General features: G+C 41.6%; 1 protein-coding gene across 1 annotated transcript; it reads right to left on the reverse strand.

Moving 5' to 3' along the window:
- Window positions 1-5,625: 5,625 nt before the first annotated feature.
- On the reverse strand, window positions 5,626-116,499 carry LOC124616453. Its single transcript, XM_047144761.1, has 7 exons — window positions 116,399-116,499; window positions 91,483-91,644; window positions 81,511-81,761; window positions 56,839-58,111; window positions 33,958-34,025; window positions 13,761-13,958; window positions 5,626-6,251 (listed from the first exon to the last, which is right to left on the reverse strand). Exons 1-7 carry the CDS (start codon window positions 116,464-116,466, stop codon window positions 5,626-5,628), a joined length of 2,646 nt encoding a protein of 881 aa, XP_047000717.1. The 5' UTR covers window positions 116,467-116,499.
- Between the last annotated feature and the right edge of the window lie 27,680 nt (window positions 116,500-144,179).

Here is a 144,179-nt window from a genome sequence, read left to right on the forward strand (position 1 = left end):
GAAATGGTTTGAGTAGCACTTTAATGTCAAGTACTCTCATTTCCCATCGACAGTCAGCGTCGATTTCGTTCTTACAGCCCCGTCATATTCCACTCCTTTTATTTCTCATCACCATTCCATGATAACATTATATGGGAAACACAACAAGCGGTGGAGATAGGAATGTGGAAGTCCATTACTATGACTTCAATTTTCATCTTTATTGACCCATTGTGTTCCTATAAGCTTGACTTTTTTTGTGTTGGTAGTCAAGATATGTTTAAACAGGTGCCTCTGTTTTTTATCCAAACTCACCTCGAAAATCAAAGTATTACAGTTTATTGTAAAAATCTGTGGAAAGGTTGTCGCCTGTAGCTTATTAATGCACACCATGTAGAACCTGTTGACATCCGAGACAAAATTAGCTTTCAAGCTACTGCTCTTTTGACTTGCTGGCAGATTAAAATTGTGTGTCAGGCTGAGATTAAAGCACAGGACTTTTTCCTTTTGCATGCAACTTTTAGAGCACTTGACAGCAAAAGGCAAATGACCTGCATTCAAGTCCCAATACAACACAGTTTTAATCTGCCAGGAAGTTTCAAATCAGTGCACATTCTGCCGAAGAGCGAAAATTCATTCTGGATACTGCTCTTCTCGTTTAGGTACACAGTCATCCATGCAACCAAACAACCACCAATGACTGCAGTAACACTGCTTGTTTACAAGTGACTGGTCAAGCTGACAGGAGTTAGGTAAGAGTAAAGGTGTCTGGCAAATGGAAAAGTATGATCCGCACATGGAAGGAATGGAGATTTGATGGTAGGCATGATAAAGGGAGGAAGAGGTGATGAGGAAAACGAACTGAAGAGAGGGGGACAAATGTGAAAACAACAAAGAAAAAAAATCATTTTATTCATCAAAATTTTGACAATATAATGAACACAATCTGACTAGAATAGGTAGCATTCATGATCTGGCATGAGTAAGAGACTTTAAGAACAACATACCACTTATTTGTCCGACATTGGAAATAATGTCTCAGTTAGATGCAAATACTTAACAATATGTAAATAGTACAGGGCAAGAAACTACAAAAGTTGAGTATGAACTTCAACATAATTATACATCATGTCATAAATAATCATTATATACAATACAAATTATATCTAACACACAAACATGCATCAAAATGGTTGTTAAGTTACAAACACAAGTCACTTAAAAAATAAAAAATAAAAAAACTTTTCAATGTAGTAACCAATAAACTTTTTTGTACACACCAGAAAATATTTTTATGTAATCGGTGGGGACGTATTTATAATACTACTACTTTTACCTCCTATAATATAACTGCAAATGGTGTACACAGGTCTTATTCTATGTAGGCATACGACTTCAAAGAACTTCAGTCAGTGCCTATGTGCACTATCACAGAACCTTGACCTGAACTGGCATTCATATACACTTTTGTCAATAATTGTAAAAGACAATTACATTTTCTGCTTTGGCTATATTATGCTCACAGTCTTTCACTTCACAAAAACAGCTGATTTTGTAAATGTGTCATTTCCAAGTGATTACTCCTAACAGGTGCATCTGTCATTTAAACATATAATCACTGCCATAGTAGACTGACAAACTATGTTCCACACTGGCCAACAGTTTAAAGAATATTGCTTTCATGGTGGCATACATAAAAACTCTTGTTTTTTTTGTTGCATAGAACATGTTCTATGTCATATACATTTACTATGAGTTTTTATTTTTGCCTAAATTCCACAGTGGTAAAAAATACACAAAAATATGGAAAGGATAAACTGGCATTTACCACAAAAAGGAGGTGTTGAGTAGCACAGAGGCACAACGAAAAAGAACACTACAAATAGAAAGCCAAAGGAAAATCCAGGATGGAATAACTATAGTATTATGCAAAGGATAGATTGCTACTCGTCATATAGAGGAGATGTTTAGTTGCAGGCAGACACAACAGGAAAACCATTTAAACAAATGCCGTATAATTCATCGCACAATATTTCTACTGGGCACCGGTCAGCCATCTTCTGGTGAGCCACTGAAAACTTGCTCCATTCCTAATATATAGCAAGCTGTGAATGTTCCATGCATGCATCACAATCAAGTTGGCAGACAGACCACACTTCCTCGCAGCAGCACCCTCACTGGCAGAACCACAGAACTCAGCTGTCCTCTGCCTTACTAATTGCCATGGCTGTTGGCGCACTGTCATCTTTAATTACAACAAATTGTGGACACGATAGTGTTCCATGCGCTGTCCAACTGTTACTCACTAACAGAATTCATAAGCTTTTCCACCAGCATATTTCCATGGATTCTTTAATAATGGAGTCCCAAAAGGATTTTGCTGTGGTCAGAATCATAGTTTTGTCACACTCCATTGCGTGTCCAATGGAAATACAGAGTTCAGTTATAGTGGACTTGCTTAGCTGCAAAAGTTGCATGCAATGGTTATGTTCAATGCAGCATTTTTTCACAGTGTGTGTGTGTGTGTGTGTGGGGGGGGGGGGGGGGGGGGGAGGGGGGTCTGTCCTATGATGCAAGCCGTATCACAATGACAATGTATTTTGTAAATTCCAGCCTTCTGCAATAGGAAGTTGTCTTTCACTGTTCCCAAAAGGTCTGCAATCTCAGAAGGTGGATGAAAAGTCATTTCACCTGAAATTTAGAGGATTCTTGCTATTTTGAATGAAATGTTGCCACAAAATGAAGAAAAGCTAAAGATTTTGCTGATGTGTTATCCCCTTTATCCACTTCCTCATTTTTGTTTTTGAATGACAGTGCCCTGTTAATCTGCCATTGGGGATAGCCATTTATTCTGAACACTGCCTTATGTGGGCAAGCTCTTTAGGCAAACTATCTTAATCTGACACAGTGTGAGCTCTATGTACGAGTGTTTTATCCATGCTCATAGTTTGCGACGGGTGATGACAACTTGATACTTTCAAATATAAATCAGTATCAGTGGGCGTACGATAAACTGAATGCTCCAGAGAGCCATCATTCTTTCATGTAACCTAGACATTCATGAAAGGCATACAGCTATCTTTCTCTATTTCCATGGTGAACCAAATATTGTCATGGATAGAACTGAGGTGGTGAGGAAACTCCCATCCACTTATCTTCTCCCTGAGGTCACACTATGCAAGTATCATCCACATACCACCAAAATACAGTTGGTTTAACGATAGCCAATTCATGTGCTCTCTCCTCGAAATCCCTCATAAAAAGGTTGGCCACCAAGGGAGACAAAGGGCTGCCCATGATGACGCCATCAGTCTGTTAAAGTAGTCTTGGTTGAACATAAAGTATGTTGATGATAGAGCATGCTGAAACAATGCAGTGTTGTCCATCTGAAACTTTTTGCCAAGTAGTGCCAAAGAATCTGCGAGAGGTAACTTTGTAAATAGTGATACCACACTGAAGCTAACCAGCAGGTCAGAACTGCTTAGATGGAGAGCCCTCAGTCTATTGACAGCATCAGCTGAATTATGGGTGTGATGTTAACATTTGCCCACCAACTGTCCCAGCAAAGAAGCTGGATGTTTATCTAAATCATATGTAGGAGCTCAAATGTTGCTCACTATTGGACATAATGCAACAGTTTCCTTATGAACCTTTGGAAGGCCACACAGTCTTGGTGGTACACAACCATGTGGTCTTAAACTCTTAATGACCTCTTGTGGTAAGGAGGAGGAATTCAGTAGTGCAGAAGCTTTCCATTGCACACATCCTGTAGGATCGTGATCAATTTTCCTACAGGTAGAATTGCTAAGCAGACCACACATCTTATCATATGCATTATTAGGTAACAAAACAGTTTCATTACCTTCACAGGCAATCAGTACCACTACATCATGATACTTTCTTAGGTTTCATAGTTCAGACGTTCTGCAGAGGTTAATTTACTGCACTGGGGAGGAGCTTTCAAAAGAGAACAGCAAGTTTCCCTTTTTATTTCTTCTACAGCATCCACAGAAAGGCGTTGCATGGCTTCGTCACCACTCACAAAGCTAATTAAAAGCAGTGCTCTAGGTGTGAGTGCAAAATAGAGTCACTTGTTTGTATTAAGCAATGGAAGTGTGGTCCATCTGTCAACTTTATTTTGATATGTGCGTGGAAGACTCTCAGCACACTATATTTTGCTGAACAGTCTTCGGTGGCTCACCTGAAGATGACTGACAGGAGCTCAGTCAAAATATCGTGGGATGAATTAAATGATGACCAGCTGCAAGCCCAAAATTTGTTTAAACATTCAATCTGCACGGAAAATTTTAAAATTCACAACAAAAAGATGCTAAACATGTGAGCTTTCAGCCGAAAGGTCTTCTAAAATAGATAGCAGAACACGAAAACAAACACACACACTCTGTAGCTGGTCACTGGGAGAGAGAATTGTCAGAATACGGCTTTCCACAGACACGAGAAGCCAAGAAAATGTATAAATCAAAAATCATTGCAAAAGATTTTCAAAATATGCAATGAATTTAAACAAGTTAAAGTCACTTAATGAAGTAATAGTAAGAGCATTTCACAAGGCATGTACGACAGATAATTATCTACAGAGGACACACATTAGAAGCAATAAGCAAAATGGGAAAAAAATGTCATCACAGCTAATGAACACAACACCAGAAGGAACTATATCTTTTGATGCTGGAGCTCTGGAGATTTTGAACACTATACGATCTTTAGAAATTTGGGAGACCAAAGTGTAATGTCATATGCAGATGGAGCCTTATCAGAAAGGACAGAATGGGTGCCACCAGTTAAGAAAACGGAGGAAATCTTAGGAAGAAGAGACCTGATTAAAGACAACACTCTTCAGACCAAACTTCTGGTTCTCAGAGGAAAGTAAAATAGAAATGTAGAAGTTTGTGCTTATAAAATAAGATGTGTAACAGGCAGCAAGAAAATACTTAGGCATTGGTAGTATTGAGTTGCCTCATATTATAATTTCAGTACAGTAAGGCATTAAACAAAAATAGAATGATGTTCGATGACTACCATGACAAGGTTATTAGTGACAGAGCACAAACTGAGCCTACAAGTTGGGTACAGAAGTCAACTGTGATCATTACGAAGGACGGATCCAGGCATTCACCTGAAGTGATTTTTTTTAAAAAAAAAAAAAAAAAACCTGTGACTAATCAAACAGGAATTTGACACCTGTCCCTTCTGAATTAAGAGTCTAGAGCCTTATCCACTCCAAAACTTTGTTTGGTGTGGTATGAAAGAAAATGAAACAACTTTAAATAAAGCAGGCTTTGAAGAGAGATATTTCATTAAATCTGAACATAAATGTGGTGGAAGTGCAGATATAAGAATTATGAATTACACAGCTAATTTCAGCCTCCCTCTATTTCTCTTATTAATTACACTGCTCTCACTGTCCACCATTACAACAATACATTAGGTTTGGATACAATATCTACTTTTAACATTTTCTTTGGTGTGTGTGTGTGTGTGTGTGTGTGTGTGTGTGTGTGTGTGTGTGTGTGTGTGTGTAAGGGGGGGGGGGGGGGGGGGGGTACCTGCCACTTAGATCCATAGGTACTTAAAATTAACTTTAACACAGAAATGTCAAGCTCCAAATAGGACATTATTTAGGTACTATAAGTTTTCTGGTCCAAGCTGCCTCTCCCCTTCGCTCAAAAAAACCAGCAATGCTCTGTAGAGAAGATAAACACCTAATTTTCGTCGCTGCTTTGAATTCCAAGTTGCAGCAGTTCCATAATACTCACTGTGACGAACATTTTTCAATGCCTTCAAACCCATAGCTTCTATCATAGCTGCCTCACGGGTGTGAGCCTCAACAGGTATAACATTTTGGAACACATGAAGGCATACAACTCCAAACCCTTCACTCCATATATCTAAAATGTATTGTACCTTCTTGTCTGAAGACTTCGATTTTGTTTTCCATAAAGAAGCTGCCTGATACAGATGAGAATATGGCCTATTTCGCACACCTTTGCCAATATAAAAGACAGATGACAGAAACGTTTGCCAGATCTGGAGAGGCTGCATTGTTTGTGTCCTACATGGAAGATTTTTGGTTACTCTTGGATCAAGTAACAGATAACAGAATGCTGATTTCGTTATACCACCTCGCCATCTTCTTTCACAACTAGGATTTGAAAATTGAGTAGCTACTTCTTGTTCCAACTTGATATAGGCAGCAAGACCATTCACCCACTCCATTGTCTTCAAGGTGCACTCAAGCTCTGGACTGTATTCTGCATAGGAAATATTAATTAAACTCTTGCAACATTCCTATCAAACAAATTTTAGTTATATTCTTTAAACTAAAATCATTTACAAAGGGATTATTTAACCCGACAGTTCTTTTATATAATTAATATATCTGAGAATTAACCAAATTTTGATCCTGCCTGAAATTTTCTCCCCTTATGTTCTATTTTTCATTATAATAATAATAAAAAAAAATCCCCATGTAAAAAATAAAACCAGGGATTTACTTGACAATACTTGACAATCAGGTACTTGTGACAGCATTGAAATCTTATATTGTTGCAGTGTTCTCTCCTACACAATTAGCCGCAATAGTCAATGAAGTGTCAGTTGCATTTTACTGATTTCCTCAAACAAGATTAATGGCATTTGTTAAAAATGCCATATTCTTCACCTCAGATACTGTTTACACTGACTGGGAGCGAGGGGGGGGGGGGGGGGTGTCGAGTCATATAGAGCACCCCACCATGTTGACAAGTACAGTGGCAGTGTACATAAATACTCCACGACGTGCACAATTCTGTGTGTTGTGTTACCCCCTCTGATTTTCAACTAGTTTAGTGTTCCGAGCTTCGTGTGCTAGAGACTCTTACATACCTATAAGTGCGAGTATTAATGTAATGTAATATGTAGAAATAAATCATTAACTCTCTGAAGTTAGTGACACAAACATTTCAAAATAATGTTAGAGGAGATAGAAGGAAATACTAAGAAAAACAAACATGAAATTACTACAAAACTTTTGGCAGATATTTAAAAAGAAATACGATAGTTTAACAGGAATATGGTACAAGGAAGTGTCTATCTTTTAAAGTTAGCATAAAATGGTGATTATTTGTTCTAAGATCTATGACTCTGAACTCGTCACATGCAACCGTCTGCTATATGCCCAATTATATTTTTGTACTTACACACTAAAACTCTGAATTTAATTATGGTAAACAAATGCATTTATTTCCACTCTACCCACTTGGTCAGGCTATGACACATTTATGTCTCGAATACAAGCCTCAGAAAATGTCATTATCCACTAATACAACATGTAACACATCCAAACTCTTCAATGATGTAGTCTGCAAACCTACTACCTGTGCACAACTTAAATGCTGTGACAATGCATCTATATTGCCACATGCCAGACACATGTCTGCACTGGTTTGGAGGTTGATAAGAACTAGTGGTGATGTGGAAGAATAAGTAAACAAAATAAATATACACTGTCTAACAAAAAGTGAATCACCCCTAAGGGAAGGAGGAAATGGAACCGAGAGGTAAGCAATTTTATTTCAGTGATTACAGAATTGAATCACATTTAAAAAGAACCTGGCAGTATAAGCCCACTTATCAGTATGAACTTGTACCTCCCACCCCCTCCCCCTCTGTCCTGGATGGATGCAATAATTCAGCTGGGAAAGTGTCGAAACACCTATATCCTCTCCTGAGGCAAGCTGGCCCAAAACTGTTTTAATTAGTCCTTGATATTGTGGATACCGACAATCGAATAGAGTTGAAGTCCACGTCGGTCTCACACGTTATGTCAGTGACAAACCTGGGGATCTTGCTGGCCATGGGAGTATCTCAACAGCATAGAAACAGTTCACAGAGACGTGCGCTGTGTGCAGACAAACATTTTCCTGTTGAAAATTGCTACCACAGCACTGCTCCACGAGAAGTAATGCACAAGGCTGCAGGATGTCTGCAACAAGTCATTGTACTGTCCGAGTTCCCTCTATGGCTACAAGCATAACTTGAAGACATACCCTATGGGCACCCTCACCTCAATTCCAGGGATAATACCACTGTGCCTCTCGAAACCACTGGAAAAATGGGACCGCTTTCGAGATAGTCACTATACTCACCGACATTCATCTGGCGTAGTGCAAAACTGCAATTCATCAGCGAACACAATGCGACGCCATTTATTAGCAGTCCACATTTCCCAGTTACAGCACCACTTCAAATGCAGTCACTTTTAGTGTTGTGTTAACAGCAGCCTACACAAGGCTGCTGCTAGTCTCCAACCAATGGAGTGGTATGACACACAACATTGTAGGGAGTCCACTACTTGCTCTCAGATGGCAAGCAGAGATGTTAAGGGGTTATGATGTGCTTGGTGCACAGTATAGTGATGCTACATTGTGATGGTCAAGCATGCTCAACTGGATAACTGATGAGGAGCATACCTCATGCTACCACACAGTTCAACAGTATGCCACTATTACATCCCAATAACTCGCAAATCTGGATACGGCAAGATTCAACCCGCCTACAAAATGGAGACCTACAAAGAGGTCCTTTTCGAACTTTGTCATATCTCACATGAGTATGTGACATTTCCGTGTCCTTCATAGTAATTACTCAACATCGGACACTCTTCACACCCCTTATATACCCTACTGGGCCTAACAACAACACTAAACACAAATAACACTAATGCACTCTAGTGGTTGTTCTATCAATCACAGATAATTGTAACCCTAATCCCTCACCTACTGACGTTGTGCATGTATATGAAGTTACATTGACATCCAACCTGGGCGTCCCTCCTAAGAATCACCGTGCAATTTTTCTCTGCTGTTTCGGCAGATATTTGCAAATTCATTTTTGCAATGTGTAGCTGGAGACAGCGGAAACAAACACTGCTCATGACATTTTCTATGCAATGCCCAGTGTCGACAGAAAGCATCAGTTTGTTTTTGTTACAAACAAAGTAATGTTTAAGGAGGAATGTGTGTTATTTGATACGGCATTTCCAAATTAGTCTAGTGCAATATTAGTTTCATTGATATGTATTAACAGAGACAGTAAAATATTAAGAATAACCAATGCACCAGCAGTAACTGAGCAGTGCTGCTGCATGGTTGTAGCAGTCAGTGCGGGCCAGATTGATGCTGCCACTGTTAGGATACTGGTTATTCTTCTTGTTTTACTGTCGCCGTTAATACACATCAATAAAACAAATATCACACCAGATTAATTTGCAACCACTTTATCAAATAGGAACGTAAATTTCCATTTTAAAAATACCCGTTTGTAATGGGAAAAACCCCTGCTTTCTGTCGACAATTGACATCATGTCAAAGATAGGCTGAACAGTATTTGTTTAGCCTGACGCCACCTAGACACCACAAAAACCAGATTGCAAATATCTGTGAAAGAGCAGAGAAAATGCATCTGACAACTCTTAGGACAAATACACTGCATGCGTGTGTGCACACGATACGGATAAATAGAACCAATAAAATGCAAAGAAGGCAAACTTTTAACCTCATCAGCATACAGATATTCTTATCAATAAAATTAAAAAGAAGAATACTGATATGTTCCTCAAAACTAAAAGAAAATTAATCGAACTTGCCTAAATAAAAAAAAAGTGACACAAAGGAGTTTGGAGAATTCGCCCCAATAAAACTGTACTGTCTTCTGAGAGGTTGTACCAGTCACCAGTAGAATGAAGAAAATTATTTCTTTCATATCTTGCAGCTGCCATAAAACAGGACCTTTCGACAACTACTGATGAGAAATCTAAGAGGACTATGAGACAATGGATCCAGAATGACCAACAAGAGCCATTAGTGTTTGAACTCAAGATAGGTGCAGATAATTAAGAGCTACAGAGAAAAACGAAAGTTAACAACCTTGCTAAAAACACACAAACTTTCCACATAAATAGCTCACAGAATGCTATAGGGGTTTCAGACAAATTAGAGAAATTGCTATAGGACCAAACAGAAAGATACTGGGCAGATGTTATCAGAAACACACGGTTATGTTACAGTAAACAAAATACAGTGGTAACTAAGGAAAACTCATCACACTGACATGCTTTCAGGTTAGTTGCACATACACCATCAACACCGGTTATGTGCTTACTCACAATAAGCTGACTGAAATGCACTAACTCCCAGATGCAATAGTACATGGTCGACTAATAGCAAGTTTATTAGTCTTAATGTTGGTCTGCCTTGGCCAATTTATCTTTCTACTTATACATCCAAGCATATTGTAACGTCCTATTCCTAATACTTCTCCACGATTTAGGAACAATTTCACTGATAACCCTGTCTGATGCTATGCTAACCTAGTCATTGCTAAATGACAGTGCATTTCAAACTAGATTTTTTGCTACACTTTCAGTACCAATTCTCCAGCACTTCATCTACAAACATTTTGAACAGTGTGGAATCCAAACTGACCTGCCTCAATTCTTCTGTTACCAGGAATTAAAAAGATAGCATTTTATTTATTTTACATCACTATTGCAGCATAAGTCAAAAATCTAAATCTTCTACAAACCTTGAACATACTCCTCCTCATACATTTTCACAGAATACCTTGTGGAACCATGTCCCACGTTCAGCACATCAACTAAAATCAAACTGTGCAATCCGGTCTCTAATAACTTTTTCCTACAAGGTTGTGTGTTCTAACAACTATCAATACACCAACATCTAGCTCCCATACCATACCCTTTCCATAGCAAGCAGACGCGGAAGTGTGCCGACTCTCCGCACCTTAGCATTAGGTAGTATAGGGAGCGGCATGCCCCACACTACAAGCAGCACTAACACTTTATACTCAACTTTGTGCATTTCGGTATAGGAATGTGTATTTTGTGTGCTTATTTTGTGGGTTTGCTTACCGTGTTGTGTGAGGAACTTTGAATAGTTGCAGTATGCTGTTATAAAATGGTGGTAGGATTTATGTTTACTCATATTTAAACAAGATAAGGGAAGAAATAGCCCACTTGTTAGTTCCAGTGTACTGATCCAGTTATAGAGAAAGTAAAGGCAAATACATTTCAGAACTCCAAAAAAGGGAGTAGAATTTTTAAAATCACAGAACAGTTCCTCCAAACTACAGATATATGACCCAAAACTGATTACTGTAAGGATCATGTTTCATAGAGGAACTTACTACAAAAAAGGATATGTTTAGCATCCCAGAGAAACACTCGCAGAAGAGAAGTTGCAGCCCAGAATATTGTAAACCAGAAAAAGATGTGATGTATGCCATTGTTTCTTCAGTCGAGGAAAATATACAGAATGAATCAATGCCAGACGCAACAGTAGTTTCAGTAAAAAGAACACTGAAATGTAAGAAACTGAAACTTGTGTAATTACATAATAAACTGAGGTCAGTGAATGACAAAATAAATCCACTGCAAAAGCAATTTCTAGATTAAAAGCGTACGATTACTCAAATGAGACCCCTCTACTACCTATACAACTCCAAACAAGGTAATAAGCATAGCTGACACCATAAGAAAGAAATGGTAACTGATAAATAACAAAGAATTCAATATGATCACGTGTTTCTTTTTGACATTCTACTTTTAGAAAATAAGTCACCCAAATAATAAAGACATTGTTTGCTGCATGGACTGTCCACACTTGTTTGGAAACAACTCCTAAATTTATTACTTAGTCTCAAATAGACATACAGAATTAAGAATTAATACACATACTGTGGAAGCAATTAGGAATTATTACAAGAGGAAAATAAATGCATAGTTATGTTGATTTTTCAAGAAAATAAGTTCCAGCAAGACCTGCAGTTCAGTTATGCTTGGCTGAAAATCTGATTCCATTAATGCAGAGAAATACACTTCAGATGATTGTAAGAGTAAACTTTCAAATCATGCTCTTCCACTCCGTAATTGGATTCAACTTTCGCAGTATATGTGAGTTGCAACACAGCTTCTGGTGACGACGTGTCACAGACACTGATTCAAGTGATTATCCAGCTTGAGCTATCCAGAACAAGAATTATTTCATTCACTTCTGATGACAGTCAACTGAATAAATAGGTCTGGTGATGTCTACAAAATGGTTCAGTAACTCAGTGGCCAATGCAACGGCACAATCTTCTTGAGGGGAAAATATGCTATAAGATTAGGTGGTAGCAAGTCAACAAAATCTGAACTGATTATTCATCACACAAAGTCCTCAAGAAATGTCAAAGTATGTCTGGAACTAATCTAAACCAGTCGGCAATTTACATTCTCTGAGGTATGGTAACTAAACCCACATTTTTTCATTTTGTTATGAAATGATCCTGTTCGTGTATTATGTTGACCTGTTTCAACTCCAGCAATAAGCACGCCTTTTATGTGGTGCTCCCAAAACCGGATTTCCCAATACCGCCTCTGGGTGGTCATGAAAACACTTCAAAGCTGATTCTGGAAATCCGCTTCTAGTTACTGGTTTTCCAATTATGTAATCAAATCTCACTCTCATGTAAATGCAACTGGATTTGAAACATGCTTGCGTTGTCAAGTTATTTCTTGTTTTCAGAATATTTGGTTAATATGGATTTATTGTGCAGTGAAGGAGAAGCAGAAATATTGGATCGAGCATGAAACTGCCTACCTGTAAACATTTAATTTAAAAGAAATAACAACTGTGTCGGCTGGATCAGAAGCTGGATCAACTGTTTTCCATACGCCATATTTAACTGGGCTAAAAATCTGCATCACACCTTAACATGTAAACAAGGCAGTTTTCACCTTTTGGAAGATGTGTCGCATGTAAACGTAGTGAAGGTGTGCTTCCTTGGGTCACAAGCGGAGCAACTAACATCGCACGGTGGAACCGGTCAACTAGGGGAATCGGCACACTTTCTCCTCTACTCGCTACGGCCTTACATTTAACATTTATCCCTTGACGATTCTTAGTCAGCATAGCATCCCATTTTATTAATCATATGATTTCTGTTTTCTTTCCCCCAATATTCTATTACCTTATCTCCCCCCCCCCCCCCCCCCCCCCACCCAAGCAACTTAGAAATATTTTAGGTAGGATCTGAAATAATTTATATGATGCGGCTTTTATTAGTTCAATGTTAAAGTTGCCAGGTTCAGAGGATTTCCCACTTTCTCTGTCTGTAATGCCACTAACTTGCTAAGAGTTTATCGTTTCATATTTCTCCACAATATGGGTTTCTGTACCTGCTGTTTCCATAAGTTTGATTGCAATAAGTAAGGAATTTCTAGTAGTACGTTTTCCACTAATCAATATCTATTAAAATAATTCCAACTTTATCTTTAGTCTCAGTCAAGCATTATAAAACATCTGAAGGTTCATTTAGTCTTATTTCCCAAACATGGGTATATTTTTTCGCAAGTATTTGCCAGGGCCGGTTCTTTCATTCAGCAAGAAAGTTTGCATGTTCTCTAGTCCACCCATTCAGCCAATTTCATTACTGAGCACTTAAGTATATTCATCCTTCCTCACCTCTGTAGGTTTTCCATTCTTCATTCCACTATTGTGCCTTTTGTTGTTTCACAGTTAACTATCGTCATTCCCAGTCTTGCTTGTATCCATATTAATGACTCAGCCTCTTAACTATTTGGCGAGTTGTTACCTTTATTCCTTAAACTAACAATTCAGATACACTAAAAAGATCAGAAATTAGTCCTAACTTCTGCAAGTAATGACAATGTGGGCATTTCCAAAATCTGTATATTATAGCTAAAGAAAAAATTAACTTACCAATATTTCTTTGCCCCGGGTTACAAAATTCACCAGTCTTCTTCAGTTTGACAAGTTTCTTTAAATACAATCTCTTTGTTGTTTTGGTAATTGGCCCTGGAATACAGTTTCTCTCTTTCAGTTCTGCCCGCAGAGATTCTGTATCATAATCCAGGTTCAGTTTGAGTGAAGACAATGTTGATGATGATGACAGTGAATCTACAGTAAGAAACAGAAAAACAAAATGGTCATCACATTAATTTATTTGAAACGGGGAAAAATAAAGAAACAGGTGCCTATATGCCTGAGGGAAATTAAAAATGAACGTCATCTACAGCTTTGCTCTAGGAATCAAATTTGCATTGACATGGGGTAGTAAAGGCAATGATCTGAAGCTGTTAGGTGAAGATTAAATAAGAACCATATATTTAGCACGAACTTGCAAACCCATACAACCATACTTTACATTCTGAAAAGTCATCTGCTGTTTTGAGGATCGTATTCTCTTAGTTAAATTGTAAACATGCCAGAACTGGATTGACAACCTCAACTTTTACAATAAACTGAATTTCTGAAGGGACAGATTAAGGGTTTGCGGGAGACTATGGAGCCTTCCTTAGAATTACCCAACATGTTACTTGTTGAGTGTCATGCTGCACATCAATACTGCTCCTGCAAAGTCAAGGAACCTGCACTTGCTGCACCTCTGTTTCAGATGGAAGCATCATAAATATTCATATCTGAACAGCCACATCAGATGATCAGCCATCGCTGGCTGCAAGGTGAACACAATGCTGTATGCATTGCATGCACCTGGATCATCAAAAACCATTTGCTGAATGGCAAGCTATGAACATTGGTCTGTCTCACCGTCCTGCCTCTTACACAGAACCCTACTATACTCCTCTGATTTAACAAATGAAACAGCTGGGATATGACCATCATAGAGCAGGAACAGATTGGTGGTTGCTTCTCAGTACGGTGTCGACCAGAAGTAGGAAACATCATAGTGACTCGGACAATGATTTATGGCACTATGATTAGTGGAGCCACAACATAAAATGACTGTACACGTCTGGTATTCAATCAAATATAAATGGTCATCCAGCATATTTCAATCAGACATGATCCATTTTCACATTATCCAACAAGCTCTCCAAGATTTTCATTTCCCTGACCAGATCTATCCACAGACCCCCAAAATCAGCCTGCATTACTAGCAACATTCCTTTAACAGTTGCAGCATCAGGCAAAAGTAACACATAATAGCATCTCTCCAAGTTAATATTATACATATCAATGACCATCTCTGCACGTGAATCCATGTATGTACAGTACTGAGAGGAGGCTATACAAGAAACTGAAATCAGTGTCCAAGAGACTACCATTCTAATGATCAACGTTTAAGCAGGCACTGCTGCATTCTACCACATTAAGTGGACTTTCTAGTCTACCATCAATGGACACCTCAAAGCACCCAATATTAAAGCTGCTGTAAACCAAAGTGAGCCAGTGAGCCTCTTAGTAATAACATTGTTCTTTTTCAACCGGTTTTTGTATCTCAAGCCGAAGTTGTAGACCTAAAAAGCTTGCAGTTTGTTATAAAAGCAATCAGTTTTGAAAGCAGTTAGAAATACAGACACTGCATTATTCAACATCTTCACAGGCTTATCTTGATGGAGGTAGAGTTTTACTCATTTGTTCACAACATTCTTGCTAATTTTTTCAACAACTACTAAGAATTTGATATCCATCCCCCCCACTTCATAACATGGTACAAACATTTTCACCCATGAGAGGACACACTTCAGAACCATCACTGCATTAAACACATTAAAACTCCATTGTATCACGTTTATGAAATTATTAAATTTTCACTACATTATTGCCTGAGGTACGATAATTGATTCCACCAGCATTTTTTGGTATGCAAATACTATCAAGTTGTTTTGAAACACCTTATTGCATGTCTTACACTAAAATGGAACAGCCAATGTGCCAAATATCTTATATCACCTAAGCACTTGAAAATCACTTTAAAATGGCTGTGTACCTCATACTGTCACCTAGTGAAAATTTCATCTCAAAAATACAATTGACAACAGTGTCAACCAGCCAGCCACTGTGAAAGTAGTCCTATCACCTTCAAGTGGCTTGAATCAAATTGACCGAAAGTCTGAAAACTGCATGTATACCTTCTGGAGAATTACATATAGCACAGATGTAAAAGCTTTGTCGATGCATACGTTATGTCTAAACCAGCAGTTAAATAGTTCAGGATGGATCAGCTATCACAGCCATTCATTCCATCTGTCATTTTGATAATTAAACACTTAGCTGTGAGTGCACAAATGAAGATTGGTCTGAGAAAACATCTGCAATCATTATAGCCAGTGACCCAACCATGAACCACAGATCTTGCTGAGGTATGGTGGCTTGCATGCCTCAACAACTAAGATGATAATCATACTGAATTCACAAAGAAGGGGTATCTGCGGATAGGACAGATTGACCAGTGGTTCCTGAAGGTGGTCAAGCAGCCCTTTTGTTTTCAGCCCTTTCAGTAATTGCAATGGCAACAGTCTGGATGACTGACTAATCTGACTTTTTGCTATTAACCAACATGACCTTGCAATGAGTAAAAATTTCTCGGTGTACATGCCACGTCAAATCAGGATAAATCTCCAAGCTTTCGACCACTACCTCCATGGTCGTCGTCGGGGCTGAAACTGACTGTTGTGAACTAGCGAGGTTCCCCCTTTTTATATGCAAAGGGCGGCTTCTTATTAGCTGGAACACGTCAGCGATATGGCGCGTAGCGAAGTGGTGCCCTCTACTTCCATAGATGTAGTTGCTATCCCGCGTTGCTTGCAGCGCCATCCCTTGAATCAGGAGGTAAAGTGCGAGAAATTTTTTCTCTGTGATATTTCTTTATCCAGTGCACTCTTCCAAGTGTTGCTAAGTGCATAGCCGTTGTCTCTATTAAAGTTATTATCGCTAAGTCTAATTTCGACTGCTTCCCGGATCACAGAGTCCCAGTAATTCGATGTGTGGGCTATTACTCTGGTTTCTTCAAATAAAATCTTATGCTTGTTAAGCAGGCTATGTTCAGCCACCGCTGATTTTTCCAAATACCTGTATTTCAGGTGGCGTTGGTGCTCGATGCAGCGGTCGGCAACGGTTCTTACAGACTGGCCCACGTAATTCTTGCCGCATTCACAAGGAATAGTATAAATTCCCGGCACTCTTAAGCCGAGACTATCTTTGACTGGTCTCAACATTTCCTTAATTTTCCTAGGTGGTCGGAAAACTGGTTTTATTCCTTGCCTCTTCAGGACTCAGGCGATCTTGCTCGTTGTAGCACCACAAAAAGGAAGCCGCGCTATGTGATGGTCCTCTTCTTGTATGTGGCCGGCATCGTGTCTTACTTTCTTGGACAATACTGATTTAATTTCACCGGCAGAATAACCATTCCTCTTGAAAACAGTCGTCAAATGGTTAATCTCGGGACTGAGGTGGTCCTTGTCGGAAATAGTCCTGGCTCTGTGTACTAAAGTATTCAGCATAGCTCTCTTCTGAGACGGATGATGGAAGCTATGGGTCTGTATGGGTTGGCTTCCTGTACACAGAATGGCCCAGTCGTCCATCCGGCTTTCGCTCTACCAACACATCTAAAAAAGGTAACTTCCCTTCCTTCTCTACCTCGAATGTAAATTTTATGTTTGGATGTACACCATTCAGATGTTCGACGAACTGCTGCAGCGTGTCGCTGCCGTGTGGGCAGATTAAAAAAGTATCGTCGACGTATCTGTAGAAGCATGATGGGCGGAGGTGAGCACTGCTCAGGGCTCGTTCTTCGAAGTCCTCCATGAAAAAATTCGCTATTGCTGGTGACAGTGGCGAACCCATGGCTGTTCCATTTCATAATAATTTCCACTGTATAAAAAATAAGTGGTCGTCAAGGTATGCCAGAACAACTTCAAAATTTCTGAGGAGAAATGAGCAGGCAACAGTTGTAATGTGTCATCCACAGGTACTTTGGTGAACAGAGAAACCATGTCGAGGCTGACCATGATATCACTTGGGCCTATCTTCATCTGTTTTATGATATCAACAAACATTTTTGAATTTTTAATATGATGTGGGCAGTGACCAACTATAGGCGCCAACAATTTAGTTAAGTGCTTTGCAAGCTTGTACGTAGGAGAGCCAATAGCGCTAACAATCGGTCTCAACGCTGCATCGAGCACCAACGCCACCTGAAATACAGGTATTTGGAAAAATCAGCGGTGGCTGAACATAGCCTGCTTAACAAGCATAAGATTTTATTTGAAGAAACCAGAGTAATAGCCCACACATCGAATTACTGGGACTCTGTGATCCGGGAAGCAGTCGAAATTAGACTTAGCGATAGTAACTTTAATAGAGACAACGGCTATGCACTTAGCAACACTTGGAAGAGTGCACTGGATAAAGAAATATCACAGAGAAAAAATTTCTCGCACTTTACATCCTGATTCAAGGGATGGCGCTGCAAGCAACGCGGGATAGCAACTACATCTATGGAAGTAGAGGGCACCACTTCGCTACGCGCCATATCGCTGACGTATTCCAGCTAATAAGAAGCCGCCCTTTGCATATAAAAAGTGGGAAACTCGCTAGTTCACAACAGTCAGTTTTAGCCCCGACGACGACCATGGAGGTAGTGGTCGAAAGCTTGGAGATTTATCCTGATTTGATGCGGCATGTACACCGGGAAATTTTTACTCAAGAAATACGTCGCGAAAGACTTCGTAGCCATGACCTTGCAATGCTCTTACAGTGAATGGCTGAAAGTATGCGAAACTATGCCCATATTGTGTTTTTGTTCCCTGGGAGCCAGCACCTCTAGTGTGTGGCTTAATGATGATAGTATCCTCTTAGGAAAAATAATCTGGATATAAAACAGTTCCCCATTCAGATCTCTGGGTGGGAACTACTCAGGAGGACATCAGGAAAAGCAAGACCGGCATACTTCATGTTGAAGCGTAAAATGTTAGGTCCCTTAATCAGGTAGGTAGATTACGGAATTAAAAAAAAGAAATGAAGAGGCTGAAATTAGATAAAAATGGGACTTAGTGGAATGTTGTAAGAAGAACAGGACTCCTGGCCAAGTTTTTGCAACACAAATTCAGAAAAGAAATTGCATAAGTGGGTCTAATACATAATAAAATAGTAATGCAGGCAAGCTACTATGAACAGGAGTGCACCATGGAGGAGTGCGATGTTCGGATACAGTATTACTAGTGTCCTGCTTGACACAGTCAAGTCGTTTAAACATCTGGGTGTAATGTTACAAAGTGATACAAGGTGGAACAAGCATGTGAGAACTGTGGTAGGGAAGCCAAATGGCTGACTTTGGTTTATTGAGAGAATTTCAGAAAAGAGTGGTTCAGCTGTACAAGAGATCGTATATGGGACACTGGTGTGACCTATTCTTGAGTACTGTTCAAGTGTCTGGGATCCGTACCAGGTCAGATTGAAGGAAGACATCGAAGCAATTCAGAGGTGGGCTGCTAGATTTGGCACCAGTAGGTCCGAACAACAATTAACTGTTACGGAGATGCTTCGGGAGCTCAAGTGGGAACCACTGGAGGGAAGGCAACATTCTTTTTGAAAAACACTATTGAGAAAATTTAGAGAACTGCCCAATGATTCTACTGCTGCCAACATATATTGCATGTAAGAACCACAAATATAAGATACAAGAGATTAGGGCTCATATGGAGGCATATAGGCAGTCATTTTTCCCGAACTATTTGCAAGTGGAACAGGAAAGGAAATGACAAATAGTGGTACAGGGTACCCTCCACCATGCACTGTATGGTGGCTTGCGGAGTATCCATTTAGATGTAGAACAGCAAATCTAATGTGCAAGGTCTGTTCAAAAAATTCTAGATCATTTGTAATTTTGCACCTGTGATTAATGTGTAACTGCTGAAAGTTTTATTGTTTCATGTCTCTTAGTTATTGTTCAGTGCTGTATTGAGTAGAACGTTGTGTGTCACAGTCTGCAAATTTCAAGATGGCAGAGTTCGAGGAGCAGTGCATCTACGTTAAATTTTGTGAGAAACTCAAGAAAACCTTTACAGAGATACACTAAATGATGCGGGAAGCCTACAGTGATGAGTGCTTAAGCAGTGCTTAGTGTTACAAATGCTTCACACAGTTTAAAAATGGCTGGACAGAAGTTAAAGTTGACCCTCATTCAGGATGCCCTCTGACATACACCAACAATGCTCATGTCAGGACCGCCAATGAAACTGTGCATCCCAATTGCACAAATAAGAATGAGATGTGCCTTATGAGAATCATAACTGGTGACAGTTATGATGTTGAGACCAAGGTTCAATCTTTACAATGGATCGGAGAAGATTCTCCAAGACTAAAAAAAGCTCATCAGGTCAGGTCAAATGTCAAAGCAATGACAACAAACTTGGGACAACAATACAGAAAGAGAAGTGGGTGAAGATGAAACAAGAGATACAATACTGTGAGGAGGATTTTACAGAGCACCCAAAACACCTGGAGTAGGACATTAAAACTTTTCTATCAAGATATATGAGACAAGTGAACACCCTCATACTTCAGAAAGAATGTAATACTTCCAGTTCCAAAGTTTGCAGGTGCTGACAGGGGTCAATACAACTGAACTATCAGCTAAGTCACTTTTGCAAAATATTGACGTGAATTATTTAAAGAAGAATGGAGAAAGTGGTAGAGGCCAGTCATCGTGAACATCAGCTTGGGTTCTACAGAAATGTAGTAACATGTACAGCAATACAGACCAAATGACTTATTTTGAAAGATAGGCAAACCTACATTTATATATTTGTAGAGAAAGCTTTTGACAATGTCCACTGGACTACACTCTTTGAAATTTTGAAGTCAGCAAGGATAAAGTACAGGAACTGAAAGGTTATTCATATCTTGTACGGTAATGAGATGCTCATTATAAAGTGACTTAGGACATGAAAGTGATGCAGTAGTTGGGAAGGGAGTGAAGACAGGGTTGTAGCCTATCCCTGACATCATTCAGTCCATACATTGAGTGTTTTGAAATGGAATTAAAGTTCAGGGAAAAGAAAAAAAAAATTTGCTGCAGTTTGGAAGTGACATTTTAATTCTATCAGAGATGGCTAAGGACTTTAAGAGCAGTTGAATGCAATGGGTAGTGTCTTGAAAAAGACAACAGTAAAAGAAAATTGATTGATGCTGAGGGAATAAGATTAGGAAATGAGACACTAAAAGTAGTAGAAAACTTTTGTCAGGTGTCAAGATGGATAACCTATAGCAACAGAATTAATTTTGCTGTCTATCAAACCTTTTACATCACTAGGTACGTGATAAAAATGCACCCTTTTTTGTGCTAAAGACAACCTTAATGTGGAGCAATGCATGGCAACAGGTAGACTCCACATTTCTAGACCTCCAGAAAGCTCTTGATACAGTGTCCCACTGCAGACTCAATGGAGGTACTTGCATATGAAATAGGTTCCCAGGTATGTGAGTGACTCTAAGACTTCAAAAATAATAGGATCAAGTATATTGTCCTTGATGCTAAGTGCGCATCAGAAACAAGGGTATTTGCCAGAAGTGCCCGAGGAAGTGTGATAGGATTGCTTTCATCCTCGGTATAATAAATGATCTGGCGGACAGGGTAGGCAGCAATCTGCGGTTGTTTGCTGATGATGCTGTGGTGTACAGAAAGGTGTCCAAGTTGAGTGACTATAGGAGGATGCAAAATGACTGACAAAATTTCTCATTGGTGTAACGAATGGCAGCTAGCTTTAAAAAGTAGAAAAATGTAAGTTAATGCAGATGAGTAAGGAAAACAAACCCATAATGTTCAGATACAGCATTAGTAGTGACACAGTCACATTGTTTAAATATATGGGCATAAAGTTGCAAAGCGATATGAAATGGTACAAGCATGTGAGGACTGTGGTAGGGATGGCAATAGTTGACTATGATTTACTGGGAGAATTTTTTGAAAGTGTGGTTCATCTGTAAAGAAGAGCAATTATAGGATGCTACTGTGACACAGTCTTGAGTGCTGCTAGAGTTTTTGAGATCCATACCAGATTGGAATAAAAGAAGACAAAGAAGCAATTCAGAGGTGTGCTGCTAGATTCGTCACCAATAGGTTCAAACAACACACAAGTGTTATGGAGATGTTTGGGAACTCAAAAGGGACTCTTTGGAGGGAAGGTAACACTCTTCAAGCAACACTACTGAGAAAATTTAGAAAACCACCATATGAAGCTCACTGCAGAATGTCTACTGCAGCCAACATACATTTCGTGCAACCATCACAAAGATAAGCTACAAATAACTAGGGTTCATATGGCGGCTTGTAGACAGGCTTTTTCCCCTCCCTCTATTCGATAGTGGAAAGGGGAAAGGAAGTGACCAGTGTACCCTCCGCCATGTACCACATGGTAGCTTGTGGAGTACGTGTGTGAATGCACATTTTTTTCTTCTGGTATTTCAACTATGTACATCCTTGTTCCTTTTTAACTGCAAAGCATAATCTACAACAAATTTCACTAGGGAATAAATATACTATGCAGCATCAGTCAAAATACTCAATTCCTTAAACAGATGTCTTCAAGATGATTGCAGGTGAGCACCATGAATTACTCTTACAGCAAGGTTTTGAGCAATGAATACACTCTTAAAGATGAGTTAGCCTACAACATGATTTCATATGACATTGTTGAATGAAAGTAAACAAACGTGTGTGTGTGTGTGTGTGTGTGTGTGTGTGTGTGTGTGTGTGTGTGTGTGTAACCCTCTCCTGTAGCAAGGAATCTGAGTGTTACAGTGAGCCTGTCTTCTGAAGATGTAGCAGTTCTTAAATGAATATTGTGCTTTGTGATATGAGGATACACTTCACTGAGCACATACAGAAATGTATGCTCATCCATTCTTAAATAATTGATGTACGACTTGACATCTTCCACTGTAAGCTCACGTAACAAGTTTTGTTGAATGCTTTTATCGTGTCGTCGTAAAACCCACAGCTTCACACAGATTAGATTAGTTTTTCGTTCCATAGAGTCGTGCTGAGGAGATCCTCGTGAATGTGGAACATGTCAATTTTTTTTAAAAGCTGAAATAACAATACTAACAGTATGAATAAATACAATACATCATTTGTTTCTATTAAAAAATTCGTCAATGGAGTAGAAGGAGTTTGCCACTAGTAAGTCTTTCAGGGTCCTTTTAAACTGATCTTTATTTGTAACTAAACTTTTTATGTTTGCTGGCAAATTATTGAAGATGAGTGTTCCTGAGTAGTGGATCCCTTTTTGAACTAAAGTAAGTGCTTTTAATTTTTTGTGCAGATCATTTTTGTTCCTGGTATTGTATGTACGAACTGAGTTGTTTGTTGGAAAAACAATAAATTATTTAGTATACCCAGTTCTTTGAAGAGGTTTTTGCAGGACGTCCGTGAATTTACTCCACAAATAATACGTATTACACGCTTTTGGACTCTGAAAACTTTTGTTTGACTTTAAGATTTACCCCAAAATATTATACCATATGACATTATGGAACGAAAGTTGGCAAAGTATGCCAGCTTTTTCATTTTTATGTTGCCTATGTCTGCTAACACTCGAATTGCAAATACAGATTTGTTAAGGCATTTCTGCAGTTCTGTGGTGTGCTCCTCCCAACTGAATTTATTATCAAGCTGTAATCCCAGGAATTTATGACTGTCAACATCGTATGCATGGTTCCTTTTTTTGCCCCATTTCTTTCCAACACGTGCACACAATGCAGTTGTGGTACGTGCAACTGCTGCGGTTAATAACAAGTTGTTGTCAGCCATCTTGAACTTTGACGAAAAATTTGATGACAGTGTAATACCCCTTCTAGCGCTACGTCAAAGGTCTTTGTCAAATATATTTGACGGAATATTTGATCACATTTTTGATCAAATCTTTGACAAAGATATTTGATAGTGTAATACCAGCCTCAGCGATACAGTTAGCCATGCCACAGGTGCAGCCACTATGGAGGGGTATCTGTTGAGAGGCCAGATGAACATGTGGTTCCAGAAGAGGGGCTGCAACCTTTTCAGTAGTTGTAGGAGCAGCAGTCTGGATGACCCACTGGTCTGGCCCTGTAACGTCAGCCAAAACAGCCTTGCTGTACTGGTACTGTGAATGGCTGAAAGCAAGGAGAAACTACATCCATAACTTTTCCTGAGGGAATGCAGGTTAAATGGTGATGGCACCCTCTTGGGTAAAATATTCTGGAGGAAAATAGTCCCCCATTTGGATCTCCAGGTGGGGACCACTCAGGATGTCATTATCAGGAGAAATAAAACTGGTGTTCTACAGATTGGAGTGGGGAATATCAAATCCCTTAATCAGGCAGGCAGGTTAGAAAATTTAAAAATAGAAATGGATAGGTTAAAGCCAGATACAGTGGGAATTAGTGGAGTTCGGTGGCTGGAGAAACAGGGCTTCTGGTCAGGTAAATATAGGGTTATAAATACAAAGTGAAATAGGGGTAACACATAAGTAGGTTTAATAATGAATAACAAAATAGGAACACAGATACGCTGTAGTGAACACATTATTGTAGACCAGTTAGACAAGAAACTCACGCCCAACACAGTAGTACAAGTTTATATGACAACTAGATCCGTGGATGAGGAGAAGACAGAGGAAATGTATGATGAGGTAAAAAATTATCCAGACAGTTAAGGGAGACGAAAACTTAATAGTCACACCGGAGTGGAATTTAACAGAAGGAAAAGGAAGAGAGGGAAAAGAAGTAGGTGAATATAGCTTGAGCGAAAGAAACTAAAGACGAAGCCGTCTGGTAGAATTTCGCACAGAGCATTACTTAATAATAGCTAATACGTGGTTTAAGAATCATGAAAGAAAGTTGTAAATGTGGAAGAGACCTGGAGACATTGGAAGGTTTTGGAACCAGATTTTAAATTGCAAGACATTTCCTAGGGCAGATGTGGACTCTGACCACAATTTATTGATTATAAACTGCAGGTTGAAACTGTAAAAAGTGGGAATTTAAGGAGATGGGACCTGGATAAATTGAGAGAACCGGAGATTGCAGAGAGTTTCAGAGGGAGCATTAGGGACCAACTGACAAGAACAGGGGAAAGGAACACAGTACAAAAAGATTGGGTAGCTTTGAGAGATGAAATAGTGAAGGCAGGAGAGGATCAAGTAGGTAAAAAAGGCGAGGGCTAGGAGAAATCCTTGGCTTACACAAGAGAATCTGAATTTAATCGATGAAAGGAGAAAATTTATAAATGCAATAAATGAGGTAGGTGAAATGGAATAAAAACACCTAAAAAATGAGATCAACAGGAAGTGCAAAATGGCTAAGCAGGAATGGCTGAAAGACAAATTTAAGAATGTGGAAGCATATATCGCTACGGGTAAGATAGATGCCTCCTATAGGAAAATTAAAGAGACCTTTGGAGAAAAAGAGAACCACTTGTATGAATATCAAGAGCTCAGATGGAAAACCAGTCCTAAGCAAAGAAGGGGAAACAAAGGTGGAAGGGGTACATACAGGGTCTGTAAAAGGGACATGCACTTCAGGGCACCATTATGGGAATGTAAGAGGACAGATGAAGAAGACAAGGGTGATATGCTACTGTGAGAAGAATTTGACTGTGCACTGGAAGACGTAAGTCAAAACAAGGCTCCAGGAGTACCGAATATTCCTCTAGAGCTACTGATAGCCTTAGAAAAACCAGCCATGACAAAACCCTTCCATCTGACAAGCAAGATGTACAAGATAGGGGACATACCCTCAGACTTCGAGAAGAATATAGTAATTCCAATTCCAAAGAAAGCAGGTGCCGACAGGTGTGAAAATTCCCAAACCATCAGTTTAATACGTCAAAGTTGCAAAATACTAACACAAACCTTTAAAAAAGAATGCAAAAGCTGGTAGAAGCCGACGCTGAGGAAGATCAGTCTGGATTCTGGAGAAATGTACGAACACATGAACCAATACTGACCCTATGACTTCTCATAAAAGATAGGTTATAGAAAGATAAACCAACGTTTCTAGCATTTGTAGACTTGGAGAAAGTTTTTGACAATGTTGACTGGAATACTCTCTTTCAAATTCTAAAGGTGGTAGGCGTAAAATACAAGAAGTGAAAGGCTATTTACAATTTGTATAGGAACCACATGGCAGTTATAAGAGTTGAGGGGCATGAAAGGGAAGCAGTGGGTGAGAAGGGTTGAGACAGGGTTGTAGCTTAGACCCAGTGTTATCAATCTCTATATTGAGCAAACAGTAAAGGAAACAAAAGAAAAATTTGAAGTATGGATTCAAGTCCAGGGAGAAGAAATAAAAACTTTAAGGTTTGCCAATGACATTTTAGTTCTGTCACAGACAGCAAAGGACTCTGAAGAGCAGTTGAATGGAATGGACAGTTTCTTGAAAGAAGGATGTAAGATGAATATCAACAAAAGCAACAGGAGGATAATGGAATGATGAGGGAATTAGATTAGGAAATAAGACACTTAAAGTAGTAGATGAGTTTTGCTATTTGGGCTGCAAAATACCTGATGATGGGCAAAGAAGGGAGGATATAAAATGTAGACTGGCAATGGCAAGAAAAAGTGTTTCTGAAGAAGAGAAACTTGTTAACATCGAGTATAGATTTAAGTGTCAGGAAGTTCTTTCTGAAAGTATCTGTATGGCGTGTAGCCATGCATGGGAAGTGAAACACGGGTGATGAACAATTTAGACAAAGAGAGTGTAGAAGGTTTTGAGATGTGGTGCTACAGGATAAAGTCTAAGATGGGTAGATCATGTAACTAATTAGGAGGTATTGAATGGAATTGGAAGAAGTGAAATTTTTGGTACAACCTGACTAAAAGAAGGGATCAGTTGGTAGGACACATTCTGAGGTATCAAGAGATCACCAATTTAGTACTGGAGGGAAGTGTGGAGGGTAAAAATCACATAGGGAGATGAATAAAGTACGCAGATTCAGAAGGATGTAGGTTGCACTAGTTACTCAGAAATAAAGAGGCTTGCACAGGATAGTGCAAGATGGAGAGCTGCATCAAACCAGTCTTTGGACTGAAAACCACAACAACACAACTGTCTTATCTCTCCTCAATAATTACAATGATTCAATGGGCAAATGTGGCTGAACTAAGTTGTTTCAGGAGGTCCAGAATGTGTTTCTCTAGTTTCAGTTCTCATTAATATGGACACCAAAAAATTGAATTTTCCACTCTCATTATTATTTCCGCACCATGTCCTACACTCATCATTGGTGTAGTTTCTCTTGCTGTGCAGCACTCAATATGCTACCATTTGTTCTGTTGCTGTATATCTCTTACAATACTAGTATCATCCACAAAAAGAACTAATTTTGCTTCTTGTGTATTAGACAAAATATTGTTTACATATATGAGGAACAGCAGCAGACATAAGAATGAGCCTTGGGTAACCCCATACACGATTTCTCCCCAGTCAGATTACTTACATTGACTGACTTACTAAACACAATTTTCTGCAGTCTTTTACACTGAGGTGACAAAAGTCATGGGGTACGTCATAATATCATGCCAGACCTTTTGTTCAGTGTAGCGCAGCAACTCGATGAGGTATGATCAAGTAGTTGGAGGTCCCCTACAGAAATATTGAGCCATGCTGCCTCTATAGCCGTCTAGTGTGAAAATGTTGCCGGTGTAGGATTTTTGTGCACCAACTCACCTCCCAATAATGTCCCATAAATGTTTGTTGGGATTCATGTCTGGCAATCTGCTCTGGCAATCATTGCTCTGATTGTCCAGAACGTTCTTCAACCAATCATGAACAATTGTGGCCTGGTGACATGGCGTATTGTCATCCATAAACATTCTATTGTTACTTGGTAACAAGAAGCCTGTGAATATTTGCAAATGATCTCCAAGTAGCCAAACACAAACATTTCCACCAGCTAAACACAGCCCACACCATTATGGAGCCATCACCTGCTTGCACAGTGCCTTGCTAACAACTTAAGTCCATCGCTTCGTGAGGTTTGTGCCACACTCAAACCCTATAATCAGCTCCTATGAACTGAAATCTCGACTCATCTGACACACCACTGTTTTCCAGTCGGTCCAACCAATAAGATCACAAGCCCAGGAGCGGGACTCAAGGTGACGTGCTGTTAACAAAGGCACTTGCATCTATCGTCTGCTGACATCGTCATTAACGTCAAATTTTGCCACACTGTCCTAACGAATCTGTTCACTGTACGTCTGACACTGATTTCTGCGCTTTCTCCACCGAGTGATGCTTGTCTGACAACTTTCAACAACCACTGCTGCTCTCCGTCATTAAGTGAAGGGCATCAGCCACTGTGTTAGTCTGTGGTGAGAGGTAATGCCTGAAATTTGGTAATTGCAGCACCCACTTGATACAGAGGATCTCTGAATACTGAATTCTGTTGCTTCCCGTTGTGTAGCCATAATCAGTCAAACCTTTTCACACAAATTACCTGAGTACATATGGCAGCTCTGCCAATGCATTGACCTTTTATATCTGTTTAAGTGATACTACCACCACGTGTGTATGTGCATATCAGTATCACATGACTTTCATCATCTCAATGTAGGTAGGGATAGCATCCACTGATTGGCTAGAGTATTAGTTCCATAAAATCTCAGTCTGTCTGAGATAATACTGCAATTCAAACAGTCAAATGCATTATAAATGTCACTTTAAGTACAAACCAGTGCCATTTTCTTCTTTAGTGCTTGTAAAGTTTGGTGAGTGAATGTGTAAATGGTATTCTCAACTGAGCAACTCTTCTGGAATCCAAAGTGCAACTTACTGAGGATATTATTGTTGCTACAGTGGGATACTATTCTATGTATAGAAAACATCACCTCAAAATTTTTGGAAAATGATTTTAGTAGTGAAACAAGTCAATAGTTGCCCTTCTTACAAAGGGTGATAACAATGGCATATTTCAATCCCTTTGCAAAAATTCTACAAGTTAGTGATGCACCACATATTTCAGGAAAGACAGCAGTTATTATATGGAAACAAGTCTCTAGAACTCTGTTGGAAACACTACTCAATCCAGATGAGCTTTAATTACCGATATCAAATTGTGCAATCCAAATAAGGTTTCCAGATCAGTTTTTCTATGACAATTCTTCAGAAAATCACATTGAAATCACCACAGATTTAACTGCTCACTGATGTCTAACAGATAGCATAGTAAGGGATCTATGTGCCTCAATTACAATTAAAAGTAAACTATTTTTCAATGTTAATTCACATGCACACACTTCTAAGTGCTGATCACAACAAAATCTTGTTTCAATGTTCTTTGAGCTTGTACTCTGTCTTAAAAACTCTCTTTCTAAATTAGTTCCACACCAGTAAGATCTCCGAGTGTAATCTTTTAACTTCCCTAACCCTGTGGTTACATGGTGCTCAGGTAGACATAGGATGTCTATCTCCATGGTTCTCTCAATTTTCGAGAAACACAAGAACCTCTCCCATCTTATTACTCATCCTATATTCTGATGAAATAAGCTAAGCTTACTTTTCATGCATTCTTCAGTTATTTTAATATCTTTCACAATAAGACACCTTAAAGAAGCTACCCCTCTGACACCAGTAACCAAAGAGATCTTACTTTCTGTGATAGTGCTATCCCTATACATTTTCGGCAAGATGCTGAGCCACCTTACCTTTCCTTCTCTTATTTCCACCTCTCAACTGTATCAATAGGCACTGTACACTTATGAGATTCCATTCCACTTAGTACCAGCCTGCTCAACTCCTTGCTCACATGACTCACAGTGGGATTAATCTAGGCTGGTCACTGTAGTGTAGAATCTCCAGAAGACTCTTGCTTATGCACATAGTTGCTGCTCCTATTTCTTCCAGTCATCCATAATTCTGTAATTTTTGTCTTTAACCAAGCTGTTCCCTGCTCCACCTACTATGATCACTTGATTCTCTTTACAAAAATCTTTCCAGAAATTTTCCATGTCCTGTCAACCTGGCTAAAGCTAGCACTTTGCTTCACAATGGTTGTGATCAGGTACCAGTTCCTTATTTGTCCTGTATCATCCAGCCTACACCCCTGCCATGGCTACTACCTCGTAGCAAGATTCTTCTTCCCGATCTCTTTTGGTACCTATGTACACTTAGTTTCTATTCACTCAGTCTGCTGCTCCCTGCTATGACCTACACTGGATAACGCTATTCCCCTCTTACTTCAGGTAAGAAGTTAGACTTATTAGATATTATAAGCTCAAATGTGTAAGTCTAAGAGCAATTCTCCTTTCACCCACTGTTTGATACCTTTACTCAGTTCCCACAGTCCTTTTCCCCTTTCAGCCTTTCTAGGTCAAATTGTACATCATCTAATTCAGCCTGGAAGGCACAAATTTTTGCTTCCTCTTCCGCAATTCTCTTGACTTTTTGCACAGCCTGCAGTTCCTTGGGAGAACCTATAAGGATTCTCCACTCAGTTCCCACTATGATCACCTCAATGGGGCTCCAGCCCACAATCTAAACATACCATTCCCTGTCTGATTAACCGAAGGCAACATCTACACTTATCACACACTGCAATACAAATTAAACACTTAGAAATAGATTCAAATAACTTTACACACTTTCCACTAAATGGATACTTATTTATGAGCCATAAAAGTTATGCCTATAGATTAGTGTTTCAGGTGTTTGATACAACCTAAAAAGTTAGTTATTTCCATTTAAAACAAGAACTTTTCACTCATTCAACTGCAGTATCTTAAGTTATCCACAATAAAATATAACTTTCAATCACTACTTGAAGGTAGACAATGCTTACTATTGGCAAAAATAAGGTGTATTAGAGTTCTTTGGGCAGCAAATTAGCTAGTGATGGTCAAAGTAGGGAAGATATAAAATGCAAATTGGGAACAGCAAGAAAAGCATTTCCGAGAAAAGCTATTCATTAACTTTTAATCAAAAAATTTTTGGAAGATATGTGTCTTTAACATAGCACAGTAGGGATGTGAAACATGGATGACAGGCAATTCAGAGAAGACAAACTTTTGAGATGTCATGCTACTGAAGAGTCCTGAAGATTAGAAGGTAGATCAAATAACAAATGAGGAGGTATTGAATCGAACTGGGGGGCAAAACGAAATTTATGGTGCAACTTCACTACAAGAACGGATAGCTTGATGCGACCAAGAAATTGTCAATCTGATAATGGAAGGATATGTGGGAGGATAAAAATTGTAGTGGGCGGCCAGTAAACAGGTTGAAACAGATGTAAAGCGTGGTAGTAGCACAGATATGAAGAGGCTTGGACAGGATAGGCTAACATGGAAAGCTGCATCAAACTAGTCTTTGGACTGAAGACCACAACACAACAGCACTCACACAGTGGACCTAATATGACTGTGTGTTCCAAAACTATTTAGTTTTTCTTATAATAGCTTTAATCATTATCAATGTTTTGTTACACACACTAATTTGTCAATGCACGATGAGGGTACCCAGAACTCTATCCCTGGGTGAGGAGACACACCACATTCAGGTGTGAACTAATAACTTTCATGCCCGGAGCAAAATATCAATTTCTTAAGCTCTAATGTGAAGTGTGATGAACTGCGGGTTTCTAAGTCTGGTGCTATAGCAGCAGTTAACTATGCAGAAATGCCAATGTGCAACAAGATCTTTGCATTATATCCACGAAAATCATCATCATCACCATCATCATCAGGTAGTTCGGTGTAGTTGTTCTCCACTAAGGGTAACCAATGACTACAAACATTAATGCTTGAAAGACAAATTATTGCCAAACACCACTTGCTTGTTGTGAATTGTCCTTTGTAATGTTAATGCACATCCATTGCAATTTGCTCGCCAATTTTATGAGTTCCCTTTGTCATTCAACATGTCATGAAATTTCATCATCAAGTTGACATGCCAGCAAACTGATTACAGTAGCTTTCTAGATGTTTCTGTTTAGCCCACATTTCCTCATTTTGGTCCTTTAAGTGATTCATATATTAGTTTTGTGGCTCTGCACATTTCTGTAGCAAGACTTCAGCTCGTAGTATCTAATATGATTTGGCAGATAGGTATCTGCCATATGAACAATACATACAATCTGCCATAACTAATGCTTGGTGGTTATGCTGCTGCAAATATGTGGGAACTGGTGTGCATCCCATTTATACATACACTCCAAGAAGACAGCTTTTACAATACATCTCTACACACCTCAACATGCTCTTTGTACCTAAACCACCCCTCAAAGCCATCAAAACACTGGTATTATTATGGCAAAAAACACATATTTTCATTTATTTCTCAAAGTAAATTCTTCATGAAGACAAAGCAACAGCTTAACACATTTACTTAACTAAAATCCACCTAAGCCTCTTTCAAATCTTACTCCACCTTCCTGGATTTTGACCTCCCAGTCAACACCTCCCAACCCCCCCCCCCCCCCCTTCCAAAACAATCAGCAGCAGCCCACTCATTACACAGTACCATCCAGGCCATCAAAGCTTCAATAGATTACCCCTCCAGAGCTAAGATGTTCCCCTGAAAACTCTCATGACATCACCTCTTCCTGATACATCTACATCTATCCTACTACAAAAGCCACTATATAGTGCACTGCAGTACCAATACAGTTCATTTCCTTTTCCCTTCTACTCATAAATGAAGTGAGAGAAAAAAGATTCTCTAAGCCTCCACAAGAGCCCGAGTTTCTTTTACCTTGTCTTTGCAGTGCTTATACGAAATGTACATTGATGGCAGCATAATTTTGCTGCAGTTAGCAGCAAATACCAGTTCTCTTACATTTTCTCCAGTGTCTTGTGTAACAAAGTCACCTTCCCTCCAGGGATTTCCCATTTGACTGTATAAAACATCTCCATAATATTCGTATGTTGATAAGAATCTATTGGTAATAAATCTAGAATCACACCTCTGAATTGCCACAATGTCTTCCTTTAATCAGACCTGGTGGGCATTCCAAACACTATTCAAGAATGGGCAGCATTAGTGTTCTACAAGTGGTCTCCTTCACAAATGAGCTACACTTTCATAAAATTCACCTGATAAACCGAAGTCTACAATTTGCCTTTTTTCCTCACCTTCATTAGTTTACATTTTTCTGTATTTAGATCATCCTGCCCATTTATAAAACCAATAGAAATTCCATCTCAGTCATCCTGTATCATCCTTGTCACTCAGTGACAATATTTTTTCCATATACTACATTGCAATACTTTCCCATATAATACATTATCACTAGCAAACATTTGCAGACTGCTGCTCACCCTACCCATCAGCAGATCGTATGGAACATTCCTGACGATACCCTTGTCTCTGATGAACACTTGCCACTGAGTATGACACATGGGTGTTCTATTACTTAAAAAGTCTTTGGGCCACTGACATGTCTGGGAACCTACTCTGTATGCTCAGACATTTATTAAAAGTGAGCAGTGGGACACTGTGTCAAGCACTTCCTGGATATCTAAGAATATGGAATGTGCCAGTTGCCCTTCATCCATGGCTCACAGGATATCATGGGAGAAAAGGACAAGCTGAGTTTCAAGCAAGTGATGCTTTCTAGATCTGTGCTAATTTGCGGACAGAAGCTTTTCTGTCTTCAGGGAACTTACTATATCTGAACTTAGAAAATATCAGGCATTCTGCAGCAAACCAATATTAAAAATATTGGTCTGTAATTTTGCAAGTCTTCTTTTACCCTTTGACACACAGAAATCACGTGCACTTTTTTTCCAGCCACCTGGGATTGCGCTGGCTGACAGATTCAGGATAAATGTAAGCTAAGAAGGAGCCAACGGTGTGGAATACTCTCTGTACAACCGAATATGGGTTCCATCTAGATCTGGCAACTTGTTTGTTTTTAACTATTTCAGTTGCTTCGCAATGCCAGGGATGCCTATTGCTCTGTCCTCCATAAGGGTGCCTGCTCAACACTCAAATGGTGGTATGTCTGTACAACTGTACTGCATGAATGATTCCTTAAAAGTGAAATTTAAAACTTTGGCTTTTCTTTTGCTGTTTTCTATTGCCACACCAGTCATAGCTTTGTCACCAATAATAAAGCTGCTGGATACAAATATTAATAAACCGCTGTTTTGAATCATTTTTTGTTTCCACTTACCAGGCAATGAGAGGTTTACACAGCATTCTGCAGGAATCTTCACACTTTCAAAAACATCATCAGGAATGCTAAGGAAGGAAATAAAAAGCATGAATCAGTACACACACACATTTTATACGATAGTTTACTTTAAGAAACTTAAAAATATTACAGCCAGGGTGGGTTGAGGAATGTAGGAGAGTATTGTGAAGATAGATGGATAAGGAAAAGGAAAGAATGAAGAGGTGGTGGAAAGAAGGGGGAGGGCTACAATGAGAAAAAAATGATCGTCTAAGTCTGAGAGGTCCGACAGGCTAGTGTGTGTGCATTCTTTATCAAAGTGGTTTACAGCTGTGTGAAACCCCCCACCCCCTTCCCGCCAGGTATTGTGTGTGTGTGTGTGTGTGTGTGTGTGTGTGTGTGTGTGTGCGTGCGTGCGTGCGTGTGCGCGCGCGCGCACAAATTGCCAGATGAGACTGTTCAGACTCCAAGAAGAAGGTTATACCACCTAACCTTGTAATCCCTGTAGTGTTCCCACCAGCTTGTGTGTCTAACATTTTATGAATAAATAGTTGATCTTAGTAGCACTCTACCAAACCCCAGTATCTTCTGCTTACGAAAAGTCATTTCACACAAGTGTATTGTGGTAACAACAAGTACAAGAATATATAAAAACAATCCGTATTTCATACATTTAATAAAAAGACTACTAAAGCTGATTTAATAATGATACTGGAATATTTCTGTTATGGAGCTCCAGGAAGAATGCCGAAGCTGATAAAATCCAATTTGTTTCACTGTCACTTTACATTGGTTGGCTGGGGATTAAGGGACTGAACGACAGGGTCATCTGACCCTCGGTCACGGGACAGTTCATCTGGAGTTAATGATGTCAGCCAGATATCAGATTGAACTGGTATAGTGAGGTAAGTAGGTGTGGTAAAATCGAAGCAATGTTGTGCCAGGGAAGAAAAATAACTGCATGAGAGATGAAAGTATAGTGTCAAGCCACCTTGCAGGGCAGAGAGCATCTAATCCCCGGAGACTATAACAGGGGTATGATGCTAATTCCTTCTAGCTGAATGGTGAGAAGATCAGTAATACTAAAAGTGAAAAGGATAAAAGCCTTATGGTCATCAGTAATCAGACAATAGTAAAAGAAGGTGCCACAAATAATCAGATCAGCATGTGGGTCGACATAGTTGAGAGTCCTCAAGGGCTCGTGTAGCGGAGGCAATCCTCCCACAACTGTCCCCCCCCCCCCCCCCCCCCAATCTGCTACAGTGAATGCATTAAGACAAACAAAACCACCTCTCTCAGAGGAAGCATAAAAGCAGTTTCTGTCATCAGTACCTTAAGACAAGAAACTTAAGGTCTGGTCTTCATCAGTGTGTTAATGAAGAGGCACTGCCTACAAAAGTAAAACAGGTTGCAGCAGGAAAAGGACTAACTACAACTACATATAATTAAAACAGAGTAAAGGAGAGATGACCAAGATGGCTAGCAGAGGTATGGTCTTGGGACCACCAGGCCCCACAACACACCAGAAGGCAACCCAACACAATCCGCCCAACCCTACCCCTAAAGTAGTTTAAAACATTAAAACTGAGAACGAAAACCAGATTCTTTAAGGAATCAAAGTACCAATTTAACTGTATGTACATCATCTGCCATCATCAGAGACAACAGAATACTTGGATCATCATGATTGGTGTGGAGAGCCAGGAAGATGGGACATTCTATCAGGATACGATCTACTGCCTATGACGCTCTACAACAATGCCATGGGGAAGGCTCATTTTATAATATAAACTATGGCTTAATCTGGTATGATTGATTTGGAGACAATATGGGATGGTGGAGTCCTTCCAGGAGGAACTGAATGAGGAGTACCAGCAGCTGCTGTCTCCTCAATACAGTTTATTAGAGAGGGCATTAGCCCACCAGATGTTCAGAGTGAGTAGAAGCCTCGTCTGCACCCACAAACATGCACCCGGGATCATCAAAGCAATTGTTGGGCAAGTGGTATATTCTCCAGTCAAACAGTCGGCCTGTCTGTTCCTTGGGTTACCCACATGACTTAGGAGTCAGAGAAAAACAACTGACAGGTAACACAACTAAGGTCAGGTCAGAAGATCATGAATATGAGATATCAGAATATGACAAGAGTAATATTGATCAGTGGCTTGGACACTGCTCATTGAGCCACTATTAATTAAAATGCAATCTAGGGTGGTATGTTTAATAAAAAATATGACTTAATGGCTATCGGTTTCTCTATAAAGATACTACCTATTACAAGCAACAAATGATGTTACAAGCCAAGACATATAAGTACGTCCCAGCCCATCTACGACTTAAAGTCGCCATTGTAAATAATGGCAGCAACCTAACACTCCTGAAGAACTTAGAGGAACAGGCACACAAAGGTCATGGGGCGATAAACTGTAGATCGTTCAAATAAATCTGTCATAATTCGTGGTCTGGGTACTAACCGACAAGGAATGCATGGGAATATACAGTGGGTACACTCTAAAAGAGAGGCAGAGGCAGGGGCAGGGGGTATGGCGAGGTTCAGGCATAGGGGCTTCAGACACTTTTCAACAGGGAAAGCTCACCACAAGGAAACCGTCAGGTGTTCGGACAAAGCTAAAAAATTTTATAAATAAAAATACAGGACATTCAAATAGTAATTATAATAAAACACAATTTTGCAACAAGGCACGCAATTCAAAAATCATTATGACAAGTGTTACATTATGTCATACTTGACAGCCAATGCCCTCTTATTTTTACTCCCCACATGTAAAAGAATGTAACACAATGTAACGCTTGTCTTAATGTTTTTTTGAATTGTGCACCTCCAGACAAAATTTTATTTTATTACAATTACTTTTTGGATTCCCTGTATTTTTACATATAAAATTTTTTATGTTTAACCCACTCTTTTACCTAGGGTCAATAAACAGAGTGCTTTTGTCATCCAGTATGATGTAAACTGGGGTTATCTGTATGAATCTGTCAACAGTGGCCTCCGTTGGACTAATGCTTGTACATGCCGGAGTTAGACTGGACTATGTACCGTTATACTCTCTTTGTCAGAAAGTAGGAACAAATGCAGTTTTTCTGTTACCTCGTATGTGTTCATCCTTGAAATGACCTTTGCCATGTTTCCGTGCACACTCATTAGGTGGCAGGGCTGTGCTTAGCAACACACTGTTTGGGTTCTTGGTGCATTAGTTACAGTGACAATGAATGAGGTCTGTGAGCAAAGAGTGAGCATTAAGTTCTGCATTAACCTCAGCAAAACTCCTAGTGAAACATGGACAATGATTAAGCAAGTACATGCAGGCAAGGCACTTTCGGAAGTCAGGTTTTCGAGTGCCACAACAAGTTTCCTGAATGGAGAGATTCAGTGCAAGACAACCCAGAGTTGGTTGTCAGCCTACAGCATATACCGATGCAAACTTGCGGTGTGTAAGGCATTGTTGCAAGAAGACCATCATATAACTGTGCATGTAATATCAGAAGAACTTAATTTGAATCATCATGTGTGTCATAAGATTTTATGCAAAGATTTAGGGAAATGGAAACTTATTGCAAAACTCGTCCCTTGCACCCTAACAGATGAACAGAAAGAGTAAAGATGAAGAATTTCTGCTGAAATACTGGACTGAGCCAGACGTAATCCTAGATTTCTGTAAAAGATTATTGCTGGGGATGAAAGTTGGTGCTACCAGTATGAACTTCACACAAATTGTCAATGTGCTGAATGGTGGAGCCATGGATCACCAGCCTCGAAAAGAGTCAAACCACAACCTTCAAGAACAAAGACAATGATCACATTCTTTGATAGTAAAAGATTAATTCATCATCAGTATGTTCCTCCAGGTCACATAGTGAACCAAACTCTTTACATTGAAAGTCTTGAAATGTTTGCAACACGCAATTTGATGTCACCGTCCTGATTTGTGACATTCCCAGGACAATGCAAGACCCCATACTGCTTTACCTGTAACCAAGACGTTCTGTTTCTGCCATCCCACATCCACCATGTTCACCTGACTTCTCATCTAGCAATTTTTTCTTTTCCCAAAAGTGAAGAAGTGACTGAAAGGAAAGCTTCATCAAGATATCACAGACATCCAAGAGGCTGTGACAAAAGATGTTAACAAGCAATTCAGTAGAAACTTTTCCTGCTTGCTTTCAATACCTCCAGAAACATTGGCAACTGTGTATTGATAGCCAAATACTTCGACAAGAGCCAGGATCATTACTTGGTAGATGTAATTTTGTATTTTTTTAAAACCTGTCTGGTAACCTTTCCGACAAAGAGAGTAATTATGCTTAATCTACATGACTATTTATAAAGGCACATGATTGTGGAATTTTGATTGTGTACAACAACTGTGACATGGCATTTGATCAATGGGCTGTTTCTACGCCTGATTCTTGTATTTGTATTTATAGCACTGATGATAGCTGCACTGTCAGCTGAAATCGATCTGCAATGCTATTAAAAAAGACATACGACATTACGACCAATGCTGACCTACTGTCTGTTCTCAAGTAGTAACAATTTTTATGATTTAACATTTGAGCTACTCTGAACACCACAGCAGACGACTCTCCAGAGTAATCGATCCTCAAAGAGGGAAAAATTCGTATATGTTTGCAGTTTTTTGAACATGGATGATTAAAATTACACAAGGGTCCAATATTGTGCCTGTGTTGTTTGCTAGCAATTTGTTTTTCCCTCCTGGAGTAATTTAAACTACACTAAAACTGTACAAATTCCATTGGCTTGTGATTCTGGCACTGACACCATTTAGTAACACACATTTACATTAAATGTATTTGCAATTGTGAATAAAGACAACCATCAGCTGTAGAATGGAATGACAACAATGAAAATTTATGCTGGACGGGACTCAAACCCGGATTTCCTGCTTGCCGTGAGTGGTCGCCTTACCATGTTGTTATCCATGCACAATTCATGGCCAAACCCAAACTTCCATACGTCGTGAACCATGCGTCTACGCCCTGGACTCCATTAAGTATATTCTAGTACAGGTCAGACGCTGAACTTTAATGTTGTCATTCCATGCTACAGCTAATTGTTGTCATTATTTGCAATTGCGAATACATTTAATGTATTTCAGAACAGCTGTAGTCCCTGCAGAGCCTATTCCTTTGGACATGCATGCATGTCCACAGGAACTTTGAATTGTAATCAGAGTAACACAGGCCCTGCAATATCATAAGACACATTTACTTGAGAAAGATAGATATCAATGCCAATACAATTTCAAAAATGCTCTTGTATTTTTGGCTATATTTTAGCTGTGGTAATGCATGGTCTAAAGTGTGGCAATCAGCAATCTGCCTGCTCTGTCATTCTCAATATAAGATTTGTAAATCAAATGCACGTTTGACAAACAGCACCAGTTCACAAGAACTGTTAAGAATTATGAAAAAATAAATGCTTTATTAAGAAGCTAAGATTTTACATTACCAGGCGCGAAAACAATCAATTTGTTAACCATGCTATTTTTTCAAAATTTTAGTGGAACTAGAAAAGAACACAAAATGAAAATTGGCAGTTCTCTTTTTCCCAAGGAAAGTAAAATTTCTGATGAAGAAATAGGTGGCATAGTCTTACATACCTTCAAGCATTTTTACAGTGTGAAATTAGAGAAGTGTATTTTCCTTCTTTCCCAAAGCATTCTAGCATGGAATGCTTGAACAAGTGTGAGAGATATCAAATGCAGTTGCTCCTTGTGTGCAAAGCAACCACACTGACATCTTCAACTTTTATAGTCCTGTCTTCCTCAGTTGCGTGTAATATTACGGTATATTAATAATTTTTACTTATGGACCGTCTGAAAGAAAGGAAAACTCTTCCCCACATCATCTGGAGACACACACACACACACACACACACACACACACACACAGAACAAAAAAATATATATCACACCAAAACAAACACACACACACACACACACACACACACACACACACAAATGCATACACGAACAGACCACAGATACTTCAATAGTTACACTCATAAGTTTGGCAATAACATTCGATCTTTGGCAAAAACATTTGACAGTCGGCAACAGAAACCAAAACATTGCTTTAAAACAAGCGTTCAGTGCATAGTGTTGTGGAATGCGGAAAAAAACTGCACATTGGCGTTCATAAGAAGAAGAAGAAGAACAACAAAAATGCAACACGAGCGTAATATGTAGGAAATTGTCCACACAACCTGTAAGTACAGTTCAAAACATTACTACTTAATAGGAAATACCAACCACCAGAACTGTTTATAACCTATAGGCACAATGACAAAAATGTAAATAAAATAGCTAACATATGTACATATTCCAGGCCACTGATGATGCCTTGCAGAAAATAAAGGCGAAACGCGTATGGCACTAAAATTGTGTTTTATTCAGTTGCTGTCAGACGGTCCATAAGTAAAAATTAATATACTGTAACAACCACACTGACATTTGCTGGACTTCCAAGGCACTACAAGCACTGAACAATTCCAGCATGCACGAACACCAATGCAGACATCTGGTACAGACTGAACAATAGGGGGTGAAAGACCGCACATCTGACATACAAGGTTTTTAATCCAAGCATTTCAATCTTGGTCTTTCATACCTATTGTTTTCTCTTGATTCTTGTACATTACCTATCTTTCCCTGAGGTTCACTCTTATTTTTCTTTGTAATTTCTAACACCTTGCTCCATTTTCTAGGTCGACAGATCCCAAGAATACATCCTAATTTTTCCAAGACTTTCTTCCATTATCAATTGCAATGTCAGAACTGTCTTTCTGGTGTCTATCTTTTTGAAAGGTAAATTGATCAACATCTAACAAATTCTCAGTTTTCTTTTTCATTCTTCTGTATATTATTCTTCTTAGCAATGTGGATGCATGAGCTATTAAGCCAACTGTGTGATGGTTCTCACACTGATCCATTCTTGCTATCTTCAGGACTGCGTAGCTGCTATTTTTCCGAAAGGCTCCTGGTATTTCTAGGCTCATATTCTGCAAACCAACTAGAACAGTCATTAGGTTGCCGCCTCTCCCAATTTTTTCTAGAAATTCTGAAGGAATGTTATCTCTATTTTCTGCCTTACTTGACTGCAAGTGTTTCAAAGTTCTGTTTAACTCTTATTCTAATACTGGACCCCTATATCTTCCATATTGACTTCTGTTTATACTACTTCATAAGGCAGTTCCTCACCTTCAAAGCAGCCTTCAATGTGCTGCTTCTACCTGTCCATCATTCTTCTGTGCTGCACCAAAGGTTGTGTTCACTTTTCTATATTGTGGGTCAGTCCTCACAATGATCATTTCTGTTTCAATTTCTTGAGATTTTTCCTGCAGCCATTTTTCCTTGGCTTCCCTGCACCTCCTACTATTTAATTTCTGAGTGACATATTGCTGTATCCCTGTCTTTCCCTGAACACTGTGCACTTACTTCAATTGGTTGATCAAAGAAGGATTTCTTCAGTTATACAAGATCACTTCACAGTTGCCTTCCTTATCTTTATATTTCTCTGTTCATTTTCTGTGTCTGCCTTTTTTGAGATATCCATTCCTTTTTCAAATGAACTGCCTACTGTGGCATTCATAATAACAGCATATAAAGCCTTAGAGAACTTCAGATATGCCTCATCATTCCTCATTTCTTCAGTATGCCACTTCTTTCCACATTGATTCTTCTGGACAATATTCAAGCTCCAGTCTAACTCTTCAATATTAAATTGTGATCCAAGTCTATATCTGCTCCTGGTACACCTCACAATCCAATATCTGATTTTTTCAGATCGTATATCTAACTCGACCACAGAAAACGTGCGCATTTCATCCGTTATTAAACCTGGGGCGAAGTTTGTTGATGTAACAAGCTCTGTAAACAACGACTGCACCGATTTTACAGAAAGTGATGTCGTCGTTATTATAGCAGGTTCAAACGACGTTTATTGCAACGAGACCAGTTCATTTATTAAAAAGTTGATTGTTATGTTAATGATGTTGTCCCATACAAATGTGATCTTGTCAAATATTCCGGCGAGATTTGATCTGCCTAACTGGTCGTGTGTGAACCGAGAAATCCGATCTACAAATAAAAAATTAAAACATTTCTGCTCCAAGTTAAAAAATGTGAGACTGCTGGACCTTAACAGTTATCAAAGAAGCAGCTTCACTGTACATGGACTACATCTTAATCGTCTGGGCAAGAATATTCTAGCAACTGACATCAACAGAGCTATTGAGGAAACAAAATGCGATAATTAAAATGTGATACCTTGTACCTCAGATGTCATACACACGAAAGACGGAAGTGATAATGATATATGCCTGCAGAGCAAGCAAACCGAAATAATTCCTCACTGCAGTGTCAAGACTGTTGATTTTTTAGGATAAAAAAGTCCCTCAGTGTTCCCAATTTAGAAACTATCAATTTGTGTGATAATGTTAACCTTGAGAAGGATATATCCTCTCATGATTGTACTAATGTATCATTTTTACAATATAATGTTGAAGGCTTGGGTAACAAAATCGATGTATTTGAGGCCTTAGTTACAGATCTAGCTCCACATGTAATCGTGGTTACAGAGCATCAAAAAGCTAACCATAATATTCAGTATTGTAAGTTACAGGAGTATAATCTTACATCGTTTTTTTGTAGAACAGAACATAAAGGAGGGGATGTTGCTACTTATGTAAGGAAATGTAACCTAATAAGTTCTGTAGAAAAAGTATCATGGGTTAAGGGTTATTGTATCGAGAAAGACTTTGAAGCAGTGATAATTAAGTTAATGATTGTATCCGTCCCACTTATTGTGCTAGGTATATATCGAGCCCCTTCTGGTAATCTCGAGGTTTTCCTGGAAGCACTGGATAGTGTATTGGGGAAGCTAAGCAAGGGTGGCAATACAGTAAATATTGTAATGTTAGGAGACTTTAATATAAACACACTAAGCAACAGCCAGGAATGCAAAGGTTTACAAGACTGCATAAGATCCTATGATATTAAAGATCTACTTGGTCATGTGCCCACTAGAATAACTGAGTCAAGCAGCCGTTCCATAGGTCATGTGATGACCAATTATGAAAATGTTGTTTCGGCACAGACTGTAAATGGGCACATATCTGATCATCTAGGACAATTATTAGTGATTGGTTGTCTTCATAAACTTAAACAAAACAAAAAATTTGAGAATAGAAGATTATTTTCTGAATACAACATCACCTTGCTAAAGAATACTTTGGGTCAAGAATCTTGGGAATCAGTTTATAGAGAAAGGGGAGTTGACAGCAAATGGGAAGTATTTGTAAAAATTTTAACTAGACATATTGATATTACTATCCCAGCAAAGATGATGAATGTAAATAAAAATAAACCTCCAGTAGTCAAACGTGTAAAACTTGATGAAAAAACGAAATGACTCAAAGAAGGAATGGAGTATATGTATAAGCTACACAGAGAAACCAGTCTTGATTCATACAAAGAGGATTATAAAAAATATAAATATGAGTATCGCAAGGAAGTAAGGAGAAGGAAAGTAGAACATATTAGTAAACAGATCCGAAATTCTGACTGTGTCTCAAAGTCGTGCTGGGCAGTAGTTAATGATATGAGGAACACTGATTCAAAAACTAAAATTAATAATATAGAGTTAAGTTTACATAATGATAATTTTTCTGATCCTTATATAGTTAGCAATATATTTAATGATTACTTTATAGATGCTATTGAAAATGATACTTGCATGAAACAGGAGAGGCCGTTTAAATATGATAAGGAAAAGGAAAGGGACTCTTGTATGCTACCTACAGTAACCATCAAGGACGTAACAGAGCTAATTGACAACCTAAAAAATAAAAGATCAGCTGGATGGGATGAATTATCTCCTTTTCTACTGAAAAAATGCAAGGGTGAGTTAGCCAGACCGTTAGTCTATCTAATAAATTGTGTACTTGAAGAAGGTGTGTTTCCGAAGAAACTGAAACTCGCTTTAGTTAAACCTTTATATAAAAAAGGGGAAAGAAAACAACCACAGAACTACAGACCAGTTGCCTTAACGTCAGTGTTTGGTAAATTAATTGAAAAAATAATGCTAGAAATCCTAATTGAGCACTATAATATGAATAACTTAATAGGAGATTTCCAACATGGCTTTAGAAGTGGTCAGAGCACCATATCTGCAGCAGTGCAGTTTGTACACTGTCTGATGGAGAAAATAAATGAGGGATACGAAACGGCAGGAGTGTTTTTAGATCTTTCCAAAGCGTTTGACAGAGTCCATCATGGCGCTCTTTTAAGTAAACTTGCTTATAATGGTGTCAGTGGGAAACTGTTGCTTTTAATAGAATCTTACCTTAAAGATAGACAACAATGCACAGAAGTTGTGTATGATAATGGAGAGGTAATTGCAAAAAGAAGATCAAAGATAAGAAACATAAATTTTGGTGTGCCACAAGGCTCTATCTTGGGCCCCTTCTTGTTTATTTGCTACGTGAATGATTTCCCAAAAGTATTAGACACCAGTCATCGTATTACTATGTATGCTGATGACACCTCTGGGGTTTGCTGGGCACGTAGTAATGATGACCTAAATTCAGTGGTACAGAATTTTGTTGAAAAAGCCCAAACACATTTTGAAAAAGAAAACCTGAGGGTCAATATTAACAAAACTAATTTAATTTATTTTAAGACAAGTAGTTCAAATAAAAATACTGTTCTAAATGAGGACATTCAGGAAAATACCTGTTCAGAATGTAAATTTCTGGGGATATATATATAGATGACAGACTTTCGTGGAATCAGCAAATAGATCATGTCTGTGGTAAAATAACATCTAGTCTGTATTTACTAAGGAGATTAGTTCAATATTTAGATATCGAAGTAATAAAAATAGCGTATTTTGGGTTGGTGCATCCCCATCTATCTTATGGAATTGTATTGTGGGGTGGGTGTAGCCAATACAATATAAAAAGGGTATTTGTATTGCAGAAAAGAGTAATAAGAACTATGGCAAAAGTAAGACCCAGAACTTCATGTAAAAACCTGTTTATTAAGTTTAATATTATGACTATCTATGCAGTATATATGTTTCAATCAATATTATTAGTGAAAAAAGACAAAAAAGTGACAAACAGGAATATGGAAATCCATGATTACAATACAAGACAAAAATCAGACTTTCATATGGTGAGCAGACGATTGAATCTAACAACAAATACCCCATTCATTAAGGGAGCAATATTTTATAATTCTCTGCCAAACAACCTGAAACAGCTTTCTGGTAGAATTTTTAAAAACGAGTTAAAAAAATGGCTTGTATTGAAGTGCCCATACAGTATGGTGCTGACATGATTTGACCTCAGGAATGCTATATTAAATATACTTAAATGATATTTTACTTAGTAGCATGTAATCTATTTATATTGTGTATCAATAATCTGAATGTAATTATTATAACATTGCCCATGCATGTTAAATACATGTTTCGAGCTGTAAGATAAATAAATAAATAAATAAATGTCTAGCCATGACATAATTCAACTGGAACCTTCCTGTGTCTCCAGTCCTTTTCCAAGTATACCTCTTCAACTTGGGATTTTTGAACAGTATATTCACTCTCATTAGTGGAAAGCCCTTATTCTCTCACAACTGTTTCTTCTGTTCCTTTCCCTACTAGTATATCTCAATTCTCAATAATTGTTAGATCATCATCTCCATTTACACAATTGGAACTACACTAAATGCAGAAGTTGTTGACACACAGTGAGGGTTAGTCACTGGTCCAACAGAAGTCACTTGTGCACCACACCAATGGCAGTAAGGAACAGTGTAACACTCAGCATGGAACCCTGTAGGATGGCATTCTCTTGGACCCAAATTGAGAGGAGGTATAGAAACTAATGAATAAAAAGTGGCAAGACACCTTGAATTCCCGTCATGGAATGCAAGTGCAATAGATGGCATAGGTCAAAAACAACAGCACTCAGAAGTTGGTATTTAGAAAAATCCTGTCAGATTGCTGTTTCCGATTTAACCAGTTGGTAGGTTGTGGATCATCCCTTTCAGAAACCACACTTGCAAAGGACAAAAAGCCTGGTGATTAGAGAACCCAGCTCAATTGTCATGCTATCATCCTTTCAAGCAGTCTGCAGAGCACACTGTTGAGGTTGATCAATCTGTGGCTGTCTATGGACATTGGAATTTTGAGTGGGTGATGACATTACCTCTCTACTGCAAAGGGAAAACATCTTCCAGCCAAATATAGTTGAAGAATCTTATTCAGAACTGAACCAGAGTCTGGAGCCTGATCACAAAATGAGACACTTCCCAGTCAGTGATAGGTTCCTGGTAGAATCCAGAATTACAGAGATTAATGAATAAAGGATATCTTCAACTTGTCCTTTATGCATTTGGAAAGTAGCTGGATAATAAGAGGATGCTGACACTGTCACAAATTGGTGATTGAGAAGTTTTCAGCAAGAACCTACTCACTGGTAGAAATACCACCACGCAGGAGACCCAGAACAGTTGTTAATGTTTGTTGGCCCACTGGACTAGGGAGCTCAGTCCACACTTCAGGTGAAGATTTGTGCGCTCCCAAGGCAGAGATGATGCACTCCTGACATCCCTTCTTATTTCATTGAACTAAGTTCCAAGCCTTTGCACAGAACCACTTGAAAGTAATGAGGGTAGTCTGCTACACACTTTGCTTCAGACGTTCAAAGGCCCTTTGATGATAGTGAATAACTGTTGCACTGTGTCTCCTTCACTAGGATACCATCTGCCAGTGGAGAAGGACTGTAGAAAGGGAACTGCAGTTATGGTGGCACAGGTGGTAATGTAAGAAAACCTCATCTACAAAGCCAAACAGAGGGGACAAAGGTGACAGTACAGCTGGGCTACTGACAATTGGTTCTTCAGAGACCACAAAACAGCAACTTGTCTATCAAGTAGTGAGAAAAAGTGAAAGGCTCACCACAAAGTGATAGGTATCACAAAGATTGTTTAATAGCAACTATTGTAGAAGATTGGAGGAAGAGACTTTAAGAATAATAGCCATGGACAGTACTACAGTGCGTACGGGTACAGTCTTTGAGAAGACAGATCAAGATCAGAAAGCAGACAGTCAATCAGAATTCCATACAAAATGAAATGTTATTCCTTCACAAAGGGCATTGTGGTTTGAAATTTGTAAGTAGTGGAAAGGGGGAGATGATAGTAAGGAGTGGAATGGAGCTCTCTGATTATTATGCCCATCTCAAGATATGTGAGTGTCCTGCCTAGAGATGAACAAACTTTGCAAATGGTAAGTGCTGGCATCATTTTCACACACACTGTTATCACCCCCAATGCGGTATGGAGAGGAAACCATTCACTGACATCTGTTCAAACCAAAACACTTACCATATGGTCTTTGGGGGCCTGTATGATTCCGACCGAATGCACAGTAACCTCAAAGATTTGGATCACGACCGTCATTGAAATCTGTTTTTTGGATGGCACATAGATGGGGACAAGTTGATATTAATTGATGTCCTGGCATGTGAAATTAATATCCATTACAATTCCGAAGTATTCTCACATTAAGCATGCCCTGGTTAGCTGTGAAGGGGCAAAGACGACTGGGTGATGTGTATCATCAATGAAGATACATTCCGAATCTGAGGACATAGGGGCTGTCTGGCACCTCTGGTCTCAGAGTAGTCTCCTCATGAGATTTCTTCTTGTTCTACTTTACTACTTTAGATAGTCAGCACTCATGTAACAGCTTATCTGTTGGTGAAGGTAAGAACTGAAGAGGGACAGGGAGCCTTATGACTCGCTGTTTGTGGGCCTTTCAGCCGCCGGATCGTGACCTACTGCTGATGTGCAAATTTCCACGGAAAGTGTTCTCTAAAGGGAGCCCTGTAATCAGTAGGCCTTTGGGGAAAAACACAGATTCTCCAGTAGGGTGCAGTGAGTATAAGTCCTGAAAATAGTGCTGCAGGACCACAAGATAAGGGAAGGAGAGTGTGGTGGAGGGGCGGCACTTGTCTCTAACCCCCCCCCCCCCCCCCCCCCCCCTCCGAATGTTGCGGATACTCCAATGGATAATTGACATAGGGAGGACAGAAAAGGGAAGAATCTCACCACGGTTGCCGTTAACTCAATGACCTCTGAGAGCCAGACGCCGACAGTGTGGAACAACATTCAGCCAAAGGCAGAAGATCCTGATCCTTAGGTTGTTTGGGGGCAGTTCCTGCCACCAGCGATCGGCCAGTTGATAGGTGGCCAGCGGTGTGCCTTGGTGACACGGAAGACAGCCGAGAACGGTTACCGCGGGTGGCACTGTACACGAGATTTGATGTTGCGGAGAAGGAGAGGAAATCCGTTTCTTATAAGCCTTCTTGGAAACAGGACATTGAGATGAGGGAGGAATCGATGGTTGTGAAGTTGGGTACATAAAAAATCGTTGCGAGTAGGCTCTTTTTTGGAAGTCCATGCATCTAATTTTGGGGCTTGTGATTTAGCAGAAGCCGATGAACGGTGAGCTGTAGAGTGAGCAGGTGATAGTGGGGAGGTTGAACGGATGATCTTTGCATTGGCCAATCTGACGACCATGACACTAAAGGTGAGATCGCAGGTCTGTGTGGCTACCTCCTTGGTAGGCCGAGGAGATGCAAGGACAGTGCTATATTTACCTGCTGGGGGCACAGTGGGCTTTCGACTGGCGAATAACTTATGAGCAACAAATGTAGACACCTTTTCCTTCACTTGGGTTTCCTGAATAATTCGTTCATCTTTGAAAATAGGGCAATCTCTAGAGGAAGCAGCATGGTCGTCATACAGTTGATGCAATGAGAGGGGAAGTGGACAATCACCCTCATTGGCATCCCTGCCACACGTAACGCATTTGGCCATATTGGAACATGACTGGCTGGTATGATTAAACCACCGACACCGATAGCGACACGTAGGACTGGGGATGTAAGGGTGAACTGAAATTATCTCATATCCTGCTTTAATGTTCAATGGAAGTTGAACTCTGTCAAACTTCAAGAAGAGTATGGGTTGGTACCAAGCCCTTACCAACCCTTTTCATTAGTCAATGTACAGCCGTTATGCCCTGGTCAGACAGGTAGTTTTGACTGTCCTCATCGGACAATCTGTCGATTGAGCATGTATAAATCACTCCGCATGATGAATTTAAAGTGTGGTGCGCTTCCACCCGGACAGGGAAAGTGTGTAGTAGTGTATTTCACAGCAATTTTTATGCCTGGAGGGCAATGACTCACTCTAAAAACAAGGTTTCTTAACCAGGAACAAGACATTACAGGACCTGCAATTGTATCGACACCTTTCTGAATAATGAAAGGGTTGACTGTGGAGAATCTTCACCTTCATCAGACTGAGAAACAACTAGGAACTGTGGCACTGATGGAAGAATTGTTCGTGGCCGAAACTTCTCTAACTTTCGCTTGTGAGCAGAAGTTGTAGAAGTAGAGGAAACCATTGTGAAAGTATCCCCTATGATTACTGGCGTCTCCGATGGTGTGCTCCTTCCTAGTGGGGGTCCCTCTCTGAGAGCACTCCCGCCTTAGGTGATTGTTTACACCTCAGGTCACACCTCCTGAGAAAGGGACGGTGGGACCAATCTGCACATTCGGAAGGTACCAGCTCGGGTAATCGCCCCTCCCTGGGCCTGGCCTTTACCAGGGGGTACGTACGTATCCTACCTGTCAACCCGGGGCAGGGAATTATGTGTTACCCCGTCACTGGCTACGTGTGGGTCGGCCTTCAGACGTGCACAGATGGGAAAGAAAAGGAAAGAAGAGTGGTCTCAATTGCTGCAGCGGAGAAGAGGGTAAAGAGAAGAGGCAAGGAAAAGAGAAGGTCAAAGGGAGGACAGAGACTTTCCAGCACAGAGAGCAAAGAAGAGAAACTATGTCTTACAGTTACAAGCATCCGTCTCCGGACGTAGGCACAAAACATACTCCCAAAGAGAAGGGGAAGGGGAAGGGAAGACGTGGGGGGAGGGAAGGATGGGGGACGGGGAAGGATGTGGAAAAGGAAAGGATAGGGCGCACTAGCTCAGGGTCCCGTGCTCATCACGCACGTATCCACAGAAGAATTGTGGAACCCTGGGGATCTTTAACATCTGAAGCATCGCATTGAGTTAGCAACAACTGGGAGAACCTTAAGATGGGTATATTCTCGCATAGTTCTGCACTTCTATGGTGCCCATATTTTTCCATTCTTCACATAACTTCACAGTGTCCACCTCAATTATATCGGAGCCTGTAACCATGCCTTACTAAAGGTAAGAGTGGTATGCAACTCAGCCTCAACTGGATTGTCACCTAATGCTTGTATCCCAGAAGCTTCGATACTTTGTTTGAATTAGCAGTTTTCACTAGAAGTGTTCCATTAGAAGCGTTCCACTAGAAGCGTTCCACTAGAAGTGTTCCATTATGAAATCGTTTAACACTTTTCAGGGCCCCAGCAATACCTTCAAATGCCTTGCAAATACAGAAAGGGGAGATCTTCTCAACCATTTCTCCCGTTCTCTCGATAACAATGAAAGTGCTTTGCACATTAATGTCCTGTTACTACAATTCTGAGACTTCTTTTTGGGAGGACTGACCAACTGAGCTCTCTTTGAAGAGTGGGTGTACGTTCTACTTGGCGGTATACCCACCCCATCAGGAATAGTGGTTTGATGAGACTGTTCCATAGGGATCCCACAAGACACTACAGAAACAACCATGGACACAGGCAGAGCCCTGCATGCCTGAGCAAGCCCTATACAACTGAAGGGAAGGTGGTTGGGGGGGGGGGGGGGGGGGGGGGGTGGCAGGTGCCCCAGAGGTTGCTCACTAAAGACTGTTTTACATCAACAGCCATTCACCTCATCAGCATGTAGCACACCTTGAGGTTGAGGTTTTTTTTTTTGTTTTTGTTTGTTTAAATAGAGGTGTGTACATTTCTTGTAGTCCAGGTGGTGAGGAGGAGGAGGAGATTAGTGTTTAACGTCCCGTCGACAACGAGGTCATTAGAGACGGAGCGCAAGCTCGGGCGAGGGAAGGATGGGGAAGGAAATCGGCCGTGCCCTTTCAAATGAACCATCCCGGCATTTGCCTGAAGCGATTTAGGGAAATCACGGAAAACCTAAATCAGGATGGCCGGAGACGGGATTGAACCGTCGTCCTCCCGAATGCGAGTCCAGTGTGCTAACCACTGCGCCACCCCGCTCGGTCCAGGTGGTGAAGCCAAGGCCCCCATTCTCTGAAACGCACAACATTCCACTGCTGTGCCACGCAGTCATCGTCTAAGCATGCCCAGAGCTTACGGTAACAGAGGATTGGTGGCGCTTACCAGTCCCCAGCTCAGGAACCTGGGGTCACCAAGCCTGTATACAGCAACCAAATGCTGAGTCCTTGGAGGGACTTGTAATTTATAAGGAGAGCTCAAAAAGCTTCCATCTGAAGACAATAAAGTCCAGAATCTGGGTGTCAATAAGCCAGTCTACCGGGGTTTGTCCTTCTGCAACCGTGAAAAGAATGACAGCACATTAGTCCTGACTGGATGCCATATTTAACATTTTCACATTTACCACCCCCCCAATGTGCAATGGCCACATCCTCATGAGAATTCTCTTCTGGTTCCATCAGTAGAACAGAGGGTATAGCATGTAGGGCTCTCCAAATCTGCCATTCCTTGTAGTCATTCTTCAGGAACACAACTCTCAGATGTTCAAGTTTTCTGTCAATACTTTGTTGTCAGACAGTGTGTGAACCCTACGTATTAATGTTTTGAGCATGCCGTTCCTCTGAAATGGGTGGTGGTCCCTGTTTGCAAGTAAGTATAGGTCAGCATGCATCATCATCTGGCACAAATGATCTGTCCACTCTTTTAAGAACGACACCCAGAGGGGGGACCACTCCACCCACTTCAAATTCCACGGTGAAATTGATTTCTGGTGTATGGAACTGAGATGTATAAGGAAGTCATTCAGCATGTGGCCACATGATTGTGTGATCTACAAGGTGCACAACTTTGCTTCTGCCGTTTGCCGGTAAGTGGCGCCACGGTAAATAGCAGTAGAAAGAAACAGTTTGCTGACGTCATGCAGTTAGCTTGGACCTTGGTCAACATAACCTTATTCAAACATTAGTCGATCGTGTTGCATATCAGTTATTCTTGATTGAAAACGTCAGTTTACGAGCCTAATTCTCGCCATTTGCGGGAGGTGTTACTGTTTTGTTTCAATATGAAGAAAACAGCAGCCAAGTCTCATCAAATGCTCTCAAGTACGTATGGTAAGGACACTATTAGTGAAAGAACATGTCACGAGTGGTTGCAACACTCGAAGAACGGTGATTTTAACATCATACACTGGCATAATGGTGGAAGAGAGAATGTTTTTGAAGATGTAGAATTGCAGACATTGCTGAGTGAAGACTCGTGTCAAACTCAAGAAGAATTGGCACGATTGGTGGGAGTGACACAACAAGACATTTTAACACATCTCAAAGCTATGGGCATGGTTCAGGAAGAAGGAACTTGGGTCCCGTGTGAGCTGAAACCAAGAGACGTTGAAAGGTATTTGCGTGTTTGTGGACAGTTACTTCAGAAGCAAAAACGGAAGAGATTTCTGCATCGCATTGAGACCGGGGATGAAAAATGGGTTCATTACAATAACCCTAAAACACAAAAAAATCATGGGGATATCCCAGCCATGCTTCCACGTCAACATCGTGTACTATAAGGTGTTAAAACGAAGTGAAAAAATCACAGGTGCTTGTTATCGAACGCAATTAATGTGTTTGACTAGAGCATTAAAACACAAATGGCCGCAATACAGCGAGAGGCACGATAAAGTGATTTTGCAGCACGACAATACTCGACCCAATGTTGCAAAAGAGCTCAAAATGTACTTGGAAACGTTAAAATGGTAAGTCCTACCCTACCTGCCATATTCTCCAGACATTGCTCTCTCTAACTATCACCCGTTTAGATCAATGGCGCATGGCCTGGCTGACCAACACTTCCAATCTCATGAAGAAGCCACAAATTGGATCGATTCATGGATCGCTTCAAAAGATGAACAATTTTTTCGACGCAGGATTTGTACACTGCCTGAAAGATGGGAGAAAGTAGTGGCCAAAAATGGAAAATACTTCGAATGATACATGTGTAACCAATTTGTTTCACTAAAGCCTCAAATGTTGGGGGAAAATGGTGGAAGCAAAGTTGTACACCTTGTACGTAGTGGAAGAAATAGATGTATTTCCATTGGACTAATTCAAGGGCTTCTCCTCAAAATATTCCATATATATACTGGTGACAACTGGTGAATCTCAAAACTTAACTAAAAAGGTTGGCCATCTGTAAATTTCTTGCCGATAAGTTCTAACGATTCTTGTTAAGGCTCTCTGGTAAAAAGAGAGAATGTCAAAACTCACAAGGATGTCAGTATCTATAAGATTACAGTTGTTAAGGTGTCCCACAAAATCTACATAGCTGCAAATGTGATGCAAACACTTCCAGACGCAAGGACTAAGCAAATCCTTTAGGAACTTTAGTATTTCAGAGCACTAATGTTGATGATAGTGGGGCATAAAACCCTATCATTGTGAATCTTCAGCAACCCATAAAGTCTAGGTGAAACTGATGTTCTCTGTCTTACCTTTTTAACAACCTCATCTGGCAAGCCATATTCTTTGAGAAGCACAATGTCTTCCTCTCAACCTTCTTAGTGGGGTCAGGGTCGACCTTTCAGTATGAACTATCTTCTAGCAGGCCCCAGATTTTCTCAATGTAGCCCTGGTGAGCTAGAGCCACAGTTTACCAGATAAGGGCAACACAACACCAGGATCTTCTCTTAATTTTGTTACAGCTGCCCTCTCCTTGCTAAAGATATTCGGTTTCATAGCTTTTGTCTGTCTGAGAGCATAACAAACTGAATGACTTCCTTATACACAGAAATTCCACATACTGCAACATCAATTTTGTCACAGAAGTCTAAGTGGATGAAGTGTTCCCCTTTCTGTATGTCATCGTTAAAAGAAGTGTGGATAGCACTTTTAGCCAGTGTGTAGCAGAAGCAGATGCACACCAACCTAAAATGCGGACAGCTGCCACCATCTGGCTCAGAGGAATAGTGTGCTCAAGACGTAGGTACATAAAGCTCGCATCCTGTAAGTATCAATAAAACACTTCTACATCTGAGAGCCTGTGTTCCAGAAAAATGGCTAAAAGCAGTGCAAATTTGGAGAGCTCCACGTCCTGTACCCTCTGTACAACCGGCAGAACCAGAGCAGGATTCTCACGAGGACACAGCCATTGCATTTACTCCTTTTTGTGGCACATTGTCCAGGAAGATAGGACAAATTCACCAGAAACACCAAGTGAAGATGGTCTCCCGTCCAACAGCGAAAACATGGGCATTGCTTGGTAGTGTGACGACAACCTTGCACTATGGAAACCAGAGCCTACCAGATACCCTGCCAATGTAGTAAGACATACATATGTTACATGGTGCGTAACGTCAAAGATCATTGCCAGGAACACCAGCAGCACACACTACTGCAGCAGCCTAACAAGATGGCAGTCCCCGAACATGGCCTGATGGAATTACATGGAATGGGTTATGACCATGTTCAACTTCTGGGACAGTTGTCTTTGAGAAATCTATTGTGATCCTATTAAGAGAACTGCCGATAAATTGCAAAAATGGGTACATACTGGGAACACATTATGAAAATGGTCAAGAGGTGAAAATGAGAAGACATTAAACAGACAATGGGGGCAGGTGGAGGAACAGTAGAAGTGCTGGCAGCACACACATCTGGTCACAAACCTAGGGCAGAGAGCACACACATCTGGTCACAAACCTAGGGCAGAGCACTGTGTTGGCAGAAGGAGTGTGGGCAGGGATGCAGGGTGCAGATGGCCAATAGAGCAGCCGATCAGAAGGAGCTGACAGGAGACAAAACTGCAGTGCTGGCCCCACCATCAGTTAGTAACATATTGCACATACATAGGAAAAAGTCCACTACTAAGCAACTACACTACTGATAAATTGCTGGTAACAAGTAACTACTATTAAATATCTAGGAATTTCTATCCAGAGCAACTGTATGTGGAATGACCACATAAAACTAGTAGTAGGAAACGCACATGCCAGACGGATTAATAGGAAGAAATCTAAACTTTAAAAAAATGGGTTGCAAGGCATTTGTTCAACCAATTCTCAAATATTTTTCATCAGTCTGGGACCCTTACCTGGCAGGACTGATAGGGGGGGGGGGTAGGGGGGGGGGGGAGAGGGAGAGGGAGAGGGAGAGGGAGAGAGAGAGAGAAGATCCAGTGATAAGTGGCGCATTTGGTTCTGGTATCATTTAGTCTGTGCAAGAGCATTGCAGACGAGCTCAAAAATCTCTAGTAGCAGACACTGCCACAGGTGACATGCCTTACGGATAGGTTCGTTTTTGAAATTTCAAGATACGTTACAGGAAGTCAGACAACATATTAATTACTCCCACAAAAGTCACACAAAATAACCACAGCAAGAAAATTCAAGAAATTATAGCTCTATCAGAGGCTCATTGATAATCATTCTTCTTTTGTGAATGAAAAAGGGAAGGGGGACCAATTAGTGGTACCACAAGTACCCTCCGCCACACACTGTCAGTGGCTTGTGGAGTATTTATGTAAATGTAGAAAAAGTGAGAAAAGCCTCACTATGTCGTAAGAATAAACAAGTGTGCCAATAATGAATCTGTCCTACAAACCAAGTCTGAGTGAACATGTAGTAAGAGTAGCAGTGCAGGGAAGAGAAAAAAAAAGAGGCTCTGGACTCTGCTCACCACACCCATGCCCACAAAAGAGGTGAGAGACCCCTGGCAAGGCTTCACTTAACCCAACAGCATCAAATAAGGAACTGTTCTCGCAAGATGTAGCTAGGGCATTTAAATCTTAGAACAATGCTCAGCTTGTAATTGCCTATTCACTCTAGGAATGCATTGAGTTCAATTTCTAGCTAATAGTTTGCTCATAAATGTATGCCAAAACGAAGCAAGTTCTGTGTGTCACATGGTCACTGATCTCCAGAAGCAAACATGCGGAAATGCATAGTTCACGGTGATGAGGTTTCACAGCAACTGATAAGAGCGTTCACAGCTACTCGAGTAATCTGTTCACAGGCAACCTTCAGTGGAGTACCACCACCATGAGACTTCATTCAAAACCACGAGCTGATTTCCCAAAGGACACACCCCCAACAGAGAACAGAAAACATGTCGCAAAAATGTGTCTTATGCACCACTCAAGAGGAAAAAGAAGTGAATGAGAATGCCAATGAGTTAAAAGTTAGGTGCTGCTCTACATTTAGATGGTACAAATGGCTCTAAGCACTATGGGACTTGACATCTGAGGTCAGCAGTTCCCTATACTTAGAACTACTTAAACCTAACTAACCTAAGGATATCACACACATCCATGCCCGAGGCAGGATTCGAACCTGCGACCGTAGCAGCAGCGCGGTTCCAGACTGAAGTGCCTAGAACCACTCCACCACAGCAGCCGGCTACATTTAAATGACTTTTGAGGTCTGCCATACCCAAAAATCATACTGGCTGATACACACAATGATCATACTAGCAGATATGTATTAAATCTGATGTCACAGCAACCAGTAGGGTATTTAAATATGACTTCATTGAGTTAAAGAGAGAATAGGTGATGATATGGAAAGAATATTTTTGAAAAACAAAGAGATAGTTAATTGCAAGTACCGTATTCCACACTATGTTTTTCTAGACAGAATGTCATTTTAACTGTACAATTTCTCTGTTCCACTTACCTGCACTTTTCAGTTAAGATTCTACGTTCTTTAAGGACTATTCCATTTTCTTCATCTGTATATCTATATTCTTCAGTTATACTGAAATATGATCCACTGCTGGATGATGAGTCTGAACTGCACGTACAGAAGTTAACATAATCAGAGGTCTTTGTTGATCGACCAGAATCACTTGTTCCTTCTAGGCAGATATGCAAATCTGATTTTGGAGAAGTATCTTCACTTAGAATCTTTTGTAAGGATTGAACACTTTTCTCCAATACCACTCCTGCTATCAAGTCACTACCTGCATTGGTAGTTGCAGCCAATTCTGGTTTCTGATTTTTATTTACTTTTAGCTGTCCCTCATAAGATGCATCCCTTTCATAAGAAAGGTGTTTTTTCTTTGGAGTACTTTGAAACATCCAGCAGACAATACTGCCTTCATCATACTTTCCAGGTGTACAATTCATACCTTTGTGAGTATCTTTATCCAAGAAACCATTGTTAAGTTCTGAATGAGAAAGCTCTGAACGTGAACACGTCCTTAAACTAAGGTTTCTCCTGGATAAAGAATGCGATGAATCTAAAGTCTCAATGCCATCACAGCTACTATCCACTGATAACTTTTCCAATGAGCATGTTACAGAGTGCAGCATATTTTCAGTGATGTGCTTCACAGCTTCATTTGTACTATTTTCTTGCTGATCAACAGTCATACAAGAACTGTTGAAGTCACAGTGTGTACTATTACTGCCCAAGTTCCTGCCAAAACGTGGCAAAAGTTTTCTTCTCGATTTCGCTGAATTGCCCGATGTAAATGATTTTGTTGAAAATACTGATGAAGACTGCTTGTATTCAAATGATACACATTTTTCAGTAGCAGATTTTTGGATGCTCGCCTCTGAGCATATTGAAGACATATCAGAATTTTGATCTGATGATATAACTTTACATTCACTTGAATAGTTGTTCTTATCTGAAGTTTCACTACTACTTAATGTTATACATTCTATGACTCTGCTTGCATCTTTAGTAGAAATACTGGAATCTGAGAAGAACAAATTGCTGCATCCTGAGGAATGTACACCACTCTTTGGCATTTGTATATGCTTTTTACTTTTTTCATTGGAAGACTGCTTCAAATTGTCAACTAGATTATTACCCACATATAGATCTGAATAACGACCAGAAAAAAGTGAAACGGAATCCTTTAATGTCGACCGACTTTCAGGAACAGTGGAGCTAACGCCACATTCCAAAAGGATATCACCATTGGAGAGGATAACTTTTTCTGAAAAAGACAAGAAAACATCATATCATAAAAGACAGCAGGTGTATCAATAGCACACGAAGTGTATGAAATAACATTACTACTTGCTGTATCTTCCCCACTCAATAACACGCACAAACACAGTGCAGTGTTAACTCTTAATAACTTCATTCTATGAGCATATAAAACTCCAAATTTTTCTTAATCAGCATACTTATGAAACTGAAGCACATTAGTATCACTCTTTATACACTTAAATAAAAGTGCAGAAAAGTAACCACTCATAAAACTGATGTGTGGCATACCAAATTACACGACAAGACACATCACCAAGGTTCATGATTTTTCATTCTAGCTCACTCAATTGAACATACATTGATTGCAAGTAGAGGCATTTGAGGTCAATGTGACTGTGTGAATGAGAATACAATAGATCACAGGAACTGAAAAGCTAATGACATCTCTGCACTGACAGTCTCTTATGAAACTCTTATCAGTCACGTACAGGTGAGTGGTAAGTCCTACTAAACCATTTATCATCATCATCATCATCATCATCAATTGATGTCACCAAGATAGCAGTACAAGACTATAATCCAAACATTCACATGATACAAAAATCTACTCACCAAGCGGTGGCAGAACACACACATACACAAAATATTATGATTAGGCAAGGTTTAGGAGCCAGTGGGTCCTCCTCCAGGCAGAAGGGTAGAAGGGGAAGGAAGAGGGGTGAAGGAAAAGGACTGGGGAGGTCTAAGGAAACGGGTAAATTTCAGGAAAGTCACACAGAACCACAGATCAGGGGGAGACTTACCTGAAGGGATGAGAAGGAACGACTGATTGTTGGGGATTGCACCGAACGAGATTTGAAAACCTGATATTTTAAGATGGAAGACAGGGTAATATGCAAGAGTTTACTACTAAAACATCACACACGAGTTAATAAGAGAGAAAAGCTAAGTGCATTGTATGTAACAGAGGAAGGAGGGGGACGATGAAAAATAGACAGGTAAAAAATGAACTATGTAGAAAACTAAAATGGAGTGAAGAAGTAGTTACTGTGAAGAAATGCCAAGGCGGAAGAAATTAACATAATTAAGGTAGGTGGGTGGCGAGAAACAAGGACTTGTTGTAATGCTGGTTTCCACGTGTGGGTTTCTGAGAAAAATGGTGTCTGGAGGAAGAATCCAGATGGCATGTGTGGTGATGGTTGGTTCAAAAGAGGAGGGGAAGGGGAGGGAAAGGGGGGGGGGGGGGGTTGGAAGGGACCAAACTGCAAGGTCATCGGTCCCTTGTTCCCAGTAAAATAATTACACAAGGGACAGAAGAGAAGACTGGAGACGTTAGCAGAATAACAGGAGACAGGAAGAAGCAGAAAAACGACAGAACAACCAACACTGCTACAGACAAAACAGGAAAAGAAAACCACAGAGAGAAGCAAGAAACAGGTCGAAGGGATAAAAACAAGAAGCAGATGACCGTAGCTGACCAACCACGACAACAAAAAGGAAAAGCTAGCTACTCTATGACACATTAAAACATCCACCCTAAAAGCATTAGAGTGGAGAACACAAAAGATACAAAGGACATGCGCTAAAACTTACGTAGAATGATAAAACCCACCATCATGCATAAAACTTAAAACTACATTAGCTGATGAAGCACTGTCAGCTAAAATTAATGGCAACAAGTCCAGTAACTGAAGAGTCTGTCACAGGGCAGCCAAAGAAGGACAGCTCGCCAAGATATAGGCCTCTGTCAGCCAGGCGCAGGAGGTAGCCGAGTGTAACCCAAGTGTGGCCAATGCGGAGCCGGCAGAGAACCACAGAGTCCCTGCGAGAGGCCTGCATGGAAGACCTTCGAAGTCTCCTTAATGTCACGCAGTTTGTTGTGCGTGCTGAGGTTATGCCATTTCGTCTCCCAAAGCCACAAAACCTTGTGGCGTAGTACTGAATGCAGGTCAGATGTAGAGAAGCCAATCTCCATACGCAGTTCCCGCGTAGACTGGTTTGCCAGCCTGTCGGCAAGTTTGTTGTGTGAAATTCAGACGTGACGTGGGGTCTAGACAAACACCACTGAACGACTGGACCATTTGAGGGCATAGATGGCAACCCAGTTCTAAGCAAAGAAGGGAAAGCAGAAAGGTGGAAGGAGTATATAGAGGGTCTATACAAGGGCGATGTACTTGAGGACAATATTATGGAAATGGAAGAGGATGTAGATGAAGATGAAATGGGAGATAGGATACTGCGTGAAGAGTTTGACAGAGCACTGAAAGACCTGAGTCGAAACAAGGCCCCAGGAGTAGACAACATTCCATTAGAACTACTGATGGCCTTGGGAGAGCCAGTCCTGACAAAACTCTACCATCTGGTGAGCAAGATGTATGAGACACGTGAAATACCCTCAGACTTCAAGAAGAATATAATAATTCCAATCCAAAAGAAAGCAGGTGTTGACAGATGTGAAAATTACCGAACTATCAGTTTAATAAGTCACAGCTGCAAAATACTAACGCGAATTCTTTACAGACGAATGGAAAAACTGGTAGAAGCGGACCTCGGGGAAGATCAGTTTGGATTCCGTAGAAATATTGGAACACGTGAGGCAATACTAACCTTACGACTTATCTTAGAAGAAAGATTAAGAAAAGGCAAACCTACGTTTCTAGCATTTGTAGACTTAGAGAAAGCTTTTGACAATGTTGACTGGAATACTCTCTTTCACATTCTAAAGGTGGCAGGGGTAAAATACAGGGAGCGAAAGGCTATTTACGATTTGTACAGAAACCAGATGGCAGTTATAAGAGTCGAGGGGCATGAAAGGGAAGCAGTGGTTGGGAAGGGAGTGAGACAGGGTTGTAGTCTCTCCCCGATGTTATTCAATCTGTATATTGAGCAAGCAGTAAAGGAAACAAAAGAAAAGTTCAGAGTAGGTATTAAAATTCATGGAGAAGAAGTAAAAACTTTGAGGTTCGCCGATGACATTGTAATTCTGTCAGAGACAGCAAAGGACTTGGAAGAGCAGTTGAACGGAATGGAAAGGGTCTTGAAAGGAGGATATAAGATGAACATCAACAAAAGAAAAACGAGGATAATGGAATGCAGTCAAATTAAATTGGGTGATGCTGAGGGAATTAGATTAGGAAATGAGACACTTGAAGTAGTAAATGAGTTTTGCTATTTAGGGAGTAAAATAACTGATGATGGTCGAAGTAGAGAGGATATAAAATGTAAACTGGCAATGGCAAGGAAATCGTTTCTGAAGAAGAGAAATTTGTTAACATCGAGTATAGATTTAAGTGTCAGGAAGTCGTTTCTGAAAGTATTTGTATGGAGTGTAGCCAGGTATGGAAGTGAAACATGGACGATAAATAGTATGGACAAGAAGAGAATAGAAGCTTTCGAAATGTGGTGCTACAGAAGAATGCTGAGGATAAGGTGGGTAGATCACATAACTAATGAGGAGGTACTGAATAGGATTGGCGAGAAGAGAAGTTTGTGGCACAACTTGACTAGAAGAAGGGATCGGTTGGTAGGACATGATTTGAGGCATCAAGGGATCACAAATTTAGCATTGGAGGGCAGCGTGGAGGGTAAAAATCTTAGAGGGAGACCAAGAGATGAATACACTAAGCAGATTCAGAAGGATGTAGGTTGCAGTAGGTACTGGGAGATGAAGCTTGCACAGGATAGAGTAGCATGGAGAGCTGCATCAAACCAGTCTCAGGACTGAAGACCACAACAACAACAGATGGTCTCCTTGATGGTCGATACCAAAGGACAGCGAGGGTAGCATTGGTTGATAGCTTGTAGGCTGCTGAAGGAGTCAGTACACTGAAGAAACAACTCCCCACGGCATGAAGGTATGTGCTCAAGAGCACGAGATAGCCACCAGCTCAGCAGTGAAAACACAGTAGCCATCGGGCAAGAAATGCTGTTCAAAATGTCTTCCATGGACATATGCGAAGCAGACGTATGCACCAACCACTGAGCCATTTGTGTAAACCACTTTGCTGCCTTGGTACATGTCAAGAATCAAGAGAAAGTGGCAGCAGAGCGCCGCAGGGTTAACCGAGTCCTTAGGGCCGTGTGAAAGATCCAGGCAAAGTCGCAGCCTAGGTGTAGACCATGGAGGTCTACGTGAATGGACCTCAAGTATAGATGGTAAAGGCAAAGACTCCAGTTTCAAAAGAAGGGATTGGACACAAACTGCAATTGGAAGCCCTGACTTGGGCCGCCAATGCGGGAGATGAACCACCGTGCGTGGGAAAAGGAGATGGTGATTCAAATGTGCAGGAGAACTACAAACTTTTGAAACTTAACTGGCCAGCAGTTATGCATGCCTAACCTGCAAGGGAGGGACTCCGGCCTCCATAAAGATGCTGGTCACTGGACCGTCCTAAAAGTTACTGTCGCTGGGCAAACATCACAGTGATGCACTGGGTCGAGTAAATGCAACACTGAGTGCGCCAACGAGCCATAAACCAGACCCCCATAGTCAAGGCAGGATTTAACAAGGGCTCTGTAGAGCTGCAGCAGCGTAGAGCGATCTGCACCCCATTTGGTGTTGCTCAGGCAGCGGAGGGCATTGAGGTGCTGCCAGCACTTCCGCTTAAGCTGACTAAGGTGAGGAAGCCACGTCAATCAGGGGTCTAAAACAAGTCCTAAGAATCAATATGTCTCCAATACAGTGAGTGGATCATCATGAAGGCAAAGTTCTGGTTCCGGATGAACAGTACAATGCCAACAGAAGTGCATGACACACGACTTCGCGGATGAAAACTGGAAGCCGTGGGCTAGAGTCCATGACTGCAGCCTTGTGGATGGCTCCCTGTACGTGCCCCTCAGCAACACGAGTACTGGTGGAGCAGTATGAAATGCAGAAGTCATCTGCATACAGAGAGAGAGAGAGAGAGAGAGAGAGAGAGAGAGAGAGAGAGAGAGAGAGAGAGAGACGGACGCCCCTACAGCTGCTGCTAGACCATTAATGGCCACTAAAAATAGAGGTACACTCAATACGGAGCCCTGTGGGACCCCATTCGTCTGGAGGCACCAACTTGGACACGGGAAGTACAAAGCAATAGGAAATTTTGGATAAAAACCGGGCACGGGCCTTTGAGACCCCCCACTTGTATAATATTGCAAGGATATGTTGTCGCCAGGTGGTGTCACACGCTTTTCGTAAATCATAAAAGACGGCAACCAGGTGTTGACGTCTGGTAAAGGCTGTTTGGATGGCAGATTCAAGGGACACAAGATTATCAGTGGTAGAGCGATACTGGCGGAAACTGTCCTGACATGGAGCTTGTAGGCCACGTGACTCCAGGACCCAACCCAACCGCCAACACCATACATTCCAGCAGCTTATAAAGAATGTTCAGGGGGGGGGGGGGGGGGGGGACTGATAGCTATCCCGATCAACAGGGTTTTTACTGGGTTTGAGCACCAGAATGATGATGTTCTCCCACCATTGTAATGGAAAGATGCCATCACACCAGATCCAGTTGAAGATCACTATGAGGTGTCACTTGTAGTCAGATGAGATATGTTTAATCATCCGACTGAATCCAATCTGCCCCAGAAGCTGTGTCGGGGCAATGTGCGAGGGCACTGAGGAACTCCCACTCTGTGAATGGGGGGTTATAGGAATCACTATGGTGTGTAGTAAATGAGAGGACTTTCCCTTCCAGCCGCCATTTGAGAGTGCGAAAGAATGGGGGTAATTTTCCGACGCAGAGGCTCGAGCATAGTGCCCGGCAAAGTGCCCGGCAATCGCGTTTGCATCAGTAGATAACATGCCATTTATGTTAACACCAGGAACACCTGTTGGGGTCTGGTACCCAAAAACTCATTTGATCTTTGCCCAGACTTGGGAAGGTGACATGTGGCACCCAGTGGTCGCCTTTTTATAAAATGCGAATGCGGGCATGGAGCCGTTTAAAGGCTATGAGGTACTCCAGGTAAGGGTGCCACTTATGCCACTGTACAGCTTGCCAACTCTCCTTAATTGCCCCAGCGACTTCCAGCATCCACCAAGGGACTGCCTTTCGCTGGGGGCACCCTAAAGAGCGAGGGATAGCGTTTTCCGCCGCAGAAACAATCTTAGTTACCTGCTCAACCACCATACTGATGTTACCATGTGGGGGAGATTCAACGGTGATAACAGAGGTGAAAGTTTCCCAGTCCGCCTTGTTTAAAGCCATCTGGGCAGTTGTCCATGGGCCTGACGCCAGGGCAGTGACAGAACAATGGGAAAGTGGTCACTACCACACAGGTGGTCGTGTGCTCTCCAGTGGACAGATGGGAGAAGACCAGGACTGCAAGCCGAGAGATCAATGTATAAATATGTGCCATGTGCCACACTGAAATGTGTGGTGGGCCCAGTATTTAAGAGGCAGAGATCACATTGTCACACTAAATTTTCAATATCTCTGCCACGGCCAGTAAGAACTGTGCCACTCCACAAGGTGTTATGAGCGTTAAAATCTCCCAAAAGTAGGATAGATATACGGAGTTGATCAATCAGTGCAGCCAATACATTCAGGGGTACCGCACCATCGGCAGAAAGATATACAATACATACAATTATTTGCTGTGTTGTCCTTATTCTGACAACAACAGCTTCAAGAGGGGTTTGAAGGGGCACAGTTTCACTAAAGACAGAGTTTAGGACATAAAAGTGAACTCTACCCGACACTATTATGGTACCTACTATTCCTGTAGTATCCCTAATAGCTGCGGAGGGGAGGGGTCCGCATTGCTGGGAGCCAGGTTTCCTGGAGGGCAATGCAGAGAGCAGGTGTAAAGCTTAACAGTTGGTGTAGCTCAGCCAGGTAGTGGAAAAAACCACCGCAATTCCACTGGAGGATGACGTCATCGTGAGACTGGGAAGGCATGGAACATTCAATGAGGCAGTTTACACCTCAGGGTCACCTGTTGCCACCAACTTTTTGTCTGAGCGGTCTATATCCATTGTGTCTCAAGGTCTGGTGAGATCTAGGTCGTCAGCGAACACCAGAATCTCCACCTCATCCGCAGATGCAGAGCATATAGGTAGCGGTGTTGTTGGTGCTACCGCAATTCCCTTGGTCTTAGTGACCTTCTTTTTGGATTCCTTTCACTGTTCCTTGGGTTTCCCTGGCTCGGAGGACTGATTCAGTCTCCGGGACTGAGAAGGAGCGTGAAGCCCTATGACCAGCTGCTTTTGGGCTCTTCAGCCAATGGTAGGTGTAATCTTTCCTACCAGCAGAAACCTGGGAAGGGAGTGACCCAAGGGACCCCTTTCTAGTGAGAGGGGAGAGGAGCTGAAGAAGACTTGCGCTTCTCCAGCTCAGAAGTGGGAACTGAACTCCCCGATGGTTGGCGGGGGCGGGGGGTGGGGATGTAGGTGGTGTGGGTGCAACAGGGAGGGAAGTGCCCAGACTGCAAAAGAAGGTCCCTGTGGAATATAATACCCTGGACCATATTTAAACTCTTATGGAGTGTGATCGTAACAGAAACACCCCCCAACTCTTCACAAGCGAGTAATGCCTGTGACTGAGCAGAGGGTGTTGTTTTTATCAAGACTGACCCAGAGCACATTTTGGACAAGCCCTCCACCTCCCCAATCATGTCCTCCAAATGCTCCACAAAAAACCGATGCTTCATGGAAATGAAAAATTCCCCATCAACTCTCGTACATACGAGGCACCGAGGCGAATAAGCTTCACTGCCATCCTTAGCCTCGCATTCCTCCCATGGTGTGGCCAGGGAGGGGAATGATTTGTGGTCCTATTTCTTAGTATTGAAGTTAGACTTTGCCCGTTTAGAGACTGCTGGCAGCAGACCACCAGCACGGGATGATGTACTATGCTTCACGGAGTATCATCCGCCCTGATGCCACCCACTCCAAGCAGGGGCCCTCCCCAAGGGCACCATCCAGCCTCAGCAAGGGCCACCTGGCAGGATAGACACTGCCAGGTGCCCCAACACCCCAGGGAGATGAACATCTACTCTGTGGCATATGTGCAGCACAGGCATCAGCAGAGCGATCCCTGTGTTGTCAGGGGGCTACAACCAACAGGGTAAATGGCAGCCCCACCACAACAGACTGGATACCGTGCTGGATATGAGGTGCTAAGAAGTCCACAGTCATCATCAGCACAGAAAGCAACACTGCACAGTGCAAGGTGGAAAATGCACCCGGGAAGATGCCCTCATTCAAGATATGGAGAATGAGGGGGACTGATATGCGACGATGAGAAAGTGGGCTAAAGATCTCAATGCATGGCGGACACAACGCACCACGGAAAGCGCCCTTCCCCAGTCAGCTCGCTCTTCGGAAAAATTTAGAAAGATGGAGTTGAAACCCGATCATCACATAAAGGCCGAAACGTTTGAGACTCCTTTTCGTTGCCTCTTATGACAGGCAGGAATACCTTGGGCCTATTCTAACCCTCGGACAAGCAGGAGGGGGAGGGGGGGGGGGGTCGCCCTGTGTGGTGAAACAGGCGTGGAGATCACGACTGTCATGTTGTAGAACATGCTCTGCAACTGGACATTGGGTGTTGCCAGTATACAGCCTCTGCCTATTCCCATTCATTGCAACTGGTAATTTGGCGGTTGCCATGCCGATGTAAAAGGTCGAACAGTGTTTACGTAACACTCGTTATATGATGTGTGTTGTTTCACAGGTGGCTCTCCCTTTGATAGTGTATATTTGTCAGTTACAGGACTATAGCTCAATTCTTTTATCTTGGCGGCTCGCGCATGCCCGCCCAGACGCTGGAGATTGCTGCGTTGCCAGTTGCACACGACGCACGCGCCAATAGAAGCAGCGCCATAGTATAGCATAGTTCGCAAGCTTACGTGTAGGGGGGAGCGCGCAGTTCATGAAGTAAAGCCACCACGGCCGCATTAACCCTTTCGCTGCTACAAAGACGTGCTCCCTGCATTCCGCGCTGTGGGCGATTTTGTCACTGTACTGCTCGCCTGTGCAGACACATTGTGTTCCGACTGCTTTGACACTCTTTATCATTCGATTCCACAAAAACTATTTGGCTCAAAAATTAGATTTTTACCTATCTTCTTGACTGATACCTTCCCCCCATAAATGACTTAATTTTGTTTCGATGTTCAACGCAGTTACTATGCAGCATTAAATATAGTAAACCTTTGCACGAAATTTTGAAGAGTTTGCAGAGGTAAAAGTCCATAGAGTATACTTTCCGTATGGTCGATTTTAGTTGCCACAATGTTGAGAATGATATGTGGACAAGATACCTATATATTTCATTTAATTTAAGTACCGCATAGGTGTCGTATGTAATATTGAGAATAATTCCACCTTTCGCGACTGTAACAAAAGTTTTACTTACACTGGGCACGTTTGGCTTTATTTTAAAGCACTTCAATCAATCAAAAGGAAGTAGACAAAATACATTAAACAAAACTGTGGACTTACAAAAACATTAGGACTTGAATATACCGTCTGTCAGTGAAGTGCTCAGAGCTACGTCAAATATAATTTTGTGTGTGGCACACACAAACAGCATTTATATGCTAAAACACTGATGAGCCAACACAGACGTTGAATATTGTGCTACCGCAGCACAAAACTACGAAAGGTGACTTGGCAATGGAGGACACAAAATACAGTCCTCTTATGATGCTTCAAAAGAGAGAAACGCGTCTGGTCTAAATAAGTCGCTTATTACAGTTGCAGAAGAGGGATATATTTCAATACCATTGGTAAAACTGCGACTGTGGAACAAAAACAAGAAATAGAACGTGAATACCATTGTGTCTGTGCCATACCTTTCTCCGATGGAAGTGCTTTAAAATAAAGCCAAACTTTTATTACAGTCGCGAAAGACTGAATATTTCTCAATATTACATACGACACCTATGTGGCACTTAAATTAAATGAGATATTCTTATACAGTAAATTCCATATGAAATTTAGGTATCTTGTCCACATTTCATTCTCAACATTGTGGCAACTAAAATCAACCATACGGAAAGTATACGCTATGGACTTTTACCTCTGCAAACTCTTCAAAATTTCGTGCAATGGTTTACTACATTTAATGCTGCACATCAAAACAAAATTAAGTCATTTATGGGGGGAAGGTATCAGGCAAGAAGACGTGTAAAAATCAAATTTTTTGGCCAAATAGTTTTTGTGAAATCGAATGATAAGTGTGTCAAAGCAGTGGGAACACCATGTGTCTGCACAGGCGAGAAGTGCAGTGATGACAAAATCGTGGACAGCGCGGAATGCGGGGGAGCACGTGTCTGCAGCAGCGAAAAAGTTAATGAAGAGGCAAAGCACTAGAAATTTCATTCAAACGAATAAAATTCGTGAAGTAAGGCACTCCAATATTGTTTTTAAATAAAGAAAATATTAAGCACCGCACAAGGTTTGAACTCGTAACCTTTCACTTGGCAGCCCAACACCTTAACCGTTCCGCTACCTCAGCTCATCGAACAGTGTAACTCCGTAAGGACTCTAACACCTCACGCAACTACTTATAAACACTGTTGGTATGACTATGAATTACTCACGCTTCGTCGAAGTACAATAGGAAATATACAATTACCGCTGTTCTTTATTGCCAAAAAGCAATTCGTGAGATTGAAACAAACACCTTTCCTTGCTATCGCCTGAATTAGGAGTCTTATTGCTTGTTTGGTTTAATTAATTAATAGAATATGAAGCAATTGGTATAAAGAATGCTTTTTCCAAACTTTCTGTAAAAGAAAGTCTGCTATCAAGACATTGCTTTTGTTCTATTACTTTATTTATGACTGAACGTTTCTAAAACTGAAGACACTCGTCCGTGCTCTGCACTGCTGTCGAGATCTGGCAACGTCGTTCTCTGTTCATTGGCTGACTGTGTTTTGTGACGTCAGATGCGCAGAACGAACCTAAACTCGGCCGCCAAGATATATGACGCGCACTTTAGTACAGGTGGTGGTATGGTAGGAGGGTGCATAGAGCAAGTCTTGCAGTGGGAACAGTCACAGGGATAGGAGCCACAGGTTAGGGAGATGGGTGCAGAAGGAGCATATGGTCTGACGAGAATGTTGTGGAGATTGGGAAGGCAACAAAAAGCTATTCTAGATGTGGTGGGCAAAATCTCAGATAGAACGCATCTAGAATAGCTTTTTGTTGCCCTCCCAATCTCCGCAATATTCTTGTCAGCCCCTATGCTCCCCCTCTGCACCCATCTCCCTACCCTATGGCTCCTACCCCTGTGACTGTCCCCGCTACAAGACTTGTCCTATGCACCCTGATACCACCACCTAAATCACTCCAACAACTGGCAAAACACACTATCAAAAGGGAGAGCCACCTGTGAAACGACAGGTCGTACACTAACTATTATCTAAACACTGTTTGGCCTTCTAAATTGGCATGACAACCACCAAATTATCAGTTAGGATGAATGGGCATAGGTAGAGGGTGTATATTGGCAACAAGCAATATCCTGTAGCATAGCATGTTCTACAACATGACAATTGTGACCTCGGTGCCAATTCCATCTGGATCCTTCCTCCAGACACCATTTTTCTCAGAACTCCACATGTGAGGACTAGTGTTACAACATGTCCTCGGTTCTTGCCACCCACCTGGCCTTAATTATGTTAATTTTTTCCGCCTTCTTTAGTTTTCTACACATTTCGTTTTCTTACCTGTCCATTTTTTGCCACCGCCTTCCTCCTCTGTTATGCATAATAGACTTAGTTTTTCACTCTTATTAATTCATGCACAATGTTTAAGCAGTAATTTCTGTCTTGCATGTTACCCTGTCTTCCACCTTTAAGATCTCAGGTTTTCAAATCTTGTCCAGTGCAGTCCCCAACAATCAGTCTTTCCTTCTCATCCCGTCCGGTAAGTCTCTCCTGACCCGTGATTCTGGGTGACTTTCCCAAAATCTACCCCTTATCTTAGACCTCCACCTGAAGGAGGATCTACTGGCTCTGAAAGTTTTCCTAATTATAATCTTTTATGTGTGTGTTCTGCCACCGTTTGGTGAGTACTTTCACATGAGAAGCAAAAATTTACACACAAACTATGATTCTCACCAAATCCTGGAAAAATACATAAAATGAATAATTATGAGGAGTTGGCCCATCTGCATCAAGAAGATGAGTGATATACAGAACACATTCTGTATGTCACTGACAATGATCATCACATTGCACTACACTACCCATCACTGAAGACTGACTCTCCTGTTCACAAGCTCTTTAAAGATTTAACACTTAGTTCTTTGGGTCTTAAATGAATGAGCATCTCAACCCTGGAATGGCCGCAGAGAAACAGTTAGTTCGGTTTGAATGGTTCAAGTAGATGATATGCAATAGCGCACTGCATTTAACATATTTTCCTTCAGTAATGCACTATTTCCAGTTTTATTTACCTCATGACATCAGTTATCTCCCCTCGGCACTGGGGTGTCTAACAGAACTGGTTCTTTTCCTAAAATCAAACAGTTCAGCTGTGCCAATTACAGCTTGCAACTCAATACAGAAACTCAGACTCTCCTTACTGTTTTCGGTAAGCACTGCCTTATTATGAATGGTATTCTGCCACCCACCAGACCTACGCGATATCCTTGTCCATCCCCACTCCACACCTGTTCCCAACCCCTTACCTCATGGGTCATGTCCCTGCAAACACTTAGATGCAAGACCTATCCCACACATCGTCCCACCACAACCTAACCCAATCTAGTCAGAGGCATTCCCTATCCCATCAGAGGCAGGGCCATCTGCTTCACGTGCTTCTACAGCTCGTCATGTGAATAAAGTTTTGTCAGACACTTCCTCTCACATTCAGCACAATGCGAGGAAACTTTTTGTAACTTTGAACATTTGCGGACGTTCTGTTCGCATGCAGCTGGACACTGGTGCGTCGTTTTCTTTCCTGAACAGATCGATGTATGACTTGCTTGGCTCGCCCCCGCTTCGTCGTTCACATTCCACACTGACTGCTTTTACTGGACAGGAAATCTCAGTGCTCGGCGTGTGTAGTTTGCAAGCCACGTATGGTGCAACACCCCGTACAGTGTCTTTCCATGTGCTCCGCTCGAGTGATGCTACGAACATTTTTGGCATGGACGCATTTGAACTTTTTGGCCTCGCAATTCAGGACAATGTACTTTGTATCAACACTAGTGGCCATGCAGACAGTGTTGCCGCACTATGCGATGATTTTACTGAACTGTTTTCTGATGGCCTTGGTTGTGCCACAGACTTTGCAGTGCATGTTGTAGTTAAAGACAATGCCACACCTATTTTCGGGCGAGCACGTCTGGTACAGCACGCACTGTGCGACGCTGTAGCTGCTGAACTTGTGCATTTTCAAGACAGTGGTGTCATTGAACCTGTTTCTGCTTCGCCTATAGTGTGTGTGAAGAAACCAAATGGTCATCTCTGTATTTGTGCTGACTAAGTCTACAGTAAATCCCCAGACAGTGGTAGCTACGTTTCCCTTACCGCATCCTGAAGACATTTTTGATAAGCTTGGTGTGGAAAAATTCTTTTCCACGATTGACTAGCAGGACGCATACTTTCAGATTCAGCTCGACGAACAGTCACAGTGCTAATTTAAGATCAACACCCACCTTGGATTTTTCAAGTTTCGCCGCCTTCTGTTTGGTTGTGCTTCGGCTCCTGCTACTTTTTAGTCTTAGGCTGCGTTCACACTGCCGGCCGGGCCGAGCCGAGCCTGGCCGGGCCGGGCCGCCGCCCACTTTGATATCAAGCACATGGTTTTGAATTGCGGTGTTCACACTGGCGGCCGGGCCGCGCCGACACGGCGTGAGCCTCCCGGAGCCGAGCCGGCGACATCTCGAGTGTTTAATATTGCCGGCAGCTTCTGCAGTACACGCATCGCTCGTCTCCCCTCTGCTTTCATCACAAGTATGACTGCACATGTCTTATTTTAAGATGTTACCTCACATTTCACAATCAGTGAGGATAAATTACGTTTATTATAATGACACATGCGAAATTACTTTTACTTCATTTATTTAATCTACTGTGTGTACATGCATTTACAACAATAGCTTGCCAGCGATCGCGGCATTGCCGCCACTGAATAGTTCGCATTTACTTGTAAACGGAGACAGATATGAGTGTCACTGAGGGACGGAAATGTGTCCCTACCAGATGACAATGCATTGTGAAGTCATGCTGTGGCACGTTACTATAAGCTGTTGTCTGTGACATCTTTTTGCGATGTTCTTACTTTAATGAATGCAGAATAACATATATATGACATTAACTTGTGTTCGGCTAGTATGACAGTAACTATGCAGTTTCCAGATTATGGAACGAAGTAACCAAGGAGTGTGTTTCAGATAGTACACACAAATATAAATTATTTTCCTTTATAGTTTTATTTGTTTTATTTACGATGAAATGAGATACACAAAAATACAGTAAATAGTTAAGTACTTTCAATTCCAAAATTTATTTTTGAAAGGTTTTTTAATTATTTTAAGTTGCATTTTTAACGAAATATTCAACAAAAGTGTTCCTGACAGTTTTCGACCGTAATGTGGAATTTCTGTTGAATGTGGCACCAGCCGTCTGCATATCAGCGTTGTTACAAAACTTTTCAGCTTCAACATTGCATCCTTCTCTGTCAATGACAATATTATGAAGTAGACAAATGCACTTGACTATGTGATCAGCTACGTTAATGGATGTTTCAATTTCCTTCCTCAGTAGTCTCCATTTATTGGTCATTATACCAAATGCACATTCAACAACTTTTCGTGCTCTGGAATGCATATCACTGTATAGAATCTTCTCGTTGTTCAAATTTCTGCGAGGAAAAGGTCTCATCAAAATGACGTACGGCAGTTCCTGACACATTCCTTTAAGTCTTGTTGGTGGCGGTAATAACAGCTCCCCATTTGTAAGTTTCTTATCTAACATACTTTCTTTAAACACGCCTGCATCAGACTGTTTACCGTAGGCACCAACATCTACAGCTATAAATTTGTAATTTGCATCAGCAACTGCTTGGAGTACAATCAGATAATACTGTTTGTAATTGTAAAACATGCTGCCAGAAAGTTTAGGACATTGGACACGCATGTGCTTCCCGTCTATACATACAACAGAGTTTGGAAATCCCCATCTCGTATGCATTTCACTGGCAATTTCTTTAAATCGAGAAACAGTTGGAGTTGGTAAATGAATGGGAGCAAGTGACTCCCATATGGCCATACAAACGTCTTTCACCACCACTGATACGGTGGACACTCCTAATCGGAATGACGATGCTAGTGCATGAAAGGGGATGCCAGTGGACAGATACCTGAGTAAAAAAATCGTAAAATGTGTTACTCAAGTGTGGTGTTGGGCGAAGTTTTTACAGTTTTGTTTGCACGGTAGATATTTACTTAGTCCATGTCATTTCACAGTTATACAACAATAAATAATTAAAGAGACATTTTCTTGCATCCTTCTATATTCTTTCAATTAGAATAATGAAATCGAAATGCAAAGACCTGAGAGACAGTTACAGAGAATAACTTTTATAACTTGGCAAAATAAGGTCATGTGATCCAGTGAATAGTATACTAAAATGCAATTCCACTCGGGCTTTGTTCTGTCATATGATTTTCCTGAGTTCCAAGAGCTATGCACAGTTCCTTATCAGTGGAAATAGAACCACTGAGTCAAAGGGCATTATCTCAAAACTCTTCGCCTATCAATCTGTCTATCTTACAAGGTAATGAAAAGAATTATGTGGGGTCATCAGTGGCCCCACATGATGAACCATCACCACTGCCAAGTACTGCATCATGAAGAAAAAAGAAGAAAAAACTTGGAAAATTCTGAAGGAGTGTTTCTGTGATTCTTCGTTGAAGGCACAGCAAGACATTACCCAAAATGACGAAGCTAATTATTTCCTAATGATTCTCAGGAGTCCCATAAACTCTCTTCCCCTCAGAGGTAAGCATTTGTGAAATTTAAAATACAAAAGCATGACTACAATTAATTGGAGGTAGTGAATGCCGTACAAAGTTCTACTGCAAACCAAAAAGTGTATACTAACGAATCTTACCCTATCGTTATACACAATTTTTCTTCTGCTGTTATACTTCTGCGGAAATTTGTGTTCTGTTTTGAAATTTTGTCTTGAATGTTCTGCAGCACATACTGAAATGTATTATGATTCATTCTGTAATATGAATAAAATTTTTCAGGACAGTTTTTAAGTTCTTCATGTAAAGAAAAAAACTCTCCTAAATGTCTGTCGCTATTTATGGGATGAATCCATAACCCCCTAGTTCTTCTGTACTTCAAAACTCGACGAGTTACTGCAGAGTCAAAACAATACCAATAAAAGAGTGAAGACATTGTTCTACACGACAGCACAGACTAGCTAAAGGCGAGCAACTGTTGACTGCAGCTACGTTTTCTACTGACTTGCTTGTCAGCTGTCGAAGGGTGGGGATCTTTTTTAAATTTATTTATTTGGCCTCCGGCAGCTAACAGCCATTTAGCCAAAGAGTGGGGATTACCTTGACAATGCAGCGCAGCCCGCCAAGGAAGAAAAAAAAAAACAATGAAGAACAATGAAACGCACATCTGTGTCGATCTACAGTAGTTTCATTAACTCCCCATTATTTTTTCTGTCGAAGTAGACAACGAGACTACAGAATTGCGCTTCAGTTTCTGCAGTAAAGGTATCACAAATCTCCAGTTTGCTTTTGTGATTAGTTTTACAATGCATCAGGTGCAAGATCTCTTCTTAGATTAATATATTCTTATCTTTTAGTTCGAAATGTACATTATACTAATTGTAGGATGTTGATGACAAATAATTGTTTGTCTTTTGTGATGCAACGTGTGGCCAATTATAAAAGCATAGCAGATGATTGTCCAGTAGCCGGGGGGAAAAATTATTATACATTTGGATTTATCTAGACAATGAGACCATTAAAATAATACGAGGGTCCGACACTAGGTCTGCGCTGATCACAAGTAATTAGTTTTTTTCTGTCCTGCATTATATGACTACACTAAACCAAGCTGTAACTGCGCGAACTCCGTGGTTTGCGGACGCGGCACTGACGCCACTGAGTAGCTCGCATTACTTGTGACCAGAGACAGATATCAGTATCATTATCATTATCATTTCAAAAACTTTTTGGTACTTTTAGCTACATTTCATTTCCAACAATGTATGGTCTAAAACGGATCTAACAGTAAGCTACCTGCTACATAACTTTTTCACTACAAGATTTGTAAATCAAGTGCACAACGTTGACAAATAGCATCATTTCACAATGACTGTTAAGAAATATGGAAAGATAAATGATTCAATACGAAGCTAAGATGTTACAATACAACGTGTACAAAAATCAGATTTTTTAGCCGCACACTTTCTTCAAAATCGGTTGAGAAGCGTTACGAAACTAAGAAATCACGCGAAACGAAAAGTAAACTTTTTCTTATTTCACGACGTAAGTAACGCTTTTAAGGAAAAAATAAGTTCATAAAACGATGGGGCGAAGTCTTATATACGGCTAAGAGTTTTTAAAACATGAAAATCGGAGAAGTGGATTTTCCTCCATTTCACCGTCCCGGCTCGGCGCGGCGCGCAATGTGAATGCACTACACGTCGGCCTGAGCTGGCTAGGCACGAGCCGAGCCAGTACGCGTCATCCCTGGCCGGCCCGGTCGGCAGTGTGAACGCAGCCTTACTTGCAGCAGTTGTTTGCCACTGTCCCTGGTTGCTCAAATTACGTGGACGATATAGTTGTATCAGGTCGCACCCCAGGTAAACATTTACAGAATTTGTGTGCCTTATTTACTGTACTTTTGCAGGCACGACTAAAGTGTAACAGAGATAAGTGCAAATTTTTTCGAACTGAGATTCAGTATTTAGGACATATGATTAATGGACAAGGTATCCACCCCTCGCCGTCACATCTCAGTGCTATTAGAGACTTGCCAGCGCCCAGGAACTTGAAAGAACTTCCGTCTGTGTTGGGCAAAAATCATATATTATATTCAGCACAGATTGCAGTGCCTTTGCATCATCTTCAGTGTAAGAACGTTCCTTTTGCTTGGTCTTCGGAATGTGACGCTACTTTCCACAAGCTCAAATCTGCTTTGTTGAGTGATCTCTGTTTGATTCCTGTCGATCCCCCCAACCCAGTTGTTTTGGCTGTTGATGCATCCTCTCACAGCATTGGAGCGGTTCTCCCTAACCGCATTAATTCGCTTTTGCGTCTAAGTTGCTCAATTCTGCCCAGCAAAACTGTTCTCAAATCAAGAAAGAAGCTTTAGCTATTGTCTATGGAATGTCAAAGTTTCATGATTTTTTTGTACGGTCGCAAGTTCTATTTGGTCACCGACCATAAGCCTTTGATGTTGTTGTTTCACCCGTCAAAGCCAGTACCGGCCCGTACTGCACAAAAGTTGCAACATTGGTCTTTGTTTTTGTCTAACTACAGTCACGAAATCTTGTTAAGGCCTATGGCCCAGCATTGCAATGCTGATGCCTTTGTCCTGTCTCCCTATCAGTCCTGACGAAGAGTTTGATTCTTCCGAATGGTCATGCATGTTCATTGATTTGCAAGATAAGGAATTAGCTGATGGTCTCCGGTGGATTTTCGTCGCATTGCTTCCGTGACAGCCACTGACGCTTCTTTGCAGATTCTTTTGCAGTATATTCGTACTCAATGGACTCCATCTGCTACGCAGATTCGAGATCCACTTGTTCGACATTACTTTGCACAATGTCACAACTTGTCTGTACACCATGACGTTATCTTGTTACGAACTGACAATGATCAGTCTCATGTGGTTGTACCTCATTCGTTGCAATCTGAAATTCTGGGGGTATAGTGCAGATGAAGCAATTAACACGTCATCACTGCACTTGAGTCGGCATTGATAAACAAATTGAGAATTTGCTTGCTAACTGTCACTCTTGCACGGAGCATCAATCTGCTCCCTGCCAGCACTTCTCTGCGTGGCTGACTCCTACTGCACCTTGGCAGCACGTTCATATTGATTTTGCAGGTCCTTTCTGAGACACCCGCTGGTTGATAGTTATTTATGCGTACAGCAACTTCCCCTTTGTTGTACCTATGTCTTCTTCTACATCTGCAAGTACTGTTCGGGTTTTAACATCTATTTTTTGCATTGAGGGCCTTCCTGAAGTTATTGTCTCTGACAATGGCCCCCAATTCGTGTCCTCAGAGTTGGGAGCGTTCTGTGCTGCTAATGGCATTCATTCACCATCTGACCTCAGCCCCGTTACATCCCCAGTCAATCAGTGAGGCTGAACACTTTGTGCGTACGTTTAAAGCGCAGATGAGTAAGTTGCAAGCCACGCACTCTCGCGAGTGAGCACTCTGGACTTTCCTTGCTTCATATCGCTCTCAGCCGCACAGCACCCATTCCCCAGTGGAATTGCTACATGGCCGCACCCATCGGTCACTCCTGCAGCTTTTGCACCCGCCACCATGCGATCCCGCTGCTTCACCTCGTTCTGGCTTCGCACCGTGTGTTTGGTGTTCTATCGCGTTTTCTCTGGCAGGCAGCGCTGGGAGCAGGGGCGCATTCTTCGCCGGCTTGGCCATGCCTTATTTCTCATTTCTGGTTGCTGCAGCACAGCACTGTCAAGGGACTCCGGAACCAGATTCATTTGTGGCATCCTCAGTTTTCTGCCGCTGGTTGTTTCCGCCAGAATTGGAGGCTTCGCGGCTTCTGCCGCCTCAACCCACGACTCCGACAGCGGTGCCACCGCCACCATGCATCGCTGCTGGGTATGCTCAGATAAGGAGGGGAGCAACGACCTCCATGGGCAACGGCAGCGGTGGCGTGACGGCAGCCTCAGCGTCCATCGGTTCTGTGAGAATCTTTTTGTTGTGCCTGTCTGCAACTTAGCATCTCTGGTATATGGTAAGTAGCAACTTTCTTTCTCTAATATTGTTATATTCCATCATGGATTTTCTATTGTTTAATATTAAAAATGTTTTAGTCTGAGAGCAAAAAGATTTTGTGCACGTTCTTACATTATAAGCATAAGAAAAAGTGCACAGTTTCATGAAAATCTAAGGTGATGGGTGACATGACATGCATGATATGATGTTGAATGACCCTGCCTTCATACTGTTGTTTCCAATACAGAGAAACAGAAACATCACACAAGAAACTTAAATTCATATTTTTAAAACAAATGTGAATGCTGTCCTCCAATATGTCAGTGAAAGGTGAAAAGTAAATAAAAAGGTAACTTCTTCAATATTCATTTTATATATATTTTCGAGGATTTGGTGAGAATAATAGATGCGCGTAAATTTCTGTTTCTCATGTGAAAGTTCAGGACAACAAAAACAATCAATTTTTGAAAAAAATAAGATGATTGGCTGGATAAAAAAAAGTACTCACCAAGCAGTGGCAGAACACACAAAAAAGATTATAACTAGGCAAACTTTCGGAGCCAGTGGATCCTCCTTCAGGTGAAAGGGTTGAAGGGGAAGGAAGAAGGGTGAAGGAGGAGGACTGGAGAGGTCTAGGAAAAGAGGTAGATTCTAGGAAAGTCGCCCAGAATCACGGGTCACGAGAGACTTACCAGACAGGATGAGAAGGAAAGACTGATTGTTGGGGGGCTGCACTGGACAAGATTTGAAAACCTGAGAGCTTAAAGGTGGAAGACAGCGTAACATGCAAGACAGATTCGAACTGTGTTCGACTGTCTTGTGAACTGCGTAGGCTAACCACATTACCATACCAACTTCTTAGAATCGGCACCTTCGCACACATACATCAGGTACATAACAGACGCATAAAACTTCTCTTGCGACTTTCTTGGAACTGCTATAGTAGTGATCTTGCTACTTGCACTTTATGTTGTTTTAATGACTTACTAAAGGTGTACAAAGTTTGAAATAAATCAGTGATTCCAACAGCAGGGCCTCCCCTTGTAAGCATATCAAAAATATACAGTCTATATAAGGAAGAATGTATGGACTTCAAACCAGCCAGCAAAATAACTTTTAGAAGACCATTTGATCAGAACTACAGTCTTGCCTTATGCAAACTTAAAAAGGAAATGTCAAAAATGTGTGAGTCATGAGAAAGCATATAATTATGAAGAAAAGAAAGCAATGGAAAAAGAGTATAATGAGCATATTGCAAGGAAAAATGAGTGCAATCAAGAAATAGCTACTGATTATGGAAGATGTAAAGCAGGCAAGAGCTCTGTATCCTTGACTCATTTCATTTACAGTCTGTCTTGCAAGTGAAGTCAGTTAAATGTCCTGTAGTCTGAAAATATGAGCAAACAATTTGACTATCTATGAACTTTCTTAGACAAATGATGCATTCTGCTATGCTCGGATTGAACTGAAAGTGAGGTAGCTCAGAAATCTGTACCTGTATCGTGAGATGGATTAAACAGATTCAACCAAATATACAACATATTTCATTATCCTCTGACAGCTGCAGAGATCAGAACACAAATCAAAACAATTGCACTGTTCCTGTACTTGGTTCAGACAACAAATTCAGACATTATTGAACCTGAGATTCTTTTATCTGGTGAAACATTCATGGAAGTACATAACTTTTGTTTCATTATAGTTGTTAAAGTTGGCCAAGTGCTTCAAAGTTTTGCAAATTTGCAACTTACTGCATGGCACTATGACAGAGTGCGAAGATGGGGGAGCTACAGATGCTACAGCCAATAGCAGATCAATTACAAGGGTGTAATAGTGACATCGCATAATTTAGATGGGAACTGATGAGTGGTGAGAAAGGGCTTTAAAGAGTCAAAACATTTCATGTAGCAGATGCTGTGCGTCCTGGACTGGATGACTTCTGTAAGGCTCTAGAGAATCTTGATCTCGGGTTTACCGACAGATAAAGGAGCTCTGTATCCTTCACACTAACAGAGTCAGCGATTGATTTTGGGTGGCAACTGGCTGCACTGTAATAGTTTGTAGCTTTGATTAGTCTAAGTGCACAATGTACTTTAGAAGATTTCGCCTTTTGTAATGCTAGGCACTTATCATTGAGCAGTTTCATTGCAGACTGGAATTTTTCCGCTAATGACATATGCGAGCAGTGAAGTTTTATTAGCAAGTGTGTACACACACATGAACAGTTCAGTTTCTCATAAATTGTGAGCAAGTCCTTGAGTTTATTTTGCAAACTGACTGGTGCTACAGTTACAGTATCAGTGCCAGTAACGAAGCAATACAGTACATAAAAAAGAGCAATTTAAACTGTATTGATTGTGTTGCCTGGCTTATTTGTTACAAGACACCAGCTACATAATTTTAATCAAAAGATGGGTAACTATTCTGCAAGGAAATTGTAAACTTGTGATGACGTAAGAAGAGAAACTCATTGCAGTGATATCCAATTTGTCACCGGACAAAATGTGATGATCCAAAATTCAGATAAAATACAATCATACATTTCTGTTCCCCTGCCAAGAAAGAGTTGTAATACACAACGAGGAGTCACAGGTTGCAAATACAGTTTAATAATAATAAGAAATACACACAAAACTTAACCAATATTAAATACATAATGACTGTTTCATTTGTTGGTGATTGATTAATAACAGCTGACTTAACGAATACTTACATATGCTATCTCACTAATTCCACTTAATAACAATTAAAGCAACAGCATTTAAGAGACAGGAACTATTAGATGTAAAATAGTAACTGAAAATAAACAAATGGCACAATGTAAATGAATACAACAAATTCTTAAGAATAGAGTTGATTTAATTTTACACAGCTGGAGCTATTTCAAATTTGCATTGGGAAAGAATGAAGAATAAGGGAGGAAGTAAGCAGTGGGAGGAGGACAAGAGGGAAGACAAAAGAGTAGAAGATTAGACCTTGAAGTACTCTCAACAATTTAGTTGTTACAGGCTGAACACAAGCTCTCTGAACAAGGAAAGGAATGGAAATTCAGCCACAACCCTTTGAAAGGAAACAAGAGAGGCTTCTTCTTCTTCTTTTTTTTTTTTTTTTTTTTCAACCTTCCCCCCCAGGGGCGGGGTGGGAATGGGAGGGCAAAGAAGGGGGGGGGGGGGGGGGGGGGAGGGGGCAGGATGAAGTGGTGATTGTGGTGAAAGCACATACTTACTTCACATTATGGAGTTGCTCAGCACCAATCATTCAGGCTGAATTTCCAATCTTTTTTGTCTTTTATTTCATTCTACATAAAACCTAAAAGTTTCAACAATAACTTATTCAAAAAAATTTTTATATACAGGCTGTAGTGTAGCTGCTGTCTTTAAGTGATACATCGTACCTTTCTCTGGAATCTGCAGGAACTAGTGGAACAACACCAGTATCACCTCAGAACTAATAAGTTGTGTCAGGCAATCTGATTATTCCAAACAAATATTACCAAACTTACCAAGATTTACCTCATACTTTGGTTTCTCAATGGAGCTGTTATTGGCTTGCTGCAGAGAAATATCTTTCAAATGAAACTGATGAAGTACTTCAGCTACATTCCAATGAGCCTCCTGGACAGCATAATGAAATGCAGTACAGCTTTCATTATCCTGAAGCCATGGATCCCCACCATTCAGAAGCAAAAGCCTCAGCAGATCTGCATGGCCCCAAGCAGCAGCAACATGTACTGGTGTCAACCCATCCGAATTCCTGTATATTAAGAAATGATAATGTTGCCTGTCCTTTCCATAGATAAATTTGTTACAATAACAACTCACAACATCACAAATAACACTTTTTAGCATATTTAATAATTGCTTGGACTGCAATGAATTCAAAACCTAGTTCTAAAAAGAAATAATCAGAATGTCCCACATAAATTAATTTTTCCCTAAATTAGCGATAGAAGACAAACTGAAACAAAAAATCTTCCGTTCTGGGACCAACAAGAATGTTAAGATAGAAATGTCAAGATAAATCTTAATAGTCAGGGTTAAGAAGGGTCATGGGCAATAAACATAGGAATTGCATTGAAAAGTTCACCTATTCAAGCTGACAAATTTTACTAAGAGTTGGTGCCATAAGCCAAAGCACAGAAAGTTAAATTATCTGAAATTTGTAGATTCAAATTGAAATCACAGCATCAGCCATAATTAGAACAGGTGAATGTCAGAAGCATATAAGGAATGACAACGTAATAAAAAATTTGATTTTCAGTACTACATGTCACACACAATCATGAAAAAAAATATATTACGTCAAATATAGTCACAAAAAGTGGAATCATTGAGGTGATATGCCTTATACTACATGAACATGCTGAAATCTAATGGTTATGAATTTATGTGAAATCTCAAAGCTTTTTAAATAAAATTAACATTCCAGTTTGTTGAGACAGTCACTGTAGAATGTTTGACTTTGTTGATAGCGCCACAAGTTCACCTCTGATTGCCCCATTTTAGCACTACCAAAGTGAAGTCCTCGAAGGTCTTCAAGTTTTGAAAGCAGATAAAATCTGATGGGGCCAAAGTAGAGACTGTATGGAGGATAATCAATGACAGTGAACCCACGATATCTGATTGTTGCAGATGTCTGATCTCACTTGTGTGGTCTGGAATTGTCATTCTGAAGAAAAGGGTGCTTGATGTGTGGACGAACTCTTTGCATCAGAAGCTCAATTACAGCATGCTGTTTCTCATGCGCTGAAATAGTTACATTATATCATGCTAGATGCTATAATTCATAGCCATCTAGCAGCAGAGGGCTGCAAATGTGTAGACAATAAGAAGGGAGATGTAGAATGAAAATGAACTTCGTTTTATTTTAAAAAATTCATGAGTTTTCACATAAATAATTCAGAGGCATTTTTCATCATGCCCTTTCATAATGGCGTGCACTTAAAAAGGCAGGTATACGACAGTGTCAGATGGACAGCATTCTTTTAACACTGTTCTCTAAAACATATACATGGAAGGATATCATTCTTGGTTGTTTACTCAATATTTTTGTATCTTCCTGATGTCACCCATTATGAACACTACAGTGGCAGAATAAATGTCAGCACACAAACAGAAAAAATAAACACTAAAAATTCAATGTGCAACCAGAGATGCATACTATACGCATGCTGATGCACCATGCCAGACAATGGCTCTTGGTAGATCTTTCCACAAGCACTTTACTTTGTCTATATCCAGTAGGAAAAAAAGCAACTGGAGATCAGTATGGAACAAACATGGTGTTTTCAACTGGAAAAAATACTATCTAAGGATGAAATAACTTAAGGTTTGCCCCTCCTCATACAAAGTTATGTTGCTGATAGTTAGGACAGCATCAGTCGTATTTATAGTTATATCAAGACAGCAGTTATCAACACACAGTCATTGCACCTGTGTATAAGTGGGTAGATCACTACTCACCAAACAGACGAAACACACAAAACACTTAATAGAAGACAGTGACAGAAAGAGATTAAGCAAAATATATAAGTGCAAATATCAATGTAAATTACTATACAGGCAACAATAATAACAAAAGGTACAGAAACATCAGTTATATGACTGGCAAGCAGTTAGCATGCTTTACAGATCTATATACATGGAGCTACATGTTGCTAATAAGTTTGTTTCAGGTAGAAGATACAAACAATGGGTTTTAGACAGAACCCTTGTTAAATAATGAGTTTCATTGCAATTTTCCAGCCAAAATCTGTCAACACAGCCCTCAAAAACTCAAACCACGTGAAAGTTGGCTAATAATTCCATGAGAGAAACAATCACTACAATTAAATGAAGCTCTAGGTCCCAGTACATTCCTGTCACAAACTATACAGAATTTTCAGCAGAGCTGGTTCCATTTTCAACCACAGTATACTGTAGATCCCTCAAACAAAAAGCTACGCTTAATGATGGGGAAAAAAAGCACAGGTCACAACCCTATATAAGGAAGGTAACAGAACTATATAAGGAAGGTAACAGACCTATATAAGGAAGGTAACAGACCTATATAAGAAAGGTAACAGAAGTTATCCACAAAACTATTGTCTAATATCCTTGACATCCATTTGTTGTCGACTCTTAGAACATATTCTGAGATCGAGCAAACTGAGTTACCTCAAAGAGAATGATCTCCTCCAGGCCAGTCAGCACATATTCTGAAAACGCCGATCATGTGAAACTCAACTTTCACTTACCTCACATAACATCCTGTAAGTCATGAATCACAGAAATCATGATGGAAGCAATGTTTCTTGACTTCTGAAACAAAATTGGCTCCATACCACAACAAAAGTGTTTTCACGTGGAGTGTGAAACAAAATTGGTGACCTGATTGAGGATTCCATGGTAGGGAAGATGCAGCATGTTGTCTTGAACAGAGAGTCAACAGAATTAGAAATAGCTTCAGGGGTGACACAGAAGTGTGCTGCAGGTCCTTTTCTTCATGTTGTATATTAAAGACCAAGCACACAATAGCAACCCAAAACTTAACAGACAGCCAATGGAGTTACCAGGATTGATAACAGCTAACACACTGTGTTTAACAATTTGTATGAATATCACATAGGCTCAGTCACAGATAAAACAGCTGGCAGTTTTCATTTGCAGGATACTGGAAAAATACTGTCGGTCAACAAAGGAGACAGTTTACATAGTGTTTGTGCTTCTCATCTTAGAACGTGCTGAAATGTATGGAACCCATACAAAACTGGACTAACAGAAGAAACTGAATGTATATGAAGAAGAGCAGCACAAATGGTCACAGGTCTCTCTGATTCATAGTAATGTTAAAGACCTTTATTGGTAGGCTAAGATGAATGCAAATTATTCCATAACAGAGTGTATACGTGGACAACGAAAAAAAAAAAAAAAAAAAATCCCGGATTTTTCCCCGCATCAAAATGCACTTTCTCCCGGCTGAAAACATACTTTTTCCATGTTATTAAGTGACAGTATATTTTCCCTTGGAACTGTAAAACTTATCAGTCCTTTGAATGGTAATGTTTGTAGACACGGGTGTAGAATTTCCTGGCACATTAGAAAACGAAACTCAGGGAACAAACTCTGGAAAGATTTTTGATGTGCAGCAACATGTACGCTGCATATTTTCGTATTATGAAAATATAAATTCATATTCCACCAAACATCGCATGTTACTTTCCGAACCATTGTAATCGAGATTGCGATGCGCTTTTGTAAGCCAGTCATAGCTCATGTAACGTGATCCCGCCAGCCGATGACAGCGGTTAATCAGACCACAGGACACATGATGTAGTCAGCTAACGGCAACATCAGAGTTAAGTAGTGCGGATACACCAACAGCAAAAGTTATGTTTTAAATTAATATACATAGTGTTGCTACAAGGAAAGCAAAGCTTACACATATAATATTGGTCTCTAAGGTTAATAAGCTGCAAGAGAAGCTAAGTTTTCAAATATAATGTTGACATTTTTTGCACGTTACACTTTAAAATATATCACACAAACTTACCAGTAAATTTTTTAACCGAGTCCAGTGACCTGTCCTCAAAGTTTTCCACAAATAAATTAGCTGCCGCAGAGGAGAAAGAGCTTCCCATAGCAATACATCAATTTGTTCATAATAACAACATGAATGTCTGATCTAGGCTCAAAATTCTTCTAACTGGCTCGTCATCAAATACTGTTTGATTTAAGAAATTCATCGTACACTCTCGCACCTAGTTCAACTTGCGTAAAAGGAAATTTACTTTGAAAATAACGCTTTTCAACCAACCATTCGCAATATTTTCCCATGACCTGTTACAAATAGGTTCGTTTCAGTAGTCGTCAGAGAGTGCCAGATAACAGGCACCACCGCGCTTTGGCAACTGCTATGATGCATGAAGCCCATATGTTCGTACGTGTAAAACATTGAAAGATCTTACAGTATGTCATAAAAGAAAAGAAAAACATCAGAGGATACTCCAACAGCATCGGAATTCCGTGAACCATACTAAAATGGCACATTTAAAGTGCATACTTAAAGAGCACATTCGTATGTCCAGATTCCCAATGAAGTAGGCCTCGACCTGATATTAAGCTTTTCATTGTTGGTTTCAGAATGTAAATTTTCTTGGAGTACCAGTACTGTATTAACTCATTTTTGATTCTTTATTAGGCCATAATGCCACGTGCTAGAAGATGAAAAAGTGCACTTGAAATGCAGCGAGCAGTTGAAATTAGCCAATAGTGTGGAACTAAACACTGTACCAAACACATTGACTGCTTCAGCATAAAATATTAATAAAAACCAAATTTCTTTTGCAAACCGACAAAAATAACTTCATTGTTCTACAAGGCGATTCATGCATGGCTGTCAGAAAAGTGGAAATAAAATCTGAAACTAATAACGTATATTAGCCTTCCGTAATTATGTGAACGTATTTTAATTCACTTGATAGCTCCCGCCCACAGAAATCCATTTTATTTTCATTTGACGTGAGAGCAGTAAACGAAGAGTAAATAGCAAAATCATTAAATGTAAACACAGGTCACGTAGAGACTAAATACTTCCCCACTATAATTCTCACTGCTCTGCACATCAGTCCCGGATCTATGATATTTCCGAACCGGGGCAATACTAAGATAGTGGCGTCCCCCGCCCCTCCCCTCCCAGCCCCCCACCCCTGGCCCCCTCCCTCGAGCATTTGAGATAAGACGTCAAAAATTTTAAAAAATCGAATTTTCAAAAATATGATAATTCTGTAGCGCACATCTTTCTGAAGAGTCTCATACGTAAAACATATGTTCAAGGAAATGTAAGACATATTATTTGGTCTTACATGTGCCAGAGCGCAGTGCCACCCCTCTTCATACAGCATTCTTCTATCGCACAACACTGCATTTCGCTCTGTGGAACTGAATCGTGTATATTTTGTACTGGATGCCATCAAACTACATTCAGGACAGTGGAAATTAAAATGTCCTGTGGTGCCTCTCCTGCTCCCAGTAGACCGGTTTGACATCCTGCCCCTCTTTAAAAAAAATAAGTAAATAAAAATAAAAAACACACAATTAATACTGGATGGGATTATTTGTAATCGGGAGAACGAGAACTCTGCAGAAAATTTGCACTCTTTATTGCCTGTTAGCTAATAACTTGCTGTTTTGTTTGACATAAAATTAAATATAGGATACATAAAACAAGTAAAGACCTTAAGTCCTAGCTTTTCTTCCTCTCTAATCTTGCTACAGCTTTACATGGCGTGCTTTCCTTTCTGGGAAAGAATCTATTACCTCATCAAAGTTCGTCAAACTTTTTGCTACATGAAAAATTGAAATGTCGTTGTTGAATTGTGAAAAAGCTGTTAATACAAATAGTATCCAAGAGTGGTGTGGCGATCTGATTACATGTGTTTTGTCACTGTCTGCTAGATAAAATGAAATAAGCCTGCCTAATATTGCAGCAATTTTAACACACACCAAATAAACGAGACTGTTTTGGCAACAATGGTCATATTTATAACACGATATAATTCACGGAGTACCAATATCAAATGTCTATTAGGTCTACTACAATCAAAAAGCAAGACACTATCCAAATTGAACCCTGCCTGGAACACTTCCGTCCTCTGTCACAGCGGGACCCACCTCCTCTTCCTCAAAATCACCCTCTCCAAACCTTCCAGGAATTTCTGACTTCCAGCCTTGCCTCTCAATCCTTCTTAAAAAACCTTAATCCTACTCCCAACATCACCACTGCTGAAGCCCAGGCTATCCGTGATCTGAAGGCTGACCGGTCCATCGTCATCCTTCCGGCGGACAAGGGTTCCACGACCGTGGTACTTGATCGTCGGGAGTATGTGGGTGAGGGACTGCGTCAGCTTTCAGACAACACCACATACAAAGTTTGCCAAGGTAATCCCATTCCTGATGTCCAGGCGGAGCTTCAAGGAATCCTCAGAACCTTAGGCCCCCTGCAAAACCTTTCACCTGACTCCATCAACCTCCTGACCCCACCGACACCCCGCACCCCTACCTTCTACCTTCTTCCTAAAATTCACAAACCCAATCATCCCGGCTGCCCCATTGTAGCTGATTACCAAGCCCCCACAGAACATATCTCTGCCTACGTAGATCAACACCTTCAACCCATTACATGCAGTCTCCCATCCTTCATCAAAGACACCAACCACTTTCTCGAACGCCTGGAATCCTTACCCAATCCGTTACCCCCCGGAAACCATCCTTGTAACCATTGATGCCACTTCCTTACACAGAAATATCCCGCACGTCCAGGGCCTCGCTGCGATGGAGCACTTCCTTTCACGCCGATCACCTGCCACCCTACCTAAAACCTCTTTCCTCATTACCTTAGCCAGCTTCATCCTGACCCACAACTTCTTCACTTTTGAAGGCCATACATACCAACAATTAAGGGGAACAGCCATGGATACCAGGATGGCCCCCTCGTACGCCAACCTATTCATGGGTCGCTTAGAGGAAGCCTTCTTGGTTACCCAAGCCTGCCAACCCAAAGTTTGGTACAGATTTATTGATGACATCTTCATGATCTGGACTCACAGTGAAGAAGAACTCCAGAATTTCCTCTCCAACCTCAACTCCTTTGGTTCCATCTGATTCACCTGCTCCCACTCCAAATCCCATGCCACTTTCCTTGATGTTGACTTCCACCTGTCCAATGGCCAGCTTCACACGTCCGTCCACATCAAACCCACCAACAAGCAACAGTACCTCCATTATGACAGCTGCCACCCATTCCACATCAAACGGTCCCTTCCCTACAGCCTAGGTCTTCATGGCAAATGAATCTGCTCCAGTCCGGAATCCCTGAACCATTACACCAACAACCTGACAACAGCTACCGCATCCCGCAACTACCCTCCGACCTGGTACAGAAGCAAATAACCAGAGCCACTTCCTCATCCTCTCAAACCCAGAACCTCCCACAGAAGAAACACAAAAGTGCCCCACTTGTGACAGGATACTTTCCGGGACTGGATCAGACACTGAATGTGGCTCTCCAGCAGGGATACGACTTCCTCAAATCCTGCCCTGAAATGAGATCCATCCTTCATGAAATCCTCCCCACTCCACCAAGAGTGTCTTTCCGCCATCCACCTAACCTTCGTAACCTCTTAGTTCATCCCTACAAAATCCCCAAACCACCTTCCCTACCCTCTGGCTCCTACCCTTGTAACCGCCCCCGGTGTAAAACCTGTCCCATGCACCCTCCCACCACCACCTACTCCAGTCCTGTAACCCGGATGGTGTACACGATCAAAGGCAGAGCCACGTGTGAAAGCACCCACGTGATTTACCAACTGACCTGCCTACACTGTGACGCATTCTATGTGGGAATGACCAGCAACAAACTGTCCATTCGCATGAATGGACACAAGCAGACAGTGTTTGTTAGTAATGAGGATCACCCTGTGGCTAAACATGCCTTGGTGCACGGCCAGCACATCTTGGCACAGTGTTACACCGTCCGGGTTATCTGGATACTTCCCACTAACACCAACCTATCCGAACTCTGGAGATGGGAACTTGCTCTTCAATATATCCTCTCTTCCCGTTATCCACCAGGCCTCAATCTCCGCTAATTTCAAGTTGCCGCCACTCATACCTCACCTGTCATTCAACAACATCTTTGCCTCTGCACTTCCGCCTCGACTGACATCTCTGCCCAAACTCTTCGCCTCTGTATATGTCTGCTTGTGTCTGTATATGTGTGGATGGATGTGTGTGTGTGTGTGTGTGTGTGTGTGTGTGTGTGTGTGTGTGTGTGTGTGTGGGCGCGCGCGCGCAAGCGAGCGAGCGCAAGCGAGCGAGTGTATACCCGTCCTTTTTTCCCCCCTAAGGTAAGTCTTTCCGCTCCCGGGATTGGAATGACTCCTTACCCTCTCCCTTAAAACCCACTTCCTTTCATCTTTCCCTCTCCTTCCCTCTTTCCTGATGAGGGAACAGTATGTTGCGAAAGCTTGAATTTTGTGTGTATGTATGTGTCTGTTTGTGTTTCTATCGACCTGCCAGCGCTTTCGTATGGTAAGTCACATCATCTTTGTTTTTATATATATATATGGGAGCAAACTGCAGATGTCATCGGTCCCTACGCTTACACACTAACTAATCTAACTTCCACTAATGACAACACATAGACCCATGTCTGAGGGATGATTCGAACCTTCGACGGGGGGAGCCGCTCGAACCGTGACAAGTCGCCCTACACTGCGTGAACTGTGACAAGTCGCTCTAGACTGCACGGCTACCCCGTGCGGCTTTTGATTCATTCAGAGATAAACTTACAGAGTGTATTCAAAAACCAACAGGAAGGCGCACGAAAAGCATATGAGTAATCGATAGACCAACGTGCGCTGGGTGCTACGCGCTTTGTGAAACAAGGTTTTTTCTCCTTCTTGAAGTCTGGGGTATTTCGCCTGTCTCATACATCTTGCTCACCAGATGGTAGAGTTTTGTCAGGACTGGCTCTCCCAAGGCAATCAGTAGATCCAATGGAATGTTGTCTACTCCCAGGGTTTTGTTTCGACTCAGGTCTTTCAGTGCTACTTTTGTGGTACTTATGCAAAATGTGCATTGGTGGCAGTAGTATAGTTCTGCAGTCAGCCTCAGATGCCCATCCTCTAATTTTTTTTCTCAATAGTGCTCATCAAAAAGAACTTCGCTTTTCCTCCAGTGACTCCCATTTGAGTTCCCAAAGCACCTCCGCAATACTTGTATGTTGTTTGAACCTACTGGCAAAAAATTTAAGACGCCATCTCTGAACTGCTTTGATGTCTTTCTTTAACCCAACAAGGTGCAGATCCCAAACACTCCAGCAATACTAAAGAATGGGTTGCATTAGTGTCCTATATAATGTCTCCTTTACAGATGAACCACACTTTCCTAAAATACGGTCTCCTTTACATATAAAACACACTTTCCTAAAATTCTCCCAATAAACCAAAGTCTACCATTTGCATTCCCTACTAAAATCCTAAAATGCTCTTTCAATTTCATATCGTTTGCAACATTATGCCTAGATATTTAATCGACATAACTGTGTTGAGCAGCACACTATTAATACTGTATTCAAACATTATGCATTGGTTTTTCCTCCTCGTATGTATCAACTTTGATTTTTCTGCATTTGGAGCTAAAACAATAGTGATCTACTGATCAGTTAACAAAGAAAAGGGAACAATGAATACTAGAAATGAAGACAGCAATTTCTAGTTTTCAAATACTAATAATGTATTCAGAGATCATCTTACAAGTAACTAATGGAAATAGAAAACGGAATAAGTAATATATGAAAGACAAGTTGAAAATTTTAACTATGACTACCACATAGAGAAAATACAGTCTACTATTTACTATGGACTCTTATTATCCTCTTTTTACAGTAAAAAACAAAAAGACTTCAAATACTGTCCTATTATACTCATTCTTACCTGATGTTTGGATCACCTCCATGCTGTAGAAACAATTTTGCTACTTCCTCAGCAAACAACAGTGAATCACACCCAACAACATAATGAAGAGGAGTGAAGTCCTTTTCTGGAAGCAGTGTGTTTGGATTAGCCTTCTCGTTTTCCAAAAGTTGTCTAATGTGACTGGAACAGTAATGTTAAAAGTTAGAAAAAATGTATGATGGACAGAAGGACATGTTTGAATGCAGCACATGACAGCAATGTCTTTAGCGCCCAAGTGAAAACAGATTGAGGGGTGTCCATAAAATACACAAAACAGGAAGATAAAATAGAATGTAAAACACATGTAGCAAAAGTTGGAAAACTATGTGCGTACCCACACAGAACCACGGAATGAAGTATTGCATCAGTAGTACAACATTAACGACACAGGAAGAAAGTGTAATACAGAGCTAAAACAATATAGCAGATGGACATGGCTGACTGGAGGGGAAAAAAAAGAGGGAGAGGGGGAGAGGGAGAGGGGGGGGGGGGGAGAGAGAGAGAGAGAGAGAGAGAGAGAGAGAGAGAGAGAGAGAGAGAGGCCAGCCACTCTGCAACACACTAAAAGCTCCAGCCTAAAAGTTTAGGCCAGATTCCATACACATCACAAAACTTTAAAATCTCAGTCACACTCATCTCAGCTAAAATAGAGGGCAGATCCCCACCAATAATTGCTTCCGGTCTTGCATCACGATATAAAATGCACTCTGTTAAAATACGGTGGATAGAGACGTGCACGCCACAAGTATCACAAAACGGGGGATCTTCTCACTGTAGTAAAAAGCTATGCATGAGAGGGCAGAGGCCAATTCTAAGATGCGTGAGGGTTACTTCACCCCACCTGAGCAACTGCCAGGAGGAATGCTACGGTCAGGTTGTCGACTTCACCATCTGCAGCTTATTGGCCTTCACCGCCAGCCATTCTTCATCCCACAACTGCACGTACTTCTTTTGAGCAGTGCAGAAACGACAGCCTGCGAGGGAATAGGACACTGTGCCACATCCTGTCATCTACAGGCCTTCTTGGCAGCCTGATCAGCCTGTTCATTTCCCCATATCCCTACATGACCTGGCACCCAGCAGAATGAGACCCGTTTACCCTGCTGTTGGAGCAAGTACAGTTGATCATGCATCAGGCGGACCAACTCCTCGTACGGGTACAGGCTCTGTAACAATTGTAAGGCACTAACGGAATTTGAGGAAATAAGAAACCATTTCCCCCAACAGGATGCTTATGCTCCAGTGCCTTCAGGATCATGTCGAGCTCTGCTGAGAAAATGGTATACTCATCAGGAAGGCGAATCCTGGTGAAATGGTGGGGGAACACAACAGAGCAGCCAAGGGAATTTCCTTGCTTGGAGGCATCAGTGTAGACTATGGTGAAACCATGATGCATATCTAAAATGTTAAAAAACAGAGACTGAAATGTAAAATCTGACATGTGATCTTTCTTAAAATTCGTCGAGTCTAAACTAGGTCAGGGCCTCTGGAGAAGCCAAGGTGGAAATCTGTTCCCACCATAATGTAAAACATGAAGACCGATCACACCCATTTCTAGAAGACATAGGGCCTCGTTGCCTATTGCTGAGTACAAATAAGCTTTTCCAGTGGAGGCCGAGCAACATTATGGTAGATGGGTGTGTATGGGGTCTACAGTGTTTTATATGCCTGGTGCATGGTAAGTAGCTGTCACCTGACGTGAAGAGGCAGTTCACCAGCCTCTGCACGGAGGCTTGGTATGGTGCTTGTTCTAAAAGCCCCAGTAGCCAACCAAATTCCTTTATGGTGCACCACATCCAACAGCTTTAAATAAGAGGGTCTCGCAGGCCCATACACCGTGCACCCATAATCCAGCCGAGATCACACAAAAGCCATGTAAAACCAGAGCAGACAAGTCCTGTCTGCTCTCCATGTACCATAGCTAAGACATTTTAAAATACTTTATTGTTTTATCCTTACTTGTTTTGCTTTGGCATGTATACATGCAAGTACAGGTGTTGGTGGTGGATGGTTGTACACTGGAAGACGTCTGCGTTGAGGCGTCAACTTACGAACAGGTTTCTGCACCATGGAAGCATAAAAAGTGGTAAAGATGGGAGGTTTAGTCACTTTATAGTCCTTTGTGGCTTCAGCACAGGGGATCTGTTCGGTGACTTATTTCCCGAATTTTTCGTTCCTCTGCAAAAAAGGGCAGTCTCAGCTCCAGACTGGGTGGCTCCCAGAGCAGTTAACACAGACTGCTGGAGATTAACAGTCAATCCCACCTCCGTGGGCTGCCTTTCCACATTTCCCACATGTCACTTCACCCCTGCAACTCAAGAGTTATGTGACCAAAACACTGGCATTTGTAGTAATGCATAGGGTTAGGTACATAAGGCCTAACCCTGAGTCAGAGGAAACCTGGCATGATGTAGTCAAGCGACGGAGAATTAAAGACCACAATGAAGGTGGCAGTCTTCTCAATTTCTCCATTATTTCTACGCATCCTTTGCTCTACATCCATTACCCCCCGTAATGCCCATTCCTTTTTAAGCTCGGCTATGTCGATATCCATGTCATGACATGTGACCACACCCTTACTCAAGTTAAGGGAGTTATGCAGTTCAAGAGTTACATCATATTAATCCAATTTTTCGGTTTTCGTAAGTAGTTCCACCAGCTTTGCCCTCTTAGTCTCAACCAGGAGGGAACCATTCCACACCCGCTTAATAGACTTCAAGCTTCCACCAAGTCCTTCCAAGCTTTTATGGATATAGAAGAGTGACACTTTTTCAAATGCCTCTCCTTCCTCTTAATGACCAAAAACACATTTTGATTTACAACTCCTGCTATCATAATTCAGCTGATGCAGGATACCAAGAGGGCTAGCCTCCCTCATTCGTTTGGAGGACTGGGTGTGAATACTTCCAGGTGGTACACCCTTCTCACTGGGAGGAGGAGAAGATGATTTCGAGGGTTTCATCTCGGTCCCACGAGGAGCTAGGGAAACAAGGGTCCACTCAGACAGAGTCCAATGTGCCTGAATAAGCCTATACAACTAAGGTTCGGCAGATTCCCCAGAGGTTGCCCGCTAACAACTGTTCCACCTCAACAGTAATGGATCTCATCAGCACGCAGCACACCTCGCAATCTGGGTGGTCATGCCAAAATCCACATTCCCTGCGATACACGATGTTCCACTGCCGCACCATACACTGGTCATTGAAGCATGCCCAGAGCTTATGGTAATAGGAGATTAGCGGCACTTACCAATGCCCAGCTACAGAACCCTGGGGTCGCAAAGCATGTACTCAGTGAACCAATGCCCCTGAGGGCAAAAATTTATGAAACCAGCTGGTGCTTCTAAACATATTTTCATCTTTTGTCGTATGTATGTGGAATTAGCATGGGACATTTTGTACAACATTCAGTTTCAATGATAAATCACGATCCAAATTCCAATTTTAAATTGTTGGTCAATAGACTGGCCTCAAGAGAGGAAGGTTCAATGTTTACTTCAATAATGTTTATTGACGTGACAGTCACCACTGCAAACACTGATTATCTTTTACATTCCAGTCATCTTCAATAATACTGTTTAACCTAATATGTGCCATTAATTTGAGGACAGTGTATTGATCAGGTACAAATTTAAAATTCAGATATTTTGTTGATTATGCAAAAGAAAGAATAATATTTCTCATGATATTGATAGTACAAAACACCACACAAGGAGTCTTTATTTGGGCTAACTTTGCCTACTCCTCCTCAAACTCCTACTATTCTACTTCTTCTTCTGCAGAACACTGAGTGGCAATTCACAATCAGATGTTTCTCCCAGCAAATAAAATGTTTGACAATGTATGGGAATGAAGCTGGGTGACATCTCTGACCAATGCCAATATTTCTACAGGTGCACAATGTGTCATTTTCAAGGAACAAATGCAATGAGAGTGCTGTACAAGGAAATTCAAAAATCCGTATGTGGGACATATGCTGAAACAAACAAACACACGCACTCACGCACAGAGAGAGAGAGAGAGAGAGAGAGAGAGAGAGAGAGAGAGAGAGAGAGAGAGAGAGAGAGAGACCACCACCACCACCACCACCACCACCACCACCACCACCCCCCCACCTCCCCCAAGAAGAGAATTGATATCAGAAGCTACCAATAGTGAACAGTGAGTGAATTTCACCAATGAGTGAAACAGCATCAACTCTGTCCACTTGCCTGACCAGGAAGAGGCAGATTTCAAGCAGAATATAAGCAAACATTTTCATCCCTGCCACACTTTGGTTTTTTGAGTCTTAAAAATGACACAGAGTGCACCTTTTGAAATAGGAGTCTAAGACACCACCAGGCTGCATTCATGTATGATGTGACTTGGTTACTGCTGTAAGTGTAAAAGAACCTTGAGCTGAACTGAAGAAAGATGTCAAATGTATTCAGAAGAATTAAAATACTGTTAGAATTTAAATTTTTTTGTAAAATGACTGTCTTATTGTGGAAATATTATCAAGAAAAGCAAGGGAATTTAGGTTTTCAGAACTCTATTGAACGTTATCTTTCTACATCTACATCTACATCCATACTCCGCAAGCCACCTGACAGTGTGTGGCGGAGGGTACCTTGAGTACCTCTATCGGTTCTCCCTTCTATTCCAGTCTCGTATTGTTCGTGGAAAGAAGGATTGTCGGTATGCTTCTGTGTGGGCTCTAATCTCTCTGATTTTATCCTCATGGTCTCTTCGCGAGATATACATAGGAGGGAGCAATATACTGCTTGACTCTTCGGTGAAGGTATGTTCTCGAAACTTTAACAAAAGCCCGTACCGAGCTACTGAGCATCTCTCCTGCAGAGTCTTCCACTGGAGTTTATCTATCATCTCTGTAACGCTTTCGCGATTACTAAATGAGCCTGTAACGAAGCGCGCTGCTCTCCGTTTGATCTTCTCTATCTCTTCTATCAACCCTATCTGGTACGGATCCCACACTGCTGAGCAGTATTCAAGCAGTGGTTGAACAAGTTTACTGTAACCTACTTCCTTTGTTTTCGGATTGCATTTCCTTAGGATTCTTCCAATGAATCTCAGTCTGGCTTCTGCTTTACCGACGATCAACTTTATGTGATCATTCCATTTTAAATCACTCCTAATGCGTACTCCCAGATAATTTATGGAACTAACTGCTTCCAGTTGCTGACCTGCTATTTTGTAGCTAAATGATAAGGGATCTATCTTTCTATGTATTCGCAGCACATTACACTTGTCTACATTGAGATTCAATTGCCATTCCCTGCACCATGCGTCATTTTGCTGCAGATCCTCCTGCATTTCAGTACAATTTTCCATTGTTACAACCTCTCGATACACCACAGCATCATCTGCAAAAAGCCTCAGTGAACTTCCGATGTCATCCACCAGGTCCTTTACGTATATTGTGAATAGTAACAGTCCTATGACACTCCCCTGCGGCACACCTGAAATCACTCTTACTTCGGAAGACTTCTCTCCATTGAGAATGACATGCTGCGTTCTGTTATCTAGGACCTGTTCAATCCAATCACACAATTGGTCTGATAGTCCATATGCTCTTACTTTGTTCATTAAACGACTGTGGGGAACTGTATCGAACGCCTTGCGGAAGTCAAGAAACACGGCATCTACCTGTGAACCCGTGTCTATGGCCCTCTGAGTCTCGTGGACGAATAGCGCGAGCTGGGTTTCACACGACCGTCTTTTTCGAAACCCATGCTGATTCCTAAAGAGTAGATTTCTAGTCTCCAGAAAAGTCATTATACTCTAACATAATACGTGTTCCAAAATTCTACAACTGATCGACATTAAGATATAGGTCTATAGTTCTGCCCATCTGTTCAACGTCCCTTCTTGAAAACGGGGATGACCTGTGCCCTTTTCCAATCCTTTGGAACGCTACGCTCTTCTAGAGACCTACGGTACACCGCTGCTAGAAGGGGGGCAAGTTCCTTCGCGTACTCTGTGTAAAATCGAACTGGTATCCCATCAGGTCCAGCGGCATTTCCTCTTTTGAGCGATTTTACTTGTTTCTCTATCCCCCTATCGCCTATTTCGATATTACCATTTTGTCATCTGTGCAACAATCTAGAGAAGGAACTACAGTGCAGTCTTCCTCTGTGAAACAGCTTTGGAAAAAGACATTTAGTATTTCGGCCTTTAGTCTGTCATCCTCTGTTTCAGTACCATTTTGGTCACAGAGTGTCTGGACATTTTGTTTTGATCCACCTACCGCTTTGACATAAGACCAAAATTTCTTAGGATTTTCTGCCAAGTCAGTACATAGAACATTACTTTCGAATTCATTGAACACCTCTCGCATAGCCGTCCTCACACTACATTTCGCTTCGCGTAATTTTTGTTTGTCTGCAAGGCTTTGGCTATGTTTATGTTTGCTGTGAAGTTCCCTTTGCTTCCGCAGCAGTTTTCTAATTCGGTTGTTGTACCACGGTGGCTCTTTTCCATCTCTTACGATCTTGCTTGGCACATACTCATCTAATGCATGTTGTACGATGGTTTTGAACTTTGTCCACTGATCCTCAACACTATCTTTACTTGAGACAAAACTTTTGTGTTGAGCCGTCAGGTACTCTGTAATCTGCTTTTTGTCACTTTTGATAAACAGAAAAATCTTCCTACCTTTTCTAATATTTCTATTTACGGATGAAATCATCGATGCAGTAACCGCTTTATGATCGCTGATTCCCTGTTCTGCGTTAACTGTTTCAAATAGTTCGGGTCTGTTTGTCACCAGAAGGTCTAATATGTTATCGCCACGAGTCGGTTCTCTGTTTAACTGCTCAAGGTAGTTTTCAGATAAAGCACTTAAAAAAATTTCACTGGATTCTTTGTCCCTGCCACCAGTTATGAACGTTTGAGTCTCCCAGTCTATATCCGGCAAATTAAAATCTCCACCCAGAACTATAACATGGTGGGGAAATCTACTCGAAATATTTTCCAAATTATCCTTCAGGTGCTCAGCCACAACAGCTGCTGAGCCCGGGGGCCTAAAGAGACATCCAATTACCATGTCTGAGCCTGCTTTAACCGTGACCTTCACCCAAATCATTTCACATTTCGGATCTCCGACAATTTCCTTTGATACTATTGCACTTCTTATTGCTATAAACATGCCTCCCCCTTCACTGTCCAGCCTGTCTCTGCGGTATACAATCCAATCTGAGTTTAGGATTTCATTACTGTTTACGTCTGGTTTCAGCCAACTTTCTGTCCCTAGTACTATATGGGCGTCGTGACCGTTTATTAATGAGAGCAATTCTGGGACCTTTCTATAGACGCTCCTGCAGTTTACTATTAGCACATTAATATTGCTATTCCCTGTTGCATTTTGCCTACTAATACCTTGCCGCGTCTCAGGAGGCGTCTTGTCGGGCCTAGGGAGGGAATTCTCTAACCTAAAAAACCCCCTGTGCACTCCACACGTACTCCGCTACCCTCGTAGCCGCTTCCGGCGTGTAGTGCACGCTTGACCTATTCAGGGGGACCCTACATTTCTCCACCCAGTAGCGGAGGTCAAGAAATTTACACCCCAGATCTCCGCAGAATCGTCTGAGCCTCTGGTTTAAGCCTTCCACTCGGCTCCAAACCAGAGGACCGCGATCTGTTCTGGGAACTATACTACAAATAGTTAGCTCTGCTTCCACCCCCCGAGCGAGGCTTTCCGCCTTCACCAATTCCGCCAACTGCCTGTACGAACTGAGGATGACCTCTGAACCCAGACGACAGGAGTCATTGGTGCCGACATGAGCAACAATTTGCAGTCGGGTGCACCCAGTGTTCTCTATCGCCACCGGTAGGGCCTCCTCCACATCTCGGATGAGACGCCCCGGCAAGCAGACAGAGTGAACACTGGCCTTCTTCCCCGACCTTTCCGCTATTTCCCTAAGGGGCTCCATCACCCGCCTAACGTTGGAGCTCCCAATAACTAATAAACCCCTCCCCCCGTGTGCCTGCTCGGACCTTGCTGAAGGAGCAGCCACATGTCCACTCACAGGCAGAGTAGACGATGCCACACGGCCAGCCTCCACATTTACCCTCCGCCTCGTGCGCCGCGAATGCCGCTGAACCCACCACTCCCCTTGGGGAGAGGGTGGCCCAACCACACCCGGTACCCGCGAAGATGTCTCGACAGCAGGGACAGTGCGTGAAATTTTTTTTTTTTTTTTTTATGGGGTTTAAGGGCGCTCAACAACTGAGGTCATTAGCGCCCAGTCACAGTTGTTAGAGCACATGGAATCTAGTAAAACTCAAGGGGAGGGGGGACACCAGAAAGTCCTGACAAAGATGCAGATAAAATAAGTAAAAAGTTAGATGGCTTTGGACAAGCCAGTCAAAGTTATAAAACGCAGAACACGAGCAGCTGCTCGAGCGTCATCAGCTAAAATATCCAGTAAAGTAGATGGCAGGGACAGGACAACACGAGATTGACTAAAGCGGGGACACGACAATAAAACATGGCGCACTGTTAATGCTTGACCACAAGGGCACTGCGGGGCTGGGTCACCGGAGAGCAGGTAGCGGTGGCTAAACCGGCAATGCCCAATCCGCAACCTGGTCAGAAGGACCTCTTCTCGCCGAAACGGTCGGGAGGAGGTTGTCCAAGCAGTTGGGAGCGGTTTTACTGCCCAGAGCTTGTTTCCTTGGAGGGATGACCAAGCATCCCACCACAACGACACAAGCCTCTTACAAACAACCCCACAAACGTCAGATGACGGGACACAATGGGAGGCTGGCCGAGGCAGGAGGACTGCAGCCTTGGCTGCAGCATCAGCAGCCTCATTCCCAGGCACTCCTACATGTCTGGGAACCCACAGAAAGCTGACAGGAGAACCATTATCAGTGAAAGAATGGAGGGCCTGCTGGATCCGTTGCACCAAGGGATGGGCTGGATAGGGAGCTCCAAGGCTCTGAAGAGCACTGAGGGAATCAGAGCAGAGTACATACGATGAATGGCGGTGGCGGCGGGCATACTGAACGGCCTGATGGAGAGCAAAAAGCTCGGCCGTAAAGCTGGAACATGGGTCGAGGAGCCAGTATTTAAAGGTGGCGGCCCCAACGACAAAGGCACAGCCGACACCATCGTCAGTTTTGGAGCCATCGGTGTAAATAAAGGTGTGACCGGCAAGTCTAGCACGAAGTTCGACAAACCGTGAGCAATACACTGCAGCCGGAGTACCCTCCTTCGGGAGTGAGCTGAGGTCGAGATAAATGTGAACCGGAGCCTGGAGCCAAGGTAGTGTCAGGCTCTCACCCTCTCTGAAGGTGGTAGGGAGGGCAAAATCCAATTGTCGAAACAGGCGACGGAAGCGGACTCCAGGGGGCAGCAGGGCAGACACATACAACCCGTACTGACGGTCGAGAGAATCGGCGAAGAAGGACTGATAAGAGGGGTGGTCGGGCATTGACAACAGCCGGCAGGCATACCGACACAGCAGTACGTCGCGCCGGTAGGTCAATGGTAATTCGGCAGCTTCAGCATAAAGACTCTCGACGGGACTAGTGTAGAAGGCTCCGGTCGCAAGACGTAACCCCCCGATGGTGGATGGAGTTGAGACGGCGTAAGAGGGATGGCCGAGCAGACGAGTAGACGAAGCTCCCATAATCCAGCTTCGATCGAACTATGGACCGATACAAGCGAAGCAGGACAGTGCGATCCGCTACCAAAGATGAACCACTAAGAACTCTGAGGACATTAAGGGAACGTGTACAACGGGACGCCAAATAAGAGGCGTGCGGAGACCAACAAAGTTTGCTGTCCAATGTGAGCCCTAGAAACTTAGTTGTTTCCACGAATGGAGAACAACGGGACCGAGATGTAAGGATGGCGGAAGGAACGCTTTATATCGCCAAAAGTTGATACAAACCGTCTTCTCTTTAGAGAACCGGAAGCCATTTGCCACGCTCCATGAGTATAGGCTGTCTAGACAACACTGAAAGCAGCGCTCCAGGAGGCATGTTCGCTGGGCACTGCAGTAGATCGCGAAGTCATCGACAAAGAGAGAGCCTGAGACATTAGGTGGAATGCAATCCATAATTGGATTGATCGCGATGGCAAAAAGGGCTACGCTCAAGACAGAGCCCTGAGGCACTCCGTTCTCCTGGAGGAAGACGTCGGACAATACGGAACCCACACGTACCCTAAACTTTCGATCCGTTAAAAAGGAATCAATAAAGAGGGGCAGGCGACCGCGTAGGCCCCACCTGTGCATAGTGCGGAGGATACCTCCTCTCCAACAGGTATCATAAGCCTTCTCCATATCGAAGAACACGGCTACCATTTGGAGCTTTCGCAGAAAGTTGTTCATGATGAATGTCGACAAGGACACAAGGTGGTCAACAGCAGAGCGGCGGCGACGAAAGCCGCATTGGACATTGGTAAGTAGCCGTCGAGATTCAAGAATCCAGACTAACCGAGCATTAACCATGTGCTCCATCACCTTACAGACACAGCTTGTAAGAGAAAGGGGGCGGTAACTAGAAGGAAGGTGTCTATCCTTCCTGGGTTTGGGTATAGGAACAACGACAGCATCACGCCAACGCATGGGGACCTGACCTTCGGTCCAGACGCGATTGTAGGTACGAAGAAGGAAGCTTTTGCCCGCCGGAGAAAGGTGTGCCAGCATCTGAACGTGAATGGCATCTGGCCCCGGAGCAGAGGACCGGGACAGTGCAAGCGCACGTTCGAGTTCCCGCATAGTAAAGGGGGCATTATAAGTTTCCAGATTCATCGAGTGGAAGGAAGGTCGCCGAGCCTCTTCTGCCTCTTTCCTGGGAAGGAAGGCAGGGTGGTAATGGGCGGAGCTTGAAACCTCCGCGAAAAACCGGTCGAAGGTGTTGGAGACAGCCAGAGGATCAACAAGGACCTCATTACCTGAGGACAGGCCAGGTACTGAGGAGTGGGCCTTAATGCCCGACAGCCAGCGCAGGCCACCCCAAACGACAGAAGAGGGTGTAAAACTGTTAAAGGAGCTAGTGAAAGAGGCCCAACAAGCTTTTTTGCTGTCTGATGATTTGCGCTCGGAGTCGTTTGTATCCAATACAATTCGCCAACGTAGAATGGCGGCGAAAGGTGCGTAAAGCACGTCGTCGAGCACAGATAGCGTCTCTACAAGCCTCATTCCACCAGGGGACGGAAACGCGACGTGAAGAAGAGGTAGTATGAGGAATGGAACGTTCGGCAGCATTGACGATAACAGCCGTGAGGTATTCGACCTGACTGTCACAACTGGGAAAATCGTGGTCCGGAAAGGTCGCCAGGGAGGAGTAAAGTCCCCAGTCAGCTTTCGGTATGTTCCAGCTCGAAGGACGTGGGGATGGGGTGTGGTGCAGGAGACGAACGACACAGGGGAAGTGGTCGCTTGAATAGGTGTCACAAAGGACGTACGACTCGAACTGACGGGCAAGAGTGGTAGAACAGATCGAAAGGTCCAAGTGGGAGTAGGTATGAGTAGAGTCTGAGAGGAAAGTCGGGGCGCCAGTATTGGGGCAGACAAGATTGAGATGGTTGAAGACATCCGCCAAGAGTGAGCCTCTTTGACAGGATGCAGGAGAGCCTCAAAGGGGATGATGGGCATTGAAGTCACCAAACAATAAAAACGGCGGAGGAAGCTGAACAATCAGGTGCATCATGTCAGCCCGACTAACTGCGGATGACGATGGAGTGTAGATGGTACAAACTGAAAAAGTAAAAGCAGAAAGAGTAATATGAACAGCTATTGCTTGGAGTGGGGTGGTCAATGGGATGGGATGGTAATAGACATCGTCCCGAACGAGCAACATGACCCCACCATGAGCTGGGATGCTGTCCACAGGGGTGAGGTCATACCGCTCCGAGGTATAGTGGGTAAAGGCAATACGGTCAGTTGGGCGGAACTTGGTTTCCTGGAGACCAAGGACGAGCAGACAGTGCAGGCGGAGGAGCAGTTGTAATTCCTCCCGATTAGATCGAATACCTCTTATGTTCCAATGTAACAAGGCCATCGCTAGTCAAAAAAGAGGGGGAACGAGACGGGGGAAGAGCTGGTCACCTCGACGGCCGCGGAGGGCCAGGTTTCGAGGGAACAACGCTACAACTGGCGGGAGGCGGATCCTGTTCCAACGAGTCATCGCCAGCTGCGGCCGCTGTCCCGGGTTGTGTAGGAGGGGCAGCATCATTTGCCGACGAGAGGCCTGCTGAGCGCTTGGCAGCAGAGCATCCCGGCAAAACTGAGGACGGCTGGGAGCAGTGACTCACGGATGGAGTGTCAGATGAAACGTGCCGGGGTGGAGAAGGGGATAGAGACTTCTTCTTGGGGGCCTTCTTGGAAGTCCGAGGAGGCACAGGGATGGTGGGCTGGACCCGAAGAAGGTCCTCACGCGCGGGGTCCGTTTTGGAATGTCGGACCTCGGAAGCTGGGGTCCGGAACGTTTCCCTGATGGACGCCTGAGAAGAGGATCGCTTCTCAGGCGGCAGGGGGGGAGGAGGACGAAGGGAGGCCCCTGGGGCAGAGGGGGCGGGGGGCGGGGGCCGCGGGGAGGAGGATTTGGAAGGGAGGGATTTTGGAGGCGGAGGCATAGACCCCTGATGGGGGGAGGAGGTGGAGGGGGGACAGGATAGGGGTGAGGATACTGTGAAAGGAGTGGACACGACTGAGGCAAACGAAGTGGTCAACGTCACGGGATGGAGGCGGTCATGCTTCTTCCTGGCCTCAGAAGAAGAGAGACGATCCAAAGTTTTGAGTTCTTGAATCTTCTTCTCCTTCTGATATGCGGGGCAGTTTAAGGATCTAGGCAAGTGGATGCCAGGACAATTAACGCACCGAGGTGGTGGGGTGCATGTATGTTCCTCACGAAGAGGGCGTCCACAATCGCCACAAAGGGGCTCAGCCTCACACCGTGACGACATGTGCCCAAAGCGCAAACACCGAAAACAGCGCATAGGAGGCGGGACGTAAGGTCACACCGGTAGCACATCACCTTTACCTTCTCCGTGAGAATGTCCTCCTCGAAGGCGAGGATAAAGGCTCCGGTGTCGATGCGACGGTCTTTGGGGCCGCGCTGGACTCGCCGGACAAAATGCATGCCTCGGCGCTCCAGGTTGGTCCTGAGCTCCTCATCAGATTGCAGCAGGAGGTCCCGATGAAAAATAACCCCCTGCGTCCTATTCAGTGCCAGATGCAGGACAATGGACACTGGGATGTCCCCTAGTCGGTCGCACGCCTGGAGCGCCGCCGACTGTGTGGCGGAGGTGGTCTTTATAAGAACGGACCCCGAACGCATTTTACTGAGAGCCTCGATTTCCCCGAAGATGTCCTTGATGTGCTGAACAAAAAACATGGGCTTGGAGGTGGCGAACGTCCCCCCATCGGTTCGAGAACAGACCAAATAGCGGGGGAAGTACTTCACCCCAAGCCAGCGGGCCTGTCCTTCCTCCCAGGGAGTGGCCAAGGGGGAAAGGGCAGGAGAACCAGAACCAGACAGTACCTTTCTTTTTAAAAGACTCGGCCGCAGAGCGACCTGATACATGTTGACGCTTCATCTGCGAAACGTCTGCCCCGATACCACCCACTCCGACCAGGGGCTCTCCCCACGGGCGCCACCCAGCCTCAGCAAGGGCCACCTGGCAGGATGACCGTTGCCGGGAGTCCTGATGCCCCAAGGAGACGGGCATCTACTCCTTGGCCGACGTGGGGAGGGTGCAGCTCAGCTATCAGCAGTACGATCCCTGTGTTGTCAGGGGGCTACAACCTAGAGGGTACATGACGACCCCACCACAACGAGCTGGCTACCGTGCTGGATTTCGGGTGCCATGGAAAGTCCATCATGATCGTAGGTGCAGATGGGGACGCACTATGGGCGTAACTTGTACAACCCCTCAGGCGTTTAGGCCCAATTTGAGGAATAGTGGGTATGGTTACAACGCTGTTACAATGCTGAGTGCCAAGGTCTTAGTGCACTGAGGACCAGTGGTACACCACGTAAGGCGTCCTTCCCCAAAAGGCTCGTACTTCTGTAGAATTTTGAAAAATGGAGGTCAAACCCCAAGGGTGACCATCACATGGAAGGCCAAAACGGTTGAAACTCCTTTTAGTCGCCTATTACGACAGGCAGGAATACCTCGGGCCTATTCTTACCCCGGACCCGCAGGGGGGACAGTGGGTGAAGCATGTAACACCTGGACTGTACCTTGCGACGCACCAGACTCCCAACTGCCACTACAATCCGAGACAGCAGCCTGAAGACGGCTGACCGCGGCCATCAACACGTTCAGCTGTTTGCGAACAGTGGCCAGCTCCTCCTGTGTCCGTACACAGCAGTCACACATCTTATCCATCCTAAGGAATCAATTTACTGAAGAGAGTTAATCAACTTTGAACTAGACTGCTAATTCACTAAAGGCGGCTGATTATTGACTAAACTGTGAGTGCTAGCCACTTCTTGTAGAAAACAATGAAAATAGCACTACCTGTCTCTGGACTGTATTGAAAACAAACACTAGCACTACTGGCACTATGGTTGACTAAAAGGACTCTCTCTGACTGTATTCAAAACAAACACGAAATCTATGGAACACTATTAATAGCACTCGACAATTAAAGCTTCCTAAGAGCAAAAACACACGGAAGAAGAAGTGACAAGTAAGAAAATTACAGTTAATACTTAAATTAAGGTAGCTCGCTGCACAGACACAAAGAGGACACTGGAGATGTCTCGTAATGTGATGCCCCTGATTAACAACCTCCTTTTTTTTTTTAACACAGTATTGCTCTTGATCACCTGATCATTGATTTGCAGAAATGTATCCAGCACTCAGAGATCACAATTTGCACCATTCTAACTTAGGATGGTTCAAGAACATTAAGACTGATGAATACAGATATTGGGGCATCCTTTGCACAAATGTGTGGGAGGAAAGTAATTCTTGACTGTGTGAACTTGCAATTATGCCAGTAACAATGGCTTACTTATTCTTCTGCACTTTCATTTGCTAATGAGTTCTGGAATCACTTTTTGAAGAAACTTTACCTGCAAGAGTAGCATTCTCTGAATACAGAAGTTAGTTGCATGCATTATATCTGACATCAGTTCTAACATCCTGGAGTGACCTCTTAAAAACCTTGACATATTGAAAAGTACTTCGCAATAGATAGATTTATCAATGACCTTTGAAAATCAACAGTATTCCTCGGACACAAAAAAACTAGTGTGGATTATGGTTTTAACAGTAGGACCAGAACAACCTAAACAGAGACAAAACATTTAACTCTATGACAGAAAGAATACTCAGAAACCTTCTTGGTGATATTAAATATCCTGTGGATAATGTAGAGGATTAAAGAAGTTTTTTGGCAAATGTCACCTACTCCACTGAATGACAACTTCACAGGTTCTCTTAAAATTAATGTATTATGTTAAGTAATTAATATTATCACTGTAATAATTCAATACTTCATAAAGTTTAGAGTTGTGGATCGACTCAACGAAATCACCGAAGGGTCGACAAAAACATAGTTGTCTTGCTGGGGAAATCTCGTTCTTCGAAGGTCACCAGGGAGGAGTAAAGCTGCCATTTAGGCATGCGTGCAGATCGGGTAGGAGTCAGCAAATGGATAGCATATGGGAAATGGTCGCTTGGTTAGGTGTCAGAACGGACACTCAAGACGATGGGCAAGCTGGGCAGTGCAGAAGGATAGGTCCGAATGGGAACAGGTGTGCGAGGAGTTGGAAAGGCTGGTTGGTTTAAAAGATGGAGGGAAGGGACCAAACAGCTAGGTCATCGGTCCCTTGTTCTGAATATAAAAAAGGCCACAAGGTTGAGAATAAAACAAGCAAAACTCACAACACAAAACGGAGAGAAAGGAAAAATCACAAGAACAACAGAAGGGTAACAAACACTTAAATGGAAAAAGGGAAGAAGAAAACCACAGAAACACAAAAAACAGGTAGAAGAGATTAGAACGACAAAAGAGATTACCATGGCTGGCTGACCACGAGAACAAACAGGAGAAGCCAGTCACTCTGCAATACATTTATACCTCCACCATAAGAGGACTAGGGCAGAGGACACAGAGGGACAAAGGACATGCGCTAAAACTTAGATCAAATGCTAAAACACACCCTCACGAATAAAACGTGAAACTAAATCAGCCGATGAGGCATTGTCAGATAAAATTAGTGGCAACGAGTTCAGTAACTGAAGATTTTGTCGCAGGGTAGTCAAAGTGGGACAGTGCACCAGAATATGGGCCACTGTCAACTGGGCGCCGCATCACCACTGAGGCGGGTCTTCACGGCATAGGAGGTAGACATGGGTCACCCAAGCGTGGCCAACGCGGAGCCGGCAGAGAACCATAGAGTCCCTGTGAGAAGCCCACATGGAGGATGGCCACACATTCATAGTCTCCCTAATGTCACACAGTTTGTTGCACGTGCTGAGGTTACGCCATTCCGTCTCCCAAAGTTGAAAAACCTGGTGACGTAAAAACACACACACAGGTCAGTTATTGAAATGCCGATCTCCATAAGCAGTTTCCGTGTAGCCTGCTTGGACAGCCTGTCAGCAAGTACGTTGTCTGGGATTCACACTAGCACCACTGAACGACCGGACCATTCCAGGGCACAGATGGACTCCTGGATGGTCACTACCAAATGATGACGAGGGTAGCGCTGGTGGATATCTTGTAGGCTGCTCAAGGAGTCAGTACACAGAAGAAACGACTCCCCACGGCATTAACGGGTGTGCTCAAGAGCACAAGTTACAGCCACCAGCTCTGTAGTGAAAACACCGCACCCATCGGACAAGGAATGCTGTTCAATATGTCCTCCATGGTACATACGCAAAGCAGATGTGATCATCAGCCATCGAGCCGTCTGTGTAAATCACTTCACTTCATGTCAATAATAGAGGTGAAGTGATAGCGGGGAGCCGCGGCATTAACCGAGTCCTTTGGGTCATGTGAAAGGTCCAGGCGAAGCCACAGCCTAGGTGTATACCATGGAGGCGTAAGCGATTGTACCTCGAGTATAGGTGATAAAGGCAAGGACTCCAGTTCAGATAGAAGGGATCAGATGCGAAATGCAATTGTAAGCCCTGATCTGGGCCGCCAATGAAGGAGACGAACCGCCGTGGGTGGGAAAAGGAGACAGTAATTTGGTCGTGCAGGAGAACCACGAACCCTGAACGTGTGCAATGTAACTGGCCAGCAGTTGTGTTGTGCACACCGGATCTGCAATTGAGGAAGTCCAGCCTCCGCAAGGATACTGGTCACCTGACTCATCCTAAAAGCTCGCATCGCTAGTCTAACGCCACAGTGGTGCACTGGGTTTAGTAAATGCAACACTGAGGGCGCCGCCGAACCATAAACCACACTCCCATATCCAAGGCGGGATTAACAAGGGCTCTGTATTGCTGCAACAGCGTAGAGCGATCTGCACCCCACTTGGTGTTGCTCAGGCAGCAAAGGGCATTGAGGTGCCGCCAGCACTTCCGCTTAAGCTGACAAAGGTGAGGAAGCCACATCAATCGAGCATCGGAAACCAGTCCTAAAAATCGATATGTCTCCACTACAGTGAGGGGATTGTCAATAACGTAAAGTTCTGGTTCTGGATGAACAGTACAATGCCAACAGAAGTGCAGGACACACGACTTCACGGCTGAAAACTGGAAGCCGTGTTCTAGAGTCCATGACTGCACCTTGTGGATGGCTCCCTGTAGGTGCCCCTCAGCAACACGAGTACTGGTGGACCAGTACTAAATGCAGAAGTCATCTGCATACAGAGAGGGTGAGACGGACGGCCCTATAGCTCCTGCTAGACCGTTAATGGCCACTAAAAATAGAGATACACTCAATACAGAGACCTGTGGGACCCCATTCTCCTGGATATGCGAGGAACTATGGCAGGAACCAACTTTGATACGGAAAGTACAAAGCGACAGGAAATTCTGGATAAATAACGGGAGCAGGCCTCACATACCCCATTCATATAAAGTACTAAGTATATGTTGTCGTCAGGTGGTGTCACACGCTTTCCGTCAATACAAAATGATGGCAACAAGGTGTTGGCGTCTGGAAAAGGCTCGAGGGACAAGACTATCAGCGGTAGAGCGACCCAGGCAGAAGCCGCCGTGGCATGGAGCCAGAAGGCCACATGACTCCGGGACAGGACCCAACCCAACTGCCAACACACCATACATTCCAGTAGCTTACAAAGAACATTGGTGAGGCTGATGGGCCGATAGCTATCCACATCAAGCAAGTTTTTACCGGGTGGAGCACTGGTAGGATGGTGCTCTCTTGTCACTGCAACGGAAAGATGTCATTGCACCAGATCCAGCTGAAGATCACAAGGTGGTGTTACTTGTAATCAGACGAGAGATGTTTAATCATCTGACTGTGGATCTGATCTGGCCCAGGAGCTGGGTTGGTGCAATGTGCAAGGGCACTGAGAAACTCCTACTGTAAATGGGGTGTCATAGGCTTCACTGTGGTGTGTAGTGAACGAGAGGACCCCCTTCGAGCCGCCGTTTGAGAGTGCGAAAGGCTGGGTGGTAATTCTACGACGCAAAGAGCTCGGCAAAGAGCTCGGCAAAGAGCTCGGCAAAGAGCTCGGCAAAGAGCTCGGCAAAGAGCTCGGCAAAGAGCTCGACAAAGAGCTCGACAAAGAGCTCGACAAAGAGCTCGACAAAGAGCTCGACAAAGAGCTCGACAATCGCATTTGCATCAGTAGATAATACACCATTTATGTTAACACCAGGAACAACTGTTGAGGTCTGGTACCCAAAAACTCGTTTGATCTTTGTCCAGACTTGGGAAGGTGACGTATGGCACCAAATTGTCAACACCTACCTCTCCCAACACTCCTGTTTCCGCCTTTTGATAAGCTGCGAACACGGGCACGGAGCCTTTTAAAGGTGAGCAGGTGCTCCAGGTAAGGGTCCGCTTATGCAACTGTAGACCTTGCGGACGTTCCCTAATTGCCTCAGTGACTTCCGGCAACCACCACGGGACTGTCTTTCGCTGGGGGCACCCCAAAGAACGAGGGATCGTGTTTTCCACTGCAGAAACAATTGTTGTGGTTACCTGCTCAACACCACATTGATGTTACCGTGTGGGGGAGATTCAACGGTGATAGCAGAGGTGAAAGTTTCCCAGTCCACCTTGTTTAAAGCCCATCTGGGCAGTTGTCCGTGGGCCTGATGCTAGGGCAGTGACAGGAAGATGGGAAAGTGGTCACTACCACTCAGGTCGTCGAGTGCTCTCCAGTGGATAGACGGTAGAAGGCCAGGTCTGCAAACCCAGAGATCAATGGCCAAATATGTGCCATGTGCCACACTTAAATGTGCAGTGCCCCCAGTATTTAAGAGGTAGAGGTTAAGTTGTGACAGTAAATTTTCGACATCTCTGCCACGACCAGTAAGAACTGTGCCACCCCACAAGAGGTTACGTGTGTTAAAATCTCCCAAAAGTAGGATAGGTATAGGGAGTTGATCAATCAGTGCAGCTAATACATTCAGAGGTACTGCACCATCAGGAGGAAGATATACAGTACATACAGTTATTTCCTGTGTTGTCCTTATTCGGACAGCAACAGCTTCAAGAGGGGTTCGAAGGGGCACAGTTTCGCTACAGACTGAGTTTAGGACAGACACAAACTCCACCAGACAGTCTATTATAGTTGCTACAGTATCCGTAATATCCCTTATAGCCACAGAGGGCAGGGGTCTGCATTGCCGGGAACCAGGTTTCCTGGAGGGCAATGCAGAAAGCAGGTGTAAAGCTTTACAGTTGCCATAGCTCAGCCAGATAGTGGGAAAAACCGCCACAGTTCCACTGGAGGATGACATTATCGTGAGGCTGGGAAGGCAGGAAACACACAAGGATGCAGGTTACGCCTGACGGTCACCTGCTACCTCCGACTGAGTATTTGTAGCCATTTCTATGGTGGATGAGGCCTCAGTGAGATCCAGGTCCATAGGGGACGCAAAGATTTCCACTGCATCCTCAGATGCAGAATTGATAGGGAGTGGTGGTGTTGGGGCCGTCAGAGGGTCCTGTTTCTTAGCAGAGTACTACTTAGTTTGCTCGCTCTCTTGCTTCTCTTCAGGGGCTTGAATGGAAGATTTCTCTGAAGCAGCTTCAGGCACAGAGGATGACTGCGAAGCTCTTCATCCAGCAGCTTTTGGCTCCTTGAGCCACTGGCGAGTGCCCGCCGTGGCATTAGTGGAGACCTTGGAAGAGAGGGCCCCAAGCGACCCCTTCCACATGAGAGGAGCCAGAGGAGGCTGTTGCTTCTCTGGCAGGGGGGGAGGTGACTGATGTCCCCTGCATTGGGGGGGGGGGGGGCGCTTGCTCCCGAAGTAGGTGATTTGGGAGCAATGGAGGAAGATTTCCCCCCTACCACCAAGGGGGCAGATGTATTCTGGTGGCCCACTGTTCGTGGCACAGAGTGAGGAGCCACTGGCACTTGGGATGGCGATGGTGACGTAGCTGCAGCATATGTCAACATCAACTGAATGGGGTTTAATCTTTCGAATTTACATTTAGCCTCTGTGTAAGTCAACTGGTCCAGGGTCTTTTACTCCTTAACTTTCTGCTTGCTTTGGAGTACTGGGCAATCAGTGAGCAGGGGAAGTGGTGCTCTCCATAGTTGATGCAAGTGGGAGGTGGCGCACATGGAGAATCTGGGTGCAGTGGACGTCTGCAGTCTCGACATGTGGTGCTGGAAGTGCAGCGGGAAGACATGCGCCCGAACTTACAGCACTCAAAGCACCACATAGGGGGAGGGACGAATGGTTTAATGTCACAGGAGTAAACCATCACTTTGACCTGTTCAGGCAAGGCCCTCAAAGGCCAAGATGAAGGCACTGGTAGCAACCCTGTTGTCTTTGGGTCCCCTGTAAACGTGCCCGATGAAATGAACACCCCGCCATTCTAAATTGGCACGGAGCTCTTCATCAGACTGCAAGGGGAGGTCACGATGAAAAATAATCCCCTGGACCATGCTGAGGCTTTTATGGGGAGTGGTGGAAACAAGAATATCGCCCAGCTTGTCACAGGCTAGTAACGCTCGGGACTGGGCTGGGAATACTGTCTGAATCAAGACTGCATCGTTTCGCATCTTTGACAGCACTGTCACTTCTCCAAACTTACCCTCAAGAGATGTTCAACAAAAAACTGGTTCTGCTACATACTAAAAACCGAGGCGAGCATGGCTCTCTCTGTTCTGTAGCTCTATGTTCCTCCCTGGTGTAGCGAGTGAGGGAAACGATTTAGGGTCATACCTGTCGGCATTATATTCTCTCTTGCCCTTCTTTGAGACTGCTGGTGCCATATGGTCACCAGCAAGAGATGACTTAGTCCGCTTCATTGCGGAGTAGTTGGTTATACAATGCCACCCACCTGCTCTGACCTGTGACGTAGTTGTGCTGTGCTGCAATACGTTGAGTGACGTCATCGAGCCATGATGTGTGTTTTAGAGTGGAAGTGAAATGTTGTAGAGAGCTTGATGTAAGAAGAGGTGGTATGCTCTAGCAGTTTAATTGGGTGGTGACGGTGCGTTTGTGTGGTATGTTACTGAGTCATTCAGTGTGCTACAGTTGTCACGGTGTGAAGTGTATGAAATTATGCAATGGCACAATATTGTCATATAAATGAATAAGTCGTACAATTGAAACTTTACTCTTATGTGCCTGTGCAACAACTGAGTAAATCTGCCAATATTTAATTAAAAAACATTAATCCACTCATAATATTTATCAATAACAATTTTCTCATGGGTTCTGCCAACCTGTCCTACGTGCCTCCTCATCTGTCATGTTCACTTCGCAACTGCAATATGCAACAGAAAAGCTGCTGACACCTTAAGTGCATGTTTACTCTAGGTTTAAGCTATAAAAGTGAACTGGGGATCACGATGTCTGTTTTTGTAGCTGCGCAGGTGTTTATTGGTATCCTGGTCAGGGGTTGTGCTATAGAGATGAATTGGAGATTGGGATGTTATGGTGTGTCTTGAGCGATTTTTTGAAATTTTATTTTTTGGCAATTTTGAGTTGTTTGTTTTTGTAGTGTGTTGCTTGTGAGTTTTCCACATGGTGATGTCATTGGTCAAAACCAGTGGTATCCCAGTCTCCAGTAATCCTGTCTGTCACCATAACTAAGATTGCAGGGGGATGGGCGTCCAAATATGCAACTTTAGCTGAGAAAGTAAATGAAACCCTCAAGGATGTCTACAAGTGAGCCGTATGCAATAAATTAACACTGAACATAAAGGAAACAAACAGCATGCATTTCAGCACAAAGAGGAAAAATATCTATTGCATTGAGGACATGTGATTAACCTACAGATTGTTTAACAAACACATAGCTTATAGGAGCTTATAGGAATGAATATTGTCAGTCAACATGGAATGAACACACAAAGAGCGGCTGGCAAAAAGAATGTCAGCAGTAAGTTACTCTCTTAGGGTCCTATCAATGTGTAACGAGCAATGTCTTGCAGTGATATACTGCCACTACTACTAATACTACTACAAACACTCAGAGTTTACATATAGAATGCTTTTCTAAGGATCAAAGACACAAAACATTAACAGTTTTCGAGCTGTAGGAAATAGCTATAAGAATAATAATGACACGTAGTAAACAACCTCATTATAAGTAATTATTCAGAAATTTAGTATCCTTACTGCATCTACCAAATACAGCTATCAATCTGTTGTACCAATCAGGCAAAACATTAGTAATTATTTAACTATTATTTCAATCGCATAATCCCGGAACAAGGGCTAGTTTGGACTCCACATTTACCAAGGAAAACGAACTCAAAACAGCATTTTCCATTAGGGAATAAAATTGCATACTGCCTTCCCCAAATATATAAAAGAGACCACAAAATTATATCAGTTCATAAATGCAGCCAAAACATACTTCATAAGTAATGCTTACTACAGAATTAAAAATTAGCTTACTCAGAGAACTCTGTGTAGGGGTTAATAATGAAAGACAGCTACTACAACAGCCTGCCACAATTTAATGTGTTTTACAAGAAAATCATGTGTCCAAGATCTATTGCACACAATATTGTCATTCTTCTCTGCTCCACATCTTACTCATATGGGTTGATACTGACTCATTTCCCCAGATGGACTGAAGGGAGTACAGGGAGACGAGCATGGGCATAGCAACACACTGACGGTTCCACAGTCAGGTTTCAGAACAGACTGAAGGGACTGCCACAGGCTTAGCAGCATGTTTACAGTGGTTGTCCATAGAGTGAATAGTTGTGGTATAGACTTAGGGTGATGCAAAGACATATGCAACATTTTTCCTTGTAATTACTACCTTGCAAAATCTAACATTGATATTTCCATAAATGCTCACAAAACTTACAGAGCAATACTTCCCTTAATAAGTGACAACATATTACTAAAGAAAAAAAATCAGATTTCCATTCATATGGGAAGAAATACAGACTGCCTGAGAAGACTACCACAGACAGAAGTGTGAACAAAGGTCGTATTTTCATGTGTTCATGTGGTAAAGTGCCTACTTAAGAGTCTATGGGTGAGGGAGGGTGGGGATGGGGGGTCTAGTGTAGCAGGGGATACAACCCGTCGGCTTTGGACAATGACATCACAAGTCGCCAGAGAGCAGTTTACCATTTTCGCTTTTGCTGTTATGTTTCAGTTTCGTTTTTTTACTGATTGCTTAATAAAGTGGATCTGTTTATTCTATCTCGTGAGATTTTTTTTTTTTCAAAAGCCAAAAAACACTTATCAGCCACTGAAGGGAGCTACAACACTAAGAAGAATCGCTTCTCGATTGGCCACTTGTGACGTCATTGTCCAAAGCCGACGGGTTGTATCCCCTGCTACACTAGTCCCGGGATGGGGGTGGGGGGCACAGTATTATAACACATTTATTAACTTCATAAGGATTATTTAGTGCAAATAGAATTTGAGAGTGCAGGAAAGTTTGTTGGTAAATAATGAATATTTTATTACTTGTATATTTGTACTGTAGTCATGTGTGTAAAGCTTAAAAAAAAAAAAAAGGTATATTACGATCCAAACAAAAGTACACAGAAATAGAAATTATTGTACGTATAATTTCCGTAAGTCTACTCTGTAAATCCAAAACACAAATCCCGGGGCAAATATACACAATGTTACCTACCAATTTGTTCAAAATTGTAATAATTTATATAGGCTAAATATTTTTCGACACTGCTTAAGTTGCTTTATGCTATATTGCAACAAAAAAAATCTTTTACACACTGCAGACACTCGAACCAAATACAAATTCATACGTAAACCAATGCCTTCACCCGACTGCCACAGCTCGCGCAAATGTTACTTCAAGTTGGTACCGTTACATTGTGGCATTTTAGGAGTATTTTATTAAAAACGAAAATATAACAATACGGTACAGCATAAGCTTTATTCTAATGCAAAGTGCGCTACAGCTTGTCAGTTATTCGGTGACATGTGAAGCAGGCCTATCTCCCACAAATATATCTCGCATTATCGGTAAGGCATCTTAAACGGAGGTAATAAGAGAATTTAACACATGTTATAGTTGTGAAACCGACCACAATTAGGCGCCAAATAAGAAATAAAGAACGAATGTTACCACTCCCCCATGTACGAATCCAATGCGAACACTCAGATTTGGATAACAGAGCGGCAATCAATCATTCTTCTACGTTCTGTCACTAATAGAACCCAAGCAAACTTTTAACGCACTATAGCCTACGTCAAGAAGTGTTGCCTGTCAAGTACTTCACAGCTACATGTGTAGATAAACTTTTTAAAAGGCTAGCTGTAGCTGAAGCAAGAAGGTACAGTATAACTGGGCTTGCTACATTCATCATGCAGTACTAACCTCACACTCTTGTCTTCAATACTATCGTATAAAGCATATGCCAAATAAATATTCCTGGTATCTTCCATTTCACGGTGCAGCCACTGACAATTATAACATATTTTGATCGCATTTCTGTCTCCATGTTTCCCACGCGAAATTTGAATAGCAATGCTGCCAACTGAGGAAACTACCTGCTGATGTTGACAAGCACGAGAAGCAACACTCATACCTGTCTCACCTGAAGATCGATTAACACTGGGCGCCACGGAGTGGACCGAAAAGACGACTAGGTAAATTAGGGGTCAAAATATCGAGCGCAAAATGGAATCGTTAATTCGGAGGCAAATCAGATACCGCATCAATAGGTTTCCCATTAAAAGTCGATTCACACTAGACGTCAACGGAACGCCACCCTCAGAGGGTGGACTCATTGCCATCTGGCATACTCCCAAAACAGGATTTCGTGAATACCTGCACCTGTTACTGGGAGGGGGGGGGGGGTTTCTTTGGGGAAGGAGACCAGACAGCGAGGTCATCGGTCCCATCGGATTAGGGAAGGATGGGGAAGGAAGTCGGCCGTGCCTTTTCAGAGGAACCATCCCGGCATTTGCCTGGAGTGATTTAGGGAAATCACGGAAAACCTAAGTCAGGATGGCCGGACGCAAGATTGAACCGTCGTCCTCCCGAATGCGAGTCCAGTGTCTAACCACTGCACGACCTCGCTCGGTTTTCATGAACAGATATCCCTATACCGCTTTTGGATAGTCATGAACACACTTCAAAATCGATTCTGGAAATCCGCTTCTGGTTGCCGGTCTCCTAATTCCGCAATCGATTTCGCTCCCATATAAACGCAATCGGTTTTGAAACGTGCTTTGGCTGTCAGGTTTCGTCTTGTTTCTAAAAATTTTCGGCTAATATGGATGAAGTGGCTTCTTTTATAGTGAAGGATATGTAGAAATATTAGACTGAAGCTGTTTACACCTCGTCTAATAGAAGAGAGATAGCGTTTGTACTGAATAATTTATAAACTGTATCAGCAATGACGTTGTTTCCTGTGGCAGAAAAACTCACGATTGATAAGGTAAACAGGCTCTATGCATTTCCCTATAAATAGGGTTTTTATTTATATGTTTTTGTTTGTATGGTATTCCTTCTTTTCTTCCTTTTCCTTTTTTTTACCTTATGTCAGATGTACAAACATTTCACAATACTTTTTTAATTTTTTTGTCTCTCTCACATTATTTAGTTATATGCCATGTCATCTGTTATTAGGAACGTTGAAGATCATAACAATAAAGTACTTCTTTGATTCTTTGCGACCATGGTTCCTTTGTAGTAATAGCACACAGAAGACATAAAATAAGTTTTCAGATTATTGTACCATAAGTTAGTGTTTTTATTTTCCTTGGTTAATAGCATTATTCCGAGAAAATGAAGATGGCACTGAGTGTAAATTGCGAGTACGTTAATTCCCAGAATAAGTACAACAGGAATAAAAAAAGAGTGCTAATGTGTAACAATTTGATGTGTATCGTGTTCATGTGTGTATTGCGTGTTTTATTATCAAAAAAGTTTCAGAGAGAAGAAGTCCATAAACTGTAAAAATGTGGATCGTTTTACATGTGTAAATGTAAATCCAAAACGAAAGTAATGGTGCTGCAAAAGGTGTAATGTGTATTGGCAAAACAATAACGAAAGACTGCAAAGACGAAATCATTACCTTGCCGTTAGAAGAGATTAATGCTTTGAAATATAAATATGGCAATCTCAAGAAACTAAACAGTAAATCTGATGATAAAAGATATAGTGAACTATTATTAGCTACCGTTACTAGGAATTCGGGTAACAAAAGTAATGGCATGTGTAAAAACTGACGGAAAACCGCTAAAGGCGGTATTGTATGTCCGAAGTGTGAGTCCAAATTTAGCTTTTCATGTGCAAGGGTAGACTCTTTATTGAAAGGAAACGAGAGCTTTACAAAAACATGGCAGTCCAATATGCATACTGATGTACTAAAAGGCCGCTGATTTTCAAGAACGATTTCAAGCGTTGTATATCGAAGCCACGACTATCGCGGAGCAATATATCGATTTTGTTTAAAGCGATGTGAACTACTACTACAAAAGACGAACGATGTGGATGTCGATTAGCATTGTCAAGGCAAAAACAATACATGAAAATAATCCAATGACGACATTAAATGTAATTTCAATTACCTTACACGTCATCGATATCTTCGTCCAGGACAATTCCGCATGATATGTATGCTGCGAGTAGAATTCCTTTTTTTCTATAGCCAAGATGCACTCTTGCAACACCCCTTAAGAAAACTGACGAAGTCTCACAGGGAAATTTTATGCCACGTAAGCTCAAATCGTGGAAGCAGATGTATTGAAAAATATACAGTTCATCTGAGTCTCCCGTTCGTCCTTCTCTTATGGTGGATGATTTCACGGATTTCCATAATCGCTCGATATTCTGTGTGTGCACAGATGGATCGTGAGAAGACACGAATTCGAGAAAATGGTTTAAAAACTCTTGGTGAAATCCCTCTTCCTCCAAGGTGTTGTACGACTACCATGCGTCTGTAACGACTTTGGTGCTGGACAAGATACAGTTCTTAATAAGAGGCACTAACGTTTATTTAGTCCTGCAATAGATCTTCGCAATGAAACATTTTCTTGAGTGTCTTTCCATGCCTCCGAATACCCTGATCAGTTCAGTTTCGTTCTTGAGAAGTCGTCCTTTCTCGTATTTTCGAGTGGTTCTATGTGACTCTTCTATTTACACAATGTTGTTGACTCCTCCTACTGGACCACTGTCAATAGTCACAATTAGGTACCAAACTTCTCTACGGAAACGATAATAGTCACAAACAGTATTAATCGACAGTCCTGTTTCCGACGCTGTGTTTTCCAGTACATAATCCCTAATCCAGCAGGAAACCAAGATGCTGTATTATCAGTTTAATCAAACCATGTGTTTTTCCTTGTGCTTATTCTTTTCTGACATTTGCTACAATACAACTGCAATGGGCACTCTCAATCGCTACCAAGTTTGACGCAGTTCTCTCCATTACAATTCACACAATTTCTAGTATTGTAATTTGGCAGCATATGGTACTCCCAACATAAGTCTAAACAATTTTCAACTGTACTCAACCTGGAAATCAAATTACGCCACGTAAGACTAACACTACTGGGAAACTGTAACTGCTTCGGTCATCTCTACGAGACTACTGAAAATAAATGTTCTTTATCACTTATTGTGTGTGAATTCTGTCGCTCGAAGCGAAATTTTTTGCCACAGACTATCTCTCATTGCTGTAAACAAAGTCGATATATTGCGACAATGGTTATTTTGTAGGTCACACTGAACATATCTTAATGCCAAGTGTTCCAGTAACATCTCTCGAGAACAATGCTGTTTCTACATACCGACATGAAGATATAGAAATTCTGCATGTTGATGTTCCTCTCCCTGAAAACGGTGCCAACATGAGTCAGATTGTAAGTACCTGAGAAAGCTTGTGATTCTTGCTGGTAGTCACGGGTGGGACATGGCTTCTTGGGTAATTGAAGTGGCAGAAACTATGAAGGCAACAGGATTTAGCAAAGCCTGGGGTGCCCCTGTCTCAACGACCAAAGTATGTTCATTTGGGGGAAATCGGTAAGTTATTATCAAAGGACTTTGTTGTACTGTTTGGTGGCTCAAACGACACATACTGGAATGAAACTTCAGTGCCCTGCCAAGAACTAAAGGAGTGCTTGAGTTATCTGGGACATACAAATGTTATATATTAAACATTCCACACTGGTATGATTTACTACCCTGATCCCGTGTGAACAAAGATATCAGCACTGTAAGTGAACAGCTCTCGAACTGATACAGTCAGTTACAAATATTATCTAGATTTCAACAATATTCGCTGAAGCTTCCATATCACGCATGGTCTTCATTAGAGTAGCCTTGGGAAAAAGTTTATAACTTAAAAAAATTGCCTAAACAGATACATGTAATTTTCTCATGTCAGATACAAGAGAAGTTACAAAAAATGTATCTTCCACAACAAAAAAGAGAAGCAGTGATGGTTTGCCACTTCAGCATATTCCTGTCAAAGTTAACACTCAAAGAAAGCCTTTCTCAGACTAGAGGATAGGGAAAGTTATAGAGTAGATGTTGTACTCTTTAATAATAATTTAGCTCATATAAAGCCTAGCATTAAGAAACCTGTCAGAAGTACAGCAGATTATCAGAATAGCTTAAAAATAGTTCACCAAAATACAAGGAGCTTTTTTATTTTAAAAAAGGAGAGGAACTACTGCTTTCTCTTCAACAAATACAGGGTGTCCAGAAAACGGCTCCCTGATTTCAAAATTAAATATCTCGAAACCAAATATCGATAGAGGAATCCAGTAAACGGTATGTTTATTGTGAAAGCTGCGAGAAGTTTATACAGCAGTTTGAAATAATAGTTACAAAATCTGCTAACAGATGGCGCTGTATGCTGTACAGCTCATATCAGCATACATAAGTGAAATAATCGTATGAAAACAATCGTTGCAAACAGTCACATCACAATGTTTTCAAAATGTTCACCATTGGCACTACATAGGTGGCGCAAACGAAGAATGAAATTCGCCATCACATTTCGTAGTGTCTCAACCGAAATGGATTCACATGCCACAGATATCGCCGATTCAAGCTCGTCCAGCGTGATGGGATGCTTCGGGTAGACCTTGTCTTTCACTGTGCCCCACAAAAAAGAGTCACAGGGAGTCAAATCCGGCGAATATGGAAGCCAATCCATGCCTGCACCAGTAAATTTGGGATATTCCAAAGCAATGACTCGATTCCCGAAGTATTACTCAAGAAAGCGAAACACTTGTTCGGTCCGATGTGGTCGGGCTCCATCTTGCATAAACCATTCAGTACCTGGTCGATCCTCTAACGCTTGCTGTGTGGCGACAAATTGTTCCAAAATTGCAATGTAACGTGCACCAGTGACCGTTTCTCGCATGAAAAAAGGGCCAATAATGCCTCTGCTGCATACTGCAGCCCACACAGTGACACCAATATGGCTTTTTGGAACCCCAGAATCGCCAGTTCTGCTTATTCACGTATCCATTCAGGTGGAAGTGTGCTTCATCTGTAAACCAGATGCAACCAACATCAAATCCTTCACTATCAATCATTGTGAGCATCCGATTAGCAAAAGCAACCCTTTGTTGCACAGCTTGTACGGGTATTTCCTGGTGCGTTTGAATTTTGAATGGAAACATGTGTAGGCTCTTTCTCAGTATTTTCTGCGTGCTAGAACGCTTCAAACCAGTCTCAGATGCAATTCTACGGACGGATGACATTGGATTTCGCTGAATAATTCCAGAAACTGTGGCGATATTTTCAGGCGTAACTGCGGTTTGCTTGCGGCCAGCATGCCCCACTAGATCATCAGTTACGCTGCCTGTTCCTTGAAATTTTGCGAAGAGTGTACGAATGGTTTTCGCATCGGGTCCTTTTGAAACATTAAATCGTGCTTGAAAACATCGCCTTGTTGCCGTAGGAGAGGGCTTCACAACATACGTGCTCGCGGAGCAAGCTGTGAGCAGCAAGGCGCGAGCACGGAGCAGCCCGAGCACGTTACCCCCACTACCGGACCAGAGCGGAGAGGGGGGAGAGTCACGTGGGGCACACAACAGTTGCCGCCAGTCAATGTAAATCTACGGCCACCTGCAGGGATATCACTCACGAATTATTACTGCGACAAATGAAACAAATAAAGGAGAATGTACACGTGCCACATAATTTTATTAGCTTAGTGTATGCCTCTACATTGGTATTAATTTGTGAACTGTTACACAATAAAAGGTGTCACTGAAGTGTGGGATTCTCGGTTATCTTGTACTTCTTGCCCTTTACAATTGCATCTACGTTCGGAGTAATTGTTCTTTTGCATTGTAGGCGCAGCGTGCGGTTTAAATTTCGATCAGACAATGCGTTTCTCAGGCGCGTCTCGTTACATTTCATTGCAGAGAACAGTTGTTCACAAACATACGTGGAACCGAACATTGATATAATTGTAGCCGCCAGTTTGTGCAAACGAGGAAATCTATCCTGAGGGAAGTGTCTGTAGAATTCCAAAATGTTTTACTTGTTTTGAAATTTGTCTCTGTATTCTCTGTCACACTGCAGGTCAATAATTTCTAGTTGCAGCTCAGGACAAATCTCTTCAATATTCGCCGAATATGGCGAGGAGAACAGTTAAAAATCACTGTCTAGTGTTGTCAGATCTTGAAAGCGTTGATCAAATTCTTCCTTAAGGGCAACTAAACTATGTGAATAACGTTCACAGTCTTTGTGAACATCTTGCATGGATAATAATTTGGGAAAATGAGCTAGATTTCCGGTTTCCAGCTGACTCACCCAAAGTGTCAATTTCATTTTAAAAGCTCGTATTCGATCTATGAAATGAGTAATTAGCAGATATTTACCTTGTAGTGAAATGTTCAAAGCATTCAGATGGCTAGTTAAATCTGCTAAGAACGCGAGATCACATTCCCATGAATGCTCTTTCAGTTCAGGAACACACATGTTATTTATTTCCATGAACATATTTATCTTATCTAATAGGAAAAAAAATCGATTTAATAATTCGCCATGACTAAGCCAGCGGACCTCTCTGTATTAAGGCAGGCTACCATACTGGCTTTCTACATCCTCAAGAAAGCTCTTAAATTGCCTGTGTTGTAGCCCATGCTTCCTTATATAATTGGTTGTACGAACAACAACACTCATCACATTTTTTGAGCGATACTCTTTGCACATAATTTTTCCTGGTGGATCACACAGTGAACGCCCCTTATTTCATTTGGGACAGACAGTTTTTGCATTTTCTCCTTCAACCGCGCAACGAAACCTGATTTTTTCCCTGTCATCGCTGGTGCACCGTCTGTAGACACTGAAACTAAAGAATTCCACGACAATCCTATATTTTCAACACTTCCTTCAACACTACTTAAAATACCACCTCCGGTTGTAGTGTTCTTCATGGCTACTACATCGAGGAGCTCCTCCCTCACCTGAAGATCTCTATTAACACCTCTAATAAATATGGCAAACTGTGCTGTTCCAGTGATATAACCACTTTCGTCCAGAGCTAGAGAATACGCCATAAAATCTTTACAGATATTTGGAAGCTGGCTCTGGACGTCGTCTGGCATGTCCTGTATGCGACACATAATGGTCATGTTAGATAATGGCACAATTCGAAACTGTTCAACTTGAGATGGACACAAATGTTCCGCTGCAACTACCAAACATTCTTTTATTAAATCGCCATCAGTGAAGGGGCGCAGGGCCTTTGCTAAAAGCAAAGCAATTTTGTAACTCACCCTGAGAGCTGCCTTGGTTGATTTTTCTTCGTCGTCCAAATCTTCTTCGGATAGCTTCCTTTTAAGTTTAACAACTTCCTGTGCACGATCTGGTCCATCACATTTTCCACTTCCGTGGTCTTTCGTATGGTACGACATATAATGTCGCTGCAAATTAAATTTCCTAAAACAATTCAGCGTTTTGTGACATACTAAACATTTTGCAACACCATCTTTTCCTGTAAACCGATACAATTCCTCCAAATGGGGGTTGAACTGCGAACTGGTTGGGGTTACACAACGGCGACTTGACATGATTCTTAACCAGCGAAGTGTCTGTTATCTGAGCTGATCGTAGTACTTTAAACATTACACAGTCGGCGCGAATTCAAAAGTAACGCTGTGGCCCTATTCAAGTGTGCGCGCGCATTTCCCCTCCCTCCCCTCCCTCCCTACTCCGCGACCTTGCACCTGCTCGCGAGCACGTGCCTGAGCAGACGCGAGTACTCGTGCTCAAAACCGGCCAGTTGTTAAGCCCTGCCGTAGGGCCTCTTCCAACCTGTGGTACTCTAGCACCAGAAAAACGCGTTGTTCAATGGAGTACATCGTTTTAATCTCTTCCTTCGGTACGCTAACCTCCTTTCACGTTTCAATAGTGGAACTGATCGCTCTGGGCTTCGGATTGCTATTTATACTAGGCATTACGTATCGGGATTACAGCGCTATCTGTTAGCAGCTTTTGTAACTACTATTTCAAACTGCTGTATAAACTTCTTACAGCTTTCACAATAAACATACCGTTTACTGCATTCCTCTATCGATCTTTATTTTCGAGATATTTAATTTTGAAATCAGGGAGTCCTTTTCTGGACACCCTGTAGCTTATAAAGATGAAACTGTTGCTGATACGCTCTGCCTAACTGAACATCATCTGGAAGCTCCAGAAATCTATCAAATACATTTCCACTTATTGGCCCATCTCTTTGCTGTCAGTGTTATCAGAGGTGTTTGAGAGATAAGAGTATGACAGGATTATGGCCAGATTACACAAAATGGCTTACTGACAGCTATACAGTTTGGCTAGCCTAAAAGATGAAACTCTAGGTGAATTACATCTTAGAAGGTATACAATAGAATCGTTTGTGACCTTCCTAAAGCTTTTTACCACGTAGCTCATAATACATTGGTAAAAAGCAACCACACTATGGCATCAAAGGCAAACCTTTGATGTGGCTATCATCTTATCTACACACCAGAAAGTAAACAGTTCTTTTAGTGGTGTAGCAGTAAACTCACATTGGGGAAACATAAAATACAGAGTCACCAGCGCTCGATCCTTGGGTCACTGATTTTCCTGATATAAATTAATGAACTAACCAGTTACTACTAATGACAGAGCAAAGATAGTCATATTTGCAGATTATACAAGTATTCTGATCATGGGTCCCAACTCTGCAATGCAGAGTACAGCCCTGACAGTCACTAATCAAGTAAACAAATAGTTCACAGCAAATAGGTAAACCAAAATTTTTCAAAAATTAATATTATTCCGTTTCAGACAGAAAATAAAAGACTCCAAGTTCCTGAAATGGAGATCAGAAACCAAACAATTTATGAAAGCTTGCATACAAATTCCTGGCATCTAGACAGACAGACAGCTAAGAATGATAGAGGAAATTGATCGACAGGTCAAGAAACTTAGCATAGTGTATTTTGCCCTAAGAGCTCTTTCTCGTCTTGTTGACAGAGAAATATTTCTTTCATCACATTTTGCGTATTTCCATTCTGTACTCTCTACAGGACTATCTACTGGGGAAATGGTACAGGACTGAAAAAAACCTTCACACTACAAAAACGAGCAGTAAGGTTAATATGTGGGTTCTCTAACAGTACATCCTGTTCTCTTTAAGATTCTCAGAATATTTAATGTTACAAATCAATATATATACTCACTGATGTTTATAGCCGGCAGCAAGGAATTATTCCAGAAAAACTGTGACATTCACAAGCATAACACAAGATAAAGGAAAAATTTCCATCAAGGCTCTGTAACTGTTCATAAGGAATAACTGAGTCAGAAAGAAAAATATGCAACAAGCTCCTCATCATTAGAAAAAAGGAAAACAGAAAAAAATCAGAGCAATGGAAAGCTGACTTGATAGATCCACTCCACAACAAAGGTAATAACAAGATGTAAATAACTACAGAGGAATCTCTTTACTGCCAGTAGTGTACAAAGTATTCTCCAAGATTTTATTAAGCGGAGTAGAACCAACACAAGACAGTAATTTAGGTGAATATCAATGTGATTCTAGGAAGGGAAGGTCATGCTCAGAACGAATTCTTAATCTCAAGTCAGCAATTCGCCATAAATTACTTAATTAAAAGAACATTGTAGTTATGTCTCCAGATTTCAAAAATGCTTTTGATTCTGTTGACAGACAAACTGTAGATCAAATAATTCGAGAATTTGGCGTAAAGTCTGAACTGGCGAACCTAGTCCTTGAAACATTTACTGATACAGTCCATAAAGTAAAATTTATGGGAGAAATTTTGCAGTCTTTCAAAATAAAAACAGGTGTACAATGAGGTGACAGCCAATCTCCAATTCTTTTTAATACTGAGTTACAGAAAACAATGAGAATTTGGAACAAAAAACTTATTGAATGCAACATTTCACAGATAAGGAAGAAAAAGAAAAAAGATCAAACTCAACTGTCTTGCATTTGGAGACGATTTTTCTTTCTTTCTGAAAATGTGGCGTCTGCTATAACAGAAATAAATCTCCCGGAAGAAATAGCCAGAGGAACTGGCTTAACAATTTATCCAGAAGAACAAAATTTTTGACAAACATTAAGCATAATCCAAAATTCCTGACAGACAAACTGTAGATAAAAATAGAGGGTAAAAAATTCAAAGATCTAGGGGAGATAATAAAAAATGCTCTGCAAAAATCTGCAATATAGTAAATGTTGCATGAAACAGGGAGAGACCTCTACAATAAAAAGTGCCTATCCTAAAATGGAAAAATATGGCATTACAACACAATAGAGATGTCAGAATACCTATATGCAAGCGATTGATTGGTATTAAACTAGAATTTAGATATTTTAAAAGCACTAGAAAGGAGAATTATGAGGAAAATATTAAGACCACAAAATACAGCAGAACTTTGGAAGCTACAAAGTAATGCTGAAATGTACCAAAATATAGAAAGTATTTCAAACTTAATGAGAAAAAGAAGACTCATGATTTTTTTAACATTTATTTTGAATGCAAGACAGTAGATTAACTACTAACATTTTCTAATGTTGGTTGGGTAAAAAGTGCATAACAAACTGGGTCAACGAAGCGAAACAGGATTTAGAAAGAAACAATATAAAAAAAGAAGATGTAAACAACAGAAAGGACGTCATGACAAAGCATTGAAAATGGAAGAATCGCATCTCAGGGAAGAATTACAATGCAGGGTAGCTAAAAACACTTGTTCAAAATGGTCTGAAGACAGAAAGAAGAAACATAGTGAAGAGATGAAGACATACTGGAAGAAAAGAAAAGAACAAAGAATGAAGAACTGAAATTGGAACATGGCCATCAGATCACCTATTTGTAGTAAAAAAATATGAGTATTCAAAAGAAAACTAAAAACATTGCTCAGAGAATAATTTTTTTATAAAATGAGTGAACTCCTAGAGCAATAAGACATTCTTTTGAGTAAAAATGGATAAAACCTTTTAGATAAAATACTATTAAAAAGAAATCTTTAGTTATATCATGAAGACTAACATAAATTATAACAATAAAATCTAAATTTATCTATATCACAGGTTAAAATATGTACTACCATTTATTCTACACTATTAAGTATTCACTTGAACTTATTTATATCATGACGATAACAATTTTGTATTTTAATTTAACTGATAAAATGTAAATTTATTTATTTATGGAACTGGGATAAAAGTGTGCTTCCAGTCATTCTGCTACTTTAAGGGTTCACTTTTGCTCACACCACTAAAATGCTGGTTGTAATATTGTCTGCATCCAGCCAGGCATAGAAATTAAGTATTAGTATGATAAATAAAATGCTGACACAATTTTGTATTACTTCACATGACTTTTCCTATATTACTGTAGACCCTTTGTGCCATATGCAATCAACAGAGCCAAATAAAAAATAAAATTAAATAAAATCAAATCAGTTGTGCACCTGAATTAAATATGTTTCTTCTCTTACAGTAATGTTAAATATGCCACTGCTTGTATATGTATTCTTGTAACTGCAGTTATCTGACAATGGACCAGATAACAAAAGTTGTCTTATTACCTTCAATGACAAACTAGAACTAACTATTCTGGTAACATCCCCATCTTCGAAAAGAGAGTGACAAAAGAATGCCTGTAGCATAATATGAATCATTCTCCATTTTTATCACAGGTGGTAAAATCACAGTGACTTAAAATTTAAACTCATTGTATAATCTGTTTAATATTTAGATATCAAAACCCAAAACATTACTTTCACTTGTTTTGTTTCGAATCGAAAAAGTTTTATTATGAAAAAATATATCTCGCGTCGTTTATGGGTGTACAAGTCGATCTGATCGTCCTTTCCTGGAGAGGTTTCGTTGTATGTCTAAAATACAGATTTTCGAAAAGAAAACAAATGAAGATATTTGCCTGCAGCAATACACTTCAAACCCAATCCACACTGGCTATCACAGCACTGTGAAGCCCTGGTGTATTCAGGTTCTAAGATGGCCGCCGAGTAAGTGACGCCAGAAACTATATCCAGAAAGTTAAGTGATTTAGACAGGAATATAATTTAGTTTAACGCCGACAACAAATTAAATACGTGCATTAGTGTATCGTTTAGTCTTGCCGTTAAAGGTTTAACTTTTCTTTGCGTATTTTTTCAGAAAACACGAAAAGATCGTAACTTCCCGAAGTCGCGCTTAGGCTTAAATTTTGTAAACGTGTTTGTTTCTTGTTTCACGGTAATTTAACTAGTTTCTCGGTAACCAATAAGTAAACTACCGTAAATAGCGAACAACTTCATTGTTTTAATACAGATTTCAGAAAAACAGTGCAACTTTATATCATAAACTTGCTTATATACATTTGTTTATAGGCCTAATTCTCGTAACGTTTTTGGAGAATCAAACTTAAAGTATCTCGTTTAATTGTCCTTTTTTTTATTCCATCGAGTGAAATATATAATAAATAGCGTATACCTTCATTGTTTTAATACAAATCTCAGAAAAACAGCGGAGTTTTAAATCAGAAACTTGCTTATATACATTTGTGAATAGGCTTAATTCTTGTAACGTCTTTTTTGATTTTCGGTAATTTAATTGATTTATTCTAGCTAAAGTATTATTTTTGCCATGAGTGAGAAGTGCCTGACTTGCCGTAGAATTGTTAGTTCCGGGGTTTGGTGTGATGGATGCAGTAGTTTTTTTCACTGGGGGGACTGCAGTGGTGTGGGTGTTGGGAAAGTGGATCAGGCTCATCAGTGGTTATGTAGGATTTGCAGCAGAGATAGTGGAACAGGAGGGGAAAATTGCTGCCCTTCAGGCTGAGCTAGATCAGGCTAGGGAAGATCTGGACAGGTTAGTGAGGGAGAAGGGCAAAGAGAGGTGGGAAGTGGCAACTGGTAACAGAAGGAACAGGCCTAGAACTAAGTCTGACAGTTTTGTGGCGAATGTCAAAAATAAGTTTGACCTGTTGCTTCAGTTAGAAACTGATGAACCTCAAGCAGAGCTAGGTGTAGGCAGGACACAACAAACTTTCAATAGGAAATTGAAAAAGAATGTAGGAAAGTCATCGAAAAGGAAGAAAGTTTTGTTGTTAGGCAGTTCTCATGCCAGAGGTGTGGGCCAACTTCTGCAGGAGGAATTAGGACCAGAATACCAGGTCACAAATTTTTTCAAACCAAGTGCTAGTCTGGATCAGGTGACAGAGGATTTAGGTTCACTCTGTAAAGAATTTATCAGGGAAGACACTGTGGTTATTGTGGGAGGGCCAGGGAACAGCATCACCAGAGATCCTGGGTACAGTATAGAATGTAACCTAGTAAAGATGGCGTCGGCATCGAGACACACCAATGTTGAATTTGTATCTGTCTTGAGACGCCATGACCGGCCTCATTTGAGCTCTTCTGTTGGGAGAGTTAATTTGGAGTTGGAACTGCTGCTTGGGTTGGGTGCGGGGGCTCATATTGGTGTGGTTCCTGTAGATTCTCTCAGTAGGTGGGACTATACCAGGCATGGCCTACATCTCAACAGGAAAGGGGAAACTGGCTGGGGTAATAGCAGGAAATTTAAAGGGGGGAGGCACTGCTATGAATGACAAAATACCAGTGGTTACAGGTGTTGGAGCAGCACCTTTTTTAGGATAGGTAAGACAGAAAGATGTCAAATTCTATGAGAGGTCAGGATTGAATCAAATCTTCAGTTTAGGAAAGAAATTAAACAGCACAATTCTAGCACGTTGGATCACCAATCACAGCTGTCAATTATAAATTTTCACCAATCACCAGAAATTTTATCTTCACCAAGTTGTATCTCAGTCCTAGGTAATTGCATTGATGAATTAAAGTCACCCAACCCAGTTGACATAATCTGTCTCTCTGAACACCATGTGACCACTGGTATAGGAACTAGGCCTAAGCACAATGGGAAACTCAGACAGGAAAGTACTGCAAATGTTAGAATAAGGAAAGGTTCTCATAAAAGTATAATTAAAAATAATGTAAGTATATTTCATCAAAATATTGGGAGTTTAAAGAATAAAATAGATGAGCTTCTCGTTTGTTTAGAAGATTTAGAAGCTGAGGATGAAATAGATATACTATGTCTGTCTGAGCATCACATTGTTACTGATATGGATAAGGTAAATGTAAGTGGATATAAGCCCTCTGTACATGTAATGAGAGAAAATATGGAGAAAGGAGGAGTTGCCATATATGTCAAAAGTTACCATTGTGCAAAAAGTATAGAAACAAAAAAGTTTTGTGTAGAGAAACATATAGAAGCATGTGCCTGTGAGCTTAAATTAAATAAAGGCACATTTATAATTGTAACTGTATATAGGTCCCCATCAGTAAATTTTCATCTATTTCTGAAAAATTTGGCCTCCTTGTTGTGCTATCTGCCAGACAGGGGGAAGCAAATTATTATTTGTGGGGACTTCAATGTAGATTCTCTTAAAGAGGGTAATAGGAAAAATGACCTTGAAGTATTACACGGTTCTTTCAATTTGACACCCGTGATTGATTTTCGTACTCGGGTGGTAAAGGATAGCAGCTCACTGATAGATAACTTCTTTATAGACCAAGATAAGTTTGACCAGATAAATGCTCAGCCTGTTGAGAATGGTCTTTCTGATCATTGTGCACAGCTAGTTATAATATATGACATAGCTCCATTCACCAATACTAAACAGTCCACCAAAATAGTACATCAGTCAACGATTTAACAATTGCAAATTTCAGGGAAAGCCTACAGCAGTTAGGCTGGGATGAGGTGTACCGTGAACCTGATGGCAATTTAAAACATAATTTATTTCATGACATTTTTGTAAATGCATTTGAAAACTGCTTCCCCAAGAAAATAGTTAAATATACTCGTAAGAAACCTTGTAACAAACCATGGCTTACTAAGGGTATAAAAATATCTTGTAACTGGAAAAGGGAAATGTATCTGACAGCAAGAAAGAGTAGTGACCCAGAAACTATCAAACATTATAAAAACTACTGTGTTATATTAAGAAAAGTTAATAAAAAATCCAGAAATATGTATATCATGTCTGAAATCAGTAACTCTGATAATAAAATTAAAACAATTTGGAATATTATTAAAAGAGAAACAGGTCAACCAAGAGCACAGAAAGACAGTATTACCATCAAATTGAATGAAAACTTTATGAACAAGAAGTCAGAAGTTGAAAATATTTTTAATAATCATTTTCTAAATGTTGTGGATATAGTAGGATCCAGGTGTTCATTAGAAGATGCTAGGCTGTTAATGGAAGAGGCCATACCTATGCAATTTGATACAATTGAAATCTCACCCACTTCTCCCTCTGAAATTAGGAAAATAATAAACTTGCTTAAAAGCAAGAACTCACATGGAATTGATGGCATTTCCAGCAAAATACTAAAAGCTTGTTCTCAACAGATAAGTAAGATTCTCAGCCACCTGTGTAATAGCTCCCTGGAACAGGGCATTTTCCCTGATAGACTGAAATATGCTATTGTTATACCTTTGCATAAAAAGGGGGATAGATCTGATGTCAACAATTACCGTCCAATCTCCCTTCTAACAGCTTTATCCAAAATTTTTGAGAAAGTAATGTATTCAAGAGTAGCTTCACATATCTGTAAAAATGAATTACTAACAAAATGTCAGTTTGGTTTCCAGAAAGGTTTTTCAACAGAAAATGCCATATATGCTTTCACCAATCAAATTTTGAATGATCTGAATAACCGAACACCACCCATTGGGATTTTTTGTGATCTCTCAAATGCTTTTGACTGTGTAAATCATGAAATTCTGCTAGACAAGCTCAAGTATTGTGGCATGAGTGGGACAGTGCACAAATGGTTTAATTTGTACCTAACTGGAAGAGTGCAGAAAGTTGAAATAAGCAGTTCTCATAATATGCAAAGATCAGCACATTCCTCAAACTGGGGAACTATCAAGAATGGGGTTCCACAAGGGTCAGTCTTGGGTCCTTTGTTGTTCTTAATATATATTAATGACTTGCCATTCTATATTTATGAAGAGACAAAGTTAGTTCTCTTTGCTGATGATACAAGTATAGTAATCACACCTGACAAACAAGAATTAACTGATGAAATTGTCAATACTGTCTTTCAGAAAATTACTAAATGGTTCCTTGTAAACAGACCCTCACTGAATTTTGATAAGACACAGTACATACAGTTCTGTACAGTGAATGGTATGACACCATTAATAAATATATACCTTAATCAGAAGAATATAGCTAAGGTAGAATATTCCAAATTTTTAGGTGTGTCCTTTGATGAGAGATTAAATTGGAAGAAACACATTGATGATCTGCTGAAACGTCTGAGTTCAGCTACTTACGCAATAAGGGTCATTGCAAATTTTGGTGATAAACATGTTAGTGAATTAGCTTACTACACCTATTTTCACTCATTGCTTTCATATGGCACCATATTTTGGGGTAATTCATCACTGAGGAATAAAGTATTTATTGCACAATAGCGTGTAATCAGAATAATAGCTGGAGTCCACCCAAGTTCATCCTGCAGACATTTATTTAAGGATCTAGGGATATTCACAGTAGCTTCTCAGTATATATACTCTCTTATGAAATTTGTTACTAACAACCAAACCCAATTCAAAAGCAATAGCAGTGTGCATTACTACAATACTAGGAGAAAGGAAGATCTTCACTATTCAAGATTAAATCTAACTTTGGCACAGAAAGGGTTGAATTATACTGCCACTAAAGTCTTTGGTCACTTACCAAATAGTATCAAAAGTCTGACAGATAATCAAGAAGTATTTAAGAAGAAATTAAGAGAATTTCTGAATGACAACTCCTTCTACTCCACAGAGGAATTTTTTGATATAAATTAAGGAAAAAATTATAAAAAATAAAGAAATAAATAAATAAATAAAAAACACAAAAAAATAAAAAAGTTGTTATATTAACTTAAGTATGTTGTTAAATTAACTTAATTATGTAATGTATTGGAAAATCTGACTCGTTCCACATCATTACGAAATATCGTATTCATGATCCATGGAACTAGTATTAATCTAATCTACACCACACCATGGCATGTGAAGTCAGTTTAAGTCACATGATCTCAACTTGCATGGCTGTCCTCAACTGTTTTTTCGCAGGAACTGTGCTCTTTGCAAGATGATTTTCAACTGTTTTTACACATGATAAGCATAACTACACATACACAACACGGTAGCTTATGTATAAGGATGCTGGAGTCCATCTTTGTACAAAAATGACATTATTGGGCTCTAATGGTTTGCTGGTAGGAGTGGTAGCTTGTGTATTAGAGAAGCAAGACAGAAGTGCAAAACAATGCAAAAAAGAGCACAGGTCGGAAAAATATTATCATGTGGTACAGACAGGAGATTTCATACTCTGTATAAGGAGCTCAAGGAAGAGAAATCGGCATTTTATAAATATTTTATAAAGTCGAAGTTCCAGTTCTTTCATTTGTTACATCAGATTACACCCAGAGTTACTAAAAGGAACACAGTGTTACGAGCTGTTATCACATCCTGTCAAAAATTGGTTTGTTTAAGGTAAAGTAATTTTTGTGTGACAGTTATATCTCCCTCAATACCTTACCCTTCAAGACTTATAGATTTTTTTGCGTCTTGTATTTGGCTTTTAATAGTTCAAGTTCCTTATTTGTACTGGGATTAGCTGGTGTAATCACATAAATATTCACTGATTCTTTCAAAATCGTTTCACACACAATCCAAATAGCTACTAACAATAAATAGGCCTGCCACAAACACATATTTAAACAAACAACTCTAATACATTACATGATGTATACTTAAGAAAAAAAAAAAACATTTTGCCACAGTCACAGTGTCTGAAGGTTTCATCCCATTTCTTCATGAAACATTACAAATGCCTGACAATATACAAATAAATTCCACTTACTAATCAATCTGTTTCTACCCACAGTACTTTTTTCACTTCAAGTTGCAGCCATATTGCAATCCATTTCACAATAAAATAACAAATACGGTACTGGTGTGTATAAAAATCCACTTTATAAATGTAGTAGATGGCATATACTTTACTATGCTCGTGTCATGCAATTCAGACTACTGCCTCACTGCTTGAATTAATCTTTCGGCATTTATTATAAAGTTATAAATTTTAACATTATAAATAATGAAACAAAACATTTTATAACAAATAAATATAATGAACAACAAATAACTGATACCAACCATGAAACCACAATGAAATGAAATACGAAGATGTTGTAATAGGATGACCGGAGTAGGTGATGTGGTCGGGGTTGCAGGGTGTGGCTGGGTAGAAGAAGGTGGCTGTTTTTAGCAATCTTCCTCTTTATTGCTGGTTCTTCCAACACATTTTCCGGTAGCTCAGCCCCACTGCTCGTGTCGTGGTGGAGACATGCTGATGCACGCTGCCCGGGGAATGCGACACTGTGCTTGGTCAGCAGCTGCGCAGGCGGTAGGAGGTTAGCAGCACGAGTTCCGGCCTAGCTCACCTCCTGCAGACGCTGCAGCTCGTGACGACGCCGGGACTCGCCGGTGCAGCAGTGGGCAACGCCCTCCGTTGGCCAGTCCTTGGGGCAGCGTCACTGATGACGATCGAATAACAGCGAGAGAACGCCCAATCGGTCGAACCGATGCCGACGCCCACCACTGATGCCCTTAAATAGTGCAGACCGCTGCTGAATCCGCCGGTTACGCGGCGCCTTGTTTATTGGAATGTTCTCGATGAGGTGGCTAACGCAACTACGCCACACGCGGCCCGCGCCTGCATAATTCTGTTAATGCTACGTTCTGGTTGTTGATGGCTGCCACGCACGTACACACATAACGACGCTCGTTGCAAAACTGTGTCACCTGCAGAACGCGCCGACCTGCCTTCGTCCGCCCTCTGCCGTGAGGCTGGCGCATCGCACACTGAAACACACTAAATCACAATCCCACACCATATTTCCTAAAAATAACCCCTTGTCCTCTGCAACGTGCTCATGGCCGTGTATCAGGAGGAAATGACATTGGGATGACATGATCAAGAATGGATGGGTGATGTCAGCTGTCAACACTTTCTTCTCAAGAAACCTCGGCAGTGCTATGACGTGACATGACATGATGGGGATGACCAGTGTGGATACTATGATTTGAAATGCATTGCAGAATGTTTTGGCATAAGCTCTCCAGTGTAGCACCAATTAAACGTGTGGCGGTATTTCTCACTGTAGACACTCGCCTACAAGTGTATCGATAAGACGTGTGACAGAAGACGCTTAAGAATGCTGCCAACAAACAATGTTCCATCTGTTTGAAAACTTTACCAGAATCGCCTTATCTAGAATCCTGTAGCTTATCAAAATTTCCAACATCTTCCAGAATCTTTCATATGGTCTTTAAAGTGTAACCATGAAGAGTTACTGTGTGCAACAAAAATGACAAAAAAATGGTTCAAATGGCCCTGAGCACTATGGGACTTAAACTGCTGTGGTCATCAGTCCCCTAGAACTTAGAACTACTTAAACCTAACTAACCTAAGGACATTACACACATCCATGCCCGAGGCAGGATTCGAATCTGCGACTGTAGCGGTCTCGCGGATCCAGACTGTAGCGCCTAGAACCACTCAGCCACCCTGGCCGTCCAAAAATTATATTTCTTTCGAAGCCGATATGCCAGCACCTGCTCTGTTCTCGTAGAGAAGAATCTTACGGGCCACATAGCTTCAGAGTTGTTACTGACATAAAATATTTATCACCATAATGGATTACACGATTCCAGATCTTATAGCTGAATTTCGGGGACTCGTCACGTGCACAAATTAAAAGTCTTATTTTACTATAAGTTGCTGTGCATCACTTGAGAAGTCAACAGTGATTCTTTCATCACTTCTATGAATCGGTCATGGTGGCGATCATGCGGTATGGAAAGTGGGGAGAGGAATAAGCGACCAATTGATTTGACAGTTGACAGAAATCTATTGGTGAAATGCAAGGACCCTTAGATTTAACTCTTTAGTTAGCGCATTTTTCTGACAATGGGAAGTCCAACTTAATGTGACTAATATTGTACCTAAAGGGTACAACGATCAATGAAGCATGTGCCATAGGACAGTAAGGTGATTGCCCCCATCCTGCAACACATTACACGACCTTTTATTCTTCCTTTTTTTTTTTTTAACCTGGTCTGTAACTTACGTAAAAACCATAAGAAATAGTCAAATCAGAATAAATTAATACCCATTTGATAATGAAATGTGAATCAGTACAACAGCTAAATGAGAAGCCACTGTGGAAGCAAGGAGGATTCTACGGAGAATGAGGGAAGCGCGGCAGGGCCATAAACAGCAGAGAGTCAGTCCCTGATTCCCACTCGCAGAACAGCTGCCCACTGCCAAGGAAAGGGATCCGCAGACAGGTATAGTGTTGGATCAGGTTGTATTCTGAAAGGAGGCCAACCTGGCGCCGACAGTCCATCTTCATCCAATGCAGATAACATCTCTAGGGTGTGCAGGTACAACAGAGGACGTTTTAGTGAGCTGTATGGTCACGGAATGCATGGCACTATGCATCGGATTCCCAGAAGAACTGCCATTGTGAATAGAAACAGCAGGCAGTCAAAATCCGTGAAGAACGCAGGCTGTTAACGTAACATCTTAGCAAGTGCAATGGAAACAAAAAATTAGAGCGCCTTTGAAGATCATGGCACACCGACACAAAACCAAATAGTTCAAGAAGTGTAAAAATGCCTACCATCGGTTCACGTACATAATTTAGAAGTGGGAATAAGGAGGGCGACTGTGCTTATCGAGGTTCTTCCAGGTTGGCCAGTGCACGAAAGTAATCATAGAGGAACTAATCAGGATACCTTTTGGAGCACGAGACTAAAAAGTTTTGTAACAGGCTACCCACCTAAACCACGAGTAAGGGAGGGAGACGAGCGTCTTGTAATATAACTTCTTACTGGTCGGCATTCACAAGAATTATTACTCAGTCAATCGCAAATTACGCGAAGACGAAAAACGCAGAGCGTCGAGTTTTCCCCGTCGGAAGCGTTCTGCAGACAGCCACTTCTTCTGCTGGGGTCTTGATGGGCAGACTTCTCTGGCAGGCTTCTCCACGGGCAGACTTCGCTTCTAGACGATTCTCCACGCTCCTCTGGGATGAGAAGCTCTCATCTGGCCGAGTTGAACGTAGTCGCACACGGAGAGGAGTTGCTGTCAGCGAGCCAATGGCTGGTTTTGCAGCCACGTCTGCCGCCACTTGCGGATTATGAGTGTGCTGCGACAGCAAAGCGAACTGTAGCGGAAGAAAAATCATTTAAAACGACGTTCAGTGACTTCAAGCTTCATTCTGTTGGCATTTAGACGTTCAAAATTCTTTCAGCTCTGACAGTAGATGCAGGCGCATATCATTCTATAGCTTTTTCCACCTCTAGCCCCTAATTTTCGGCATTCTCAGTACGACTCCCGCAAATCTAAATGTTTTTTCCAGATACGTATTCACTTGAATCACATTCCAGATCCGCTATCTACATTTCCAAGGGATTAGTCTACTGATTTAATGTTCTTTTTCCATTCGTACATTCTGAATTTAACTATGTACAGTCATGCTCAAAAGTCTCCGAACGACCTGATTGCATTTCGCCTGATTTGCATGCAACCCGCATAACGCAGCTGTCTAGCAGGTCCTCTAATCACTCCTCGGTACAGTCGTTTGACTATTGAAAATGGTTCCAACAAGTCACCACTAGGACACACTGCTCAGTATCGTAATAACTCGAGATGTAAAGTAATAGCACGATACTACAAATATCAGGGAACACCTTATCACATAAGACCGTCCTTAAGGCTTGTAAGCTCACACTTATTACAATAAATGACATACCTGGAATGTTACCACTCTCATTATTATGTCAGATAGGTAATGCACCTAGTAAGTTCGTCATATCCACGATTTCCTCTTCAAAGTAACATACCGTACTTATTATTTAACACAAAATGACATATAAAATTTCAGTTATTCACGAGCAGCTAGTTCAGAATGTGTATGAACTTCAAATGATACGACGAACCGTCTCGTTCTGAATATGGATTCAAACCTAGGTCATGTAAACTAAGCAAAAATTTCATGAGTGACGGAAACTAATAGTCATTCCTGACTAGGCATGCAGAGAGTGATATACCTCGATTTTAGACAATATCAGTTAGCAAATATCAACTGTAAATTACATAACGTAAACATTTTGAACGGACGCGAATTTCTACCCAGCATCTACTGTCCCTGTTAACGAACTAGGAGAGATGTTAAATATTGCTTCTTCACAAGTAATTTACTTGATATGCCTTGAGGAGCATGTTTGAAATAGAAATAGTATGACGAAGAGTTCAGTGCTGACTGGGAATCGAACCATACTCATATCGTTGTTGACTACACACAGAGAGATGTCAGCAACCTAATTTTTCTCCACCAGCAGCTTGGAATAACATCCTTGAACTTAGAGTGATCTCGCGAATAGTACTGTGTCTCACTGGGAGTCAAAAACGTCAGACATCATTAGTGTTGACAACGAATGAAAATACATTAAAAATCAAAATTATTGTCAACCAGCAGATAGGTGTTCTCATGAAAGAGCTTGATAATACACAATTCGAACCCAGTCACGTGCAATATGTGGAGATGTTGGGGAATCTGCAATTTTGAACAAACAACAAATTGTAGTGGAGGTGTATTGTCACAAAGGGATCAAATTCCGCGTTAAGGGCGGTCTGAGTTGGATTCCCAGTTCAGAACCAGTTTTATCGACATACAGAAGCCCAAATAAATGATGGAATAAGTGTCCTGTGACCCTACATAGTGTTTGTTTCGTCACTAGAAATAAATAACTAGTATAAGAAAGGTTACTGGTGACAGTTTCTACATGTCGCCACCCCTGACTTTATTAACATCTACTTGGTAGAGAAAGAATATCATGTTTAATATGGATTTCAGACCACAATGCCATTATACCTTCTTCACTTGGCGTAGCCGGAAGAGAACAGAATCTGTCTCTCTCTATCAAAAATCATCGGCAGAAGTCAGAATCGAACCCACACCATAAGTATAGGAACGTATCATCAAACAAACAGACCAAATCCTCTTTCTGTGATTCATTTTTCCATCGTAAAGCCGTTGCACCACACAGGGTGAGAATTCTGACACACAGGCTCCCTGTAGTGGTTTGCAACATGTTCAGTACGTTCATTTACTTGGTTGACCAAATAGCCATGAACTAGCTGCCTCGGCTACCCACTGCATACAGTTGACTCTACTTTTGTAATCACCGAAATAAAATCACGTAACTGCCACCTACACAGAACTGCCAACAGCGTAGGATGCAGAAATTTAAATAGGAAGTGTTCCTTTCCACTTCAGCTACTCTATTGCTTTATCTGTTTGTAGGGAACTTCGTGCAAAGCAAAAGAAAAGCTGTAACTGTTGCTTCTCATAAGTCTAGATTCGGCCATATGCATTATCTCACAGCACTGTGGAATGCTGAGGAACTGTTGTTGACTTCTGTAGCTGCATGTCAGCTAGTCGCATGTGAAAAAAGGGTTAACTTCTGCGACATTTTGTTCTTTTCAGATTTAATGGACAGCCACACTGCAGATGCATCTCAAAACTTTTGTATTATGTATGGGGAGAGCGCATCGTGCCAAAATACGTCAGAAAAGTATTTTCTACACTGGCTGTCGTGCGGTAGTGGCGTTTTATTCTTCTTCAAACCTTGGTTGACAGCTTTAACTCAGAACAAGTTTTCTACATGCATGTACTCAATAAACTGCATGTGGATTGTCTGACTCCTGCAGATAACATAAGAGAATTCCCGTATATCGTTAACAACACTAAAAGGAACCTTACGAAAATGGTGCACTGTATTGTAAGAAATGAAATAAAACTACCCACGATAACCGTACGATGAAAGTCAATTTTGTTAAAACAAAGTATCTGTAATCAAGCGCGCCTCTATCGGCACGAATTAGTGAAATACTACTCACATTTCGATTGGGTCTGTTTTTAATTGGTATGCTGTGTCATGCTCAAGAGGTATGCAAATGTGGCATTTCATAAATTAATTTATGTATTCCTAGAAACCCAAAATTTGCTTGTCAGCAGCGGAAAAAGGCCTTACCTGTTGTGCAGCACTGCAAGATTTCCACCATTGCACTATAAGCCGAAAGTATTTTCCTGCGATTTCCTTAACGATGTTTGACCTGACTGCTTTTAACTCTTTCACACAAGGGATAAAAATGTTGCAGACAGTGAAACCGGAACTGCGAACGATAACAGACACTATTACAGGTCAACAAGTTACCACAGACCTAACAGAGAGGTGTGTCTTGCCTTCCTCATACGAGGCCAATAGCGGCGAGAACTCGTAAACCGCTATTTAAAGGCGAGATTAGTTGAGATTTCCATGCGCAACGACTTTCCTGGGCTGTCAACCATAAACTTACAATATTTTATTACACCTCAAGCGATAATAACTCAGATTATTCAACGGAAATAACAGGAAAAATCAAGTGAACTTTGAGGCTTAATACTCTGCACACCAGGAAGTAGCTCGTGGATCACAGAGTTGCCAAACATACCTTGCCTTGTTACAAAATCTCAGTTACAGTACCAGCAGGAAGAAGACGAACTGATGTGTTCCTACAGCGGACTGGGAAGCGACCACAGCTGGCATCTCAAACACGTGGCTGCCACGGCCTGGAATACGTAATGCTTCTGATTCGCATTTCCGTAACTAGGTTTAGTGACTGGAGCGTAGTTACTCATAACACTCAGAACTGACTGCAAACTAAGCATCATAAACCAGTTTCCCTCATAGTTGTTTTTATATCTATTTTGTAAGTGTACTCAAAACTCTGAAACCCATTCATGGACGTTTTTGTCCTGGCCGATAGTCGAGCACAACAAACAAATAAAAATAAAAAAGAATGTGTGTTTATGTGTGTGTGTGTTTGTGTGTGTGTGTGTGTGAGAGAGAGAGAGAGAGAGGGGGAGGGAGGGAGGGAAATAAAATATAATGAGATGTAGAGAGTAAAAAATTGTTGTAAAGAAATTGAATCATGGTATGTAAAGAAAACTTTCATTAAAAAGACGCGTTCCACATCATTACGAAATGTCTTATTCGTGATCTATGGAACAGGTATTTATCTAATTAGATCTAATCCAGTCTAATTATATTCCTGACTAGAAATGAAGAGTCACGAATTAGCGAAATTATCGCTAATATAAGTAACCAAATCTAACCTTGAAAATAAAAGACGACAGTTTTTGTAATAAACTGGGACTCCTATCAAGACCCTTTCGTCCCTGTTACCTAACCTCGAAAAATGTCTATTATACCTTCATTCAGAAGTAACAAAGTGTGCATGCATTTAAAGATGAAGTGCATGAAGTGAAGTTCTGTGACGGAGGTACGAATCCAACGCGTAATCGGATTGTTAACTAAGTAAAATCAAATGTTACGTATCGATTTTTCTAACCAGCTGCTAGATGTTTCAATCTAAAATAAGGATACAAATTTTTGTGCCTGAGCGACAATCGAACGGCACACCCCCGAATAAGTATCAATTGTTTACTCACCAACAGTAAGATGTTTGTGAGTTTGACCAAAAATAACGACACCTATTGCGACTGTTGGTAACACATGAACAGACATTAAAAATGCATGTTAATTTTCACTAGCAGGCCGGTGTGCACGTGATAGGGCTAGAAACGAAATTATGAATATTTTTGTACTGGAGCAGGATTCGGACCCACATATTTACCTTTGGAGGAGACCTAGAGAAGATTGCAGTCTTGAGGAAAAGGAACAAAATGATTGAACTACACTCTTCAGAGAGATTCAGATCCTCGAAAGAGGAGATACGAATTCGAATCACAGCCCAGCACCAAATTTTTCAACGTCTTTTCTTCAATCAAGTAGAAGTAAACTAAGAGCCCTGTTCCTTTAAATGGCTATCGGTTCATCAAATAAACTAAAATTTTCAAATATAAGTAAATTTACTGGCAACAGTATTTCTATTTACCACGACTTCCGCCTATCATTTCCCGACGTAAACCGGCTCTGCTCAGGTGGAAATGAAGGAACATGATGTTTAATGCGGGTTCTGAATTTTAACGTCTCTCTTGAGGTTACTAGAGGTAAAGTAAATCTGTTTGTGCCTCTTAAATGTAAATGCCTGTACCAACGTATTGCATTTGTGATAGTTCGCTACAACAGACCATTGTGGCCACATTTCCCAGTCGCAGGAGTGTGCTGTAACGGATGATGTTCTTAGCTTACAAAATCACTCACGGTGGAAAAAATGCTAGTCTATTAAATAGTTAAGTAGAAGCAAGTTTCTGACACGCAGATTATGCTATTCTCATGTCAGCAGGATATAAAGACTCTTGTAGGTATCATAGCCACGATGCGAAGCCATTTTGGAATTTTCACTAATTTAGCAAAATTCTTAGTTCGAGAAAATCCCCTGTGAAGTGTGAAGTTACCGCATAATTCAATTATTACCGTCATTATTACTACCATTTTCTACATACCACTGCTGGAACACACGTGCTTGAAGGTCAATTAATGCCTTTTGGTCATTATAGAAATAGTTGCCCAAGAACAGGTTCTTTTCCTGTCTACGGAATGCTTTCCATGTTAATATCAAACATCAGCGATTACTGATAAATTAAATTAAAACTAAAGTAATTGATGAAGACTTTACTTGGTAACAAAAACGCGCTGCCTTTCTTCATTTGCTTGCCCTTAGAAATGGCTGTCGAATACTGCCAAACCTAAAGCCAAGGGATCTTACTGCCATCCGATATACGTCGCTGTCAGTTCTTCCATATGATATGGTCGACGTGACCTGTTTCAAGTTGTGTATGACAGAGAATGTTTTAGAAAATCTGTTGTTTTCCTTTGCAATAAACAGTAACATTTTCGTGCTAAGCTATCCAAGTTCAAAATTTTCGCAATATTAGTTCAAATTTAATATTCGCTTCTATAATGTAGGAAAGTATTTCCCAGATGCAAAACCCGTATCTGACTCATTGACTTTCCACTTAGTCGCTGACCATAAATCCTTAGAGTGACACCAGTTTAAGTAACTTGATGTAGCGACGACTATTCACCACTGCTCTTTCTCACCGGAAAATAAGCAGTTCACTCATTGGACTCCATAAGTATACTGTAACAGTAATTTCTGTGTGTATCCAATGCATACTGATAGTAGAATTTAGTGGTTCTCCTTCTTCCACTTCTGTATAAAATATGCCTGACCTAAACGTGCCCTTTATCATTACAGGCTCGAGAGAGCGCAACATCATTGATGTGATTGATTGATTTTAACAGGCGAGCTAAACAGCTTAGGTCTGACCCGCCACTGCCCGCATCGAAACCAGGTTTATTGTGCGCTATCGCTCCCTGTATATCTAGTAAAGCAAACCAGTGGCTTTAAACAGTGCAGGGAGTTCCTCTACCAGTTTTTGTTAGACACAATTTCTTCTGGTCTAGTTGTCCCAAAGATTCTGTATATTTTACTCTCCAATGCCATGCATTCGAAGATTAGGTGTGATGAAGTTTCTTCACCCTCATCACAGATCCTACACTTAGGGTCCT

Source organism: Schistocerca americana, chromosome 5, assembly GCF_021461395.2.
Source record: "Schistocerca americana isolate TAMUIC-IGC-003095 chromosome 5, iqSchAmer2.1, whole genome shotgun sequence".
Taxonomy (NCBI): domain Eukaryota; kingdom Metazoa; phylum Arthropoda; class Insecta; order Orthoptera; family Acrididae; genus Schistocerca; species Schistocerca americana.

Excerpts from the sequence above, each read along its gene's own strand:
- LOC124616453 (XM_047144761.1), bottom strand. The coding sequence starts at position 116,466 with ATGGAAGATACCAGGAATATTTATTTGGCATATGCTTTATACGATAGT. Across the intron at positions 81,762-91,482 it reads GGAGGTGATCCAAACATCAG|GAATTCGGATGGGTTGACAC; the intron begins GTAAGAATGAGT and ends CTTAATATACAG. Across the intron at positions 6,252-13,760 it reads CCCGGGGCAAAGAAATATTG|AATACAGTCCAGAGCTTGAG; the intron begins GTAAGTTAATTT and ends TTTCCTATGCAG.